This window comes from Podarcis liolepis (assembly GCF_965112155.1).
Source record: "Podarcis liolepis genome assembly, chromosome: 7".
NCBI lineage: Eukaryota > Metazoa > Chordata > Lepidosauria > Squamata > Lacertidae > Podarcis > Podarcis liolepis.
Window position 1 is genome coordinate 80,670,999 of NC_139561.1, and position 144,179 is coordinate 80,815,177.

Sequence of the window (144,179 nt, forward strand, 5' to 3'; positions counted from 1 at the left end):
AACACATGAGAATCTTTGGTTCCGACATGTGGGTACACTCTCCACAAACCAACAAGCTTGGGAAGCATGGGGCACATGGTTTGTTCATGGGGTACGAAAAAGGTGCATACAGGGTATGGATGACTAACTCTAAGTCCATTAAGTTCACAAGGAGTGTTGAGTACAATCCTAAGTGGGGGGAAAATGTGGGAATTTTCCAGAGTTACCCAGAGGAGGATGAAGGTGATGTCAAGCAAGCAGCTAAAGCTGAGGAAGCTGCTGAGGATGAGGATGATGATGATGATGATGATCAGAGTTCGGATTCCAGTTCAGTGGGTGGCGCTGCTGCTGGTGTCAGTGACAGTGATGACACAGCAGAATACAAGAGCGCAAAGGCCTCAGTCAGACCATCTGATGCGTCTGACAATGAACTGGAAGAACCACTGTTCACCATTGGTCATTTTTCTCCTAAGAAAGAGGAGATGAGTCCAGAAGACTTGCGTCTGGTACGTAGGTCTGAAAGGGCGACCAAAGGCAGACCTCCAAAGAGGTATGCTGATGAGTTTGCTAAGACAGCAACTGCTGTTCTTAGTAGCTCAGAGAAGGTGTGGGAACCTTCAAGCTTCAAAGAGGTTCAGGAGTTAACCTCTAAAGATGCTGAGCCTTGGCTTAATGCCATGAAGGCTGAAGTTGATTCCTTGAACAGGAACCAAACTTGGGAACTGGTACCGGTAGTCCCAGGAATGAGACTGGTTGGCAGCAAATGGGTCTTCAAGGCCAAGACAGACCAGAATGGCAAGGTAGTCAGACATAAAGCCAGATTGGTTGCCAGAGGTTTTTCACAGGTACCAGGACAGGATTACCACGAGACCTACTCACCCACAGTTAAATATGAGAGCATTCGGCTGATGCTCAAGATTGCTGCGGAGGAGAAACTGCATGTTTCCCATCATGACATTAATACAGCTTTTTTGTACGGGATTTTGAACGAATAGCTGTTCATGCTTCCACCTGATGGGATGGAAATACAGAAGGGAATGGTCTGTAAACTGCGGAAATCCTTATATGGTCTCAAGCAGAGTGCCAGGTGTTGGAACACAAAACTCACTGAGACATTGCTTTCTCTAGGTTTTCACCAGGGCAAAGCTGATCCATGTGTGTTTGTCAAGGAGGAGGGGCAAAACAAACTGTATTGTTTATGTTTTGTTGATGATCTTCTGATGTTTTGGAAGAATCAGGCTTTCTACCAAAGCACCCTAGCTCAGCTGAAGGAGCACTTTGACATGAAGGATCTTGGTGAGGTATCCAACTATCTTTCTCTGCAGGTGGAGAAGGACCAAGCAGGTAATTTTCTGGTACACCAAACACAGAAAATTGCTGATGTGTTAACCAGGTTGAATTTGGTTGATGCAAACCCAGCAGACACACCGATGGTGACAGGTTACCAGGTAGACAGTACTGCTGAAGCGTTTTCTGACACAACGCTATACAGATGCATTCTAGGCAAGCTGAATTTCATTGCCAGATGTTCAAGACCTGACATAGCTGTAGGCTGTAATCTGCTTAGCAGACATGCCAACAATCCTACGATTCAGGATTGGAAAGCTCTGAAGCACATAGCCCGCTATTTGAAAGGGACTATGCACTACAGGCTGAGGTTCACCAGTCAGAAGACTGGAGGTCTTGAAATCTTTGCAGATGCAAGTTTTGGAAGTGACACCACGGATGGTACAAGCACTTCTGGAGTATGCTACATGTACAACCACTGCCTGTTTGATTGGTTGTGCAAGAAGCAAACAACAGTGAGCCTAAGTTCCTGTGAAGCAGAACTCAATGCTCTGTCATTTTCACTCATGGATTGTGAATGGTTGATGCAACTGTTTAAGGACATCGGGGTTTCTGTGAAATGTCCTATACAAGTGTATCAAGACAATAGATCTTGTTTGGCTTTGCTGAACTCGGAGAGTTGCAAGCAGAGAACCAAGTACTTGCAGATCAAGCTACATCGTGCAAGAGAGTGTATTCAGAAAGGACTGATTCGGGTGTCCTACATGGCAGGAAATGAAATTCCTGCTGATCTGTTGTCTAAGGTGGTTAACAGAGAACAACTTAAGGTTTATGTACAAAGGTTGCAATTGGTACTACAGGTACTACAGGTTACACGGAAAGGGGGAGGATGTTAGGATATTTCCGTTCCACCTTAAAAGGGAGCAGGCTTTGTGAGTAACAGAGTTTGCGCATGTCCTGTTCACAGGATGTTTATGTTTGCTATTCCTTTCGATTTCAGTCGGTTGGAGTCACTGACTCAGAACGGTCATGTTTTCCTTTGTTCTGTTCAACGCTAAATAAAGTCTGTAGAATATGCTCTTCTGCGGTGCAAGCTTTCTGGCTGTGTTTTTCTGCTGAAAGAGGGTGCACCAGCCTAAGAATGCAGCCAATCTATTTCTAAGGCTTTTTGCCCCTAATTGCTGATACTGCGTGACTACGGGAGGCCGATGGATCGTCCGGCAGCCGGCTTGGGGGCTCAGATGGACGTTATCTCCCTGGCAGTATCCCAACAGTCACATTGTGTTGCTTTTCCTTATAAACACAATGAAGAGACCTATTTGCCATAGTTATATTTTGGACGAGTACTGCGTTAGCGGTGCAAAAAGTGGATTGGCCAGAGTATAGCAGACTGACTGAAATGGATATATAAAATGTGTATGAGACAAGAAAGAGTGTGATGCTTTGAGATTTTGAGGAGCAGTATTGTTTTTCATTGCTTGACATTTTCAGTGGGAGGGCAGTGCCCCAATCGTGTGCTGGACTGCATTGTTCTTTATACTAGTTACTGGAGATCCCAGGTGGGAGAGGGCTATTGTGTACATGCCTTGCTTTTTGGGGGGCTCCACGTAGGCATATGATTAGACAATCTGGGAGCAGAATGCTGAACTAGATGGACCTTTGGTGTGATCCAGCAGGGATTCCCTTATGTTCCTGACTCCTGAATCCCATAGTGGCTCTCCAGAACAGTAATAATCTGTTCTGGCTGCCTAGCGCTGTGTGGCAAATCTCCAGTAAAAGCAGCTACAAAAACCCACAGTGGGTTGCATTTTAGAGCTTTTTCAATGTTTTCCTCTTGATACTATGGGTAGGATGATTGCTCTTCTATTTGTTTTGATTTTTGTGATATCCTTATGATATTGTAAGCCACTCAAAGATTACTTCAAAATATGTCTTGGCATATATTTTTCGCCCTATAGGACACACTTTTCCCCCTCCAAAAATGAAGGGGAAATGTGTGTGCATCCTATGGGGCGAATGCAGGTTTTCGCTGAAGCCTGGAGAGCGAGAGGGGTCAGTGCGCACCGAGCCCTCTCGCTCTCCAGGCTTCAGGAAGCTCTGCACAACCCTCGGGAGACTGGGCGAAGTCACGCCCACCTCCCGATGGCTGCGCAGAGCTGCCTGCATTCCCGGGCTCAGCACAGCTCTGTGCAGCCATCCGGAGCCGAGTGCGAAGTCACGCCTGGCTCCCGATGGCTGCGCAGAGCTGCCTGCATTCCGAAGCCTAGGGAGACCAGTGAGACTTACTGCTGGCCTCCCTAGGCTTGCGGATAGCAGGCTGTTCTTGGGGCTGGGGTTGGGGGAAGCTCGGGCTTCCCCTGCGCCAGCCCTGTGCCTGGGGGGGGGGAACACTGGACAAATTCATGAAGGAGAAGGCTAATCCGCCATTAAACACATCCAAGTTGTGGACCATCATTACTTCTTGTAAGACCAAATTCCAAAGATTAAACACATGCTGTTTGGAGTAGTTCTTGCTTTCTTCTGTCCTTAATTTTCCACCATTCAATTCCACAGGTTCTAGTATTATGGAAGACAGGTACTAGTCCCTAGTCCTGTATAAGAGACAATAAGCCTCTTAGGAACAGTTTCTGGGGTTCACAGGTGGGAGAGCTACTCTGCTCATTCATTATTTTCTGGGCTTCTCACAGGCATCTGCTTCCTGAGAACACTTATGCAGGACTAAATGAGCCTTTTATGTGATCCAGCAGGGATCCTCTTTTGTCCCTGACTTTTGAATCCCTCAGTGCATCTCCAGAGGTCTGTCAAAGAGAACTTTACCCTGGTAGCCTACTGTTGTATGGCATATTTCCTGGAAAGGGAGCACAATAGCCCGACATCAGCTGCCCTTGACTACTTTGTCCAGCACCACCCTCTTAATAAGTATCTGAAGCCACTTCTCTCAGCTATAGTCCTGCTTTGCATCCCTTTTCACATTAACACCCATTGTCAATGTCCTCATATGAAGGGAAACTCCCCTCAAGAGTAGAAATTTTATATTGGATGGATGGAAAGCAAGGAGATGGAGAAAAAGGAGAAGGGGAGAGTTCAAGGGGGAAGACAGTTTAAGCTCGGACTCAGAGGGAGGGCCACCGGAAATAGCACATCCCATGATGCATAGGTGCACAAGAATTAATGAGAGGCGTGAACAGAAAAGGAAGCAAAAATGGGGCTTTAAATGTGGGAATAGGAAGGGGCGGAACTCAGACTCAGCAACAGCTGATTTGGAAGCAGACACTGAGTGACTGAGCTCCAGAGTGAGCAATAAACCTGAGCTAATTACTGCCAGAGTTGTCTCGCTTCTATGGGAGAGACCCAACCATTACACCCATTATTACATAGTTTTTCCATATTACCATTCCTCTCTGTACATTATTGAAGTAGGATTTAGCATGTGAAAATGAATTTATTTTTATTAGCTAATATATTCCATATCTTTCTAATTGGCTTGTTTCAAGAGTTGTAGGGACTTCAAATATTTTGATCCTAATACTATCCACCCAAATAAAAGTGTTATATACTGTGTGTGTATTCTAAGGTTGCCCAACTGAGGAGATTATGACCATCAGCAGGTCTCCGATATTTGAAACTTGTCAATAAACAAGAACGAATGTATAATTCTAGTCTTGGAATTCCAGATTTACGTTATTGAAAGCCACTCAGATTTCTTTGAAATATGGACTGGAATATACATTCACTAAATCAATAAGATAACTCATAATTACCCATTGTTTTTCATTCTAAAAACAGTGCCCTTCATCACCACTGCTATCAAATATTCTTAATTTGATAAATGCAGACACACAACACAGTTTTGATTTGCTTCACCAATTTATTTTGATTATGAACAAAGGAATTTTTTACACATGTCCCATGTTTTCATGAGCCAAAGCCCCACATTTCTTTTTTAGTTTTCTATTCCCTGCATCCCATTCACCAAATAGAAGCCTCAGGAGTCCTGTGAATACCAGTTGCTCTGGACTCCCATGTTCAGACAAGCAACCACCACTTCCACTGTTGCAGAAAATAGTGGAATCCAAAAGGAAGAAGACATTGCTCTCTCCTAACTACCCTTAAAAGCTGAGTTGGTTTGGTGAAACTAGAGTTTCACCGCATCGTGCTCGTGTTATCTTGCCTGAAAAGTACTGGTTAAGAATTGATGTTTTGGCCAATTCACAAAAAGCTGGTGATGCACAGCCTCTGACGACCTTATCAGGAACTTCACTGTTGTCTAGTAAAGAAAAAGAGACAAGGTCAGATGAGCATCTTGGTAGCAATTGGGGTGTGTGTGTGTGTGTATGTGTGTGTGTGCAAAAGAAAAAATAGGAGCATCTTAATTTTTAACAACTATGTTGAGCAAGTATAGAAAGCATCTGAAAATCACCACATGAAATGAATATGAGAGAGGTGTTTAAAAGTTAGAAAGAAAAAAGTCTATTTTTTCTTCTTCTGGGGCAAGGGCTCATCTTCATTGATACTGCTTTCCAGATCAAGTCTCCATGGCTAATTTTACTTCTTTTAAAGACTGGTGAAAACACTCTTTTAATAAATTTTAACCTGTAATTTAACAAACAGACTATTTCTCTCACCTTCTCAAACCCCCACCCCGTAAATATACTCATCTATATACATACAAAGCAAATGTGATTTGAGGTGAGTTATGTTTTTAGGAAAAAGGAACTTTCCCCCAAATGCACAATAATCTATTTTCTGAAAGGAAGCCACAAACAGAATGAAATAGTAACACACACACACACCTGTTTCCCCTCTCCCACTCATTGCAAGGCAGTTCTACTTACTATGAACAAGAACAAACTCAATGCACTGAGTCTCCTCATTGTAACACCTGATGGCATTTGAACCCTTAGAAACTTCTGATTCAGCTACACAAAGGTTTGGGCACTCGAGCCCATTCAAGCGCCTCGGTGGCCCTGCCAGAAGTAAATACTAAAGTCAAGACATGATTCCAGCCCATTTATCTTTATTCTAATTCCTAGGCTTCAGTTCTTTAATCCTGTGAGAGGGTTGCAATATCTCTACTTCATTCTGTTTCTGCAATTAATGATGTAGATATTTGCACCTGAGATGAGCAGACAAACAGTACTATTTTTTAGGGGGTGAATTGAGGAGTTTATTGTTGTGAATGTGACTTATTGGCCACTGTTAATTTTGGTGCTTGGTTTATTATATATATAGTGTTCAATCACTAACTACATATACTTATGTAGTGCTTATGACTATGAAATAGACTTAGGTATATAATATTGTTTAAGTATAATATGTTGTATACTTTGTTACTATGTTGGAAACCCTCCTCAGATTAAGGTTACTATGTAAAGTTTCTAAACAACAGACAAATAAAGAAATAAAGCCTTGGTGTGTATTTGTTTATTTATTTATTATTATTTTATATCTCTTAATACTAAAAAGAGTCTCCTAGTGGTATAGAAAACTCAGAAACTACAATAAAATAAAAATTAATTTTATACCTAAATGCATTACAATGCAATAAAATTTAAAATCTCAAAAAACCAAAAACATCAACATATACTGAAGTGTCTTTAAAGTGAAGGAACCCTTCTGTCTTCAGTGCTAGAAGAAGAAGAAGAAGAAGAAGAAGAAGAAGAAGAAGAAGAAGAAGAAGAAGAAGAAGAAGAAATTTATTTTATTATTTAATTATTTATACCCTGCCCATCTGGCTCTGTTCCCCCAGCCACTCTGGGCAGTTTACAGCATTCATAAAGTATTTCCTAACTTACAAAATGCTACAGGTCACACTAAGATTCTGCCTCTATAGCCACAAACTATAAAGTTCTGCCTCTATAGCCACAAACTATAAAGTTATTACCTCTGCAGTTTGAAAATAAGGGACCAGCAGCCTTGAAAATAAGGGACCAGCAGCCAAAATAAGGGACCTGCAGCCTCACCTGTTCCAGGCACTCCAGTCTTCCTGTCCTCCTGCAGTCTGGTCAAACTCATGCTGGTAGCTTCGAGAACACTGTCCAACCAACTTTGTAACCAGAGGTTCAACTGAATAGAATCTGAATCACATGCACCACAAGGCCTATGCAGCCTCAACTTAAGATGGCTTACTGGCCTGGCTTTGCACTGCAAAGTTTGCAGCAGCACGTGCAACAAAATGGCATCCAGCATTCAAAAACCTCCTCAGCTTGCATTAACTAGCCATACACAAGGCATGCAAGCTCCACCCCCCAGTCGTTCTTAGACTTCTTACTGGGTGAGCAACACAGCCAAGCAACACAGTTGGAGCCTCCCTCCTCCCTGGCCGGCAGGGAGGGAGGGAGAGGAGTTGCTTCCTTTGAAATTTAAGGGACATAATTTAAGGGACATTTAAGGGACATCTATCAATAAGGGACAGCAGTGGGACATGGCGCTGGAATAAGGGACTGTCCCTTCAAATAAGGGACACTTGACAGCTATGGTTGAGCCATCAAAACTCAGTTTCAATCTATAATTTTATTTTTTTTTTCTCACGGGCAGGTAGGATTTCCGCCTGCATACCAGTTGGAGCAGGTAGACAGATGCTCTGGACACAGAATTGACCTGCACCTCCATCGACAGCTGTGAGTCCAAAATGACTCCCAGGCTGCCATCCTGGTCTTTCAGAGGCACAGTTACCACATTCAAGACCAGGGAGATCTCCACATCCACCCGCCCCCTGTCCCCTGTTGGGTGTAGTGAAAGGTTAACCTTCTGTGTCTCGAGGCTGAGAGGAGGCGCTTACAAGGGAAGTAAGCCAGGACGTGACAAAAGCAGCTTGGAATGCTGTGAGCTGAGTGAAAAGTGAAAGCTGTTTTGTTGCGTCGCTGCAAACTGAGAGAGAAGGACGCAGAGAAAATGCAGCTACAATCTGATGGTTATTCAACCCCTGAGTACTTCTGTACAGTCACAGATAGGTAGCCGTGTTGGTCTGCCATAGTCAAAATAAAAAAAAATTCCTTCCAGTAGCACCTTAAAGACCAACTAAGTTAGTTCTTGGTATGAGCTTTTGTGTGCATGCACACTTCTTCAGATATCTCATTATACATGACTAAGCCATTTTTCACCTTCTCACCCCTTGCCTTTTCCTGTAAGACCTATTGCAGTCGTTAAGAGTCGTCAACAGGCTCATCTCAGCTATCTGCCATTCACCCATTCCCACCACCCTTCTGAGTAATACCCCTCCCCACCTACTCACTATATAGAAGGATCTGGCAACTTCTGTTCCAGTGTATCTGAAGAAGTGTGCATGCACACGAAAGCTCATACCAAGAACTAAATTAGTTGGTCTTTAAGGTGCTACTGGAAGGAATTTTTTTTATTTTGACTTCTGTACAGTACTTCTGTCTTGTCAGGATTCAACCTCAATCTGTTAGCTGCCATCCATCCTGCAACCACCTCCAGACACTCATACAGGACCTTCACCACCTTCACTGGTTCTGATTTAAAAGAGAGGTAGAGCTGGGTATCATCCACATACTGATGAACACCCAGCCCAAACCCCCTGATGATCTCTCCCAGCGGCTTCATGTAGATGTTACAAAGCATGGGGGAGATTCTGTCCTTAATTACTGGCAAGGGAACATTGCACTGGCACCCAATCAAGTGATACAACTTTTTTACCTCATGTCATCTAATTTTCTTTTGTCATCTTTTGTACACTTGTTGAGTGATCAAAACTAAGTTTAAATCTAAAATTTTAATTTTTTATCTCATCCCGTTTTTGAGTTATGAGGGTTTGAAATTTCAAAAAGAGAGAGAAATTTGACCTTGCCAGAGTACACAAAGGCCTTAAAAGCTCAGCCCAGCATTGAGATACAGTGGTACTTCAGGTTAAGAACTTAATTCATTCCGGAGGTCCGTTGTTAACCTGAAACTGTTCTTAACCTGAAGCACCACTTTAGCTAATGGGACCTCCCGCTGCCGCCTCCACGCCAGAGCCCAATTTCTTTTCTTATCCTGAAGCAAAGTTCTTAACCTGAAGCACTATTTCTAGCTTAGTGGAGTGTGTAACATGAAGCGTATGTAGCCTGAAGCATATTGTAATGGTTGGGAGTTACTTGTGCGTAATCCGGCCCCGTTTGGGCGTTAGGTTGCCTGGTTAACCCTTCAGACTGCACAGCCCATCTCCGCGTGGCTGCCCTTAGTCACTCGTAGAATCTGTCTGTGGGCGTTTCTTAAACCGCTGCCAACATAAGAGCTGTTTGACGCCCAATCGTCTCCGCCTCTCACTGCGCGGGAGTCTCCTGCGCAGGGTGGGCGTGGGTAGCGGGATGCCTGGGCTCTCCTCACTGACTTCCAGAGAAGAGTCCTGGAGCCCCTCCACCTCCTCGTCCCGATGCTGTCCTGGATCTTTGGTGTTACACTTATTCCCTTCCCCTTCTCCCAAGCTGAGTCTCCCCCTAGTGCTGGGACCTTCGCCTGCAGAATCAGAGACCCTCTCCTTCTCCCGTGTCTCTGATGTCAGTTCCCTGACATCCACCTCCCTCCCAGGGCCCCCTTCACCCCCCCTCCGACCCGTGGGCTCTATCATTGCCTCTTCTCTGGTCGGCGAGCCAAGGAAACCCCGGAATGAGCTGTCCTCCTCATCTGTGGGCGCGAAAACTTCTTCCCACCTGCTAAGGTTCCCACCCATGGGATGACCCTGCCAATCCGATTCTTCTTTGGATTCTGAAAACCCTTCGAAACTCTCTTCCTCCTCTGTGGTACCGAATTGTTCCTCCCAGTATCTCTCTAAGGGTTTGGGCTTATCCGGGAACCGGCGGTGGAACACTTCCACCATATGCTCATCACCCACTGCCTCCGCTGGCACCCACGTGTTTTCCGACCAGGGCTCTCCTTCCCACGCCACCAAGTACTCCACTTGCCGACCTCGCCACCTTGAATCAACTATCTCTGCGGCCGAACTTTGGTGTTCCCTTTCTTCTACCGGTGGTTGTGGCATGCCTTCTACCTCCCGCCCCTCGAATTCCTGCCCCTCTCTGTGTGGTGAGAGTAAGGACCTGTGGAACACGGGATGTATTTTCATGTTGTTGGGCAACCTGAGCTTGAATGCTACGGGGTTTATCTGTTGTATAACTTCAAATGGCCCCAGCCGTCTAGGCTGCAACTTCTTGCACCCTCCCTTAAAGGGTAACCCTTGAGTGGATAGCCACACTCAATCCCCCACCCTTATGGGTTCCCCTTCCCTGCGGTGTTTATCAGCTTGCTTCTTGTAATTGGCCTTAGCCCTCTCTAGGTTCATCTTGAGCTGTTGATGTAGAGCTTCCATTTCTTCCACAAACTGTCCAGCCACGGGCACACTCCAGCTCTGTTCCTCATTACCCGGGAATGCCCTGGGATGACACCCATAGTTGGCCAAAAATGGACTCATTCCCGTGGACACATGTTCAGCATTATTGTACGCAAATTCCGCTAACGCTAGTTTCTCTACCCAATCATTCTGCCTCTCGCTTACGTAGCAGCGCAAGTATTGCTGGAGTATGCTGTTTGCCCTTTCCGCTTGCCCATTGGTTTCTGGGTGTCTCGCTGTCGAGAAGCTGACCTCGACTTGCAGTAGACTCATGAGCTTCCTCCAGAACCGGGAAGTAAATTGTTTTCCGCGGTCTAAGAGAACCCTCAAGGGGGCACCATGCAGCCTAAAAATGTGTTCTACAAACAACCGTGCCGTTTCTTCCGCCGTCACCACATGTGAGCAGGCGATGAAATGGCACATTTTGGTTAGCAAGTCGACTACTACCATCACTGCTGTTTTTCCCCTTGATTTGGGCAAATCCGTCATGAAATCGATAGACACCACCTCCCAGGGTCTGTTTGGTGTGGGTAAGGGTTCCAGAAAACCCGCTGGTACCGTGCGTTCCCCTTTGGCCCTTTGGCAGCGGTCACACCCTCTTACATATTGGCATACATCTTCCCTCACCCGTGGCCACCAAAATTGTCGGGTCACCAGCATCATAGTTTTGTGTTGCCCAAAGGGTCCCGCTGTGGGGGTGTCATGTAGTTGTTTGAGTACCCTTCTTCTTAGAGCCTCCCCTGGTACGTACATCACCCCCCTGTAGTACAACACCCCTTCCTTCTCTTCGAACGCCTCTGGTGCTCCCCTCCCATTTTGGAGTTCCCTGATTTTTCCCTGAATTCATCGTCCCTAGTGAGCTCTGCCAGTTCTCTCGTGCCCACTAGAGTTCCCACACACACCCATTGGTCCTCAGTTATGACGTGCCGTGTCTCCGGCGGCCCCTCTCCTTCGAAGTACTCTGGTTTTCGCGAAAGAGCGTCTGCTCTCACGTTTTGCTCTCCTGGCACATACTGGATTTCGAAGGAAAACTTGGAAAATTCCTGCGCCCAGCGAATCTGTCTCTGGTTGAGCACTCGTGCTGTCCTCCAGTATTCCAAGTTCTTGTGATCTGTACAAACCTGGATCTTGCGCTACGCCCCTATCAGCAGATGGTGCCACCGACGAAAGGCAGCGTAGATTGCTAGCAGTTCTCGGTCGTACACAGTATAGTTTTGTTCCGACTTGCTCAGCTTCCTCGAGAAAAAGGCACACAGTTTCCATTCTAGCTTGTTCAGTCCTGGCTGCAAAAGAACCGCCCCTATGGCTCTGTCTGATGTGTCAGTCTCCAACCACAGTGGTTTCTCCAAATCCACATGTAGTAATTGTTCTTCCGACACGAACACCTTCTTCAATCTTTCAAAGGATTGCTGGGCTTCCTCCGTCCACACAAACTTCCTTTTACTACTGAGACAGTCCGTGATTGGAGCTGTCAAGTGTGCAAAGTTCTTGATGAACTTCCTGTAGAAATTGCTGAAACCTAGGAACCTCTGCACATCCTTCTGTGTCTTGGGGGGTTTCCACTTCAATACTGCTTGCACCTTGCTTGCGTCCATCGCTAAGCCTTTGTCAGACAACTTGTACCCCAGGAACTCCACCTCTCGGGCATGAAACTGACATTTCTCTAGCTTGATGCACAACTGGTGTTTCTGCGATCGTTGTAGCACTTCCCTGACATCTCTCACATGTTGCTCCTCATTTTCTGAATATATCAAGACGTCGTCCAGGAATGCTACACAGTTCTTGTAAAGCAGAGACCCCAACACGTGGTGCATGAACGCTTGAAAACAGGCGGAGCCTGAATGTAATCCGAAAGGCATAACGAGATATTCAAAGGCCCCCAGGGGTGTGAACATGGTGGTATTCCATTCATCCCCCTCCCTCATCCTGATTAAGTTGAAAGCCCCCCTTAGGTCGAGCTTGGTGAAAATCTTTCCCTTCCTCACTCTCGTCAGAATGTCGTCAATTCTGGGCATAGGGAAAGTCACAGGTTCTGACACCAAATTCACTGCCCTGAAGTCCACTACAAGCCTAGACTTATCAGTGTCCTTTTTGTCCACAAAAAATACTGGACTACCCCCCACTGCCTTTGATTCTCTTATAAACCCTCTCTTTAGGTTCTTGTCGATAAAGTCTCGTAACTCCTTCATCTCCCTGTCTGACATGGCATACAGCTTACCCACCGGCAGCTGCGCCCCTGGGAGAAAATTGATTTGGCAGTCAAACGGCCTGTGGGGTGGCAGTCTATCTGCCTCTTTTTCACTAAAAACCTCCTTCATATCAGCATATTGTGGTGGCACCTTCCCTTTACCCTCCACTGCCGTGCTTGCCACTCTGGCTACGCTCATCCTCAGCGTTTCCCCTCCTAGGCAGTGCTGCAGGCAGTAGTCAGACCCAAAGCTGACTGTCCTTTGATGCCACGCCACCACCGGATCATGTTGCGCTAGCCAGCTCATCCCTAATATTATTGGGGGACCCGCTAATGAGGCAACGTGGAAGGCAATTGTCTCTGAGTGCCTAGACACTCTCATTCTCATCGGTGGGGTCTGGTGGGTAACTTCCCCCCCAAACATTCCCTCCCATCAATGGTGGTGACTTGCAGAGGTACATCCAAAGGTAGCAAGTGAAGCTGATGCTCTAAGGCAAAGTCCTTGCTAAAAAAGTTGCATGAGCTTCCCGAGTCCAGCATACCCTGAACCTTCACTAGGTGCCCATTCGGGAGTTCAAGCACCACCTCAATGGCAATTGCTGCTCTTGGAGAATCTGGTTTGGGCACATTCATTGGTTGTTGGCTCGGCTGCTGTGCCCGCTGATTGGCAGCCAAGCGTTTCCGTTTCCCTGCTCCGGGGTCTGTGGCTCCTCCTCCTCACCCCCCACGGCCCCCACCATTCCTTGCCAGGCCTTTCTTTGTGGGCAGACTCTGGCAAAATGTCCTGGCCGTTGGCAAAGGAAACATTTCTTGGTCATCTTTACATCCTTTCCCTCCTTTTTGCGACTCTCGCTGGAGTTTGAAACCTCCTGGGCGCGCGCACCGCCTATTTCCATTGGCTCCGCCGGCGGGGAAGGCTGCCTAGGTATTCTAGGAATGCGGTAGTCATGACAACGCTGCTCTCTCCCTTCCCGCCTCTCTTGAGCCCACGCTTCCTGTCTTGCGCCAATCGCAACGACTGCTTTGGTCAGCTGGTCCATAGACTGTGGGCGGGGTGCGCGTGAAAGCTCATCTTTGACCGTTGGTGACAACACCTCCTCAAATAGCATTTGTATGGGTTCCGAGTCCAGCTGCCACCCCAGACGGTGAACTATCATTGCAAAACGTGACCAATAGTCTCTAACTGACCCGTCTCCCTGCTTACAGCTCAGCAGTTCCCGTTTGGTCACACTCTGTTGCACATCACTGCTGAACATTGCGTCCATCGCTTGATAGAATTTCTGTAGATCCTCCATGGCGTCATTTCGCATTGCCATAAGCGGCCGGATCCACTCTCTAGCCCCATCCTGCAAGTGCCCCACAATATAAGCAACTCGCGCTGCGTCATTTTCAAAATCGTTTTGCTGCAGCTTCAAGGCATATTCTATTTCTGTTCTAAACGCCCCATACTCTTGAGGCTTTCCCCCAAACTTATGCACCAGTCCCGGTACCTTCCTTGCTATGGGGGTGGGTTTCCCCTGAGCATCCAGAGACCGTCGTTCGTCCAGCCTCGCCGTCAGGATGGCTATGTGCTCTTCCAAGTCGCGGTTTCTCTCCTCCAGAGATTGGCCTCCAGCCGCCCCTTTTGTGGCTCCGACTTCTCCGGTCTTACTCATGATGCCCCTCTGCTTGTTGCGCACGAGCAACTTTCTGTGACAGACAGATTGTTGTAATGGTTGGGAGTTACTCATGCGTAATCCGGCCCCATTTGGGCGTTAGGTTGCCTGGTTAACCCTTCGGACTGCACAGCCCATCTCCGCGTGGCTGCCCTTAGTCACTCGTAGAATCTGTCTGTGGGCGTTTCTTAAACCGCTGCCAACATAAGAGCTGTTTGACGCCCAATCGTCTCCGCCTCTCACTGCGCGGGAGTCTCCTGCACAGGGTGGGCGTGGGTAGCGGGGTGCCTGGGCTCTCCTCACTGACTTCCAGAGAAGAGTCCTGGAGCCCCTCCACCTCCTCGTCCCGTTGCTCTCCTGGATCTTTGGTGTTACACTTATTCCCTTCCCCTTCTCCCAAGCTGAGTCTCCCCCTAGTGCTGGGACCTTCGCCTGCAGAATCAGAGACCCTCTCCTTCTCCCGTGTCTCTGATGTCAGTTCCCTGACACATATGTAACCTTTAGCGTATGTAACCTGAGGTACCACTGTACGTCAAAACTAAAAACACAAATCCCTGCAGAACCTGAGCTTCATGATATGTCACATGATGGACTTACTCTAAATCTAAAAATCTAAGTTACCAAATTTTCAATTTTTAAAAAAGGATTAAAAAATATAATATGATTTTAAAATTCCAAAATATATATTGATTATTTAATATTTCAAAGAGCCACCTGCAAATTTCACATTTTTCAAAATATATTTTGTACATAAATGTCTGCCTTATTGGATTCTATTTGGAATAAATGGGTCTTCTTGGAGTAAAATATAACAGAATAAACAAGATCTCAACTATAATATTAGTTGCTTCAGGCATTTCTTTAGAAGGTTATTCAATTAAAAGGTGTCTGAGAAGCTAGTTAGGCTTTTCTTTTTAAAATGTGCTTTAAAAATAGATAGATATACTTACTTTCAAGCACTTTCATGTTGCACATATATTTTTGACAGCAATAGTGCATATGAAATACGTATTTTCTTTCTACTGAAGAGAAGGTGGCATTTACTGAGAGGCAATCTTTAGCACAACCCTTGTTCTTGTAGGTCTCTACAGATCCATCTGTTACAAAGAATTGAAGGAATAGCAAGATATGCAAAAATTCAAATTGATGAACGTACAGATATAAATACATTGGGCAAATGGGTGATTTAAGAGAAAATACCTGGCAACAACTGAATTCAGCAAACTAATCCATAAAGTAGTTTCTTTGAAGTATAATTTCTTCTGCAATACCATGTGAATATTCTAGGATAGTTCCTTAACAACTTGCACATAAATGGGACTAGATGGAATTCATTTTCTGCTCATACAAAAGAGCCTAGAATAGTTTGATCCACTACCCATCTCTACCTGATATACAGCTAGCCGATCCAGGGGCCTGACTCATGAAGCTTCCTTATATTATGTACTATATTTCTGAGAGATGGGAGAAGATGGTTTTTCATCTGTTTCCTCTAATTTTCTGATCTCTTGAACTCACTTCTCAATACAAGAAATATTTTTGCATGCAACCTTCTATGGGGAGATGCACTTATATCTGTCTGGGTATGTTCCCCCCCCTTTTCCTTTAAAAAAAATGATTTCTGTGGCTTCATTTGTCAACAGAGTATTTCAGCATTTGATGCTATGTGCTGTTACTATATGTTGCAGCCCTATTTGGCATCTGCTAATAGTGCAACTAGATAAATAGGTTCCGCTCTGGTGGGAAGGTAAACGGCATTTCCATGCGCTGCTCTGGTTCACCAGAAGTGGCTTAGTCATGGTGGCCACATGACCCGGAAGCTGTACGCAGCTCCCTTGGCCAATAAACTGAGATGAGCGCTGCAACCCCAGAGTCGTCCGTGACTGGACCTAATACTCAGGGGTCCCTTTACCTTAATTGGAGACTGGTTCTAAAAAGAGAGTGTGGGGTGGTGGCGTTGGGGACAATATTTATAAGATATGGCCTGAATCAGGTAAATTCATTCTGATTGGTCTGAGAATCTCCATTCACCCCTTCCTCCTTTTCAGGAGTGTTGCTTGCACCCAGTGTGATAGTGGATAGGCTGCACCCCTGGTCATTGCCTACTCTGGCCCAGGCAATGTCCCAAATCTTGCAGACATGCCTGTGCAAGAAAAAAACTTAAATGTACATGAGAGTGTAAAGCAGGCATGAGCTCAAAAGGGCTCGATCACTAACGGGCTTTGAGGGAGAAGACGCGAAGGCTACGCATCTCCCCAACGCTCAAGAGGGATTCTTGGGGTCAGCATAGAAGCGTTGTTGTCAAAGAGGAGTTTCCCGGTCTCTTTGTTTCTTTGTAAGGAGAGGGGAAGGGAGGATGGTCTCGATCCAAGAGAGTAGCAGCCCATGATACCGGTTCCAAGAAGCAGGAAATCTCCATACCCGCATAGTTTAACAGAGCAGAAAAGGGAAATCTTACAAATGAAATTTAAAATTGAACAAATAAATCTGGCATGAAGAAAGGGGTAAAAAGAAAGTTCCCTCTTACTTGGTAAAACATACTCTGCCTTGAGTAGTATATGCACCCAGTGATAATAAAGCTAATTTCTATAGACACCTGGAAGAAACAGTGTTAAACTATATGGAGGAGAAAATAATTCTCCTAGGAGATCTGAATGGAGTTGTTTCGAACATGATAGAACTCAGAGAAGTGTGGATAATAAAACAGGACGATTATCTCAAACTTTTTCCAGTTAATAGAAATTTAGTAGATGCTTGGAGGTTTAAACATCCAACGGCAAAGGAATTCTCATATTATTCTGAGCTGAACCAGTATGCCAGCAGTCAAGACGGAATTTGGATCTCAAAAGAATTAACATTAAGAGTGAGAAAATTTGAAATTGATCCAAAGTCCCTATCAGATCACAATTCAGTGTCCTTATTCCTGAAGGGGAAAGAAAGAGGGCAGAAATGATAGAGGATGAATGAATCATTACTTATTGATGAAGGAATAATTCAGATAGCTAAGAAAGCTTCCGAAGAATTCTTCAGATTTGATGTGGGAAAGACTATGGACAAAAACAATTAAATTCACTGCATGTATGACATTTAAAGACCAGAGAAACAGAGCAAGAATCCTTGATGCGAGGTCTGGTAGAGAGGAACCGAGACCTGGAGGCACATGTTGCTACCCTGACAGCACGGCTGGAGGAGAGACGGGCACAGGATGCACAGGTCAGAGCCACCCCAATAGGGAGGAAGGTTCAGGGGCTGGTACACAAATTTGGTGGAAAGCCCCAGGACTACAATGCATTCCGAACGGAAATCCAGTACGCTTTGGAACTGCAGAAGGATGACTTTGCCAATGACGGGGAGAGGGTGGCATACATTGTGGGACACCTGCAGGATGGGGCGCGTGAATGGTTCAGGCCCCTAATGGCAATGCAGAATGATGCATTGAAAGATCTCAAGAAATTCTATCAGGCGATGGACGTGATGTACTCCAGTGAGGTTGAGCAAAGCATGACGCGCCGGGAGCTGATGGGGTGCAAGCAAGGGAGCCTGTCCGTCAGAAACTACTGGTCGCAGTTCGCAATGTTAGTCCACAAACTTGGGTGGGATCTCAGCTCTGAACCTATGCAAATGTTGTTCGAGGGGGGTTTATCCCCTGAAGTGAAGGATGAATTGTCCCGAGCGCCCCGCCCACGGTCGATGGATGAACTCACAAAGGCTGTGCTTGCGATCGGGGTATGCCAGGAAGCGCGGGCTCAGGAGAAGCGGGAGATAAGGTCGGAACGTTTCCATGACAACCGCATTCCTGAAATGCCGAGGGAGCCTTCCCAGGCGGCAGAGCCAATGGAAATTGATGCAGCGCATGCACGTGAAGTTTCAAACGCTGATGAAAGGAGGAAAAGGTAGGCAAAGAAGTGTTTCCTCTGTCAGCGACCGGGACATTTTGCAAAGGTCTTCCCTCAACGAAAAGCCTGGCAAGGCATGATGGGGGCTGCAGGCCATGACGAAAAGGGGGAGGAGGGGCAGGCACGGGGAAACGCCAACACCTGGCTGCCAACCAGCGGGGCCAGCAGCCAGGTCAGCAACCAATAGAAGTGCCCCAGCCTGGGGACTTCTGGGGTGGCGCCATCGGCAATGGTGGACTCCATCTGAACCGGAGGGACCAGCTCCACGCGAAACGGGTCTTTCCACTGCGGTGAAGTGGGGATCCTTTTAGAAATCACAGGCGGATGAAGCCTGTGACCGTGGGACTCGGCGGGTACGCTTAGTGCCCCCCAACCCGCAAAGGAACCCACTAACGGGCTCCGAAGTGAAGAGGGGGAAGTGGCGCGGTGCTGTGAGTCAATTGCTTTTTCCGTGGAGCGAAGCCACATAGCTGTTGCCGGAGAGCGCTGCCTTTTTCCTGGGACAATTTGGCATCTAAAATAATCACCCGTGAGTACTTAAACATTGAACAATTGGACTTCAAATAAGAACTGGCGATTAGAAAGGAAGTAGACTTAAAAATTCACCTTAGTTTGGTACTGAAACGGGAAGGTCTAAACAGGAAGTCCGCCTTCCGTTTCCCTGTAGTCAGAAGAAAGCAAAGACAATGTAAACTAGAGCTTAGAAAATCACTTTCAAAGGATTGGTTTTCACCATTTAAAATCATTGAACCCCATCCTGGAGCGGGGTGTCAGAATTGACGTTTGAGCTCATTGACCAGAGACAAATGTTTTTGACAGACAGTTAAAAGAAGAGCAACATTGTGATTCCACTGTTTCCTTTCGCATTTTAAAGCAACTTTGTTGCTATTCTCCTTAAAAGAAAGAACAACCAGAAGTTTTCCCCCTAGAGGGGGACTGTGAAACTGTAACTAATTCTAGGGACCTTGCAGCTGCCAGATTACAACCGTGGGAAAGGACTTGTGACCTTGCAGGACAATGTTTTCAGAAGCACTGTTGGGTGCTTTCTGTAAAATAAATGCCCTATTGGATCAGTTAAGTCAGAAGACGGATTTGATGACTAATGCGGCCAGAAAATTTGAACAGGTAGCGGGAAACTATATGGAGCCCACCCAGGAACTCAAACAGGAGTGTGCCATGACAGAACAGTTGAGAGAAGAGGATGTTGCCGTATCTTGGGCGCCAGAAGGGGAGGAACTTTTGGCCCTGCAGAAAAATGAGCCTTTGGATTTGACAAATGAACTTGGAAAAAACCAGATTTGGAAAGATAAAGTTTGGATTGATTTGGAAATGAGGGGTTGGACTGACCCCCCTATGCAAAGATGTTTGGACTTTCCGAGTCTGGCAATGGGCCGTCAGATGTTTGGAGCTGTGGGGGCTCCTAATTTTGGAGGGAAACATGTCTTAAAATACCACATGGAGTCTAGTCTGGACTATGGGAAAGGGGCTGATTTGTTGAAAAGGGTCAAAAACACTACCAAGCTGGAGTTCCCACAAGTGAAAGGAAAATATGAAGAAGAGCTGCGGAAGGGACATGCAAGAGACTTGAAGGCCTCGGATATAAGATCACCAGGTTAATGTGCCAGACTAATGGGATAAAAAGGACTGACAAACCCGGGACCAGGAGGAAGGGACGCTGGAAGAAGATTGGATTGTTCTTATTTCTTTTTTTTATCATTAGGAATGTTTTATAAAATTGATGAATGTTAGAAAAATGTTGAAATGAAATTATTTGGCTCTTTTAAAACTCTTAAAGAATTAGGTAAAAAGGTAATGGTTACGAGAAGTTGGTAAAAATAAGATTTAAGTTTTAAACTTTAAGGTTTTTTAAAAGATAAGATGAAAATAGAGTAAGGTAATGTAATGACATAATACTATGAATTATGGAAAGGATTTGCTGTGACAACTATTAATCAAGATACAAGAAAAGGGAGGAGGAGGAGGTCATACAAAGAAGGTAATGAAAGTGGAGAATTTGAATGAAAGATTGAATTGTTTTTAACTATTTTTATTTTGTATTTTTCATTTTTCTTTTTTTCTTTTTCTTTTTTTGTAATACTTTGAAAACTTTAATAAATATCTTAAAAAGAAGTGCCCCAGCCTGACCCCCCCAAGGCAGCGGCAGCCATAGAGGTGGTGCCAGAACTCCCAAACGGGCACCCCGTCAAGGTGGAGGGACTGCTAGATTCTGGCAGCTCGTGTAATTTCTTCAGCAGAGACTTCGCTCTGGAGCACTAACTCCACCTGTTGCCACTAGAATTTCCCTTGCAAGGTGACCACCATCGATGGCAGGGAGCTCCTGGGAGGGGAAGTGACACACCAGACACCGCCAATGCGAATGAGGGTTGCTAGGCACACGGAAACCATTGCCTTTCACGTGGCCACACTGGCAGGACCCCCAATAATACTGGGAATGAGCTGGCTGGCACTACATGACCCGGTGGTGTCATGGCATCAGTGGTCGGTCACTTTTGGGTCAGCTTACTGCTCAGAACACTGTCTGGGAGGGAAGGAACCAAGGATGACTGTAGCCAGGGTGGTGGGGTTGGCCCTGGAGCAAAAAGGGCAGGTGCCACCACAATATGCTGATTTGAAGGAGGTCTTCAGTGAAAGGGAGGCAGACAAACTACCCCCCCCACAGGCCCTTTGACTGCCAAATCAACCTGCTTCCAGGGGCTCAGTTACCAGTGGGTAAGCTGTATGCCATGTCCGACCGGGAGCTGCAGGAGCTGTGGCAGTTTATTGACAAGAACCTAACGAGAGGTTTCATAAGGGAATCTAAGGCGGTGGGAGGCAGTCCAGTGTTCTTTGTGGACAAGAAAGAGACTAATAAGCCTAGATTAATCGTGGATTACCGGGCCCTAAACCTGGTGTCAGAACCCGTGACTTTCCCAATGTCCAGGATTGATGATATTTTGACACGGGTGAGGCAGGGAAAGATTTTTACCAAGCTGGACCTCAGGGGAGCATACAATGTGTCAGGGAACTGACATCGGAGACCAGCAGAGAGAGAAGTCGCCCCGATAGTGCAGGAGAGGGAACCAGCAAAGAGAGAGAGAGAGGTTCCAAGGGGGAAGGAAATCAAAGTGACACCAAGAAGAAAGGGGAGGAGGAGAGCGCTTTGGAGGGAAGGCTCAGGGACTCTTCCAGTGAGACCAGCAGGGAGAGTGCCGGACCACCTCTGGGCACGCCTACTCTGCGCAGAAGGCTTCCGCGCAGAGAGGCTAGGAGGAGACTGGCTGTCAAAGAATTCTTATGTTGGAAAAAGTTTAGGAAACACCCACTAACGGATTAGGCCAGCGACTGAAGCAGACGCACAGGAGAGCACTTCAGTCAGGGAAAGGTTTAACCAAACAAGCAGTTCAGAGAAGTTCGTGACTTACACACAAGCAACTACAATTCCCATTACAACAATCCGTTAGTCCCTCACGTTGCTTGTGCGGAAAAGGCAAAAGGGGGCACCGTCATGAGTCTAACAGGAGGAGTAGGCGCTGAGGAAGGAGCCAGGGGAGGACAATCTCTGGAGGAGAGAAACAGAGAATTGGAACAACAGCTGGTTGTCCTGCCGGCGTGACTGGACGAAAGGAGGACACAGGATGCCCAGGGGAAGCCCACTCCCATTGTGAGGAAGGTACCGGAACTAGTGCAGAACTTTGGGGGGAACCCCAGAGATTATAACGCATTCAAGACAGCCGTGCAGTATGCACTGGACCTGCAGTATGATGATTTTGTGGACGATGGGGCTCGGGTTGCTTTTGTGATTGGACACCTTCAGGACGGGGCCAGGGAATGGGTTAGGCCCTTGATGGCGTCCGAAAATGCCGCGCTAAAGGATCTGTTTTTTAGCGCCATGGACCATATGTTCTCGAGTCAAGTGGAGCTGAGTGTGACGCGCAAGGAGCTGATGGGTTGCAAACAAGGGAACCAATCAGTGAGAGAATACTGGTCACGCTTTGCCATGTTGATCCATAAACTCGGGTGGGAACTGGGTTCGGAACCAGTGCAAATGTTGTTTGAGGAAGGGTTATCCCCTTGGGTGAAAGACGAACTTTCCCGCTCACCCTGCCCAAAGTCGATGAACCAGCTGACCAAGTTGGCGCTTGCGGTGGGAGTACGACAAGAGACGCGGGCGATGGAAAGGCGGGAAGGGAGAGCGGAACGTTGGCATGACAACCGGATTCCTGAGATGCCAGAGCCGACTCAGCCGCCAGCAGAACCAATGGAAATCGGAGGCGCGCGCGCGGGGTTTCAAACGCTGGCGAGGCGCGCAAGAAGGAGGGGAAAACCACCAAGAAATGCTTTATCTGCCAACAGCCGGGACATTTCGCCAGGGTCTGCCCTCAGAGGAGGGCGTGGCAAGGAATGGTGGGGGCAGTTGGTGGTGAGCAGGAGGCGGATAGACTACCCCCCCACAGACCCTTTGACTGTCAGATAAACCTATTCCCTGGGGCCCAGTTACCAGTGGGTAAGCTGTACGCCATGTCAGACAGGGAGATGCAGGAGTTGCAAAAGTTTATTGACAAAAGCACCTGAAGAGGTGGTTCATATGAGAATCAAGGGCGGTGGGGGGCAGTCCGGTGTTTTTTGTGGACAAAAGGGACTCCAAAGAGCCCAGATTGGTCGTAGATTATAGGTCCCTCAATCTCGTGTCGGAACCAGTGACCTTCCCCATGCCGAGAATCGATGACATTCTGGCCAGAGTGAGGAAAGGGAAAGTTTTTACTAAGTTGGACCTGCGTGGGGCGTACAATCTGATAAGGATGAGGGAGGGGGATGAATGGAAAACCACTATGTTCACCCCTCTGGGGGCCTTTGAGTACCTCGTGATGCCCTTCGGATTACAATCGGATTCAAGCACATTTCAAGCCTTCATGCACCACGTGCTGGGGTCCCTGCTGTACAAGAATTGCGTTGCCTTTCTGGACGACGTGCTCATCTACTCAGAGAACGAGGAGCAGCATGTAAAAAACGTCAGGGAAGTGCTAAAAAGGTTGCAGGAAAACCAGCTGTGGGTCAAATTGGAGAAGTGCCAATTCCATGCCCGCGAGGTGGAGTTCCTAGGGTACAGATTGTCGGACAAGGGGTTAGCCATGGACCCGGGCAAGGTGCAGGCTGTGTTAGAATGGAAGACTCCCAAGAACCAGAAGGACGTGCAGAGGTTCTTGGGGTTTGGGAATTTCTATAGGAAATTCATCAAGAACTTCGCCCACTTAACAGCGCCCATAACCGATTGTCTAAGCAGCAAGAAGAAGTTTGAATGGACGGCGGAGGCTCAGCAGTCCTTTGAGAAGCTAAAGAGGGCGTTCGCTTCAGAAGAGCAACTCTTACACGTAGATCTGCGGAAGCCAATCAAGCTGGAGACAGACGCATCAGAAAGAGTGGTGGGAGCGGTTTTACTCCAGCCAGCCGGAAATCGTGGAGATTGGAAGCCGTGTGCCTTTTTCTCTAGGAAACTGAACAAATCCGAACAGAATTACACGGTGTATGATCGAGAACTGCTGGCCATTCATGAAGCTTTTTGTTGATGGAGACATTTTCTAATAGGTGCACAGCACAAGATCCAGGTGTTCACGGACCATAAGAACCTAGAGTATTGGAGAACGGCACGCGTCTTGAATCAAAGACAAGTGCGATGGGCACAGGAGTTTTCAAAGTTTTTTTTTTTAAGATTAGGTACGTACCGGGGAAGGAAAACGTCCGCGCAGACGCCCTTTCCCGCAAACCAGAGTACTTGGAAGGGGAGGGAGTGCCGGAAGTACATCATGTCATACCAGAGAACCAATGGGTGTGTGGGGGAGTGATGGTAGGAAGACAAGAACTGGTTGGGTGGACGAGGGATGACCAGTATGCCCAAACCAAGATCAGAGAGATCCGAAATGCAGAAGAAGGTCAGGGGGGCTTTGAAGTAAAGGAGGGGGTTTTGTACTATAAAGGAGCATTGTACATACCCGAAGGGGACTTGAGAGGAAGGATACTCAAACAGCTTCATGACAACCCCACGGCGGGACATTTTGGTCAACACAAAACCATGTTACTAGTCACTAGAAAGTTCTGGTGGCCAAGGGTAAGGGAGGATGTACGAGAATATGTAAGAGGGTGCGAGCACTGCCAGCGGGCCAAGGGGGAAAGGGCAGCACCAACGGGGTTACTGGAACCTTTGCCCACACCAGAAAAACCATGGGAGGTAGTCTCAATTGATTTTATGACTGATTTACCTAAGTCCAAGGGGAAAACGGCTGTCATGGTGGTAGTGGACTTGATGACCAAAATGTGTCATTTCATTGCATGCTCACATGCAGTGACAGCCGAGGAAACAGCTAGGCTGTTTATTAATCATGTCTTCAGGTTGCATGGCGCCCCCTTGAGGATTTTGTCTGACAGAGGCAGGCAATTCACTTCCAGGTTAAGGAGGAAACTGATGAGCTTGTTAGAAGTGGAGGTGAGTTTCTCGACGGCCAGACATCCGGAGACCAATGGGCAAGCAGAGAGAGCCAACAGCATACTTCAACAGTATCTACGCTGCTACGTTAATGAAAGGGAGAACGATTGGGTGGATAAACTAGCACTGGCTGAATTTGCTTACAATAACGTGGAACATGTGTCCATGGGAATGAGCCCTTTCATGGCCAATTACGGGTGTCACCCCAGGTCTTTCCCAGGGGAGGGGGAGGGGAACTGGAGTGTGCCAGCGGCCGAACAGTTTGTGGAAGAGATGGAGGCGTTACACCAACAACTCAGAGTCAACCTGGAGAGGGCGAAGGAGGTGTACAAGAGGCAGGCTGACAAGCACCGCAGAGCAGGCGCAACCATTAGGGTGGGGGACCAAGTGTGGTTGTCTACCCAAGGGCTACCGTTCAAAGGGGGGTGTAAGAAACTACGGCCTAAACGATTGGGACCGTTTGAGGTGGTACAACAGGTGAACCCGGTTGCTTTCAAACTTAGACTGCCTAGCAATATGAAATTGCACCCGGTTTTCCACAGGTCCTTACTCTCACCGTACAGGGAAGGGAGGGAGTTTATGGGACAAGAAAGAGAAACACCCGTGCATCCACAGGTGGAGGAGAGGGAACTCAGCGGTCAGGCAGTGGAGATCATTGATTCAAGGTGGAGAGGAAAGCGGGTGGAATATCTGGTGGCTTGGGAGGGGGAACCAGAATCCGAGAACACCTGGGTTCCAGCAGAAGAGATCAGGGATGAGTATTTGCAGGAGGAGTTCCATCGCAGGTTCCCAAGAAAACCCAAACCTTTAGGAAGGTTCTGGGAGGAGCAATTTGGTCAAACAGAGGAGGAAGAAGAATTTATGGGATTTCCCCCCTCCCAAGAGGAGGAAGAAGAGTGGGAAGAGTGGGATGCGGAAAGAGACAGCAGCAGGTGGAGAAAGGTGTTTGAATCCTCTGAGAAGGAGGACAACTCCTTCCGAGGTTTTCTGGCTTCACCGTCCCAGGAATGGACGGGGGAGGAAGGGGATTCTGAGAGGGAGGTGGATGTCAGGGAACTGACATCGGAGACCAGCAGAGAGAGAAGTCGCCCCGATAGTGCAGGAGAGGGAACCAGGAAAGAGAGAGAGAGAGGTTCCGAGGGGGAAGGAAATCAAAGTGACACCAAGAAGAAAGGGGAGGAGGAGAGCGCTTTGGAGGGAAGGCTCAGGGACTCTTCCAGTGAGATCAGCAGGGAGAGTGCCGGACCACCTCTGGGCACGCCTACTCTGTGCGGAAGGCTTCCGCGCAGAGAGGCTAGGAGGAGACTGGCTGTCAAAGAATCCTTATGTTGGAAAAAGTTTAGGAAACACCCACTAACGGATTATGCCAGCGACTGAAGCAGACGCACAGGAGAGCACTTCAGTCAGGGAAAGGTTTAACCAAACAAGCAGTTCAGAGATGTTCGTGACTTACACACAAGCAACTACAATTCCCATTACACAATGTGATCAGGATAAGGGAGGGGGATGAATAGAAAACGACCATGTTCACCCCCCTGGGGGCTTTTGAGCACTTAGTGATGCCATTTGGATTACAATCGGGCTCAGCCTGCATTCAAGCCTTCATGCACCATGTGTTGGGGCCCCTGCTGTACAAGAATTGCGTAGCCTTTTTGGATGACGTCTTAATCTATTTGGACGATGAAAGGCAACACGTCAGAGACGTCAGGGAGGTGCTACAGAGATTGAAGAAGCATCAGTTGTGGGTCAAGCTGGAAAAATGCCAATTCCACGCCAGAGAGGTCGAGTTCCTGGGATACAGGCTGTCAGACAAGGGACTGGCCATGGATCCGGGCAAGGTAAAGGCAGTGCTGGAATGGAAAGCCCCCAAAAACAAAAAGGATGTGCAAAGGTTGCTAGGGTTCAGCAACTTCTATAGGAAGTTCATAAGGAACTTCGCTCACTTGACAGCGCCCATAACGGATTGTCTTAGTAGCAAAAAGAAGTTTGCGTGGACAGAGGGAGCGCAGCAATCCTTTGAAAGACTGAAGAGGGTGTTTGCCTCGGAAGAACAGCTCCTGCACGTGGATCTGGAGAAGCCCATAAGGCTGGAGATGGACGCGTCCGACCGCGCCATTGGAGCGGTCCTTTCGCAGCCCGTGGACAAGCAGAACTGGATGCCGTGTGACTTTTTCTCAAGGAAGCTGAGCAAGTCAGAACAAACTACACAGTGTATGACCACGAGCTGCTTGCCATTTATGCGGCATTTCGACAATGGAGAAATCTATTGATAGGGACGCGGCACAAGATCCAGGTCAGAATGGACCACAAGAACCTGGAATACTGGCGGACTGCGCGAGTGCTCAACCAGAGACAGGTGGTCCCAGGAGTTCACCAAGTTTTTCTTCAAGATCCGATATGTGCCGGGAGAGGAAAACGTAAGGGCAGATGCTCTCTCCTGGAAACTGGAGTACATGGAAGGAGAGGGGCCCCCAGAGACCAGGCACGTGTTCCCCGAGGATAGGTGGGTGGGTGTGGGAGCGTTGGTTGGGAAACGGGAACTGGCAGGGCTCACCAGGCACGATGAGTTTGCTCAGGAAAAAAGCAGGGAACTCAGGGACAGAAGGGAAGTCAATGGAGGGTTCGAGGAAAAGGAAGGGCTATTGTACTATAAGGGGGCGCTGTATGTACCGGGGGAGACTTTGAGGGGGAAGGTACTTAAACAACTCCACGACAACCCAACAGCTGGGCACTTTGGACAGCACAAGACCATGTTACTTGTCACCAGGCAGTTCTGGTGGCCAAAGGTGAGGGAAGACGTAAGAGAGAGGAGGTTGTGTCGGGAAAGGGTGCCGGGGGTGGGAGGGCTCCTGAGTAGGAGGTGGATGTCAGGGAACTGCCATCAGTGCTGGAGGGAGAGAGAGAGCTCCAGAGGGATCCCAGAGAGCATCACGGGATTGGGAGAGGCAGCCCATCTTCTGGGGAAGGGAATCAGCTCAGCTCCAGTGGAGAAGGGGGAGCAGATGGGGGAATCTGAGAGGGAGTCACATGACTCCTTGCCTGGGACCAGTGGGGGGAGGAAGGGTCCTCCGCTGCCTACGCCTTCCTTGCGCAGAAGGCTTCCGCACAGGGAAAGTAGGAGGCGACTGGGCGTGAGAGAACTTCTATGCTGGAAGAAGTTTAAGAAATGCCCACTGACGGATTTTGCCAGCGATTGAGACAGCCACAGGTGAGTGGCTGTCCGGACAGAAAAGGTTCACTTAGCCAACCCAGCCAGGTGTGGGCACCGGCTTACGCATGAGCAACCCCTTGAACCACCACAGGTGATTTAGAAATGCTAAGATAAAAGTGATAACATATGGAAGTCAGGGAGGGGGACAGGAGGAAGTCAAAGATCAGTTAGAGCAAAGATATATGTGATGAAGAAATTATATTTGTTTGTTATAAAGGGGGGGAAAGAAAATACTAATAATAAATATTATATTAAAAATATTTAAAAATAGAAGAATTCTTCAAATTTAATATAAACAAAGGAACTAATATGAAGGCTGTCTGGAAGACAGGGAAAGCACCCATGCGAGGATTTTTCATCCAGCAGAATGCAATTCAGAAGAAATTGAAAGAAAAAGAAACAATGGAAATATTAGAGGAGATGAAAATAATAATAATAATGGAAAAAGAAATAGCTAAGAACCCAAAGAACAAGATGTTAAGTCAGACTATTAAAATGCTTCAAACTCAATTATCAGTTATCTTGAATCAGGAAACAGAATGGAAGATAAAAAATGTTAAAACAAATAATCAGACTAGTGTTGGGAATGTAAAGAAGTGGCAGGCAAACATATGTTTGTTGGACCTAAAAGAAGATGAGGGTATTTTGGAAGGGAATTTATAAATAATTTAAAAAGATGTATAAAAGCTCATTCCTTAAAAAGCCCGAAGCATTCCTCTTAGGGATCATGGGGGATGAAATTCAAAGAAACTTTAAGAAAGTATTTACGTATGCCACCAAACCAGCAAGAGTCTTGAATGCCCAGAATTGGAAAATGGAGACCTTATCAACAAAGAGTTACTGGCTGATCAAATTGATGGAGTATTCAGAACTGGACAAGCGGACAGGTCAGATGAAAAGATCAAACAATACAAAAAATTAAAAATGATTTAAATATATTCAAACAGTATTTGAAAGACCATTATGGAGAATAATTTTTTTTTTACCACTTTAGAGTAATTCATGTAACAAAAGAAGAAGAAAAAAGTAAAACATAATGGAATTAGGTTATTGAATAAATGGCTGTGTTAGGAGGGGCAGTCAACTAAGTAAAACTGAGGACTGAGGTAAGAAGGGGAGGGAAATCAAACGGAAATGGATTACAAATGAATCGAATCAATCAATAAATATGTATTTTTGTTCTTTTTTCTTTCATTATGTTTTAAAAATATATGTTTAATTAATGGAAAACCAAGTTGTTACAATGTGATTTGATGAATGTATGTCTAAAGCAACCAATAAAAATGAATTACAAAAGAGAGAGAGAGAGAGTAAAGTGAAGTGGCCAATGGACCCAAGTCACAGCAGTCTCCTTTGCTTTCAGTGGAAAATACTGCAGGACTCAAGGGAAGAAGGCAACAAATTAAGGAGGAGGAGAAGACTGGGTAGTCTGTGTGGGCAGAATACAGTAGGAGGACAAGGAAAATGATTGTCTGTTGCTGGGTTAGCCCTGCAAATGGAAGAGGCAAGTGTGGAGGGGAACTGTTCATCCCATCTGAGTTAACAAGGACCAAGTAAGATGAACTAAGTGATGAAGCAAAATGTGCATGCCCAAGGGGACTTTTTACAGGACAGATTATACACTACTAAGCAGCTGGCTGCAAGACGTGGCTTGTGAACATCCTTAATGGCATGCTGGACTTGTTCGAGATGTTGTAGGTTTGGTAGTCACCTTCTATGCAACCTTCTATTTCACCACTTTGTGCAGCAGAAGAATCATTGGGCTGGATTCTTAGTGGGAATGGGAGGTGAAGCCCCACCCTGTCAGATGGGATCCCTCTCAGGGATCTTGGAAGAATGCATTCCTTGTCCATACATCCAGCTCAGGGGTTCAGGGGACAGAGCACCCCTTGCCGGTGTCTACTTAAGGTTCACAGGATGCTCTTCATGCTGTTGATGGATGCTTATATTGGTCATCCCCAATAGTCTATCAGTCAGTAGGCAGACTGGTTATATGCCCAGTGTCTGTGTCAAAGCTGTTTATCCCTGTAATCAGTAAAGTTGTGGACTAATCTGAACCCAACACATGTCTCCTTGTGTGCATTCACTTGCTGCGTACCACATTGCTACATCAATGTGCCTGCACCAACAAAGGGTAGACTCTGATTTGGTTGCTTTCTAAGCAGTTGGGAATTATCATTCACTGTAGGATTGCCATTTAGGAGTTAAGGGGGAGCTATGAGACAAATGCCAGAAAAAGATGAGGCCTGAATATTTATGCATAGTTTGTTCACAGTAAGCAGCTGGTAAAAGTCAGGAGAAGGTTACCAGTGGCTCTGTGGATCTATGAGGCTTCCCTGAGTCAAAGTATGAGAGAGTGAGAGAGGTTCCACACTCTGTTAGTTAATGATATGGAAATGGGCCATCTCAGTGGATCCTTGCAGACTCTGGAAATTCCTTGCTGAGAGAGAGATAGAGAGATAGAGAGATAGAGAGATAGAGAGAGAGAGAGAGAGAGAGAGAGAGAGAGAGAGAGAGTTTTCAACATAGAGAGGGATGGATGGGTTTCAACATGAGGTTTTCTTCTTTATTTTATTTTTTGCTTTTATTGTACCTCACTCAAGAATCTAGACTAGATCCCACCTTGTTGTCATTTTACAAGTGGGTCTCAACAGGTTTTTGGAGAATGACTGCTTTTACTGAAAGGGTAGGGGTTGTGTTGTTTTTATTGTAATTATTGGTACATTTTAAACAGATTTTTAATATAGTTTTAATTCTAATATTTACTTGTTGAAAAAGTTGAGTTCCTCAAGGTTGGTGAGATCAGCATTCTGTTGTCACACTAGATACCCCAGAGACCAAAGGATGCACTCACACACTTAGAGTTAATATGACAGAAAGGCTTCATACTCACTTGAAAAGGTTTCAGTACGCTGACTAAAGCAACTTCCTCCTTCGATAATACAAGATTTTCCATTGTATTTTGAACATTGCAGTCTTTTCACTGCAGAGAGGAGAGGAGAGGAAACATAAGTTGTCCAGTCTTTGAGAAACAGAATATTCCAAGACAAACACGAGCAATGTTAATGGTCTCAGGATCCGCATGTAGTGGTGGGTTAGAGGCTGCATGCACACCAACACACATCTCTTCCACCCCCACCCCCCATTCCTCATACAGGAACATCTCCAGACACAGAAATGGAAAGACACAAAGCCTTCTTCCCATTTGCTAGTATCTTTCCCCTCACTCCAGGCCTAATTAGTAGCTGCCCAGCTGCATAAAGCCTCATCATAGGTCTTCAACCCCCCCCCCCCGAACTCTGAGTATGCTCCATAAATCCATAATTTGATATATTAATTCTGGCATAAATTTAAATACCCCAGTAACCAATTGGCACCTTCCTGTGCTTTGGTTTGCCTGCATCAATCTCACCTACAATGCCCTTTCCTTTCTTGGGAATTTCCCTATTTAAGTGAGTGAACACAATATTCCCCTTTCCAAATCCTTTCTTTGGTAGTTGGGAGATGATGGAAACCCAGTGGGGGCTGATGGCTTTGAAAATGGGATGGCATCCACTTAACGACATCCAAGGGATCAGGGTGGGGGAACACTGATGATATAGACCCTCCTTCTCCCTTCATTTCCCCTCAGAGCTGGTGGGTGCTACTGGATGAAAGGGGGGGGGCATCAGAGTTATCCCTGCAGATCAGGGTGATTGGTCACATCCACAGATCCTGGGCCCCTTTCCTGGTTACAAGCATCCAACAAAGTGGCAGATCCCCCTGTATAAAGGGGGAATGCAGTGGAAGCCACAGCCACCACTGGAGGGGAGAAAGGCCACTGAGCTAGACTCCAACCCTGACAAATCCATGGCAATTAGGGATGCCACCCTGGCCAACTCCACTACTGAGAATAAAATGCCTCACCTGTTGCAGTATCAGCTGCCATGACCACGTCCTGAGTGCCTTCCACCTCTGGCACTTCCTGCAAAGCAAAACCGGTACTTACTTCCAAGGCATCCAAACCTGTTGAAATTAAATTAACAGCACCTTGGTTAGGATTTTGTGTTTCTTGCTTCTGCCAGCTGACAAGCACTTGAAGTTGCAGCTACAGTAGGGCTGCCTTCTGCCTTCTCAGGGCCTCGAGGAACATCAATATAGTCCTCTAGTCTGACTCTTCCTCCACAGAACAGGAGGCGAATGGGATGCCTATGCAGCTCTTTCTGTGCTTTTCCTTTGCCCTTAGGGCCCACCTTAGCCTTGCCTTTACCTGGAGCCATGCTAAATGCACCCCACGCCCCATAATGATCCCGAGGCTCAAAAAGGCTCTGCAAATGTAAAAATTTCCCCTTGCCCCATTCCATAAGGAGATATAAGCACACTTTATAAATGGACCACTAAAAAAGACTCAATATCAGCTTTGTGGTTGAATGGGGAATTTAGAATCTGATCTCTCTCAGCTCCTGGGCTCAGTACGCTAACCACCACACCATACTACCTACCAGGAAAATATCAAAACTGTTGCCTATCCACAGAAAAATGGCTGGGGAGTTCATGAAGAAAACCCCTCCACCCCTCCCTATACCACTCCTCCAGCCCAGGGCCCACAACAGCAGGGGCCATATTCCATCCCCAGTCACTGCTAACTGGCTACTTCCACCTAGGGAGATTTCCCCAAAAAAAGCAAATCCCCTACCAGGGATGGCCCTTGCACTGGTTCCCTGTTCTTGCAACCAGTGCTTTCAACTTGTGGTTAAAGGGAGGCACCAAGCTCTGCCTGACATTGGGGGTGCTCATTGTATGCACTTGAGAACACAAGTACAACATATTCAAGGAAGTTGCAAGGAGGCACAATGGGGCCCCTCAAGTTTGGGGAATTTTCAGCCCTATCATCACATAGTTGGGGAGGTAGAGATGTTCCCAGCCCCATAGGGTTGGCATTTATGGTTAGAGGTCTCTCAGTGCCTCAAAGTACCATTGATCTGTTGCCTCCAGCAAGAGCCAGTAGTCTGCAGCAAGCAGCCTAGTGCAGGGCTAAAGTTACTCCTCTCCTCTCCACTGGCCTCCTCATGAGTAAATGGAACAGTAAGGAGGACCAGTCCCCTTGCCTCTCTAGACATTTGGCTCTGCTGCTTTTATCTTCTCCTGCCAGCCTCCCTGATTAGCTAGGCCTCCTCTCCTTCCTGCAGAGCTCTGTATGGCTGCAAGGGCGTAGGTAGCATCAACTGTGTTGGACTGGTCATGTTGTTTGGATGCCTGATTATTATCTTCCACAACAACTACTTCGCCTCTCCTGCTTCAAAAGGTGTCATATGGACACTACTAGCCCCTTGACTGAATGTTCTTGGAGAAAGTATTCAAGATCTCAGGCTCCTACTCACCTGGGCAAAGGATGACCAAGAGGAGACAAGTACTCAGGAAAATCGTCATAGTGCTGAAGAGATCAAAGTGCTCAGAACAAACAAGTAGGTGAAGGATGGAGGATGAGCCTAGTTTGGAGGGTTTTATAGGCCAAGAAGGGAGCCTGAGGGTTCCAGGTGGAAAGAACTAGTCCAGTAAGGGGGTGGGAAATGATGAAATTAGAGATTGCATGCTTTCCCAGACATGGTGCAATTTTATACTGGAACACAAAGCACAATGTGGAAATTGGATTAACTCTTTTTTGGAAACGGTATGAAATTCTGCCACCTGCAGTTTGCACTCCATCCCATTCTCAGGCTTAAGAAACAGGTATTTTACTTAATTGAATCCTTTTTGAGAACCCCATTTAATTTTCACCAAATAACCTCCTACCTCAATTTCATCACAATGCTTCTGGGGAAATGATGTCCATGATCAGGTACAGTGATCACCAATTGGTAAATCACATCTATATTTTGTTCACAGGAATCTGGTGATGCTGGAACATGACTGTATTTCTAGAACCAGCCAACAGGGTATGTTCAGTTTTGTACTATTTCACCATCTTTCAAAATATATCCTCTAGAAATATTTGGAAGTGTGGTTCCTTGAAGCTGAATCAAATATTCTGTCCATAGTCCTCACAAAAATGCCACCCCCAGAATCCTCTAGGAAGGAATAATGGGTACTATACGAGAATGAATTCCATTACAGTGGATGCTCGGATCGTGAACGTGATCCATGCGGGAGGCCCGTTCCCAATCCGCAGCATTCGTACCTGCAGCATCGGGATTCGGCTTTTCTGAGCATGCACAAAGAGTGATTTAGTGCTTCTGTGCATGCGTGAACACCAAAACGCGTAATTAACCTGTTCCGGTACTTCCGGGTTCAGCTTGGTGTGCAACCCAAAAACGTGCAACACAAAGCGTCTGTAACCCGAGGTATGACTGTATATAGTTGTCTGCACCAACATTGTCGTATCAAACTGTGATTTACAAATAATATAACACAGGTTGTTTTAGCTAAAGCTGAGCCTGCTGAGCTAGAAATGGATATTGATCAGGGAGAGGTAGTATGCTGACTTCCAGAGGTGGCTGGACTACAACGCTCATCACCTCAAAAGCCAGACATTCCAACTAGGGTTGATGGGAATTGTCTGGAGCACACTATGTTGGCTACCCCTGTCTCCATAATCCATAATCCATAATTCACAATCACCCCCTTCACCCTCCTTTTCACCTTTCCTCTTTTTTCTTACTCCCTTGCACATAAACCACTCCCTTTTCCTGGTTTCCTGGTTTCTGCTATTTTGCAGTCTTCCTCTGCACACATCTCATGATGATCTTTAATGTATATTTAAATTTATTTGGATCTTAAGAGAAGTCTGCATGTTGGTTGCTCAGTTAGAGAAAGTTAACGAGTTTACTGAAGTTGTGTGTATGAAAGAGAGTGAGTGTGCTCCCTTGTTATTGAAATATTGGTTATAAATTACTACACTGAATTTGGAATTTCATGTTGAAGACAACACATTGTTCCAGGAAGTAAATGCATTGTGCAAAGGTCCTATAGAGGTTTTGAGGGCTCCACGTCCTTTCTCTCTCTCCTATGAAGCAGCCGAGGAATGGAAGAAAGACATTTGGGTACAGCAAGAAGAGTGAGACAATTAAAGAGAAAGAAAGGCTTGTTTTAAACAACAGCAGAGGTATAGAAGAGATGGGGAGACACTGATAGTTTTAATAATAATAATACTAAGTTACAGCAAGGACAATATTCCCTCACCTGGGACCCTGGCTGATCATCACGGGATTATCCATCCCATCACTGAGTCGTTAGTGGCCTGCCCAGAGGGGAGAAGTGGGCACATTGTCTATGGACCTTGCTCTGGTTAGTTAGGTCTCTGTATTTCAGGGCCGGGGACATGGGTGGCACTGTGGCCTAAACCACTGAGTCTAGGGCTTGCTGCTCAGAAAGTTGACAGTTCACAACTGGGTGAGCTCCCATTGCTCGGTCCCTGCCCCTGCCAACCTAGCAGTTCAAAAGCATGTCAAAGTGCAAGTAGATAAATAGGTACCACTCCAGCAGGAAGGTAAATGGCGTTTCCGCTCTGCTCTGGTTTGCCAGAAGTGGCTTAGTCATGCTGGCCACATGACCCGGAAGCTGTATGCTGGTTCAGTCAGCCACTAAAGCAAGATGAGCGCAGCAACCCCAGACTCGTCCGCGACAGGACCTAACAGTCAGGGGTCCCTTTACCTTTACCTATTTCAGGGCAAGGGAGGAATTTTCTCCTGCAAGCAAATTAGCCGGTTTGCATGTTTTTGCCCACCTTGTAGCAACTGTTATAAGTTTGGTGGATTAGGCATTGGACTGCATCCTTAGTCACAAGGGTACCCCATTAGAGGGGTCCAGGAAGGGTGACACTGGCAGCTTGTGTAGGGTTTTGGCATCCAATCCATTTTGCAGTTGACTCTACACTAAGGGGGTTGACCCCACCAGGTAGTTTAATCCTCTCAGGTAGCAAGCAGGCTGCCTGTTGCAGGATACATGCCCAATGCCTTAGTCAAACCTACTCTTTCCTGTCATCAATAAAGTTGTGGTCTAATTCAACCCAATAACAGTCTCCTATGTCATTCTTGTGGCTCTCCTGTCACCTGCCATGTCCATGATATGCCTGTGCCAGCAAATTCCAGAGATGAATACAAGATAAATGCCCCTTCCAGTCCATCTCACCCTTATTCTTGTAAAACAGGAATTGTGAGTAGATGAGTTATTTTCTGGAGTTCCATGAAATTTCACCACATGCCCTCCTACTTTATCCCCACCTCAGTTTCATCACAATGTCATTGAGACCAAGATGTTCTCAGTCAGGCACAAAGTAATCAACAATTAATGCATCACATGCTCATTCTTCCCAGCCTGGTAACCTAATGACATTCCTGGATCCAGCAAAGTTTACGTGTTCAATTTTGTAGTTTCCCTGATTTAACTGTGCATAGATTCCTTTATTGGTAATGGAGCCCTACACTGTTTAATCATGCATGCAGCAGGCATCACATGGGACTTAACTTTTCCCCAGTTCTTTCGTATTCTAGCTGCCCTTCGCATCTGGGGAAGCCATTTCAGGAATTCCAGGGTTTGCTTCTGGTCGGACAATGAAGCAGTGTAAGGATTATAGCCAGGCAGTCAGCAAAGTATGACCAAGCCATCAGGGTGTTACACCTGTTCGTGCCAGAATGCCTTCAGCACAACTTTTTCTTCATGACACGTTTCATACCAGGTCTTAACAACGACATTGCAAGTGCTTTATCTCATTTTCAGATGGAGCATTTCCGCAAACTGGTACCCGAGGCAGCACAGATACCTGACCCCTTCTCAGACTACCTGTGGCAGATTGGATGCGAGAAGTAATGCAGGGAATATTTTTGGCATTAGCACCCTCCACTAGGCACTCATATGCCAGAGCTTGGTCATCCTTGGAGCGTTTCTGCAGCCACTATGGCTCGGCCTCAGACGTGCCTCTGACTCTGACATGCTAAAATTCTGGTTCCATCTAAAATGTAGAGGCATGGCCATCAAAACGTTACTGCTCTACAAGGCAGCTATTTCATTCTTCCATAAATGTTTCCGGTGGCCTGACCCTTCTGAAAACTTCCATGTCAAGAAGCTGCTCGTGGGGTGGCATTGTATCATCCCTTCCCACCAAGATGGCAGGAAGCCTATAACATCAGATAGCCTGAGGTTAATTTGGGACAAGTTGGCAGAGCTGGGCTGGTCGAACTTCGAAATGCACCTCTACCATGCAGCATTCTCCCTGGCCTTCTTTGGGGCTCTACGCATTGTGAATGTATTGTCAGTAGCCCCTCCTCACCACACTCAGGTTTAACAGACACTGATGTATATTTCTTAGGGCTCCTTCTAAAAATTAAGATTCGTTCATCCAAACCGACCAGTTGTGGAGGGGTAACACCACAACACTGGCCCCCTCTGAGCAGGATGGCCCCTGCCTGTGGCAAGACACGCACAGGTTCCTCTGCGTGTGTCCTAACCACTGGGGTGTCTTCCTCATCCATGCAGACAAATGCCCTTGGATGTGCTGCCAGTTCTCGGCCATTGAGGCCTGTGGCGGCAATCCAAGGGAATTCTCAGGTCATTCCTTCCACATTGGTGCAGCCACAACAGGAGCAGCCCAGGCTTGGGACTCTGCTAGTATCAAGGCTCTGGACTGATGGTGTTTTGCGCCCTACAAGGGCTACATTCGTCCCCACACATTTTCATTTACTGTTTCCCTTTGATTTTTATTGTAGGTGTGCCCAGCACAAAAATCTGGGTTGTGGGACATAGCATTGTACCCTGGGCCATGATCCATGTCGCCTTGCACATTTGGGGACCTAACCTTGACATCTACCCTAATGCCCGCATACATTGGATAGGACAATGAGGCATGCATTGGGGTGCACTGATGCCCATGCTACACAGAGCCATCACTGCCCACAACCCGCCAGAGACATTGATACTGCACCTGGGAGGAAATGACCTGGTAGAGCAAAAAGGCATCAGCCTGGTTCTATCTGAGAAGGCGGAACACGAAAATGTACATGCCCTATGCTCAGCTACGACCAATAAACTTTCTCGCATCAATTATACAGTGCAAAAAATTAATAGGGCCATGCGTAACACAATGCACCAAATCAGCGGTGTCTACATTCGCCACCCCAAAATTACAATGGACAATTCCTAACTGTTACGTGTGGATGGAATACATTTGACCCCCCCCCCTTTGGTTGCACAATGTGCATCGGGGCCTCAAGGACTGGTGACTGGCAGGGCACAGCCCTTCTGTTTAGGAGGGGGGCTTCAGCTGTAGGTATCTTGGTGGCAAGTCTGCAGTTTGGGGTCATGGGTGGCGGTTTTAGCCCTAGGTCAGTATTCTAAAATCTATCTTTGTGATTGGGGGTAGCATCTTCATGCACCCCCACATGGCGGCGTTAGCAGGGTCAATTAAAGGGTGGATTGTGGGAGTCACTGGCCCTGGAGTGGTGTCATAAGGTCAAACTCACAGCTTTGGTGAAGTGGGAGGGCATGCTGTGTAAGTTCACATTTATAGTCCCCTCCCACAATGCCTGACTGCCCTGCGCATCCTCAGCCCCTGTCAATTATGAGAGGGATATCTTCCAAGGCCTAAGCCAAGGTCCCTATACCTGAAATTCAATAAAGTTGTGGCCTAATTTTAAACCCACCCACTGTTGTCATGTTTCCTTCCTGGGGGGTAAGCTGCAGGGACAGGGTTTAGTGCGTGGGTTCGCAAAAGCTTCCTGAAAACATATCCTTCTTTTCATAGGAGAAATGTTACAGGGCAGCGGCGTAGCGTGGGTTATCAGCACCCGGGGCAAGGCAAGTAATTTGCGCCCCCAAACCCGGGGCAAGGCAAGTAATTTGCGCCCCCTAACCCCTAACCATGGTCATTAATACTGACAGCTCTACTCTGGGGCAAACGTCGTGGTGACTACTGCCCTCCGTGGTGTTGTTTTTGCAATTAAAGGACCCCTGCCTCAAATAAAGCATCTTGGGGATTGGGGACTGGGATTTGCCAAGGGAGCTGGAAATTGCAGTTCAGTGGCGGGTCAGGGGGAGAGGGTCCCTTCCGCGTCTGGGTGCCGCGGGCCCCTTTGCGCCAAGACGCGCATCTTTGGGCGTCGCGGCGCAGCCTTCTCAGTCTCCCTCCCCGGCCCGGCTAGTCCCGACGCGGCTTCTTTCTGGCACGGGGAGGGGGCGGCTCTGGGGCCAGTGCATCGGCCGGCCTCCGGCGCGGGTGAGGGGGGGCCCCGTCGGGGCGGGTGGGCGGTCTTGGCGCGCAGGCACTAGAGCGCCGCCAATGGTGCGTTTGGCGGGCTGCGCGCGTCCAGACAGCGACCCGAGCCTGGGCGGCGTGGCGCTTGGTGCCGGAGCCTCCGCCCGCAGCGCCCCGTCGGGAGACCCGGCCGGAAGGAGCCTCGAGCCGGCTGTCGGACGCAGTTGAAGCAGCCAGGGCGGCATGGCAGACGGCGTGCACCCCCTGCACCCCCCACGGTACGCCACTGCTCTCTGCCCCACCGCCAGGCTTCGGAGCAGCCTTCCGAAGGCTGGCGGCGGGAGGAGGTCTCTCCGCCTGGACAGTGGGGTTCCTGCTTCCTCAAGGAGGGCCGGCCAAACGCGCCCCCCCCAAATGTTGCGCCCGGTGCAGCTGGCACCCCTGGCACCCCCCACGCTACGCCACTGTTACAGGGCATGGCTTGCAGGATCAGGCCATCTCAAAATCTGCTCTGAACATATGTCATCCTAATATCTACTCCAGATTATGCATTCCGTTTAGGAGGTATCCAGGTTCAAAAGACATAGAATCATGCTCCAAAAGATCCTTTGAATTGTAGTCCAGTGAAACCAAATCAAATTTGTTGTTAGAAGACATCACAGCACTGCAGTTCCTAGAGTCTGCCAGGAAGAAAGTTTGCACTAAGGTTCTGATAGCAAATGATGATATGTGAATGTGTTTAAATATGTAATTCTATTAACAGATCATATTATTTTAAATAGCAATAGTAATTTATTTAAAAGCCCAAAGCCTAAACAACCTACAAGCAACTGCAGGCTGCAAGACTGCCAGGTCCATCACATGACACTGAACTAAATCAAATACGTGCCCAAAGTAAGGCGCTCCAGGTCACTGCCCTCTGTACCACCCCCACACTAACCAACGTGAGCCAGTTGAACAAGAATCATAGAGACTTTCAGTTGGAAGGGACCCAAATGTCATTTATTTGAGGACTCCACATCCTTTCTCTCTCCTTTGAAGCAGCCAAGGAATGGAAGGGAGACATTTGGGTGCAGCAAGAAGAGTGGGACAATTAATGTGAAAGAAAGGCCTTTTTTAAACAACAGCAAAGGTAAAGGAGAGATGGGGAGACACTGAGGGTTTTAATAATACAGTGGTACCTCTGGTTACATACGCTTCAGGTTACATATGCTTCAGGTTACAGACTCCACTAACCCAGAAATATTACCTTGGGTTAAGAACTTCGCTTCAGGATGAGAACAGAAATTGTGCAATGGTGGCACAGCGGCAGCAGGAGGCCCCATTAGCTAAAGTGGTGCTTCAGGTTAAGAACAATTTTAGGTTAAGAACAGACCTCCAGTACAAATTAAGTTCTTAGCCCGAGATACCACTGTAATAATGGGTGGTAGCATGGGCAATATCCCCTCACCTGGGGCGCTGGGTGGGCAGCCATTGTCTTATGGAGTGGCTGGGATGGGTTCAGGGAGGCTGTCAACTTCCAAGTGCATCCGGGAGAGGGCATGGCTGGCACTGTCCACCTCCAGCTGCATTGGACCCTCAGGTAAGGGAAGTTGGTGCCAGCTCAGCCAATCAGAGTCTGGGGTTTTGGGCTGGGAGTAGCCCACCCCCAGCCTTTTTAAGGGGGTGGCCAGGTGTTAGCTGCCCTCTTGGCTGATTGTCACAGGATTTTCCACCCACTCACCCAGTCGTTAGGGCCCCACCCAGAGGAAGGAAGTGGGCACTTTGCTTATGGACCTTGCTCTGGTTAATTTGGTCTCTGTATTTCAGGGAGAGGGAGGAATTTTCTCCTGCAAGCAATCTGGCCAACTTGTAGGTTTTTGCCAACCTTGTAGCAACCATCATTACTTTGGTGGATTAAGCATTGGACTGCATCCTTAGTCACAAGGGCACCCCATTAAAGGGGTCCAGGAGGGTTGACTCTGCCCATAAGTCCACCAATGGACCAATGGGCCATACATTTCTCCCACTGGCAGCCAGTGTGGGGTTGTGGCATCCAATCCATTTTGCAGTTGACACTCCAGCACAGGTTTGACCCTGCTAGGGGGTTTGATCCTATCAGGTAGCAGGCAGGCTGCCTGATGCAGGATACATGCCCAATGCCATAGTCAAACCTACTCTTTCCTGTAATCAATAAAGTTGTGACCTAGTTAAACCCAGTGCCAGTCTCCAATGTCATTCTTATGACCCTTCCGTCACCTGCCATGTCCATTATATGCCTGTTCTGGCAAATACCAGAGATGGGTACAACACAAATGCCCCTTCCTGTTCATCTCACCCTCACTGTCAGAAAACAGGAATCATGAGTAAATCAGTCCCTTTCTGGAATTCCATGAAATTTCACACATGTCCTTTTACTTTATCCCCACCTCAGTTTTACCACAATGTCCATGGGCCCAAGATGTTCTCAATCAGGCACAAAGCCATTAACAATTACCTGTAGTACATCACATGCGCATATATTTGTCTTCCCAGCAATCTTGTGATCCTGGAACCTAATGACATTCCTGGATCCAGCCAAGTTTACGTGTTCAGTTTTGTAGTTTTCCTGGTTTAACTATGTATGGTTTGAGATACCACCTTCTTTTAATTGTATCTGTGGAAAAGTTGTTTGTGTGTTGTGTTGTGTTGTGTTGTGTTGTTTTGTTTTGTTTTACTTTTTTACTGAATGAATGAATGAATGAATGAATGAATGAATTTATTAATACGGTCACAGACCAGCGTCAACACACACAATATCACAGATCATAAAAAGAAAAAAAAATATCAGAAATACAAAGGACAATATGAATATAACAAGGATTTAAATATAAAAATTAAAATTAATTATTAGCGTGCTCCCTGTAGTTAACATTTAGGGGGGTTTGGTCATTATGGGATACCACTTGCTTCCTGCGATTGATTGCAGACACACAGAATTTGGCTACATTTAATGTAGTCTTAGGATTCTTGTCCTCTAGCAGTAGTTTTAAACTATGGTGCTCCGATTCTTTCCTGGACTTTTGCAAAACAGGTGTAATAAAAGCCAAACGTATATCCTCATAAAGACGGCAACGTAATAGTACATGTGGAGCAGTTTCAACTTCCAACAAGCCACAAGGGCAAACCCGTGCTGTATATGGTTTACCCTCAAATCTGCCCTGAAGTAAGGCAGAAGGGAGAACGTTGAATCTGGCGAGGAAAAAAGACTGTCTGTATTTGGGTACCTGAAGACTTGATACAGTTAGCTGGAGAGAAACCTCTCCCATGGTCCCTTATTGCTGGATGCTTGATCATTTCGCTCATGTCGCATTGTAATTCTACGTCCCAGATACGCTGGCGAATTGTAGTCCTAGCTTTCTCGAAGCCTGTCGCTATCAGGGTCTGCTGTGGGATCCCCAAGCCTTTAAGCTTTTCCAGCAGTGTAGCTTTCCATTTGGATTGGTAGGTATCTAATAAGGTTAAAGGTGCCAGCTCAACTGGGAAGAAAATAAGCTTTAGCCAATAATGAATCTTCAATATCCATATCCGAGTACTGATAGGAATTTGCCCAACCTCCAAACGGACCGCTATGTTGGATATGCAAGAGGGGATCCCCAGCAGGCAGCAGAAAAACTTAGTTGGGAATGCGTCTAAGAGAGTAAGATTTTTAAAGCTGCAGATCTGGGATCCATATAACAATTGTGGTAGTATTTTGGCAGCAAAGACCTGGGATGCTGCCGGTATGTGTTGGCCCCCTTTCCCATAGAAGAATCTTATTAACGCTTTGGTATATCTTTCTGCATTTGCAATAGTATTATTAATCTGAAAGCGCCAGGAGCCCCTTTCCTGGAAGGTTACACCCAGGTATTTAAAGGTTGCTACCTGTTCTACTGAGCGATTGTCTATTCTCCATTTGTGCCTCCTCCTTTTTTTGGAGAACACCATGACTTTGGATTTGTTGTAGTTAATTGTTAGTTGTTCGATGCTGCAGTATTTGGTAAAAGATCTCAGAAGTTTTCTTAATCCAACACAACAGAAAGAAATTAAAACTGTGTCATCCGCATGTAAAAGGACCGGGAGGGGTGTACCAGCCAATTTGGGGGGATGGGCATTTTCTTTCTCCACTTTTTTACTTATTTTTATCCTGTATTTTATTATGTGAACCACCCTGTCATCGTATGATGAAGGGTGGCTTAGAAATATAAAAATAATAATAAAATCATTCCAAATGAAGGAATCAGCTATTAAATCAATAGGAATTCATTTTTATTTCCAAAGCACAGGTCAAAATTAACTGAAATATAAATGCATTGAGGTATATAGAGCCCATAGACACTATATAATTTTGTCATATTATTTGAACCATAGTCTAAATATGTAATTCTATTAACAGATTATATTATTTTAAATAGTGAAATTCCAATTAAACCTTTTATTGCACTAGCCATCATTCAGAAGGAGAACAAAAAGAAAAACAACAAAAACCACGTTCCAGCTTGTCAACATCCTTCTTAAATAGTGGCACCCAGAATTGGACACAGTATTCCAGGTATGGTCTGACCAAGGCACTATTACTTCCCATGATCTGGACACTATGCTTCTGTTGATGCAGCCTGGAATAGTGTTAGCTTTTTCCCCTACTGAACACAATGATGACACATTTAAGATTGTAGCCAACCAAGACCCCCAGATCATTTTCACATGTACTGTTAGTAAACCAGATGTCCCTCATCCTGTATTTGTCCATCTGGTTCTTTCTGCCTAAGTGGAGAACCTCACATTTGTCCCTATTGGAATTCATTTTGTTAGCTTGAGCCCACTTCTCCAATCTGTTAAGGTCATTTTGAATTCTGATTATGACTTCTGTGGCATTAGCTACCCCTCTCTGTTTGGTGTCATCAGCAAATTCAATGAATATCTGCTCAGATGGACAGGGTATCAATAATATAATGGAGGAGGAGGAGGAAGAGAATGACATCCCTATTTTTATCAGAGAAATGTTGGAGGGGGTTCACTACAGGCAGTCACATCGTGTTGCTTTTCCTTATAAACACAATGAAGAAACCTATTTGCCATAGTTATATTTTGGATGAGGACTGCGTTAGCGGTGCAAAAAGTGGATTGGCCAGAGTATAGGAGACTGACTGAAATGGCTATATAAAATGTGTATGAGACAAGAAAGAGTGTGCTGCTTTGAGATTTTGAGGAGCAGTATTGTTTTTCATTGCTTGACATTTTCAGTGGGAGGGCAGTTCCCCAATCGTGTGCCGGACTGCATTGTTCTTTATACTAGTTACTGGAGATCCCAGGTGGGAGAGGGCTATTGTGTACATGCCTTGTTTTTTGGGCTCCACGTAGGCATATGATTAGACAATCTGGGAGCAGAATGCTGAACTAGAATGCTGGTGTCATCCAGCAGGGGTCCCCTTATGTTCCTGACTCCTGAATCCCATAGTGGCTCTCCAGAACTTAGTCAAACAGTAATAATCTGTTCTGGCTGCCTAGCGCTGTGTGGCAAATCTCCAGTAAAAGCAGCTACAAAAACCCACAGTGGGCTGCATTTTAGAGCTTTTTCAATGTTTTCCTCTTGATACTATGGATAGGATGATTGCTCTTCTATTTGTTTTGATTTTTGTGATATCCTTATGATATTGTAAGCCACTCAAAGATTACTTCAAAATATGTCTTGGCATATATTTTTCGCCCTATAGGACACACTTTTTCCCCACCAAAAATGAAGGGGAAATGTGTGTGCATCCTATGGGGCGAATGCAGTTTTTCGCTGAAGCCTGGAGAGCGAGAGGAGTCACTGCTCTCCAGGCTTCAGGAAGCTCTGCGCAACCCTTGGGAGACCGGGCGAAGCCGCGCCCACCTCCCGATGGCTGCACATAGCTGCCTGCAGTCCCGGGCTCAGCGCAGCTCTGTGCAGCCATCCGGAGCCGAGCGCGAAGTCACGCCTGGCTCCCAATGGCTGCGCAGAGCTGCCTGCATTCCGAAGCCTGGGGAGACCGGTGCGACTTACCGCTTGCCTCCCTAGGCTTGCGGATAGCAGGCTGTTCTTGGGGCTGGGGTTGGGGGAAGCTCGGGCTTCTCCCGCGCCAGCCCCGTGCCTGGGGGGGGGGGGAACATTGGACAAATTCATGAAGGAGAAGGCTAATCCGCCATTAAACACATCCAAGTTGTGGACCATCATTACTTCTTGTAAGACCAAATTCCAAAGATTAAACACATGCTGTTTGGAGTAGTTCTTGCTTTCTTCTGTCCTTAATTTTCCACCATTCCATTCCACAGGTTCTAGTATTATGGAAGACAGGTACTAGTCCCTAGTCCTGTATAAGAGACAATAAGCCTCTTAGGAACAGTTTCTGGGGTTCACAGGTGGGAGAGCTACTCTGCTCATTCATTATTTTCTGGGCTTCTCACAGGCATCTGCTTCCTGAGAACACTTATGCAGGACTAAATGAGCCTTTTATGTTATCCAGCAGGGATCCTCTTTTGTCCCTGACTTTTGAATCCCTCAGTGCATCTCCAGAGGTCTGTCAAAGAGAACTTTACCCTGGTAGCCTACTGCTGTATGGCATATTTCCTGGAAAGGGAGCACAATAGCCCGACATCAGCTGCCCTTGACTACTTTGTCCAGCACCACCCTCTTAATAAGTATCTGAAGCCACTTCTCTCAGCTATAGTCCTGCTTTGCATCCCTTTTCACATTAACACCCATTGTCAATGTCCTCATATGAAGGGAAACTCCCCTCAAGAGTAGAAATTTTATATTGGATGGATGGAAAGCAAGGAGATGGAGAAAAAGGAGAAGGGGAGAGTTCAAGGGGGAAGACAGTTTAAGCTCGGACTCAGAGGGAGGGCCACCGGAAATAGCACATCCCATGATGCATAGGTGCACAAGAATTAATGAGAGGCGTGAACAGAAAAGGAAGCAAAAATGGGGCTTTAAATGTGGGAATAGGAAGGGGCGGAACTCAGACTCAGCAACAGCTGATTTGGAAGCAGACACTGAGTGACTGAGCTCCAGAGTGAGCAATAAACCTGAGCTAATTACTGCCAGAGTTGTCTCGCTTCTATGGGAGAGACCCAACCATTACACCCATTATTACATAGTTTTTCCATATTACCATTCCTCTCTGTACATTATTGAAGTAGGATTTAGCATGTGAAAATGAATTTATTTTTATTAGCTAATATATTCCATATCTTTCTAATTGGCTTGTTTCAAGAGTTGTAGGGACTTCAAATATTTTGATCCTAATACTATCCACCCAAATAAAAGTGTTATATACTGTGTGTGTATTCTAAGGTTGCCCAACTGAGGAGATTATGACCATCAGCAGGTCTCCGATATTTGAAACTTGTCAATAAACAAGAACGAATGTATAATTCTAGTCTTGGAATTCCAGATTTACGTTATTGAAAGCCACTCAGATTTCTTTGAAATATGGACTGGAATATACATTCACTAAATCAATAAGATAACTCATAATTACCCATTGTTTTTCATTCTAAAAACAGTGCCCTTCATCACCACTGCTATCAAATATTCTTAATTTGATAAATGCAGACACACAACACAGTTTTGATTTGCTTCACCAATTTATTTTGATTATGAACAAAGGAATTTTTTACACATGTCCCATGTTTTCATGAGCCAAAGCCCCACATTTCTTTTTTAGTTTTCTATTCCCTGCATCCCATTCACCAAATAGAAGCCTCAGGAGTCCTGTGAATACCAGTTGCTCTGGACTCCCATGTTCAGACAAGCAACCACCACTTCCACTGTTGCAGAAAATAGTGGAATCCAAAAGGAAGAAGACATTGCTCTCTCCTAACTACCCTTAAAAGCTGAGTTGGTTTGGTGAAACTAGAGTTTCACCGCATCGTGCTCGTGTTATCTTGCCTGAAAAGTACTGGTTAAGAATTGATGTTTTGGCCAATTCACAAAAAGCTGGTGATGCACAGCCTCTGACGACCTTATCAGGAACTTCACTGTTGTCTAGTAAAGAAAAAGAGACAAGGTCAGATGAGCATCTTGGTAGCAATTGGTGTGTGTGTGTGTGTGTATGTGTGTGTGTGCAAAAGAAAAAATAGGAGCATCTTAATTTTTAACAACTATGTTGAGCAAGTATAGAAAGCATCTGAAAATCACCACATGAAATGAATATGAGAGAGGTGTTTAAAAGTTAGAAAGAAAAAAGTCTATTTTTTCTTCTTCTGGGGCAAGGGCTCATCTTCATTGATACTGCTTTCCAGATCAAGTCTCCATGGCTAATTTTACTTCTTTTAAAGACTGGTGAAAACACTCTTTTAATAATTTTTTACCTGTAATTTAACAAACAGACTATTTCTCTCACCTTCTCAAACCCCCACCCCGTAAATATACATACTCATCTATATACATACAAAGCAAATGTGATTTGAGGTGAGTTATGTTTTTAGGAAAAAGAAACTTTCCCCCAAAGGCACAATAATCTATTTTCTGGAAGGAAGCCACAAACAGAATGAAATAGTAACACACACACACACACACACACACACACACACACACCTGTTTCCCCCCTCCCACGCATTGCAAGGCAGTTCTACTTACTATGAACAAGAACAAACTCAATGCACTGAGTCTCCTCATCGTAACACCTGATGGCATTTGAACCCTTAGAAACTTTTGATTCAGCTACACCAAGGTTTGGGCACTCCAGCCCATTCAAGAGCCTCGGTGGCTCTGCAAGAAGGAAATACTAAAGTCAAGACATGATTCCAGCCCATTTATCTTTATTCTAATTCCTAGGCTTCAGTTCTTTAATCCTGTGAGAGGGTTGCAATTAATGATGTAGATATTTACACCTGAGATGAGCAGACAAGCAGTACTATTTTTTAGGGGGTGAATTGAGGAGTTTATTGTTGTGAATGTGACTTATTGGCCACTGTTATTTTTGGTGCTTGGTTTATTATATATAGTGTTCAATCACTAACTACATATACTTATGTAGTGCTTATGACTATGAAATAGACTTAGGTATATAATATTGTTTAAGTATAATATGTTGTATACTTTGTTACTATGTTGGAAACCCTCCTCAGATTAAGGTTACTATGTAAAGTTTCTAAACAACAGACAAATAAAGAAATAAAGCCTTGGTGTGTATTTGTTTATTTATTAATTATTATTTTATATCTCTTAATACTAAAAAGAGTCTCCTAGTGGTATAGAAAACTCAGAAACTACAATAAAATAAAAATTAATTTTATACCTAAATGCATTACAATGCAATAAAATGTAAAATCTCAAAAAACCAAAAACATCAACATATACTGAAGTGTCTTTAAAGTGAAGGAACCCTTCTGTCTTCAGTGCTCCAATAATAATAATAATAATAATAATAAGAAGAAGAAGAAGAAGAAGAATTTATTTATTTTATTATTTCATTATTTATGCCCTGCCCATCTGGCTCTGTTCCCCCAGCCACTCTGGGCAGTTTACAGCATTCATAAAGTATCTCCTAACTTACAAAATGCTACACATCACACTAAGATTCTGCCTCTAATAGCCACAAACTATAAAGTTATTACCTCTGCAGTTCTAACCCATCAAGACGAGTCCCAGGGTGAGCTGGGCTTTCAGGAAGCAAGGGGGGAAATGTTTTGTACACTTGTTGAGTCCATAGCTGTCAACTTACAGATTTGAAAATAAGGGACCAGCAGCCTTGAAAATAAGGGTCCAGCATCCAAAAAAGGGGACCTGCAGCCTCACCTGTTCCAAGCACTCCAGTCTTCCTGTCCTCCTGCAGTCTGGTCAAACTCATGCTGGTAGCTTCGAGAACACTGTCCAACCAACTTTGTAACCAGAGGTTCAACTGAATAGAATCTGAATCACATGCACCACAAGGCCTATGCAGCCTCAACTTAAGATGGCTCCCCAGCCTGGCTTTGCACTGCAAAGTTTGCAGCAGCACGTGCAACAAAATGGCGTCCAGCATTCAAAAAAACCCTCAGCTTGCATTAACTAGCCACACACAAGGCATGCAAGCTCCACCCTCCAGTCGTTCTTAGACTTCTTATTGGGTGAGCAACACAGCCAAGCAACACAGTTGGAGCCTCCCTCCTCCCTGGCTGGCAGGGAGGGAGGGAGAGGAGCTGCTTCCTTTGAAATTTAAGGGACATCATTTAAGGGACATTTAAGGGACATCTATCAATAAGGGACAGCAGTTGGACATGGCGCTGGAATAAGGGACTGTCCCTTCAAATAAGGGACACTTGACAGCTATGGTTGAGTCATCAAAACTCAGTTTCAATCTAAAATTTTATTTTTTTCTCACGGGCAGGTAGGATTTCAGCCTGCATACCAGTTGGAGCTGGTAGACAGTTGCTCTGGACACAGAATTCACCTGCACCTTCATGGACAGCTGTGAGTCCAAAATATCTCCCAGGCTGCCCTCCTGGTCTTTCAGAGGCACAGTTACCACATTCAAGACCAGGGAGATCTCCACACCCGCCCCCTGTCCCCCAAGTACAGTACTTCTGTCTTGTCAGGATTCAACCTCAATCTGTTAGCCGCCATCCATCCTCCAACCGCCTCCAGACACTCATACAGGACCTTCACCACCTTCACTGGTTCTGATTTAAAAGAGAGGTAGAGCTGGGTATCATCCACATACTGATGAACACCCAGCCCAAACCCCCTGATGATCTCTCCCAGCAGCTTCATGTAGATGTTACAAAGCATGGGGGAGAGGATGGACCCCTGAGGCATCTCACAAGTGAGAGCCCAGGGATCTGGTCTGAACACTCATCCCCCCACCACCTTCTGAACATGGCCCAGGAGGAAGGAGCAGAATCACTGTATAACAGTGCCCCCAGGTCCCAGCCCATCTAGACGGTCCAAAACAGAGGTAGGCAACCTAAGGTCCCCAGGCTGGATGCGGCCCAATCACCTTCTCAATCCAGCCCACGGACGGTCCGGGACTCAGCGTGTTTTTACATGAGTAGAATGTGTCCTTTTATTTAAAATGCATCTCTGGGTTATTTGTGGGGCCTGCCTGGTGTTTTTACATTAGAAGAATGTGTGCTTTTATTTAAAATGCATCTCTGGATTATTTGTGGGGCATGGGAATTTGTTCTCCCCCCCCTAAAAAAAAATATAGTCCAGCCCACCACATGGTCTGAGGGATGGTGGACCAGTACACAGCTGAAAAAGGTTGCTGACCCCTGGTCCATGAGGATCTTATGGTCGATGGTATCAAAGGCCGTTGAGAAATCGAGCAGAACTAGGAAACAGCTTTCACCTTTGTCCCTAGTCCCCTGGAGATCAACGGCCAGCATGACCAAGGCAGTTTCAGTCCCACCTTTTTATTCAGTATCACTCATCCCATTTTACTCCACAAATGCACACAGATACATCATACATCCAGTCACCCCAGTCATCTCAATCACCATAAAAAAGGATTAAAAAATATAATATGATTTAAAAATTCCAAAATATATATTGATTATTTAATATTTCAAAGAGCCACCTGCAAATTTCACATTTTTCAAAATATATTTTGTACATAAATGTCTGCCTTATTGGATTCTATTTGGAATAAATGGGTCTTCTTGGAGTAAAATATAACAGAATAAACAAGATCTCAACTATAATATTAGTTGCTTCAGGCATTTCTTTAGAAAGTTATTCAATTAAAAGGTGTCTGAAAAGCTAGTTAGGCTTTTCTTTTAAAAATGTGCTTTAAAAATAGATAGATATACTTACTTTCAAGCACTATTATGTTGCATATATAATGTTGACAGCAATAGTGCATATGAAGTACGTATTTTCTTTCTACTGAAGAGAAGGTGGCATTTACTGAGAGGCAATCTTTAGCACAACCCTTGTTCTTGTAGGTCTCTACAGAGCCATCTGTTAGAAAGAATTGAAGGAATAGCAAGACATGCAAAAATTCAAATTGATGAACGTACAAATATAAATAAATTGGGCAAATGGGTGATTTAAGAGAAAATACCTGGCAACAACTGAATTCAGCAAACTAATCCATAAAGTAGTTTCTTTGAAGTATAATTTCTTCTGCATCTCTACCTGATATACAGCTAGCTGATCCAGGGGCCTGACTCATGAAGCTTCCTTATATTATGTTCTATATTTCTGAGAGACGGGAGAAGATGGTTTTTCATCTGTTTCCTCTAATTTTCTGATCTCTTGAACTCCTCAATACAAGAAATCTTTTTTGCACGCAACCTTCTATGGGGAGATGCACTTATATCTGTCTGGGTATGTTCCCCCCCCCCTTTTTCCTTTAAAAAAAATGATTTCTGTGGCTTCATTTGTCAACAGAGTATTTCAGCATTTGATGCTATGTGCTGTTACTATATGTTGCAGCCCTATTTGGCATCTGCTAATAGTGCAACTAGATAAATAGGTTCCGCTCTGGCGGGAAGGTAAACGGCATTTCCATGCGCTGCTCTGGTTCACCAGAAGCGGCTTAGTCATGCTGGCCACATGACCCGGAAGCTGTACGCAGCTCCCTTGGCCAATAAAGCGAGATGAGCGCCGCAACCCCAGAGTTGTCCGTGACTGGACCTAATGGTCAGGGGTCCCTTTACCTTAATTGGAGACTGGTTCTAAAAAGAGAGTGTGGGGTGGTGGCGTTGGGGACAATATTTATAAGATATGGCCTGGATCAGGTAAATTCATTCTGATTGGTCTGAAAATCTCCATTCACCCCTTCCTCCTTTTCAGGAGTGTTGCTTGCACCCAGTGTGATAGTGGATAGGCTGCACCCCTGGTCATTGCCTACTCTGGCCCAGGCAACATCCCAAATCTTGCAGACATGCCTGTGCAAGAAAAAAACTTAAAAGTACATGAGAGTGTAAAGCAGGCATGAGCTCAAAAGGGCTCGATCGCTAACGGGCTTTGAGGGAGAAGACACGAAGGCTACGCATCTCCCCAACGCTCAAGAGGGAGTCTTGGGGTCAGCATAGAAGTGTCGTTGTCAAAGAGGAGTTTCCCGGTCTCTTTGATTCTTTGTAAGGAGAGGGGAAGGGAGGATGGTCTTGATCCAAGAGAGTAGCAGCCCATGATGCCGGTTCCAAGAAGCAGGAAATCTCCATATCCCCATAGTTTAACAGAGCAGAAAAGGGAAATCTTACAAATGAAATTTAAAATTGAACAAATAAATCTGGCATAAAGAAAGGGGTAAAAAGAAAGTCCCCTCTTACTTGGTAAAACATACTCTGCCTTGAGTAGTATATGCACCCAGTGATAATAAAGCTGATTTCTATAGACACCTGGAAGAAACAGTGTTAGACTATATGGAGGAGAAAATAATTCTCCTAGGAGATCTGAATGGAGTTGTTTCAAACATGATAGAACTCAGAGAAGTGTGGATAATAAAACAGGACGATTATCTCAAACTTTTTCCAGTTAATAGAAATTTAGTAGACGCTTGGAGGTTTAAACATCCAACGGCAAAGGAATTCTCATATTATTCTGAGCCGAACCAGTATGCGAGCAGTCAAGACGGAATTTGGATCTCAAAAGAATTAACATTAAGAGTGAGAAAATTTGAAATTGATCCAAAGTCCCTATCAGATCACAATTCAGTGTCCTTATTCCTGAAGGGGAAAGAAAGAGGGCAGAAAAGATAGAGGATTAATGAAGCATTACTTATTGATGAAGGAATAATTCAGATAGCTAAGAAAGCTTCCGAAGAATTCTTCAGATTTGATGTGGGAAAGACTATGGACAAAAACAATTAAATTCACTGCATGTATGACATTTAAAGACCGGAGAAACAGAGCAAGAAGCCTTGATGCGAGGTCTGGTAGAGAGGAACCGAGACCTGGAGACACATGTTGCTACCCTGATGGCGCGGCTGGAGGAGAGACGGGCACAGGATGCACAGGTCAGAGCCACCCCAATAGGGAGGAAGGTTCAGGGGCTGGTACACAAATTTGGTGGAAAGCCCCAGGACTACAATGCATTCCGAACGGAAATCCAGTACGCTTTGGAACTGCAGAAGGATGACTTTGCCAATGACGGGGAGAGGGTGGAATACATTGTGGGACATCTGCAGGATGGGGCGCGTGAATGGATCAGGCCCCTAATGGCAACGCAGAATGATGCATTGAAAGATCTCAAGAAATTCTATCAGGCGATGGACGCGATGTACTCCAGCGAGGTTGAGCAAAGCGTGACGCGCCGGGAGCTGATGGGGTGCAAGCAGGGGAGCCTGTCCGTCAGAAACTACTGGTCGCGGTTTGCAATGTTAGTCCACAAACTTGGGTGGGATCTCAGCTCTGAACCTATGCAAATGTTGTTCGAGGGGGGTTTATCCCCTGAAGTGAAGGATGAATTCTCCCGAGCACCCCGCCCGCGGTCGATGGATGAACTCACAAAGGCTGTGCTTGCGATCGGGGTACGCCAGGAAGCACGGGCTCAGGAGAAGTGGGAGATGAGGGTGGAACGTTTCCATGACAACCGCATTCCTGAAATGCCAAGGGAGCCTTCCCAGGCGGCAGAGCCAATGGAAATTGATGCAGCGCACGCATGCGAAGTTTCAAACGCTGGTGAAAGGAGGAAAAGGGAGGCAAAGAAGTGTTTCCTCTGTCAGCGACCGGGACATTTTGCAAACGTCTGCCCTCAACGAAAGGCCTAGCAAGGCATGATGGGGGCTGCAGGCCACAACGAGAAGGGGGAGGAGTGGCAGGCACAGGGAAACTCCAACGCCTGGCTGCCAACCAGCGGGGCCAGCAGCCAGGTCAGCAACCAATAGAAGTGCCCCAGCCTGACCCCCCCCCAAGGCAGCGGTAGCCATAGAGGTGGTGCCAGAACTCCCAAACGGGCACCCCGTCAAGGTGGAGGGACGGCTAGATTCTGGCAGCTCATGTAATTTCTTCAGCAGAGACTTCGCTCTGGAGACCAACTCCACCTGTTGCCACTAGATTTTCCCTTGCAGGTGACCACCATCGATGGCAGGGAACTCCTGGGAGGGGAAGTGACACACCAGACACCGCCAATGCTAATGAGGGTTGCTAGGCACACGGAAACCATTGCCTTTCACGTGGCCACGCTGGCAGGACCCCCAATAATACTGGGAATGAGCTGGCTGGCACTACATGACCCGGTGGTGTCATGGCATCAGCGGTCGGTCACTTTTGGGTCAGTTTACTGCTCAGAACACTGTCTGGGAGGGAAGGAACCAAGGTTGACTGTAGCCAGGGTGGTGGGGTTGGCCCTGGAGCAAAAAGGGCAGGTGCCACCACAATATGCTGATTTGAAGGAGGTCTTCAGTGAAAGGGAGGCAGACAAATTACCCCCCCCCCACAGGCCCTTTGACTGCCAAATCAACCTGCTTCCAGGGGCTCAGTTACCAGTGGGTAAGCTGTATGCCATGTCCGACCGGGAGCTGCAGGAGCTGCGGCAGTTTATTGACAAGAACCTGAAGAGAGGTTTCATAAGGGAATCTGAGGCGGTGGGGGGCAGTCCAGTGTTCTTTGTGGACAAGAAAGAGACTAATCAGCCTAGATTAATCGTGGATTACCGGGCCCTAAACCTGGTGTCGGAACCCGTGACTTTCCCAATGCCCAGGATTGATGATATTTTGACACGGGTGAGGCAGGGAAAGATTTTTACCAAGCTGGACCTCAGGGGAGCATACAATCTGATCAGGATAAGGGAGGGGGACGAATGGAAAATGACCATGTTCACCCCCCTGGGGGCTTTTGAGTACTTAGTGATGCCATTTGGATTACAATCGGGCTCAGCCTGCATTCAAGCCTTCATGCATCATGTGTTGGGGCCCCTGCTGTACAAGAATTGCATAGCCTTTTTGGATGATGTCTTAATCTATTCGGACAATGAAAGGCAACACGTCAGAGACGTCAGGGAGATACTACAGAGATTGAAGAAGCATCAGTTGTGGGTCAAACTGGAAAAATGCCAATTCCATGCCAGAGAGGTCGAGTTCCTGGGATACAGGCTGTCAGACAAGGGACTGGCCATGGATCCAGGCAAGGTAAAGGCAGTGCTGGAATGGAAAGCCCCCCAAAACAGAAAGGATGTGCAAAGGTTCCTAGGCTTCAGCAACTTCTATAGGAAGTTCATAAGGAACTTCGCTCACTTGACAGCGCCCATAACGGATTGTCTTAGTAGCAAAAAGAAGTTTGCGTGGACAGAGGGAGCGCAGCAATCCTTTGAAAGACTGAAGAGGGGGTTTGCCTCGGAAGAACAGCTCCTGCACGTGGATCCGGAGAAGCCCATAAGGCTGGAGATGGACGCGTCCGACCGTGCCATTGGAGAGGTCCTTTTGCAGCCCGGGGACAAGCAGAACTGGATGCCGTGTGCCTTTTTCTCAAGGAAACTGAGCAAGTCAGAACAAAACTACACCATGTATGACCGCGAGCTGCTTGCCATCTATGCGGCATTTCGGCAATGGAGACATCTATTGATAGGGGCACGGCACAAGATCCAGGTCAGAATGGACCACAAGAACTTGGAATACTGGTGGACCGCACGAGTGCTCAACCAGAGACAGATGGTCCCAGGAGTTCGCCAAGTTTTTCTTCAAGATCCGATATGTGCCGGGAGAGGAAAATGTAAGAGCAGATGCTCTCTCCCGGAAACCGGAATACATGGAAGGAGAGGGGCCCCCAGAGACCAGGCACGTGTTCCCTGAGTATAGGTGGGTGTGTGGGCGAGCGTTGGTTGGGAAACGGGAACTGGCAGGGCTCACCAGGCACGATGAGTTTGCTCAGGCGAAAATCAGGGAACTCAGGGACAGAAGGGAAGTCAATGGAGGGTTCGAGGAAAAGGAAGGGCTATTGTACTATAAGGGGGCGCTGTATGTACCGGGGGAGACTTTGAGGGGGAAGATACTTAAACAACTCCACGACAACCCAACAGCTGGGCACTTTGGGGAGCACAAGACCATGTTACTTGTCACCAGGCAGTTCTGGTGGCCAAAGGTGAGGGAAGACGTAAGAGAATATGTATATGGGTGCGACCGATGCCAGAGGGCAAAGGGGGAAAGGGCTGCCCCCGTGGGGTTACTGGAACCCTTACCCACACAGGAAAGGCCCTGGGAGGTGGTGTCCATTGATTTTATGACAGATCTGCCCAAGTCGAGGGGAAAGACAGCAGTCATGGTCGTAGTCGATCTACGGACAAAAATGTGCCATTTCGTAGCGTGCTCACATGCAGCAACGGCAGAGGAGACAGCCAGACTGTTTGTGGATCACATTTTCCGACAGCATGGGGCTCCCTTGAGGATAATCTCGGGTCGCGGGAAACAATTTAGTTCCTGGTTCTGGTGGAAACTCATGAGCTTGCTACAGGTCGAGGTGAGCTTCTCAACGGCGAGGCACCCGGAAACCAACGGACAAGCCGAAAGAGTGAACGGCGTACTCTAGCAATACCTACGCTGCTATGTCAGCGAGAGAGAGAATGATTGGGTAGAGAAATTAGCTTTGGCTGAATTTGCGTACAATAACACTGAACATGTGTCCACGGGAATGAGCCCTTTCATGGCCAATAACGGGTGTCACGCCAGGTCATTCCCGGGGTGTGAGGAGGAAGGATGGAGCGTACCTGCGGCTGAGCAATTTGTGGAGGAAATGGTGGCCTTACACCAGCAACTCAGGCTGAACTTAGAGCAGGCCAAGGAAGTTTACAAGAGGCAGGCGGACAGGCACCGTCGGGAGGGGGAAGCTATACGGGTGGGAGACAGGGTGTGGTTGTCATCCCAAGGGTTGCCCCTAAAGGGAGGGTGCAAGAAGTTGCAGCCTAGGCGGCTGGGGCCTTTTGAGATAACGCAGCAGGTGAACCCAGTGGCATTTAAACTCAAGTTGCCTGACAGCATGAAGATACATCTGGTGTTCCACAGGTCCCTACGTTCACCATACAGGGAGGGGCGGGAATTCCCAGGATGGGAGCAAGGGGTCACCACCCACCCGCGGGTCGAAGAGAGGGAACACTGTAACGAAGCCACAGAAATACTCAATTCAAGGTGGCGAGGTCGCCAGGTAGAGTACTTGGTAGCCTGGGAGGGGAAACCCCGGTCGGAAAACACGTGGGTCCCAGCTGAATCAATCACTGACGAGTATCTGGTGGAAGAATTCCACAGTTTGTTCCCGGATAAGCCCAAACCATTAGCTAGATTTTGGGAGGAAGAATTTGGACCCACAGACGACGAAGGGGACTTTGTGGGTTTTCCTGCCTCAGAAGAGGAGGGAGAGGAGGTGTCTGAGGGAGAAGAATCAGACAGGGAAGTTCAAACAGTGGGAAGAGATCCCAGGGGATGGGAGGCTGGTTTTGAATCCTCAGAAGAGGATGATAGCTCTTTCAGGGGGTTCCCCGCATCGTCGGCCGAGGAGAGAGACTGTCTGGAAGACAGGGAAAGCATCCATGAGAGGATTTTTCATCCAGCAGAATGCAATTCAGAAGAAATTGAAAGAAAAAGAAAGAATGGAAATATTAGAGGAGATGAAAAAAATAATAATAATGGAAAAGAAATAGCTAAGAACCCAAAGAACAAGATGTTAAGTCAGACTATTAAAATGCTTCAAACTCAATTATCAGTTATCTTGAATCAGGAAACAGAATGGAAGATAAAAAATGTTAAAACAAATAATCAGACTAGTGTTGGAAATGTAAAGAAGTGGCAGGCAAACATATGTTTGTTGGACCTAAAAAAAGATGAGGGTGTTTTGGAAGGGAATTTATAAATAATTTAAAAATATGTTTATAATAATAATAATTTATAATAATAATTTATTATTTGTACCCCGCCCATCTGGGTGGGTTTCCCCAGCCACTCTGGGCGGCTTCCATAGAAACAAAAAATACAGTAAAATATCACAGAATAAAAACTTTCCTGAACAGGGCTGCCTTAAGATGTCTTCTAAATGTCAGGTAGTTATTTATCGATTTGACATCTGATGGGAGGGCGTTCCACAGGGCAGGCGCCACTACCGAGAAGGCCCTCTGCCTGGTTCCCTGTAGCTTTGCTTCTCGCAGTGAGGGAACCGCCAGAAGGCCCTCGGCGCTGGACCTCAGCGTCCGGGCAGAACGATGGGGGTGGAGACGCTCCTTCAGGTATACTGGGCCGAGGCCGTTTAGGGCTTTAAAGGTCAACACCAGCACTTTGAATTGAAACGTACTGGGAGCCAATGTAGGTCTTTCAAGACCGGTGTTATGTGGTCTCGGCGGCCGCCCCCAGTCACCAGTCTAGCTGCTGCATTCTGGATTAGTTGTAGTTTCCGAGTCACCTTCAAAGGTAGCCCCACGTAGAGCGCATTGCAGTAGTCCAAGCGGGAGATAACTAGAGCATGCACCACTCTGGCGAGATAGTCTGCGGGCAGGTAGGGTCTCAGCCTGCGTACCAGGTGGAGTTGGTAGACAGCTGCCCTGGATACAGAATTGACCTGTGCCTCCATGGACAGCTGTGAGTCCAAAATGACTCCCAGGCTGCGCACCTGGTCCTTCAGGGGCACAGTTACCCTATTCAGGACCAGGGAATCCTCCACACCAGAACGTCTCCTGTCCCTCAAAAACAGTACTTCTGTCTTGTCAGGATTCAACTTCAATCCATTAGCCGCCATCCATCCTCCAACCGCCTCCAGGCACTCACACAGGACCTTCACCGCCTTCACTGGTTCTGATTTGAAAGAGAGGTAGAGCTGGGTATCATCTGCATATTGATGGACACTCAGTCCAAACCCCCTGATGATCTCTCCCAGCGGCTTCATATAGATGTTAAATAGCATGGGGGAGAGGACGGAACCCTGAGGCACCCCACAAGTGAGGGCCCAGGGGTCTGAACACTCATCCCCCACCACCACTTTCTGAACACGGCCCAGGAGGAAGGAGCGAAACCACTGTATGACAGTGCCCCCAGCTCCCAGCCCCTCTAGACGGTCCAGAAGGATGTTATGGTCGATTGTATCAAAGGCCACTGAGAGATCCAGCAGAACCAGGAAACAACTCTCACCTTTGTCCCTAGCTCACCGGAGATCATCAACCAGCGCGACCAAGGCAGTTTCAGTCCCATGGTGAGGCCTGAATCCCGATTGGAAGGGATCCGAATGGTCCGCATCCTCCAGGCGTGCCTGGAGTTGTTCAGCAAGCACGCGCTCAATCACCTTGCCCAAGAATGGAAGATTTGAGACTGGGCGATAGTTGGCCATACTGGCTGGGTCTAAAGATGGTTTTTTTAAGAAGCGGTTTAATGACCGCCTATTTCAGCAGATCTGGGAATGTTCCCTCACAGAGGGAAGCATTCACCACCCTTGCTTTTATTAGCCAGGATGGGCAAGGATCAAGGAGACAGGTGGTTGGTTTCACGCGTCCAAGCAGCCTGTCCACATCCTCAGGGTTAACGGATTGAAATTGATTCCATACAACTTGACCAGACAGAGCTCTAGCACTCTCCCGCCACGGCCCTGCTCCCATGGTGGTGTCTAGCTCCTTCCGAATATGAGTGATTTTATCTGCAAAAAACTTAGCAAAATCATTGCAAGGCCCCGGTGGTAAAGGTGGTTCCGTTAAATTGCGAACCACCTGAAAGAGTCTCCTGCTACTATTTTCTGCAGATGCAATAGAGGCGGTGAAGAAAGTCTTCTTCACCGTCGCTATCGCCACTTGGTAGGATCGACGTTGAGCTCTAACCTGTGTCCGGTCAGATTCGGAGTGAGTTTTCTGCCACCGACGCTCTAGCCGTCTCAGTGATTGTTTCATCGCCCTCAGCTCCGAAGAAAACCACGGGGGTGCCCGGGCTCCATGCAATCGGAGAGGGCGCTTCGGAGCCAGACAGTCAATAGCCCTGGTTAACTCCGCATTCCAGCGGGCCACTAGGGAATCAGCTGTTTGAAAGTTCATTCCCTAAAAAGCCCGAAGCATTCCTCTTAGGGATCATGGGGGATGAAATTCAAAGAAACTTTAAGAAAGTATTTACATATGCCACCAAAGTGGCAAGAGTCTTGAATGCCCAGAATTGGAAAATGGAGACCTTATCAACAAAGAGTTACTGGCTGATCAAATTGATGGAGTATACAGAACTGGACAAGCAGACAGGTCAGATGAAAAGATCAAACAATACAAAAAATTAAAAATGATTTAAATATATTCAAACAGTATTTGAAAGACCATTATGGAGAATAATTTTTTTTTACCACTTTAGAGTAATTCATGTAAGAAAAGAAGAAGAAAAAAGTAAAACATAATGGAATTAGGTTATTGAATAAATGGCTGTGTTAGGAGGGGCAGTCAACTAAGTAAAACTGAGGACTGAGGTAAGAAGGGGAGGGAAGTCAAACGGAAATGGATTACAAATGAATCAAATCAATCAATCAATCAATCAATATGTATTTTTGTTCTTTTTTCTTTCATTATGTTTAAAAAATATATGTTTAATTAGAGGAAAATCAAGTTGTTACAATGTGATTTGATGAATGTATGTCTAAAGCAACCAATAAAAATGAATTACAAAAGAGAGAGAGAGAGAGAGAGTAAAATGAAGTGACTAATGGACCCAAATTACAGCAGTCTCCTTTGCTTTCAGTGAAAAATATTGCAGGACTCAAGGGAAGAAGGCAACAAATTAAGGAGGAGGAGGAGACTGGGTAGTCTGTGTGGGCATAACACAGTAGGAGAACAAGGAAAATGCTTGTCTGTTGCTGGGTTAGCCCTGCGAATGGAAGAGGCAAGTGTGGAGGGGAACTGTTCATCCCATCTGAGTTAACAAGGACCAAGTAAGATGAACTAAGTGATGAAGCAAAATGTGCAAGCCCAAGGGGACTTTTTACAGGACAGATTATACACTACTAAGCAGCTGGCTGCAAGACGTGGCTTGTGAACATCCTTAATGGCATGCTGGACTTGTTCGAGATGTTGTAGGTTTGGTAGTCACCTTCTATGCAACCTTCTATTTCACCACTTTGTGCAGCAGAAGAATCATTGGGCTGGATTCTTAGTGGGAATAGGAGGTGAAGCCCCACCCTGTCAGATGGGATCCCTCTCAGGGATCTTGGAAGAATGCATTCCTTGTCCATACATCCAGCTCAGGGGTTCAGGGCACAGAGCACCCCTTGCCGGTGTCTACTTGAGGTTCACAGGATGCTCTTTATGCTGTTGATGGATGCTTATATTGGTCATCCCCAATAGTCTATCAGTCAGTAGGCGGACTGGTTATATGCCCAGTGTCTGTGTCAAAGTTGTTTATCCCTGTAATCAGTAAAGTTGTGGGCTAATCTGAACCTAACACATGTCTCCTTGTGTGCATTCACTTGCTGTGCACCTCATTGCTACATCAATGTGCCTGCACCAACGAAGAGTAGACTCTGATTTGGTTGCTTTCTAAGCAGTTGGGAATTATCATTCAGTGAGGGATTGTCATTTAGGAGTTAAGGGGGAGCTATGAGACAAATGTCAGAGAAAGATGAGGCCTGAATATTTGTGCACAGTTTGTTCACAGTAAGCAGCTGGTAAAAGTCAGGAGAAGGTTACCAATGGCTCTGTGGATCTATAAGGCTTCCCTGAGTCAAAGTATGAGAGAGTGAGAGAGGTTCCACACTCTATTAGTTAATGATATGGAAATGGGCCATCTCAGTGGATCCTTGCAGTCTATGGAATTCCCTTGCTGAGAGAGAGAGAGAGAGAGAGTTTTCAGCATAGAGAGGGATGGATGGGTTTCAAGACGTGGTTTTCTTCTTTATTTTAATTTTTAGACTAAATCCCGCCTTGTTGTAATTTTACAAGTGGGTCTCAACAGGTTTTTGGAGAATGACTGCTTTTACTGAACGAGTTAGGGTTGTGTTGTTTTTACTCTAATTATTGGTACATTTTAAACAGATTTTTAATATAGTTTTAATTCTAATGTTTACTTGTTGAAAAAGTTGAGTTCCTCAAGGTTGGTGAGATCAGCATTCTGTTGTCACACTAGATAACCCAGAGACCAAAGGATGCAAACACACAGTTAGAGTTAATATGACAGAAAGGCTTCATACTCACTTAAATAGGTTTCAGTACGCTGAGAAAAGCAACTTCCTCCTTTGATAACACAAGGCTTTCCATTGTTTTTTACACATTGCACTGTTTTCACTGCAGAGAGGAGAGGAGAGGAAACATAAGTTGTCCAGTCTTTGAGAAACAGAATATTCCAAGCCAAACACAAGCAATGTTAATGGTCTCAGGATCCACATGTAGTGGTGGGTTAGAGGCTGCATGCACACCAACACACATCTCTTCCACCCCCACCCCCCATTCCTCATACAGGAACATCTCCAGACACAGAAATGGAAAGACACAAAGCCTTCTTCCCATTTGCTAGTATCTTTCCCCTCACTCCAGGCCTAATTAGTAGCTGCCCAGCTGCATAAAGCTTCATCATAAGTCTTCAACCCCCCCCCCCCCATGAGCTCTGAGTATGCTCCATAAATCCATAATTTGATATATTAATTCTGGCATAAATTTAAATACCCCAGTAACCAATTGGCACCTTCCTGTGCTTTGGTTTGCCTGCATCAATCTCACCTAAATCCTTTCTTTGGTAGTTGGGAGATGATGGAAACCCAGTGGGGGCTGATGGCTCTGAAAATGGGATGGCGTCCACTTAACCACATCCAAGGGATCAGGGTGGGGCAGCACTGATGATATAGACCCGCCTTCTCCCTTCATTTCCCCTCATAGCTGGTGGGTGCTACTGGATGAAGGGGGGTGGGCATCAGAGTTATCCCTGCAGATCAGGGTGATTGGTCACATCCACAGATCCTGGGCCCCTTTCCTGATTACAAGCATCCAACAAAGTGGCAGATCCCCCTGTATAAAGGGGGAATGCAGTGGAAGCCACAGCCACCACTGGAGGGGAGAAAGGCCACTGAGCTAGACTCCAACCCTGACAAATCCATGGCAATTAGGGATGCCACCCTGGCCAACTCCACTACTGAGAATAAAATGCCTCACCTGTTGCAGTATCAGCTGCCATGACCACGTCCTGAGTGCCTTCCACCTCTGGCACTTCCTGCGAAGCAAAACCGGTACTTACTTCCAAGGCATCCAAACCTGTTGAAATTAAATTAACATCACCTTGGTTAGGATTTTGTGTTTCTTGCTTCTGCCAGCTGACAAGCACATGAAGTTACAGCTACAGTAGGGCTGCCTTCTGCCTTCTCAGGGCCTCAAGGAACATCAATATAGTCCCCTAGTCTGACTCTTCCTCCACAGAACAGGAGGGGAATGGGATACCTATGCATGCTCTTTCTGTGCTTTTCCTTTGCCCTTAGGGCCCACCTTTGCCTTGCCTTTACCTGGAGCCATGCTAAATGCACCCCACTCCCCATAGTAATCCTGAGGCTCAAAAAGGCTCTGCAAATGTAAAAATTGCCCCTTGCCCCATTCCACAAGGAGATATAAGCACACTTTATAAATGGACCCTCAGGACCCAACCACTAAACAAGACTCAATATCAGCTTTGTGGTTGAATGGGGAATTTAAAATCTGATCTCTCTCAGCTCCTGGGCTCAGTACGGTAAACACTACACCACAGTACCTACCAGGAAAATATCAAAACTGTTGCCTATCCACAGTAAAATGGTTGGGGAGTTATGAAGAAAACCCCTTCACCTCTCTCTATACCACTCCTCCAGCCCAGGGCCCACAACAGCAGGGGCCATATTCCATCCCCGGTCACTGCTAACTGGCTACTTCCACCTAGGGAGATTTCCCCCCAAAAGCAAATCCCCTACCAGGGATGGCCCTTGCACTGGTTCCCCACTCTTGCAACCAGTGCTTTCAACTTGTGGTTAAAGGGAGGCACCAAGTTCTGCCTGACATTGGGGGTGCTCATTGTATGCACTTGAGAACACAAGTACAACATATTCAAGGAAGTTGCAAGGAGGCACAATGGGGCACCTCAAGTTTGGGGAATTTTCAGCCCCATCATCACATACTGGGGGAGGCAGAGATGTTCCCAGCCCCATAGAGTTGGCATCTATGGTTAGACGTCTCTCAGTGCCTCAAAGTACCATTGATCTGTTGCCTCCAGCAGGAGCCAGTTATCTGCAGCAAGCAGCCTACTGCAGGGCTAAAGTTACTCCTCTCCTCTCCACTGGCCTCCTCATGAGTAAATGGAACAGTAAGGAGGACCAGTCCCCTTGCCTCTCTAGACAGTTGTCTCTGCTGCTTTTATCTTCTCCTGCCAGCCTCCCTGATTAGCTAGACCTCCTCTCCTTCCTGCAGAGCTCTGTGTGGCTGCAAGGGCGTAGGTAGCATCAACTGTGTTGGACTGGTCATGTTGTTTGGATGCCTGATTATTATCTTCCACAACAACTACTTTGCCTCTCCTGCTTCAAAAGGTGGCATATGGACACTACTAGCCCCTTGACTGAATGTTCTTGGAGAAAGTATTCAAGATCTCAGGCTGCTACTCACCTGGGCAAAGGATGACCAAGAGGAGACAAGTACTCAGGAAAGTCGTCATAGTGCTGAAGAGATCAAAGTGCTCAGAACAAACAAGCCGGTGAAGGATGGAGGATGAGCCTAGTTTGGAGGGTTTTATAGGCCAAGAAGGGAGCCTGAGGGTTCCAGGTGGAAAGAACTAGTCCAGTAAGGGGGTGGGAAATGATGAAATTAGAGATTGCATGCTTTCCCAGACATGGTGCAATTTTATACTGGAACACAAAGCACAATGTGGAAATTGGATTAACTCTTTTTTAGAAACGGTATGAAATTCTGCCACCTGCAGTTTGCACGCCATCCCATTCTCAGGCTTAAGAAACAGGTATTTTACTTAATTGAATCCTTTTTGAGAACCCCATTTAATTTCACCAAATAACCCCCTAGTATATCCTACCTCAATTTCATCACAATGCTTCTGGGGAAATGATGTCCATGATCAGGTACAGTGATCACCAATTGGTAAATCACATCTATATTTTATTCTCAGGAATCTGGTGATGCTGGAACATTACTGTATTTCTAGAACCAGCCAACAGGGTATGTTCAGTTTTGTAGTATTTCACCATTTTTCAAAATATATCCTCTAGAAATATGTGGAAGTGTGGTTCCTTGAAGCTGAATCAAATATTCTGTCCATAGTCCTCACAAAAATGCCACCCCCAGAATCCTCTAGGAAGGAATAATGGGTACTATACGAGAATGAATTCCATTACAGTGGATGCTCGGGTCGCGAACGTGATCCATGCGGGAGGCCCGTTCCCAATCCGCAGCATTTGCAACCTGCAGCATCGGGATTCGGCTTTTCTGAGCATGCGCAAAGAGTGATTTAGTGCTTCTGTGCATGCGTGAGCACCAAAACCCGGAATTAACCTGTTCCGGTACTTCTGGGTTTGGCGTGGTGCACAACCCAAAAACGTGCAACACAAAGTGTCTGTAACCCGAGGTATGACTGTATATAGTCGTCTGCACCAACATTGTCATATCAAACTGTGATTTACAAGTAATACAACACAGGTTGTTTTAGCTAAAGCTGAGCCTGCTGAGCTAGAAATGGATATTGATCAGGGAAAGTTAGTATGCTGACTTCCAGAGGTGGCTGGACTACAACGCTCATTACCTCAAAAGCCATACATTCCAACTAGGGTTGATGGGAATTGTCTGGAGCACACTATGTTGGCTACCCCTGTCTCCATAATCCATCTCATTCAAGAAAGCTTGAAATTAACCAAATCCATGAAGGATGAAGGGCCGCACAGCCATTTCTTTCAAAGCAGCTTTCAAAGAGTTGCTGGGGCAACCCAGTCTGATGAGTTGGGTACAAATAATAAAATTATTCTTATTATAGAACCACACCTTCCCTTCTTCAATGAGGCATCAAAAACATCCTGGCCACTCTCTACCTAGGGAGAGATACAGTTAACCAAGATGCACAAAGGTCAAGTAGAGAGGCCAGCTGATAAAGCAATGTTTACAAGCTCCAGCTACAACTAAAACTCATACAACTTTAACTTCTGAAAAATAAATCATATACATAGCAATTAAAAAAATATTTTGCTCATAAAATATGGACCCATATGATTAACAGGGAAAGTCCCCATGATGTAACTCCCATTTGTTGCTAACCCATGACAGGCAATGTCCACTCTGGTGCACTGCATTCACCTCTCCCATTATGATGTTTCACAAGTTTTTAAAATTCCTATTGATCCAGGGAGTTAAGTTTGCAATAATTTGAAGGCTATTAGCCTTCAAATTATTGACTGGGAGGGTGTGTTTCAGCTTTTTAAAGTTATTGATGTTTTCAAAAGTTTTAAATACATTTCACTATATTTGAAACTCTATTCTTTTCTGTTGTTTGCTTCCTGACGTTTCTTTGACAGGATGTGTGGGACCAAATAAAAAATGTTGAAAAGCCCCCAAACCCAATACAGTGGTACCTCTGGTTACATACTTAATTTGTTCCGGAGGTCCGTTCTTAACCTGAAACTGTTCTTAACCTGAAGCACCACTTTAGCTAATGGGGCCGATGGAGCACGATTTCTGTTCTCATCCTGAAGCAAAGTTCTTAACCCGAGGTACTATTTCTGGGTTAGTGGAGTCTGTAACCTGAAGCGTATGTAACCTGAAGCGTATGTAACCCGAGGTACCACTGTATTGATCCTTGAAAGACCCCACTTCTGACTTGTCTTCATTGAGGATACTGCAGGTTTATACTGCTTCCTATTCTTTACTGACCTTTCCTTGTCTTCCCGGACAGCCAAGCTTACTCAGAAATCTTTCATGTTGAACTTAGGGTTCCCACATCTCAAAAAGTAAAAGCCAGTACACTCAAAACTTGTTTTTTTTTTAAGGAAACCACCAAAAATATTGAGCTTTTTGAAACAAGAACCCAAAAGTTGTTGAGCTATATGTTTGCCGGCCCTACATTATAATGTTTTTTATTGTCCAATTTCGACTTGTGTGGGAGGAATGGTGGTATAGTAATTGGAGAAGAGAAGAGAAGAGAAGAGAAGAGAAGAGAAGAGAAGAGAAGAGAAGAGAAGAGACAGGATAAATTGGGATATTCAAAAAAAAAAAAAAAAACCATTTGAATATCCAGCCAGGGGTCCTCTGGCAAGAATGATGAGATAGAAATTTCATAAATAAAATCGATGATGAATAAGATATTCATTGTGGTGGCCCATATAGATAATAAAGGGGCTGTGCAGCTCTCAAAGTTTCACCTTTTTTGCTTTAGTGAAACTTCAGGTAAAGCGTTATGTGGGGGCTGCATTTGGCTCCCAGGCCAGGAGTTCTCAACCCCAGGAGCATATTAAAAAAGTGATAGTGATAGTGTCTCAACCTGTTTGCCCATTTGGCTACCCTCACTCAGCCACATGAGCAGTCAAATTAGATAAAATTATGAAGCCAGATGTCTTCAGCAGGTACATTATGGAACACTGAACTCTGCAGCAGGTACACTGGGTGAACACCACATGGAAGCAATGAGGAGTTTGGCTGCTGTAAGAAGATTTCCTATAAACTGCAACAGGATAGAACTTACATCAGCCTGTTGAATCAGGCCATCTGCCCAAGAAAAGTATTTTTACAGTGGCCTGAAAATAGGACATGAGAGCAACGCCACTCTCCTACTACTGTTTCCCAGCAGCAGACATTCAGATCCACATTTCCCCCAACAGCAGAGGTAGAACATAACCATCAAGGTACTCAATTTCATTGCCTGTCCACAGGTTCTCATATTATGAGAGACAGATGAGTACTAGTCACAATAGCTACATTTCCTCCCGTATAATAGCCAATGAGACTCTCCATTAAGGTTCTGGAGATCACAGGTGGGAGAGGCTTCTCACAAGCATCTGTTTCCTAAGAATACTATGTTGGACTATATGAGTTTTTGGGTGATCCACCAGGAATCTTCTTATATCTCTGACTCCTGAATCCCTCAGTGCATCTTCAGTGGTCTATCAAAGAGTAGCAATTTGCCCTAGTTGCCTAGTGTTTTTTGTCAGATTTCCAGAAAAGGGGGCATAATAGCCTAAAGTCATTCGAAGTTGATTATTTTATTCAGCCCTGACCACTTTGATAAGCAGATAGAGTGGATAAATTGTTACACTTCTGAACTTTTAACAATTTTAGTAGGGTTTCACTCAGCTCCCTCTGTACCCCAACCCCCTAAACCTCTCCCTTCCCTTCCAGTGCAACCATTAGTCATGAATTTAACCTTCCAAACTCCATATCTCAAGCCACTTTTCTCTTCAATCCTGCAATCCTGCAGGATTTTCACTTTAAACCCCACGTCCATGTTCACATGAAACGTCCCCCTCCTTTCCTGCAACCCCACAATGAAAGCAAACCAGCCTGTGATAACCTCCTATATCTTCCTCCTGCAACACATTGCAACTATTAAAGCACCTTCTCATTTTCCACCCAATTATGGTGACACCACCCCTTCCTATTCTGCAGACATTTTCATACCCTCCTTTCCAAATTACCATGTCCCCATGCCTGATACTCCCTTTTTGCAAACCACTTGGCTCATTTATCTTCAGCTTCACCTCCTCTTCCTCCCTTCCTCTTTACTTATCTCACCGCTCCCTTGCACACATATTCCCCTATTTCCATTTTTTCTCCTGTCTCTTTTTCTGCAGTCTCCTTTTCACAGACACACCAACATTCACAATCACCCCCTTCACCCTCCTTTTCACCTTTCCTCTTTTTTCTTACTCCCTTGCACATAAACCACTCCCTTTTCCTGGTTTCCTGCTTTCTGCTATTTTGCAGTCTTCCTCTGCACACATCTCATGATGATCTTTAATGTATATTTAAATTTATTTGGATCTTGAGAGGAAGCCTGCATGTTGCTTGCTCAGTTAGAGAAAGTTAACCAGTTTACTGAAGTTGTGTGTATGAAAGAGAGTGAGTGTGCTCCCTTGTTATTGAAATATTGATTATAAATTACTACACTGAATTTGGAATTTCATGTTGAAGACAACACATTGTTCCAGGAAGTAAATACATTGTGCAAAGGTCCTATAGAGGTTTTGAGGGCTCCACGTCCTTTCTCTCTCTCCTATGCAGCGGCCGAGGAATGGAAGAAAGACCTTTGGGTACAGCAAGAAGAGTGAGACAATTAAAGAGAAAGAAAGGCTTGTTTTAAACAACAGCAGAGGTATAGAAGAGATGGGGAGACACTGATAGTTTTAATAATAATACTAAGTTACAGCAAGGACAATATTCCCTCACCTGGGACCCTGGCTGATCATCACGGGATTATCCATCCCATCACTGAGTCGTTAGTGGCCTGCCCAGAGGGGAGAAGTGGGCACATTGTCTATGGACCTTGCTCTGGTTAGTTAGGTCTCTGTATTTCAGGGCCGGGGACATGGGTGGCGCTGTGGCCTAAACCACTGAGCCTAGGGCTTGCTGCTCAGAAAGTTGACAGTTCACAACTGGGTGAGCTCCCATTGCTCGGTCCCTGCTCCTGCCAACCTAGCAGTTCAAAAGCATGTCAAAGTGCAAGTAGATAAATAGGTACCGCTCCAGCAGGAAGGTAAATGGCGTTTCCGCTCTGCTCTGGTTTGCCAGAAGCGGCTTAGTCATGCTGGCCACATGACCCGGAAGCTGTATGCTGGTTCAGTCAGCCACTAAAGCAAGATGAGCGCAGCAACCCCAGACTCGTCCGCGACTGCACCTAACAGTCAGGGGTCCCTTTACCTTTACTTATTTCAGGGCAAGGGAGGAATTTTCTCCTGCAAGCAAATTAGCCGGTTTGCATGTTTTTGCCCACCTTGTAGCAACTGTTATAAGTTTGGTGGATTAGGCATTGGACTGCATCCTTAGTCACAAGGGTACCCCATTAGAGGGGTCCAGGAAGGGTGACACTGGCAGCTTGTGTAGGGTTTTGGCATCCAATCCATTTTGCAGTTGACTCCGCACTAGGGGGTTGACCCCACCAGGTAGTTTAATCCTCTCAGGTAGCAAGCAAGCTGCCTGTTGCAGGATACATGCCCAATGCCTTAGTCAAACCTACTCTTTCCTGTAATCAATAAAGTTGTGGTCTAATTCAACCCAATAACAGTCTCCTATGTCATTCTTGTGGCTCTCCTGTCACCTGCCATGTCCATGATATGCCTGTGCCAGCAAATTCCAGAGATGAATACAAGATAAATGCCCCTTCCAGTCCATCTCACCCTTACTCTTGTAAAACAGGAATTGTGAGTAGATGAGTTATTTTCTGGAGTTCCATGAAATTTCACCACATGCCCTCCTACTTTATCCCCACCTCAGTTTCATCACAATGTCGTTGGGACCAAGATGTTCTCAGTCAGCCACAAAGTAATCAACAATTAATGCATCACATGCTCATTCTTCCCAGCCTGGTAACCTAATGACATTCCTGGATCCAGCCAAGTTTACGTGTTCAATTTTGTAGTTTCCCTGATTTAACTGTGCATAGATTCCTTTATTCGTAATGGAGCCCTACACTGATTAATCATGCATGCAGCAGGCATCACATGGGACTTAACTTTTCCCCAGTTCTTTCGTATTCTAGCTGCCCTTCGCATCTGGGGAAACCATTTCAGGAATTCCAGGTTTTGCTTCTAGTCAGACAATGAAGCAGTGGTAAGGATTATAGCCAGGCAGTGAGCAAAGTATGACCAAGCCATCAGGGTGTTACACCTGTTCGTGCTAGAATGCCTTCAGCACAACTTTTTCTTCATGACACGTTTCATACCAGGTCTTAACAACGACATTGCAAGTGCTTTATCTCATTTCCAGATGGAGGATTTCCGCGAACTGGTACCCGAGGCAGCACAGATACCTGACCCCTTCCCAGACGACCGGTGGCAGATTGGATGCGAGAAGTAATGCAGGGAATATTTTTGGCATTAGCACCCTCCACTAGGCACTCATATGCCAGAGCTTGGTCATCCTTGGAGCGTTTCTCCAGCCGCTATGGCTCGGCCTCAGACGTGCCTCTGACTCTGACATGCTAAAATTCTGGTTCCACCTAAAATGCCTCTGCATGGCCATCAAAACGTTACTGCTCTACAAGGCAGCTATTTCATTCTTCCATAAATGTTTCCGGTGGCCTGACCCTTCTGAAAACTTCCATGTCAAGAAGCTGCTCGTGGGGTGGCAGGAAGCCTATAACACCAGATACCCTGAGGTTAATTTGGGACAAGTTGCCAGAGCTGGGCTGGTCGAACTTCGAAATGCACCTCTTCCATGCAGCATTCTCCCTGGCCTTCTTTGGGGCTCTACGCATTGTGAATGTATTGTCAGTAGCCCCTCCTCACCACACTCAGGTTTAACAGACACTGATGTATATTTCTTAGGGCTCCTTCTAAAAATTAAGATTCGTTCATCCAAACCGACCAGTTGTGGAGGGGTAACACCACAACACTGGCCCCCTCTGAGCAGGATGGCCCCTGCCTATGTCAAGACACGCACAGGTTCCTCTGCGTGTGTCCTAACCACTGGGGTGCCTTCCTCATCCATGCAGACAAACGCCCTTGGATGTGCTGCCAGTTCTCGGCCATTGAGGCCTGTGGTGGCAATCCAAGGGAATTCTCAGGTCATTCCTTCCACATTGGTGCAGCCACAACAGCAGCAGCCCAGGGTTGGGACTCTGCTAGTATCAAGGCTCTGGACTGATGGTGTTTTGCGCCCTACAAGGGCTACATTCGTCCCCACACATTTTCATTTACTGTTTCCCTTTGACTTTTATTGTAGGTGTGTCCAGCACAAAAATCTGGGTTGTGGGACATAGCATTGTACCCTGGGCCATGATCCATGTCCCCTCGCACATTTGGGGACCTAACCTTGACATCTACCCTAATGCCCGCATACATTGGATAGGACCATGAGGCATGCATTGGGGTGCACTGATGTCCATGCTACACAGAGCCATCACTGCCCACAACCCACCAGAGACATTGATACTGCACCTGGGAGGAAATGACCTGGTAGAGCAAAAAGGCATCAGCCTGGTTCTATCTGAGAAGGCGGACCACGAAAATGTACATGCCCTATGCTCAGCTACGACCATCCCCTGGTCCAATCTCCTTCCCTGTCAGTGCTGGAGAGGGGCCAATAAACTTTCTCGCATCAATTATACAGTGCAAAAAATTAATAGGGCCATGCATAACATAATGCACCAAATCAGCGGTGTCTACATTTGCCACCCCAAAATTACAATGGACAATTCCTAACTGTAACGTGTGGATGGAATACATTTGACACCCCCCCCTTTGGTTGCGCGATGTGCATCAGGGCCTCAAGGACTGGTGACTGGCAGGGCACAGCCCTTCTGTTTAGGAGGGGGGCTTCAGCTGTAGGTATCTTGGTGGCAAGTCTGTAGTTTGGGGTCTTGGGTGGCGGTTTTAGCCCTAGGTCGGTATTCTAAAATCTATCTTTGTGATTGGGGGTAGCATCTTCATGCAGCCCCACATGGCGGCATTAGCAGGGTCAATTAAAGGGTGGATTGTGGGAGTCACTGGCCCTGGAGTGGTCTCATAAGGTCAAACTCACAGCTTTGGTGAAGTGGGAGGGCATGCTGTGTAAGTTCACATTTATAGTCCCCTCCCACAATGCCTGACTGCCCTGCGCATCCTCAGCCCCTGTCAATTATGAGAGGGATATCTTCCAAGGCCTAAGCCAAGGTCCCTATACCTGAAATTCAATAAAGTCGTGGCCTAATTTTAAACCCATCCACTGTTGTCATGTCTCCTTCCTGGGGGTAAGCTCCAGGGACAGGGTTTAGTGCATGGGTTCACAAAAGCTTCCTGAAAAAATATCCTTCTTTTCATAGGAGAAATGTTACAGGGCATGGCTTGCAGGATCAGGCCATCTCAAAATCTTCTCTGAACATATGTCATCCTAATATCTACTCCAGATTATGCATTCCATTTAGGAGGTATCCATGTTCAAAAGACATAGAATCATGCTCCAAAAGTTCCTTTGAATTGTAGTCCAGTGAAACCAAATCAAATTTGTTGTTAGAAGACATCACAGCACTGCAGTTCCAAGAGTCTGCCAGGAAGAAAGTTTGCACTAAGGTCCTGATAGCAAATGATGATATGTGAATGTGTTTAAATATGTAATTCTATTAACAGATCATATTATTTTAAATAGCAATAGTAATTTATTTAAAATACCAAAGCCTAAACAACCTACAAGCAACTGCAGGCTGCAAGACTGCCAGGTCCATCACATGACACTGAACTAAATCAATTACGTGCCCAAAGTAAGGCGCTCCAGGTCACTGCCCTCTGTACCACCCCCACACCAACCACCGTGACCCAGTTGAACAAGAATCATAGAGACGTTTAGTTGGAAGGGACCCAAATGTCATTTATTTGAGGGCTCCACATCCTTTCTCTCTCCTTTGAAGCAGCCAAGGAATGGAAGAGAGACATTTGGGTGCAGCAAGAAGAGTGGGACAATTAATGTGAAAGAAAGGCCTTTTTTAAACAACAGCAAAGGTAAAGGAGACATGGGGAGACACTGAGGGTTTTAATAATACAGTGATACCTCGGGTTACATATGCTTCAGGTTACATATGCTTCAGATTACAGACTCCACTAACCCAGAAATATTACTTCGGGTTAAGAACTTTGATTCAGGATGAGAACAGAAATCGTGCAGTGGTGGCACAGCGGCAGCAGGAGGCCCCATTAGCTAAAGTGGTGCTTCAGGTTAAGAACAGTTTCAGGTTAAGAACAGACCTCCAGAACAAATTAAGTTCTTAACCCGAGGTACCACTGTAATAATGGGTGGTAGCAAGGACAATATCCCCTCACCTGGGGCGCTGGGTGGGCCGCCATTGCCTTATGGAGTGGCTGGGATGGGTTCAGGGAGGCTGCCAACTTCCAGGTGCATCCAGGAGAGGGCATGGCTGGCACTGCCCACCTCCAGCTGCATTGGACCCTCAGGTAAGGGAGGTTGGTGCCTGATCAGCCAATAATAATAATAATAATAATAATAATAATAATAATAATAATTTATTATTTATACCCCGCCCATCTGGCTGGGTTTCCCCAGCCACTCTGGGCGGCTTCCAAAAGAATATTAAAATACTATGATACATCAAACATTAAAAGCTTCCCTAAACAGGGCTGCCTTCTGATGTCTTCTAAAAGCCTGGTAGTTGTTGTTCTCTTTGACATCTGGTGGGAGGGCGTTCCACAGGGAGGGCGCCACTACCGAGAAGGCCCTCTGCCTGGTTCCCTGTAACTTGGCCTCTCGCAGTGAGGGAACCACCAGAAGGCCCTCGGTGCTGGACCTCAGTGTCCGGGTAGAACGATGGAGGTGGAGACGCTCCTTCAGGTATACTGGACCGAGGCTGTTTAGGGCTTTAAAGGTCAGCACCAACAATTTGAATTGTGTTCGGAAACGTACTGGGAGCCAATGTAGGTCTTTCAAGACCGGTGTTATATGGTCTCGACGGCTGTTCCCAGTCACCAGTCTGGCTGCTGCATTCTGGATTAGTTGTAGTTTCCGGGTCACCTTCAAAGGTAGCCCCATGTAGAGCGCATTGCAGTGGTCCAAGCGGGAGATAACCAGAGCATGCACCACTCTGGCGAGGCAGTCCACGGGCAGATAGGGTCTCAGCCTACGTACCAGATGGAGCTGGTACACAGCTGCCCTGGACACAGATTTAACCTGTGCCTCCATGGACAGCTGTGAGTCCAAAATGACTCCCAGGTTGCGCACCTGGTCCTTCAGGGGCACGGTTACCCCATTCAGGACCAGGGAATCCTCCACACCTGCCCGCCTCCTGTCCCCCAGAAACAGTACTTCTGTCTTGTCAGGATTCAATCTCAATCTGTTTGCCGCCATCCATCCTCCAACCGCCTCCAGACACTCACACAGGACCGTCACCGCCTTCACTGGTTCTGATTTGAAAGAAAGGTAGAGCTGGGTATCATCCACATACTGATGAACACCCAGCCCAAACCCCCTGATGATCTCTCCCAGCGGCTGCATGTAGATGTTAAAAAGCATGGGGGAGAGGACAGAACCCTGAGGCACCCCACAAGTGAGAGCCCCGGGGTCTGAACACTCATCCCCCACCACCACTTTCTGAACACGGCCCAGGAGGAAGGAGCGGAACCACTGTATGACAGTACCCCCAGCTCCCAGCCCCTCAAGACGGTCCAGAAGGATGTTATGGTCGATGGTATCAAATGCTGCTGAGAGATCCAGCAGAACTAGGAAACAGCTCTCACCTTTGTCCCTAGCCCGCCGGAGATCATCAACCAGTGCAACCAAGGCAGTTTCAGTCCCGTGATGAGGCCTGAATCCCGATTGGAAGGGATCCAAATGGTCCGCTTCTTCCGGGCGTGCCTGGAGTTGTTCAGCAACCACTCGCTCAATCACCTTGCCCAAGAATGGAAGATTTGAGACTGGGCGATAGTTGGCCATCGTGGCCGCATCTAAAGATGGTTTTTTAAGAAGCGGTTTAATAACCGCCTCTTTCAGCGGGTCTGGGAAGGCTCCCTCATGGAGGGAAGCATTCACCACCCCAAGCCCATCGCCCAGCCCTTCCCGGCTAGCTTTTATAAGCCAGGATGGGCAAGGATCCAGGAGACAGGTGGTTGGTTTCACTCGTCCAAGCAGCCTGTCCACATCCTCGGAGGTAACAGATTGGAATTGATCCCACGCAATTTGACTAGACAGGACTCTAGCATTCTCCCGCCCCGGCCCTGCTCCTACGGTGGCGTCTACCTCTTACCGAATCTGAGCGACTTTATCTGCAAAAAACTTTGCAAAATCATTGCAGGAGATCATGTGGCCCGTACTGGGCCCCGATGTAGCAGGTGGTTCCTGCTGCTGTTTTCTGCAGATGCAATAGAGGCGGCAAAGAAAGCTTTCTTCGCCGTCGCTACTGCCACTTGGTAGGCTCGACACTGAGCTCTAACCAGTGTCCGGTCAGCTTCAGAATGGGTCCTCCGCCACCGGCGCTCTAGCCGTCTCAATGATTGTTTTATTGCCCTCAGATCCATGGAAAACCACGGGGCTGTCCGGGCTCCATGCAATCGGAGAGGGCGCTTCGGAGCCAAACAGTCAATAGCCCTGGTTAACTCCACATTCCAGCGGGCCACCAGGGAATCAGCTGAAAGGCCATCAACATGGGATAAAGCATCCCCTACCGCTCTCTGGAAACCATTTGGATCCATTAAGTGGCGGGGGCGGACCATCCAAATTGGTCCCACCTCCCTGCAGAGGGGAAGGGTCACGGAGAAGTCAAGTTGCACCAGGAAGTGGTCTGACCATGGCACTTCTTTTGTTTCGCTTTTACTTAGTGTCAGAACACCAACATCCATGGAGGTAAACACCAGGTCCAAGGCATGTCCGCGGCTATGGGTTGGGCCAAACTTATTCAGGGGGGCAATGCTTTCCACGAAGTCCCGAGCGGCCCCTTGTAAGGTCGTGTTGGCATGGATATTAAAATCCCCTAGGACAACCAAACTAGGTGTCTCCAGGAGAACATCCGCCACGACCTGAAGCAGCTCGGGCAGGGAATCCTTGGTGCAGCGGGGAGGTCGGTACACCAAAAGGAATCCTGTACTGCCCCTATTGCCCAACTTCCAGAACATGCACTCAGAGAACTGGGTCTTCCCAATAGGACGCCTGGTGCAAACTAATGACTTCCTAAAAATCACTGCAACCCCCCCTCCCCGCCCACAAGGCCTGGGTTGCTGTGCGTAAGAGAAACCTGGTGGACAAGCAGCGGCAAGAACAGGCCCATCTGCTTCATCCAACCAAGTCTCTGTTACACAAGCCAGGTCAAATCCTCCATCCATGATCAAGTCATGGATGGCAGTGGTCTTATGAATCATTGACCTGGCATTGCACAGCAGCACCTTCAGGCTATGTGGGTATCCCTTGCTGATTCTAGTATCCGTCCGGACAGGACCAGACCCGGAGGCAGGGATAGTCCTCAGACAACGACTAAACCTGGCTCCTCTGTAATGACATGGTCAGAGTCTGGGGTTTGGGGCTGGGAGTAGCCCAACCCCAGCCTTTTTAAGGGGGCAGCCAGGTGTCAGCTGCCCTCTTGGCTGATTGTCACAGGATTTTCTACCCACTCACCCGGTCTTTAGGGCCCCACCCAGAGGAAGGAAGTGGGCACTTTGCTTATGGACCTTGCTCTGGTTAATTTGGTCTCCGTATTTCAGGGAGAGAAAGGAATTTTCTCCTGAAAGCAATCTGGCCAACTTGTTGTTTTTTGCCAACCTTGTAGCAACCATCATTACTTTGGTGGATTAAGCCTTGTACTGCATCCTTAGTCACAAGGGCACCCCATTAAAGGGGTCCAGGAGGGTTGACTCTGCCCAGAAGTCCACCAATGGACCAATGGGCCAATACATTTCTCCCACTGGCAGCCAGTGTGGGGTTGTGGCATCCAATCCATTTCGAAGTTGACACTGCAGCACAGGTTTGACCCAGCTAGGTAGTTTGATCCTCTCAGGTAGCAGGCAGGCTGCCTTATGCAGGATACATGCTCAATGCCATATTCAAACCTACTCTTTCCTGTAATCAATAAAGTTGTGACCTAGTTAAACCCAGTGCCTGTCTCCAATGTCATTCTTATGACCCTTCCGTCATCTGCCATGCCCATTATATGCCTGTTCTGGCAAATACCAGAGATGGGTACAACACAAATGTCCCTTCCTGTTCATCTCACCCTCACTGTCAGAAAACAGGATTCATGAGTAAATCAGTCCCTTTCTGGAATTCCATGAAATTTCACACATCCTTTTACTTTATCCCCACCTCAGTTTTACCACAATGTCCGTGGACCCAAGATGTTCTCAATCAGGCACAAAGCCATTAAAAATTACCTGTAGTACATCACATGCACATATATTTGTCTTCCCAGCAATCTTGTGATGCTGGAACCTAATGACATTCCTGGATCCAGCCAAGTTTATGTGTTCAGTTTTGTAGTTTTCCTGGTTTAACTATGTATGGTTTGAGATACCACCTTCTTTTAATTGTATCTGTGGAAAAGTTGTTTGTGTGCATGTTTGTTTTGTTTTACTTTTTTACTTATTTTTATCCTATATTTTATTATGAGAACCACCCTGTGATTGTATGTTGAAGGGAGGCTTATAAATCTAATAAATAATAATAAAATCATTCCAAATGAAGGAATCAGCTATTAATTCAATAGAAATTCATTTTTATTTCCAAAGCACAGGTCAAAATTAACTGAAATATGAATGCATTCAGGTATATAAAGCCCAAAGTCTCTATATAATTTTGACATATTATTTGAACCATAGTCTAAATATGTAATTCTATTAACAGATTATATTATTTTAAATAGAGAAATTCCAATTAAACTTTTTATTGCACTAGCCATCATTCAGAAGGAGAACAAAAAGAAAAACAACAAAAACCACGTTCCAGCTTGTCAACATCCTTCTTAAATTGTGGCACCCAGAATTGGACACAGTATTCCAGGTGTGGTCTGACCAAGGCAGTATAGAGTGGTACTATTACTTCCCTTGATCTGGACACAATACTTCTGTTGATGCAGCCTGGAATAGTGTTAGCTTTTTTCCCTACTGCACACAACGTTGACACATTTAAGATTGTGGCCAACCAAGACCACCAGATCCTTTTCACCTGTACTGTTAGTAAACCAGATGTCCCTCATCCTGTATTTGTGCATCTGGTTCTTTCTGCCTAAGTGGAGAACCTCACATTTGTCCCTATTGGAATTCATTTTGTTAGCTTGAGCCCACTTCTCCAATCTGTTAAGGTCATTTTGAATTCTGATTCTGTCTTCTGTGGCATTAGCTACCCCTCTCTGCTTGGTGTCATCAGCAAATTCAATGAGTATCCGCTCAGATGGACAGGGTATCAATAATACAATGGAGAAGGAGGAGGAAGAGAATGACATCCCTATTTTTATCAGAGAAATGTTGGAGGGGGTTCACTACAAGCAGTCACATCGTGTTGCTTTTCCTTATAAACACACGGAAGAAACCTATTTGCCATAGTTATATTTTGGACGAGCACTGTGTTAGCGGTGCAAAAAGTGGATTGGCCAGAGTATAGAAGACTGGCTGAAATGGATATATAAAATGTGTATGAGACAGGAAAGAGTGTGCTGCTTTGAGATTTTGAGGAGCAGTATTGTTTTTCATTGCTTGACATTTTCAGTGGGAGGGCAGTTCCCCAATTGTGCGTCTGACTGCATTGTTCTTTATACTAGTTACTGGAGATCCCAGGTGGGAGAGGGCTATTGTATACATGCCTTGTTTTTTGGGTTCCACGTAGGCATATGATTAGACAATCTGGGAGCAGAATGCTGAACTAGATGGACCTTTGGTGTGATTCAGCAGGAATCCCCTTATGTTCCTGACTTCTGAATCCCATAGTGGCTCTCCAGAACTCGGTCAAACAGTAATAATCTGTTCTGGCTGCCTAGTGCTGTGTGGCAAATCTCCAGTAAAAGCAGCTACAAAAACCCACAGTGGGCTGCATTTTAGAGCTTTTTCAATGTTTTCCTCTTGATAATCTGGGTAGGATGATTGCTCTTTTATTTGTTTTAATTTTTGTGATGTCCTTATGATATTGTAACCCACTCAAAGATTACTTCAAAATATGGATTGGCATATACATTTCCTAAATCAATAAAATACTTAATAATTTCTTTCCATCATCACCACTAAATATTTGTAGTTAGCTAAATACAGCCACAGAACACAGTTTTTTTCTGGGTTTTTTCATTTAGTACATTTTTTAAAAAACCAATTTCACCCCTGAGACAATTCCATTGTAACTATCCAACCTCCAAAAAATTCAACACCTCTTGCCATGGTATGACCCCTTTCTGTTTTAACAGTAAAAAATCTACAAATAGCTTCCATATCTCCTCAAAATCATTTCTCCTGCGTATTCCCCATCTTACCTTAATAGCACACATTCATTTCTCATTCATAACTATATCCCACACCTCTTTATACCATTCTTCCATTTTGTACTTGCCCTGCCCCTTCCACTTCCTAGCTATAATAACTTGAGCAGCTGTCAATAAATTTGTGAGTAAGTCCTTCATAGCCCGTGTACCATCCACCCCATCGAAAATGGATAACAATGCTACCTCTGGACTTTCGGTCAGCTTTAACCCAGTAATTTCTGTTATCTCTTTAAACACCCTTTTCAAAAAAGAAAAGAAAAAGAGATGTACATATCTACACCCCCACCAAATGTGAACATAAGTCCCTGTTTCCTAGCACCCCCTCCAACATACTAACTTATAATAATTTTATTTTATAAACAATATTTTCCACTCTGGGTGGCTTCCAAAAATATTAAAATAATGTAATACACCAAACATTAAAAGCTTCCCTAAAAAGGGTTGCCTTCAGATGTCTTCTAAAAGTCTGGTAGTTGTTGTTCTCTTTGACATCTGGTGGGAGGGCGTTCCACAGGGAGCGCGCCACTACCGAGAAGGCCCCCTGCCTGGTTCCCTGTAACTTGGCTTCTCGCAATGAGGGAACCGCCAGAAGGCCCTCGGTGCTAGACCTCAGTGTCTGGGTAGAACGATGGGCGTGGAGACGCTCCTTCAGATATACTGGACCAAGGCCGTTTAGGGATTTAAAGGTCAACACCAACACTTTGAATTGTGCTTGGAAACGTACTGGGAGCCAATGTAGGTCTTTCAAGACCAGTGTTATATGATCTCGGTGGCCGCTCCCAGTCACCAGTCTGGCTGCCGCGTTTTACTTCCTGTTAGTGCGTCTCTTATTTGTTTGCTTCTCATTTTCTGCACCCATTCTTTTATTTTAAGTTTTTTCTTCTCTTTTTCTTCTTTTCCAATTTCCTTTTTTAAAAATTTACTGGGAAGTCTTCTATCATCACCACTGGAGTTAGTGGGGAATTTACTGGTATAAATTTTCCTTTATATTTCGCCCATATCTCAATGTTTCTTAATAAGGGATTTTCAATATTCTGCCACCATTGCCTATTGAAAAAAAATATTTTCACTAACTTCTCCCTCATTTCCTGTGTACCACTCTCTAAGCCCCCTTCATGGATCACTGCCTTGCCGTGGCGAAGGGGCTTGAATAACTCGGAGAAGCTATGAGCTATGCCGTGCTATGCCGTGCAGGGCCACCCAAGATGGACAGGTCATAGTGGAGAGTTTTGACCAAACGTGATTCTTCTGGAGCAGTAACTGGCAAGCCACTCTAGTATCCCTGCCAAGAAAACTCCATGGACAAAGACAAAAGGCATATAAAAGTTATGACGCTGGAAGATGAGCCCCTCAGGTCGGAAGGCGTCCAACATGCTACTGAGGAAGAGCGGAGGACAAGTACAAGTAGATTCAGAGCTGATGAAGCGGCTGGGCCAAAGCCAAAAGGATGCTCAGTTGCGGATATGCCTGGAAGCGAAAGGAAAGTCCAATGCTGAAAAGAAAAATATTGCATAGGAACCTGGAATGTAAGAACCATGAACCTTGGTAAGTTGGATGTGGTAAAAAATGAGATGGCAAGAATAAATATTGACATCCTTGGCATGAGTGAACTAAAATGGACGGGAATGTGCGAATTCAGTTCGGATGACCATCATATCTACTACTGTGTGCAAGAATCCCGTAAAAGAAATGGAGTGGCCCTCATAGTCAACAAAAGAGTGGCAAAAGCTGTATTGGGATGCAGTCTCAAAAATGATAGAATGATCTCGATACGAATCCAAGGCAGACCTTTTAACATCACAGTAATCCAAGTTTATGCACCAACTATTGGTGCTGAAGAAACTGAAATCGACCAATTCTATGAAGACTTACAAGACCTTATAGAAGTGACACCAAAGAAGGATATTCTTCTCATTAGAGGGGATTGGAATGCTAAAGTAGGGAATCAAGAGATAAAAGGAACAACTGGCAAGTTTGGCCTTGGAGATCAAAACGAAGCAGGGCAAAGGCTAATAGAGTTCTGCCAAGAGAACAAGCTGGTCATCACAAACATTCTTTTCTAACAACACAAGAGACGACTCTACACATGGATATCACCAGATGGGCAGCATCAAAATCAGATTGATTATATTCTCTGCAGCCAAAGATGGAGAAGCTCTATACAGTCAGCAAAAACAAGACCTGAAGCGGACTGTGGCTCAGATCATCAGCTTCTTATAGCAAAATTCAAGCTTAAACTGAAGAAAGTAGGAAAAACCACTGGGCTGGTAAGATACAATCTAAGTCAAATCCCTTATGAATATACAGTGGAAGTGAGGAACAGGTTTAAGGATTTAGATTTGGTGGACAGAGTGCCTGAAGAACTATGGATGGAGGCTTGCAACATTATACAGGAGGCAGCAACGAAAACCATCCCAATGAAAAGGAAATGCAAGAAAGCAAAGTGGCTGTCGAACGAGGCCTTACAAATAGCGGAGGAGAGAAGGCAAGCAAAATGCGAGGGAGATAGTGAAAGACACAGGAAATTGAATGCAGATTTCCAAAAAATAGCAATGCAAAGAAATAGAGGAAAACAACAGAATGGGAAGAGATCTGTTCAAGAGAATTGGAGATATGAAAGGGACATTTCGTACAAAGATTACCATAATAAAGGACAAAAGTGGTAGGGACCTAACAGAAGCAGAAGACATCAAGAAGAAGTGGCAAGAATACACAGAGGAATTATACCAGAAAGATATGGATGTCTCATACACCCCAGGTAGTGTGGTTGCTGACCTTGAGCCAAACATCCTGGAGAGTGAAGTCAAATGGGCCTTAGAAAGCACTGCAAATAACAAGGCCAGTGGAAGTGATGGTATTCCAGCTGAACTGTTTAAAATTTTAAAAGATGATGCTGTTAAGGTGCTACACTCAATATGCCAGCAAGTTTGGAAAACTCAGCAGTGGCCAGAGGATTGGAGAAGATCAGTCTACATCCCAATCCCAAAGAAGGGCAGTGCCAAAGAATGCCCCAACTACCGCACAATTGCACTCATTTCACACTCTAGCAAGGTTATGCTTAAAATTCTACAAGGCAGGCTTCAGCAGTATGTGGACCGAGAACTCCCAGAAGTGCAAGCTGGATTTTGAAGGGGCAGAGGAACCAGAGACCAAATTGCAAACATGCGCTGGATTATGGAGAAAGCTAGAGAGTTCCAGAAAGACATCTACTTCTGCTTCATTGACTATGCAAGAGCCTTTGACTGTGTCGACCACAGCAAACTATGGCAAGTTCTTAAAGAAATGGGAGTGCCTGATCACCTCATCTATCTCCTGAGAAATCTCTATGTGGGACAAGAAGCTATAGTTAGAAATGGATATGGAAAAACTGACTGGTTCAAAATTGGGAAAGGAGTACGGCAAGGCTGTATATTGTCTCCCTGCTTATTTAACTTATATGCAGAATTCATCATGCAAAATGCTGGGCTGGATGAATCCGAAGTCGGAATTAAGATTGCCGGAAGAAATATCAGCAACCTCAGATATGCAGATGACACAACCTTGATGGCAGAAAGTGAGGAGAAATTAAAGAACCTTTTATTGAGGGTGAAAGAGGAGAGCGCAAAATATGTTCTAAGCTCAACATCAAAAAAACGAAGATCATGGCCACTGGGCCCATCACCTCCTGGCAAATAGAAGGGGAAGAAATGAAGGCAGTGAGAGATTTTACTTTCTTGGGCTCCATGATCACTGCAGATGGTGACAGCAGCCACGAAATTAAAAGACGCCTGCTCCTTGGGAGAAAGGCGATGGCAAACCTAGACAGCATCTTAAAAAGCAGAGACATCACCTGACCTTGGATAAAAATGTGTTTAGAAGAAGTTTTGGTGCTTGCTTTTTGCAAGACAAGTGCTTTGTTGGAGCAGCTGCATGAGAAGATGGATTTGATGACTGTTGCAGTCAAAAACTTTGGACAAACAGTGAATATTCATATAGAAACCATTCAGGAACCAACCCAGGAATCTGTTTTGACAGGGCAAGTGCAAGTGCAGAAGATAATGGAGGAGGTTGCTGTTGAACCTCAAGTAACACAAATGGAGAGACCCGAGGCCTTGCAGGAGCATAAGCTGCTGTTTTTGAAGACTGAATCTGGAGAAAGTCAGATATGGAGAGAGAGAGCATCGTTTGGTTGGGAGATGGGAAGTTGGATGGATCCCCCTAGGCAGGGACGTTTTGGTTTTTGGGATTTGGTTTTGGGCCAGGGGGGGTCTGGAGTTGTGGGGGCTCTCAACTTTGGAGGGACTTTGAAACATGCTTTTAAATACTTTCTGGACTACAGCGCTGACTATGGAGAATGGGCTGATTTGTTGAGGGGAGACGGAGATATTCTTGGGTTGGAGTCCCTCCAAGACCTACTCCTTAATGAGAAAGGAAAGAAATTAAGAAAAAGATCAACAAAAGACAAGGTAAAGTGCAGGTATAAACAAGAAGAAGATCTGCAGAAGGGACATGGAAAAGACTTAAGAGCCTCGGACACAAGATCACCAGGTTGATGGACTAAATGGAATTGACAGTAAGGACTGACATAACCCGAGACCAGGAAGAAGAGACGTTGGATGAACATTGGAAGGAAGTTCTTAAAAATTTATTTTGAGAGTTAGTGTAAAATTAATGAGTATTAGGAAAAATGTTGGAATGAAACTATTTGGCTTTAGTAGAAATGATATAAGGAGTTATGTATAAATAAGTATTAAGTTTTAAGTTTTAAGGTATTTTATGGTAAGATAATGTTAAAATAAATTAAGGTAAATTGAATGACAGAATATAGTGAAAGATGGAAAGGATTTGCCAAGTTAATTAATAGGTTAGACTGTTAAGATAAATTATTCAACAAAAATTGAGAAAGATGGAAAGAATTTGCTAAAACAATTAATTAAACTAGAATACAGAAAGGGAGGTGTGAGGAGGTTGATGAAACAAGTAAATGAAAGATAAAGATATGGAATATTGGATGTGTGTTTTAATGTTATTGTTCTTTTTTGCTGTATTGTTGTATTGGTTTTTATGTGTTTTTTAATGTATTGTAATGTATTTTGTTAATTTTGTTGTTGTTTTCTTTTCTTCTTTTTTCTGCAATTTTTAAACTTCTAATAAATATCATTTTTTTTTAAAAAAAAAGCAGAGACATTACCTTGCCAACAAAGGTCCGTATAGTTAAAGCCATGATTTTCCCAGTAGTGATGTATGGAAGTGAGAGCTGGACCATAAAGAAGGCTGATCGTCGAAGAATTGATGCTTTTGAATTATGGTGCTGGAGGAGACTCTTGAGAGTCCCATGGACTGCAAGAAGATCAAACGCATCCATTCTTAAGGAAATTAGCCCTGAGTGCTCACTGGAAGGACAGATCGTGAAGCTGAGGCTCCAATACTTTGGCCACCTCATGAGAAGAGAAGACTCCCTGGAAAAGACCCTGATGGTGGGAAAGATTGAGGGCACAAGGAGAAGGGGACGACAGAGGACAAGATGGTCGGACAGTGTTCTAGAAGCTACAAACATGAGTCTGACCAAATTGCGGGAGACAGTGGAAGACAGAAGTGCCTGGCGTGCTCTGGTTCATGGGGTCACGAAGAGTCGGACACGACTAAACGACTAAACAACAAAAACAACAACTCTCTAAGCATTCTAATGTTCCTTCTTCTCTTATTCCATCTATGATATATCTTAACAGATTTGCTATATAACATAACCTGATGTTGGGGAGACCCAGTCCATCTATTTTCTGGGGTTTGTACTATCTTCTTTTATTAATTTTAGGTTTCATATCCCCATTACCAAATTTATTAGTCATGCTTTGCCAACCCTTTATTTCTGTCTCTGATACATTTATTGATACATTCTAAATAAAAAAATTATTCTAGACAAAATTTTCATTTTAATTATTGCTATTCTTCCAAACCATGAGAGCTTTATTTTCCTATACTGAACCAGCTTTTCCTTAACTTCCCTCTTTTATTTGTTAACTTCACTTGTTCTAAATTTATTGTTATATTTATTTCCAAGTACTTTATCATATTTCTTAATTTTGTACAGTGGTGCCTCGCAAGACAAAATTAATTCATTTCACGAATTTTTTCGTCTAGTGAATTTTTCGTCTTGCGAATCACGGTCTCCAATAGGAATGCATTGAAAATCAATTAATGCGTTCCTATGGTCAAAAAAAGTCCAAACAAAGCCAAATTTGGTACAACAAGAGTTTATTAAGTGCTCTTTAAAGTCACACATACTGTAAAGAGCATTTCAAAATTCAAACCCAGAATTTTTTTAAGTAAACAGCAGAGTGGCCCAATGGTCACAGAAAATCATAAAAATGCAGAAAAAAAAACCACAAGCTTCCAGATTCTTGCAAACCCCTCCCCAACTGTTCCCCCAGCCACCCAGCACACAGAAATTTAAATCCAGATTTTTTTAAAAAAAAAAACACAGCAGAGTGGCCCAATGGTCACAGAAAATCATAAAAATGCAGAAAAAAGCACACAAGCTTCCAGATTCTTGCAAACCCCTTCCCAACACCAAGTCCTTGAATTCCAAACACCCCAACCCAAAATCCAAAACCCCCCCAAAAAGTTTTAAAAGCTTAACTTACCAAATGGCTGCAAAAGAAGTTTTGGAAAAGCTTCAAAAATCACCAAAGTCTTTAAAAACCTCAAAAAAGGCAACTATGTACACTGCGTTCTATGAGTTGCTCCTCGAAGTCAAGTCACAACTTTATTAACGGTGTTAAGAAAAAGGAAACAAACTTGCAAGACGTTTTCTTGCGAAGCAAGCCCATATGGAAATTCGTCTTGCGAAGCAGCTCAAAAACGGAAAACCCTTTTGTCTAGCGAGTTTTCTGTCTTGCGAGGCATTCGTCTTGCGAGGTACCACTGTATCTATTTTTTCCCTTCAAAAATGAACTTCACAGAATCAGAACTGACACCACCCTGTTGAATCAGTCCATCTTCCCAAGGAAACTATGTTCATAGTGGCCAACCAGATGCCTGTGCATAGCCTGAAAGCAGGACCTGGGAGCAACACCACTCTCCCCACTACTGGATCCCAGCAATAGATATTCAGAGTCAAACTGCCCTCAAGAGCAGAGGTTGAACATTGGACAAATTCATGAAGGAGAAGGTTAATCCGCCATTAAACACATCCAAGTTGTGGACCATCATTACTTCTTGTAAGAACAAATTCCAAAGATTAGACACATGCTGTTTGGAGTAGTTCTTGCTTTCTTCTGTCCTTAATTTTCCACCATTCCATTCCACAGGTTCTAGTATTATGGAAGACAGGTACTAGTCCCTAGTCCTGTATAAGAGACAATAAGCCTCTTAGGAACAGTTTCTGGGGTTCACAGGTGGGAGAGCTACTCTGCTCATTAGGTAATTATTTTCTGGGCTTCTCACAGGTATCTGCTTCCTGAGAACACTATGCAGGACTAAATGAACCTTTTATGTGATCCAGCAGGGACCCTCTTTTGTCCCTGACTTTTGAATCCCTCAGTGCATCTCCAGAGGTCTGTCAAAGAGAAATTTACCCTGGTAGCCTACTGTTGTATGGCATATTTCCTGGAAAGGGAGCACAATAGCCCAACATCAGCTGCACTTGACTACTTTGTCCAGCACAGCCCTCTTAATAAGTATCTGAAGCCACTTCTCTCTTCTATAGTCCTGCTTTGCATCCCTTTTCACATTAACACCCATTGTCAATGTCCTCATATGAAGGGAAACTCCCCTCAAGAGTAGAAATTGTATATTGGATGGATGGAAAGCTCTTTAATCTAAGCAGGCTGAAAGCAAAGAGTAAGGTTACTGTAACTTCTGTCATAGAGCTGAAGACAATGTAGTGTGTGCACAGTTCAGAGGATGACCTCCAAACCATCCTAAATATCTTCGCAGAAGCTTACGAAATGGTTGGCCTATCGCTCAGCTTCCCAAAAACCTAAGTGCTGCACCAACAAGCACAAAACAACCTCTCTGTAGTAACACAAATGCAACTCGGTGGTGTAATGTTGGAAGTTATCCTTCCACAAGGGCCGACATTGATTCTGGAATCTGGTATCGCCTGAGCTCTACAAGTGCAGCTTTCTCCCGATTGAAGTGCAGAGTGTTTGAGGGCCGGGACATTTGCAGGGAAACCAAAATGCTTGTTTACAAAGCTACTGTACTACCAACCTTACTGTATGCTTGTGAAACCTGGACCATTTATAAACGCCAAATGAAGTGAAGGACATGAGGCAGGAGTTAATAATGCAGGTGAGCTATGCACAGGTGACCTGCAAGCAAGCTGCTGGCCAGCTCTGTGAAGGCTCCTTTTATTGACACATGCAAACCTAGGCAGATACATTTTAACCTTTACACATCTTCCAGTCCTGAGATTATGGGGTGGTACAAAGTTATTTTGGCACCTGTTTCCACGACATCATTTTCCCCTTGCACAGTGTATGATGAAGGAGACAAAGGTCTCAGACAGGACACCGCAGGCTACTGAGACCACAGAAGGTTAGATAGAGGGCACAATGTTCAGATAGCTGTGGCTTTGTCTGTGAAGGGAAGTGTGCTTCATACCCCAAGTTCATGTGTGGAGGCAGACTGAGGCTGCCTGCGGGTGGGGAGTGTGCTCCGGACCCAGCAATCATCCCTACAGCCAAAGATCACCAGTGGCAAAGCAATGATTCTTCAACATCAACTTGCCACAACAATTTAATTGATTATGAACAAAGGAAAATTTAACCCATATCCCATATTATGATGAGCCATCTCTCTCTCTGAAACTGTTGCTGGCATTTCTCTCTCTGAAACTGTTTTTGAGCTATGTACCCAGCCAGGGATCTGTCTGAGGATTTGCAACCACTATGCTTACTAAAATGCCTCAGTAAAGCGCATCTGCTGATGAAATGAGCTCTTCAGGTGATTCATTGCCTGACAACCCTGCTGAGTTACTCTGCTGAACTCTTTGTGTGCCCTGAAGTCTGAGAGTACAGGCATGCATACAAGGAAAGTCCTGGGGGGCGTCAGGATGGTAAAACATACAATAATATACAAATGTGTATATTTATTCTTATTATCCTAATGAACTTCTAATTGTCAGTAACCTAATATATTCTGTGTAAACTCAATCCAAATATCATTGAATTCATCCAAAGAAAATCTGTGCCTATACAGTAAGCTTTCCGTTCTTATGTTACCAATGTTGTCATGTTGTCCAGCGATTGAGTAAAGGGAATTAAATCTCTATTCTTCCAATTCATCAGTATCAGTCTCTTGGCCACCATTAGGGTGCAGAGAATCCATTTTTGCTTTCTTGTTTTCAATTTCCATACAATGGGTATATAGTTCAAGAGCATAGCCGCGTCTGAAAATCTTAATTTTTTGAGTAGTGTCTTTGGGAGAAAGTGCTTGTGTCCATCACTTTCTTCCAAAACGTAGTAAGTGTAGGACACAGCAAAAGCATGTGTTTCAAAGAAGAATTGTCAGTAATACATCTCTAACCAAGAGAAACTGTACATTAGATAATCTTTTCTTATACAAATGCAAGGGAGACCAATAGATTCTAAGAAGGATTTTCTGTTGTATAATTCTTAGATTAAGATCCATTGATATGATACTGAAGCCAAGAAATTTTCCCACTATTTAGGTAATAGTGAACATTCCAATTCTTTATTCCAATCATTTCTTAAACTCTGCATATCAAACTGAGTTTCAAATTAATTATCCAATTGCTCCAAATTTCAAGTGTCTCAGATGCTGTGAAGGTAGTCAGACCAAACGAAGTTACTAAAATATGTTGTAGCTGCAAGTATTGGCATTGGACCACCTCTGATAGATGGTATTTGATGTATGTATTGTACGTATAGAAGTCTTCCTCATCTATCAGTTGGTCCAAGGTCAAGACACCCATTGTCAGCTGCATCCCATTGCTGACAGAGGGGGAGAGCGTGGAGAGACAGTAGGAGGTAATTATGTAGGAATGCAGAAGGAGGGAGGAGCAGCCTAGTTGCAGTAGAAGCCTAAGCTCCGAGAACAAGAAGAAGAGGGGAGTTCAAGGGGGAAGACAGTTTAAGCTCGGACTCAGAGGGAGGGCCACTGGAAATAGCCCATCCCATGATGCGTAGGTGCACAAGAATTAATGAGAGGTGTGAACAGGAAAGGAAGCGAAAGTGGGGCTTTAAATGTGGGAATAGGAAGGAGCGGAACTCAGACTCAGCAACAGCTGATTTGGAAGCAGACACTGAGTGACTGAGCTCCAGAGTGATTTGTGTGTTTTGAGCAATAAACTAAACCTGAGTTAATTACTGCCAGAGTTGTCTCGCTTCTATGGGAGAGACCCAACCATTACACCCATTATCACATAGTTTTTCCATATTACCATTCCTATCCGCACATTATTGAAGTAGGATTTAGCATGTGAAAATGAATTTATTTTTATTAGCTAATATATTCCATATCTTTCTAATTGGCTTGTTTCAAGAGTTGTAGGGACTTCAAATGTTTTGATCCTAATACTATCCACCCAAATAAAAGTGTTATATACTGTGTGTGTGTTCTAAGGTTGCCCAACTGAGGAGATTATGACCATCGGCAGGTCTCCGATATTTGATAAATAAGAACGAATGTATAATTCCAGTCTTGGAATTCCAGATTTACGTTATTGAAAGCCACTCAGATTTCTTTGAAATATGGACTGGAATATACATTTCCTAAATCAATAAGATAACTCATAATTACCCATTGTTTTTCATTCTAAAAACAGTGCCCTTCATCACCACTGCCACCAAATATTCTTAATTTGATAAATGCAGACACACAACACAGTTTTGATTTGCTTCACCAATTTATTTTGATTATGAACAAAGGAATTTTTTACACATATCCCATGTTTTGATGAGCCAAAGACCCACATTTCTACTTTAGTTTTCTATTCCCTGCATCCCATTCACCAAATTGAAGCCTCAGGAGTCCTTTGAATACCAGTTGCTCTGGACTCCCATGTTCAGACAAGCAACCACCACTTCCTCTGTTGCAGAAAATAGTGGAATCCAAAAGGAAGAAGACATTGCTCTCTCCTAACTACCCTTAAAAGCTGCGTTGGTTTGGTGAAACTAGAGTTTCACCGCATCGTGCTCGTGTTATCTTGCCTGAAAAGTACTTGTTAAGCACTGATGTCTTAGCGAATTTACAAAAATCTGGTGATGCACAGCCTCTGACGACCTTATCAGGAACTTCACTGTTGTCTAGTAAAGAAAAAGAGACAAGGTCAGATGAGCATCTTGGAAGCAACCTGTGTTTGTGTGTGTGTGTGTGTGAGAGAGAGAGAGAGAGAGAGAGAGAGAAAATAGGAGCATCTTAATTTTTAACAAGTATGTTGAGCAAGTATAGAAATCATCTGAAAATCACCACATGAAATGACTATGAGAGAGGCGTTTAAAAGTTAGAACAAAAAAAGTCTATTTTTTCTTCTTCTGGGGCAAGGGCTCATCTTCATAAATACTGCTTTCCAGATCAAGTCTCCATGGCTAATTTTACTTCTTTTAAAGACTGGTGAAAACACTCTTTTAATAAATTTTTACCTGTAATTTAACAAACAGACTATTTCTCTCACCTTCTCAAACCCCCACCCCGTAAATATACATACTCATCTATATACATACAAAGCAAATGTGATTTGGGGTGAGTTATGTTTTTAGGAAAAAGAAACTTTCCCCCAAAGGCACAATAATCTATTTTCTGGAAGGAAGCCACAAACAGAATGAAATAGTAACACACACACACACACACACACACACACACACACACACACACACACACACCTGTTTCCCCCCTCCCACGCATTGCAAGGCAGTTCTACTTACTATGAACAAGAACAAACTCAATGCACTGAGTCTCCTCATCGTAACACCTGATGGCATTTGAACCCTTAGAAACTTTTGATTCAGCTACACCAAGGTTTGGGCACACCAGCCCATTCAAGAGCCTCGGTGGCTCTGCAAGAAGGAAATACTAAAGTCAAGACATGATTCCAGCCCATTTATCTTTATTCTAATTCCTAGGCTTCAGTTCTTTAATCCTGTGAGAGGGTTGCAATTAATGATGTAGATATTTACACCTGAGATGAGCAGACAAGCAGTACTATTTTTTAGGGGGTGAATTGAGGAGTTTATTGTTGTGAATGTGACTTATTGGCCACTGTTATTTTTGGTGCTTGGTTTATTATATATAGTGTTCAATCACTAACTACATATACTTATGTAGTGCTTATGACTATGAAATAGACTTAGGTATATAATATTGTTTAAGTATAATATGTTGTATACTTTGTTACTATGTTGGAAACCCTCCTCAGATTAAGGTTACTATGTAAAGTTTCTAAACAACAGACAAATAAAGAAATAAAGCCTTGGTGTGTATTTGTTTATTTATTAATTATTATTTTATATCTCTTAATACTAAAAAAAAGTCTCCTAGTGGTATAGAAAACTCAGAAACTACAATAAAATAAAAATTAAATTTATACCTAAATGCATTACAATGCAATAAAATGTAAAATCTCAATAAACCAAAAACATCAACATATACTGAAGTGTCTTTAAAGTGAAGGAACCCTTCTGTCTTCAGTGCTCCAATAATAATAATAATAATAATAATAAGAAGAAGAAGAAGAAGAAGAAGAAGAAGAAGAAGAAGAAGAATTTATTTATTTTATTATTTCATTATTTATGCCCCGCCCATCTGGCTCTGTTTCCCCAGCTACTCTGGGCAGTTTACAGCATTCATAAAGTATCTCCTAACTTACAAAATGCTACACATCACACTAAGATTCTGCCTCTAATAGCCACAAACTATAAAGTTATTACCTCTGCAGTTCTAACCCATCAAGACGAGTCCCAGGGTGAGCTGGGCTTTCAGGAAGCAAGGGGGGAAATGTTTTGTACACTTGTTGAGTCCATAGCTGTCAACTTACAGATTTGAAAATAAGGGACCAGCAGCCTTGAAAATAAGGGTCCAGCATCCAAAAAAGGGGACCTGCAGCCTCACCTGTTCCAAGCACTCCAGTCTTCCTGTCCTCCTGCAGTCTGGTCAAACTCATGCTGGTAGCTTCGAGAACACTGTCCAACCAACTTTGTAACCAGAGGTTCAACTGAATAGAATCTGAATCACATGCACCACAAGGCCTATGCAGCCTCTACTTAAGATGGCTCCCCAGCCTGGCTTTGCACTGCAAAGTTTGCAGCAGCACGTGCAACAAAATGGCGTCCAGCATTCAAAAAACCCCTCAGCTTGCAAGGCATGCAAGCTCCACCCTCCAGTCGTTCTTAGACTTCTTATTGGGTGAGCAACACAGCCAAGCAACACAGTTGGAGCCTCCCTCCTCCCTGGCTGGCAGGGAGGGAGGGAGAGGAGCTGCTTCCTCTGAAATTTAAGGGACATCATTTAAGGGACGTTTAAGGGACATCTATCAATAGGGGACAGCAGTGGGACATGGCGCTGGGATAAGGGACTGTCCCTTCAAATAAGGGACACTTGACAGCTATGGTTGAGTCATCAAAACTCAGTTTCAATCTAAAATTTTATTTTTTTCTCACGGGCAGGTAGGGCAGTTGGAGCTGGTAGACAGTTGCTCTGGACACAGAATTCACCTGCACCTCCATGGACAGCTGTGAGTCCAAAATAACTCCCAGGCTGCCCTCCTGGTCTTTCAGAGGCACAGTTACCACATTAAAGACCAGGGAGATCTCCACACCCGCCCCCTGTCCCCCAAGTACAGTACTTCTGTCTTGTCAGGATTCAACCTCAATCTGTTAGCCGCCATCCATCCTCCAACCGCCTCCAGACACTCATACAGGACCTTCACCACCTTCACTGGTTCTGATTTAAAAGAGAGGTAGAGCTGGGTATCATCCACATACTGATGAACACCCAGCCCAAACCCCCTGATGATCTCTCCCAGCGGCTTCATGTAGATGTTACAAAGCATGGGGGAAAGGATGGACCCCTGAGGCATCTCACAAGTGAGAGCCCAGGGGTCTGGTCTGAACACTCATCCCCCCACCACCTTCTGAACATGGCCCAGGAGGAAGGAGCAGAATCACTGCATAACAGTGCCCCCAGGTCCCAGCCCATCTAGACGGTCCAAAACAGAGGTAGGCAACCTAAGGTCCCCAGGCTGGATGCGGCCCAATCACCTTCTCAATCCAGCCCACGGATGGTCCGGGACTCAGCGTGTTTTTACATGAGTAGAATGTGTCCTTTTATTTAAAATGCATCTCTGGGTTATTTGTGGGGCCTGCCTGGTGTTTTTACATTAGAAGAATGTGTGCTTTTATTTAAAATGCATCTCTGGATTATTTGTGGGGCATGGGAATTCGTTCTCCCCCCCCAAAAAAAAAATATAGTCCAGCCCACCACATGGTCTGAGGGATGGTGGACCAGTACACAGCTGAAAAAGGTTGCTGACCCCTGGTCCATGAGGATGTTATGGTCGATGGTATCAAAGGCAGTTGAGAAATCGAGCAGAACTAGGAAACAGCTTTCACCTTTGTCCCTAGCCCACTGGAGATCAACGGCCAGCATGACCAAGGCAGTTTCAGTCCCACCTTTTTATTCAGTATCACTCATCCCATTTTACTCCACAAATGCACACAGATACATCATCCATCCAGTCACCCCAGTCATCTCAATCACCATAAAAAATAAAAAAGGATTAAAAAATATAATATGATTTAAAAATTCCAAAATATATATTGATTATTTAATATTTCAAAGAGCCACCTGCAAATTTCACATTTTTCAAAATATATTTTGTACATAAATGTCTGCCTTATTGGATTCTATTTGGAATAAATGGGTCTTCTTGGAGTAAAATATAACAGAATAAACAAGATCTCAACTATAATATTAGTTGCTTCAGGCATTTCTTTAGAAAGTTATTCAATTAAAAGGTGTCTGAAAAGCTAGTTAGGCTTTTCTTTTAAAAATGTGCTTTAAAAATAGATAGATATACTTACTTTCAAGCACTAACATGTTGCATAGAAAATATTGACAGCAATAGTGGATATGAAATACGTATTTTCTTTCTACTGAAGAGAAGGTGGCATTTCCTGAGATACAATCTTTAGCACAACCCTTATTCATGTAGGTCTCTACAGAGCCATCTGTTAGAAAGAATTGAAGGAATAGCAAGATATGCAAAAATTCAAACTGATGAACGTACAAATATAAATAAATTGGGCAAATGGGTGATTTAAGAGAAAATACCTGGCAACAACTGAATTCAGCAAACTAATCCATAAAGTAGTTTCTTTGAAGTATAATTTCTTCTGCAATACCATGTGAATATTCTAGGATAGTTCCTTAACAACATGCACATAAATGGGGCTAGATGGACTTGCTTTTCTGCCCATACAAAAGAGCCTAGAATAGTTTGATCCACTACCCATCTCTACCTGATATACAGCTAGCTGATCCAGGGGCCTGACTCATGAAGCTTCCTTATATTATGTTCTATATTTCTGAGAGACGGGAGAAGATGGTTTTTCATCTGTTTCCTCTAATTTTCTGATCTCTTGAACTCACTTCTCAATACAAGAAATCTTTTTGCACACAACCTTCTATGGGGAGATGCACTTATATCTGTCTGGGTATGTTTCCCCCCCTTTTCCTTTAAAAAAAATGATTTCTGTGGCTTCATTTGTCAACAGAGTATTTCAGCATTTGATGCTATGTGCTGTTACTATATGTTGCAGCCCTATTTGGCATCTGCTAATAGTGCAACTAGATAAATAGGTTCCGCTCTGGCGGGAAGGTAAACGGCATTTCCATGCGCTGCTCTGGTTCACCAGAAGCGGCTTAGTCATGCTGGCCACATATCCCCATAGTTTAACAGAGCAGAAAAGGAAAATCTTACAAATGAAATTTAAAATTGAACAAATAAATCTGGCATAAAGAAAGGGGTAAAAAGAAAGTCCCCTCTTACTTGGTAAAACATACTCTGCCTTGAGTAGTATATGCACCCAGTGATAATAAAGCTGATTTCTATAGACACCTGGAAGAAACAGTGTTAGACTATATGGAGGAAAAAATAATTCTCGTAGGAGATCTGAATGGAGCTGTTTCGAACATGATAGAACTCATAGAAGTGTGGATAATAAAACAGGACGATTATCTCAAACTTTTTCCAGTTAATAGAAATTTAGTAGACGCTTGGAGGTTTAAACATCCAACGGCAAAGGAATTCTCATATTATTCTGAGCCGAACCAGTATGCCAGCAGTCAAGACGGAATTTGGATCTCAAAAGAATTAACATTAAGAGTGAGAAAATTTGAAATTGATCCAAAGTCCCTATCAGATCACAATTCAGTGTCCTTATTCCTGAAGGGGAAAGAAAGAGGGCAGAAAAGATAGAGGATGAATGAAGCATTACTTATTGATGAAGGAATAATTCAGATAGCTAAGAAAGCTTCCGAAGAATTCTTCAGATTTGATGTGGGAAAGACTATGGACAAAAACAATTAAATTCACTGCATGTATGCCATTAAAAGAAAATTTAATGAAGATGATGTATAGGTGGTATTTGACGCCGATTAAACTTGCTAAAATTCAGAAGATAAGGTATGTTGGAAATATAAGGAGAAGGAAGGGAATTTCTTTCATATGTGGTGGACGTGTCCTAAGATTAAAGCCTACTGGGATATGATATATAATGAACTGAAAAAGATTTTCAAAAAGACCTTTAGTAAAAAGGTATATGAAGGAACATTGTAAACATTTGAAAACACTTGCAGGGTTCATTTAAAATATTGATAGGTTATGATTTGATACCTGTTTATAAAAATTAGAAGTAAGTCTTTTAAGTATAGAGATAAGATAAATAGGGTGATGTCAGGGAACTGCCATCAGTGCCGGAGGGAGAGAGAGAGCTCCAGAGGGATCCCAGAGAGCGTCACGGGATTGGGAGAGGCAGCCCATCTTCTGGGGAAGGGAATCAGCTCAGATCCAGTGGAGAAGGGGGGCAGATGGGGGAATCCAAATGGTCCGCATCCTCCAGGCGTGCCTGGAGTTGTTCAGCAAGCACATGCTCAATCACCTTGCCCAAGAATGGAAGATTTGAGACTGGGCGATAGTTGGCCATACTGGCTGGGTCTAAAGATGGTTTTTTAAGAAGCGGTTTAATGACTGCCTCTTTCAGCGGATCTGGGAATGTTCCCTCACAGAGGGAAGCATTCACCACCCCGCAGAGCCCATCGCCCAGCCCTTCCCGGCTTGCTTTTATTAGCCAGGATGGGCAAGGATCAAGGAGACAGGTGGTTGGTTTCACGCGTCCAAGCAGCCTGTCCACATCCTCGGGGGTAACGGATTGAAACTGATTCCATACAATTTGCCAGACAGAGCTCTAGCACTCTCCCGCCACGGCCCTGCTCCCACGGTGGTGTCTAGCTCCTTCCGAATATGAGTGATTTTATCTGCAAAAAACTTAGCAAAATCATTGCAAGGCCCCGGTGGTAAAGGTGGTTTCGTTAAATTGCGAACCACCTGAAAGAGTCTCCTGCTACTATTTTCTGCAGATGCAATAGAGGCGGTGAAGAAAGTCTTCTTCGCCGTCGCTATCGCCACTTGGTAGGCTCGACGTTGAGCTCTAACCTGTGTCCGGTCAGATTCAGAGTGAGTTTTCTGCCACCGACGCTCTAGCCATCTCAGCGATTGTTTCATCGCCCTCAGCTCCAAAGAAAACCACGGGGCTGCCCGGGCTCCATGCAATCGGAAGAGGGCGCTTCGGAGCCAGACAGTCAATAGCCCTGGTTAACTCCGCATTCCAGCGGGCCACCAGGGAATCAGCTGTTTGAAAGCTCATTCCCTAAAAAGCCCGAAGCATTCCTCTTAGGGATCATGGGGGATGAAATTCCAAGAAACTTTAAGAAAGTATTTACGTATGCCACCAAAGCGGCAAGAGTCTTGAATGCCCAGAATTGGAAAATGGAGACCTTATCAAGAAAGAGTTACTGGCTGATCAAATTGATGGAGTATACAGAACTGGACAAGCAGACAGGTCAGATGAAAAGATCAAACAATACAAAAAATTAAAAAATGATTTAAATATATTCAAACAGTATTTGAAAGACCATTATGGAGAATAATTTTTTTTTACCACTTTAGAGTAATTCATGTAAGAAAAGAAGAAGAAAAAAGTAAAACATAATGGAATTAAGTTATTGAATAAATGGCTGTGTTAGGAGGGGCAGTCAACTAAGTAAAACTGAGGACTGAGGTAAGAAGGGGAGGGAAGTCAAACGGAAATGGATTACAAATGAATCAAATCAATCAATAAATATGTATATTTGTTCTTTTTTCTTTCATTATGTTTTAAAAATATATGTTTAATTAGAGGAAAATTAAGTTGTTACAATGTGATTTGATGAATGTATGTCTAAAGCAACCAATAAAAATGAATTACAAAAGAGAGAGAGAGAGAGTGTAAAGTGAAGTGACCAATGGACCCAAGTCACAGCAGTCTCCTTTGCTTTCAGTGGAAAATATTGCAGGACTCAAGGGAAGAAGGCAACAAATTAAGGAGGAGGAGGAGACTGGGTAGTCTGTGTGGGCATAACACAGTAGGAGAACAAGGAAAATGCTTGTCTGTTGCTGGGTTAGCCCTGCGAATGGAAGAGGCAAGTGTGGAGGGGAACTGTTCATCCCATCTGAGTTAACAAGGACCAAGTAAGATGAACTAAGTGATGAAGCAAAATGTGCAAGCCCAAGAGGACTTTTTACAGGACAGATTATACACTACTAAGCAGCTGGCTGCAAGACGTGGCTTGTGAATATCCTTAATGGCATGCTGGACTTGTTCCAGGTGTTGTAGGTTTGGTAGTCACCTTCTATGCAACCTTCTATTTCACCACTTTGTGTAGCAGAAGAATCATTGGGCTGGATTCTTAGTGGGAATAGGAGGTGAAGCCCCACCCTGTCAGATGGGATCCCTCTCAGGGATCTTGGAAGAATGTATTCCTTGTCCATACATCCAGCTCAGGGGTTCAGGGCACAGAGCACCCCTTGCCAGTGTCTACTTGAGTTTCACAGGATGCTCTTCATGCTGTTGATGGACTGGTTACATGCCCAGTGTCTGTGTCAAAGCTGTTTAACCCTGTAATCAATAAAGTTGTGGGCTAATCTGAACCCAACACATGTCTCCTTGTGTGCATTCACTTGCTGTGCACCTCATTGCTACATCAATGTGCCTGCACCAACGAAGAGTAGACTCTGATTTGGTTGCTTTCTAAGCAGTTGGGAATTATCATTCAGTGAGGGATTGTCATTTAGGAGTTAAGGGGGAGCTATGAGACAAATGTCAGAGAAAGATGAGGCCTGAATATTTGTGCACAGTTTGTTCACAGTAAGCAGCTGGTAAAAGTCAGGAGAAGGTTACCAATGGCTCTGTGGATCTATAAGGCTTCCCTGAGTCAAAGTATGAGAGAGTGATAGAGGTTCCACACTCTATTAGTTAATGATATGGAAATGGGCCATCTCAGTGGATCCTTGCAGTCTATGGAATTCCCTTGCTGAGAGAGAGAGAGAGAGAGAGAGAGAGAGAGAGAGAGTTTTCAGCATAGAGAGGGATGGATGGGTTTCAAGACGTGGTTTTCTTCTTTATTTTAATTTTTGCTTTTATTGTACCTTACTCAAGAATCTAGACTAAATCCCGCCTTGTTGTAATTTTACAAGTGGGTCTCAACAGGTTTTTGGAGAATGACTGCTTTTACTGAACGAGTTAGTGTTGTGTTGTTTCTATTGTAATTATTGGTACATTTTAAACAGATTTTTAATATAGTTTTAATTCTAATATTTACTTGTTGAAAAAGTTGAGTTCCTCAAGGTTGGTGAGATCAGCATTCTGTTGTCACACTAGATAACCCAGAGACCAAAGGATGCAAACACACAGTTAGAGTTAATATGACAGAAAGGCTTCATACTCACTTAAATAGGTTTCAGTACGCTGAGAAAAGCAACTTCCTCCTGTGATAATACAAGGATTTCCATTGTTTTTTATACATTGCACTGTTTTCACTGCAGAGAGGAGAGGAGAGGAAACATAAGTTGTCCAGTCTTTGAGAAACAGAATATTCCAAGCCAAACACAAGCAATGTTAATGGTCTCAGGATCCGCATGTAGTGGTGGGTTAGAGGCTGCATGCACACCAACACACATCTCTTCCACCCCCCCCCCATTCCTCATACAGGAACATCTCCAGACATAGAAATGGAAAGACACAAAACCTTCTTCCCATTTGCTAGTATCTTTCCCCTCACTCCAGGCCTAATTAGTAGCTGCCCAGCTGCATAAAGCTTCATCATAGGTCTTCAATCCCCCCCCCCCATGAACTCTGAGTATGCTCCATAAATCCATAATTTGATATATTAATTCTGGCATAAATTTAAATACCCCAGTAACCAATTGGCACCTTCCTGTGCTTTGGTTTGCCTGCATCAATCTCACCTACAATGTCCTTTCCTTTCTTGGGAATTTCCCTATTTAAGTGAGATTTAAGTGAGTGAACACAACACAATTTCCCCCTTCCCAAATCCTTTCTTTGGTAGTTGGGAGATGATGGAAACCCAGTGGGGGCGGTTGGCTCTGAAAATGGGATGGCGTCCACTTAACCACATCCAAGGGATCAGGGTGGGGCAGCACTGATGATATAGACCAGCCTTCTCCCTTCATTTCCCCTCTGGGCTGGTGGGTGCTACTGGATGAAAGGGTTATCCATGCAGATCAGGGTGATTGGTCACATCCACAGATCCTGGGCCCCTTTCCTGATTACAAGCATCCAACAAAGTGGCAGATCCCCCTGTATAAAGGGGGAATGCAGTGGAAGCCACAGCCACCACTGGAGGGGAGAAAGGCCACTGAGCTAGACTCCAACCCTGACAAATCCATGGCAATTAATTTTACAATGAATGATTTTAGAGTGTTGTTTATGTTATACTGTTTTATACTGTTTTATTGTTGTTAGCCGCCCTGAGCCCGGCTTCGGCTGGGGAGGGCGGGATATAAATAAAATTTATTATTATTATTATTATTATTATGCCACCCTGGCCAACTCCACGGCTGAGAATATAATGCCTCACCTTTTGCCATGACCACCTCCTGCGTGCCTTCCACCTCTGGCACTTCCTGAGAAGCAAAACCGGTACTTACTTCCAAGGCACCCAAACCTGTTGAAATTGAATTAACAGCACCTTGGTTAGGATTTTGTGTTTCTTGCTTCTGCCAGCTGACAAGCACATGAAGTTACAGCTACAGTAGGGCTGCCTTCTGCCTTCTCAGGGCCTCAAGGAACATCAATATAGTCCCCTAGTCTGACTCTTCCTCCACAGAACAGGAGGGGAATGGGATGCCTATGCATGCTCTTTCTGTGCTTTTCCTTTGCCCTTAGGGCCCACCTTAGCCTTGCCTTTACCTGGAGCCATGCTAAATGCACCCCACTCCCCATAATAATCCTGAGGCTCAAAAAGGCTCTGCAAATGTAAAAATTGCCCCTTGCCCCATTCCATAAGGAGATATAAGCACACTTTATAAATGGACCCTCAGGACCCAACCACTAAACAAGACTCAATATCAGCTTTGTGGTTGAATGGGGATTTTAGAATCTGATCTCTCTCAGCTCCTGGGCTCAGTACGCTAACCACCACACCACACTACCTACCAGGAAAATATCAAAACTGTTGCCTATCCACAGGAAAATGGTTGGGGAGTTATGAAGAAAACCCCTTCACCCCTCTCTATACCACTCCTCCAGCCCAGGGCCCACAACAGCAGGGGCCATATTCCATCCCCGGTCACTGCTAACTGGCTACTTCCACCTAGGGAGATTTCCCCCCAAAAGCAAATCCCCTACCAGGGATGGCCCTTGCACTGGTTCCCTGCTCTTGCAACCAGTGCTTTCAACTTGTGGTTAAAGGGAGGCACCAAGTTCTGCCTGACATTGGGGGTGCTCATTGTATGCACTTGAGAACACAAGTACAACATATTTAAGGAAGTTGCAAGGAGGCACATTGGGGCACCTCAAGTTTGGGGAATTTTCAGCCCCATCATCACATACTGGGGGAGGCAGAGATGTTCCCAGCCCCATAGGGTTGGCATCTATGGTTAGACGTCTCTCAGTGCCTCAAAGTACCATTGATCTGTTGCCTCCAGCAGGAGCCAGTTATCTGCAGCAAGCAGCCTACTGCAGGGCTAAAGTTACTCCTCTCCTCTCCACTGGCCTCCTCATGAGTAAATGGAACAGTAAGGAGGACCAGTCCCCTTGCCTCTCTAGACAGTTGTCTCTGCTGCTTTTATCTTCTCCTGCCAGCCTCCCTGATTAGCTAGACCTCCTCTCCTTCCTGCAGAACTCTGTATGGCTGCAAGGGCGTAGGTAGCATCAACTGTGTTGGACTGGTCATGTTGTTTGGATGCCTGATTATTATCTTCCACAACAACTACTTTGCCTCTCCTGCTTCAGAAGGTGTCATGTGGACACTACTAGCCCCTTGACTGAATGTTCTTGGAGAAAGTATTCAAGATCTCAGGCTCCTACTCACCTGGGCAAAGGATGACCAAGAGGAGACAAGTACTCAAGAAAGTCGTCATAGTGCTGAAGAGATCAAAGTGCTCAGAACAAACAAGCCGGTTAAGGATGGAGGATGAGCCTAGTTTGGAGGGTTTTATAGGCCAAGAAGGGAGCCTGAGGGCTCCAGGTGGAAAGAACTAGTCCAGTAAGGGGGTGGGAAATGATGAAATTAGAGATTGCATGCTTTCCCAGACATGGTGCAATTTTATACTGGAACACAAAGCACAATGTGGAAATTGGATTAACTCTTTTTTAGAAACGGTATGAAGTTCTGCCACCTGCAGTTTGCACTCCCTCCCATTCTCAGGGTTACGAAACAGGTATTTTACTTAATTGAATCCTTTTTGAGAACCCCATTTAATTTCACCAAATAACCCCCTAGTATATCCTACCTCAATTTCATCACAATGCTTCTGGGGAAATGATGTCCATGATCAGATACAATGATCAGCAATTGGTAAATCACATCTATATTTTATTCTCAGGAATCTGGTGATGCTGGAACATTACTGTATTTCTAGAACCAGCCAACAGGGTATGTTCAATTTTGTAGTATTTCACCATTTTTCAAAATATATCCTCTAGAAATATTTGGAAGTGTGGTTCCTTGAACCTGAATCAAATATTCTGTCCATAGTCCTCACAAAAATGCCACCCCCAGAATCCTCTAGGAAGGAATAATGGGTACTATACGAGAATGAATTCCATTACAGTGGATGCTCGGGTCGCGAACGTGATCCATGCGGGAGGCCCGTTCCCAATCCGCAGCATTCGCAACCTGCAGCATCGGGATTCGGCTTTTCTGAGCATGCGCAAAGAGTGATTTAGTGCTTCTGTGCATGCGTGAGCACCAAAACCCGGAATTAACCTGTTCCGGTACTTCTGGGTTCGGCGTGGTGCACAACCCAAAAACGTGCAACACAAAGTGTCTGTAATCCGAGGTATGACTGTATATAGTTGTCTGCTCCAACATTGTCATATCAAACTGTGATTTACAAGTAATACAACACAGGTTGTTTTAGCTAAAGCTGAGCCTGCTGAGCTAGAAATGGATATTGATCAGGGAGAGGTAGTATGCTGACTTCCAGAGGTGGCTGGACTACAACGCTCATCACCTCAAAAGCCAGACATTCCAACTAGGGTTGATGGGAATTGTCTGGAGCACACTATGTTGGCTACCCCTGTCTCCATAATCCATCTCATTCAAAAAAGCTTGAAATTAATCAAATCCATGAAGGATGAAGGGCCGCACAGCCATATCTTTCAAAGCAGCTTTCAAAGAGTTGCTGGGGCAACCCAGTCTGATGAGTTGGGTACAAATAATAAAATTATTCTTATTATAGAACCACACCTTCCCTTCTTCAATGAGGCATCAAAAACATCCTGGCCACTCTCTACCTAGGGAGAGATACAGTTAACCAAGATGCACAAAGGTCAAGTAGAGAGGCCAGCTGATAAAGCAATGTTTACAAGCTCCAGCTACAACTAAAACTCATACAACTTTAACTTCTGAAAAATAAATCATATACATAGCAATTAAAAAAATATTTTGCTCATAAAATATGGACCCATATGATTAACAGGGAAAGTCCCCATGATGTAACTCCCATTTGTTGCTAACCCATGACAGGCAATGTCCACTCTGGTGCACTGCATTCACCTCTCCCATTATGATGTTTCACAAGTTTTTAAAATTCCTATTGATCCAGGGAGTTAAGTTTGCAATAATTTGAAGGCTATTAGCCTTCAAATTATTGACTGGGAGGGTGTGTTTCAGCTTTTTAAAGTTATTGATGTTTTCAAAAGTTTTAAATACATTTCACTATATTTGAAACTCTATTCTTTTCTGTTGTTTGCTTCCTGACGTTTCTTTGACAGGATGTGTGGGACCAAATAAAAAATGTTGAAAAGCCCCCAAACCCAATACAGTGGTACCTCTGGTTACATACTTAATTTGTTCCGGAGGTCCGTTCTTAACCTGAAACTGTTCTTAACCTGAAGCACCACTTTAGCTAATGGGGCCGATGGAGCACGATTTCTGTTCTCATCCTGAAGCAAAGTTCTTAACCCGAGGTACTATTTCTGGGTTAGTGGAGTCTGTAACCTGAAGCGTATGTAACCTGAAGCGTATGTAACCCGAGGTACCACTGTATTGATCCTTGAGAGACCCCACTTCTGACCTGTCTTCATTGAGGATACTGCAGGTTTATACTGCTTCCTATTCTTTACTGACCTTTCCTTGTCTTCCAGGACAGCCAAGCTTACTCAGAAATCTTTCATGTTGAACTTAGGGTTCCCACATCTCAAAAAGTAAAAGCCAGTACACTCAAAACTTGTTTTTCTAAGGAAACCACCAAAAATATTCAGCTTTCTGAAACGAGATCCCAAAAGTTGTTGAGTTATATGTTTGCCGGCCCTACATTATAATGTTTTTTATCGTCCAATTTCGACTTGTGTGGGAGGAATGGTGGTATAGTAATTGGAGAAGAGAAGAGAAGAGAAGAGAAGAGAAGAGAAGAGAAGAGAAGAGAAGAGAAGAGAAGAGAAGAGAAGAGAAGAGAAGAGACAGGATAAATTGGGATATTCAAAAGAAAAACCATTTGAATATCCAGCCAGGGCTCCTCTGGCAAGAATGATGAGATAGAAATTTCATAAATAAAATCGATGATGAATAAGATATTCATTGTGGTGGCCCATATAGATAATAAAGGGGCTGTGCAGCTCTCAAAGTTTCACCTTTTTTGCTTTAGTGAAACTTCAGGTAAAGTGTTATGTGGGGGCTGCATTTGGCTCCCAGGCCAGGAGTTCTCAACCCCAGGAGCATATTAAAAAAGTGATAGTGATAGTGTCTCAACCTGTTTGCCCATTTGGCTACCCTCACTCAGCCACATGAGCAGTCAAATTAGATAAAATTATGAAGCCAGATGTCTTCAGCAGGTACATTATGGAACACTGAACTCTGCAGCAGGTACACTGGGTGAACACCACTTGGAAGCAATGGCTGCTGTAAGAAGATTTCCTATAAACTGCAACAGGATAGAACTTACATCAGCCTGTTGAATCAGGCCATCTGCCCAAGAAAAGTATTTTTACAGTGGCCTGAAAATAGGACATGAGAGCAACGCCACTCTCCTACTACTGTTTCCCAGCAACAGACATTCAGATCCACATTTCCCCCAACAGCAGAGGTAGAATATAACCATCAAGTTACTCAATTTCATTGCATGTCCACAGGTTCTCATATTATGAGAGACAGATGAGTACTAGTCACAATAGCTACATTTCCTCCCGTATAATAGCCAATAAGACTCTCCGTTAAGGTTCTGGAGATCACAGGTGGGAGAGGCTTCTCACAAGCATCTGTTTCCTAAGAATACTATGCTGGACTATATGAGTTTTTGGGTGATCCACCAGGAATCTTCTTATATCTCTGACTCCTGAATCCCTCAGTGCATCTTCAGTGGTCTATCAAAGAGTAGCAATTTGCCCTAGTTGCCTAGTGTTTTTTGTCAGATTTCCAGAAAGGGGGGCATAATAGCCTAAAGTCATTCGAAGTTGATTATTTTATTCAGCCCTGACCACTTTGATAAGCAGATAGAGTGGATAAATTGTTACACTTCTGAACTTTTAACAATTTTAGTAGGGCTTTCCTCAGCTCCCTCTGTTCCCCAACCCCCTAAACCTCTCCATTCCCTTCCAATGCAACCATTAGTCATGAATTTAAGCTTCCAAACTTCATATCTCAAGCCACTTTTCTCTTCAATCCTGCAATCCTGCTCTCCATCCATTTTCACTTTAAAGCCCACGTCCATGTCCACATGAAACGTCCCCCTCCTTTCCTGCAACCCCACAATGAAAGCAAACCAGCCTTTGATTACCTCCTATATCTTCCTCCTGCAACACACTGCAACTATTAAAGCACCTTCTCATTTTCCACCCAATTATGATGACACCACCCCTTCCTATTCTGCAGACATTTTCATACCCTCCTTTCCAAATTACCATGTCCCCATGCCTGATGCTCCCTTTTTGCAAACCACTTGGCTCACTTATCTTCAGCTTCACCTCCTCTTCCTCCCTTCCCCTTTACTTATCCCACCACTCCCTTGCACACATATTTCCCTATTTCCATTCTTTCTCCTCTCTCTTTTTCTGCAGTCTCCTTTTTACAGAAACACCAACATTCACAATCACCCCCTTCATCCCCCTTTTCACCTTTCCTCTTTTTTCTTACTCCCTTACACATAAACCACTCCTTTTTCCTGGTTTCCTGCTTTCTGCTATTTTGCAGTCTTCTTTCAGCGCACATCTCATGATGATATTTAATATATATTTAAATTTATTTGGATCTTAAGAGGGAGCCTGCATGTTGGTTGCTCAGTTAGAGAAAGTTAACCAGTTTACTGAAGTTGTGTGTATGAAAGAGAGTGAGTGTGCTCCCTGGTTATTGAAATATTGATTATAAATTACTACACTGAATTTGGAATTTCATGCAGAAGACAACACATTGTTCAAGGAAGTAAATACATTGTGCAAAGGTCCTATAGAGTTTTTGCGGGCTCCACATCCTTTCTCCTATGAAGCAGCCGAGGAATGGAAGAAAGACATTTGGGTACAGCAAGAAGTGTGAGACAGTTAAAGAGAAAGAAAACACTGATAGTTTTAATAATAATACTAAGTTACAGCAAGGACAATATTCCCTCACCTGGGACCCTGGCTGATCATCACGGGATTATCTATCCCATCACCGAGTCTTTAGTGTCCTGACCAGAGGGGAGAAGTGGGCACGTTGCCTATGGACCTTGCTCTGGTTAATTAAGTCTCTGTATTTCAGGGCCAGGGATGTGGGTGGTGCTTTGGCCTAAACCACTGAGCCTAGGGCTTGCTGATCAGAAGGTCAGCAGTTCGAATCCCCACAATGGGGTGAACTCCCATTGCTCGGTCCCTGCTCCTGCCAACCTAGCAGTTCAAAAGCATGTCAAAATGCAATTTTTTTGCCCTTTAAAACACACCAGACCACAAGACGCACATAGTTTTTGGAAGAGGAAAACAAGAAAAAAAATATTCTGAATCTCAGAAGGCAGAACACCAAGAGGGATTACTGCGCAGTGAAAGCAGCAATCCCTCTTGCTTTTCTGGCTTCTGGGATAGCTGCACAGCCTGCATTCGCTCCATAAGGCGCAAACACATTTCCCCTTACTTTTTAGGAGGGAAAAAGTGTGTCTTATAGAGTAAAAAATACAGTAGGTACTGCTCCAGTAGGAAGGTAAATGGCATTTCTGCTCTGCTCTGGTTTGCCAGAAGTGGCTTAGTCATGCTGGCCACATGACCCGGAAGCTGCATGCCGGCTCCCTCGGCCACTAAAGCAAGATGAGCGCAGCAACCCCAGAATCGTCCACGACTGGACCTAACAGTCAGGGGTCCCTTTACCTTTACCTATTTCAGGGCAAGGGAGGAATTTTCTCCTGCAAGAAAATTAGCTGGTTTGTATGTTTTTGCCCACCTTGTAGCAACTGTCACAATTTTGGTGGATTAGGCATTGCACTGCATCCTTAGTCACAAGGGTACCCCCATTAGAGGGGTCCAGGAAGGGTGACACTGGCAGCTTTTTTAGGGTTGGGGCATCCAATCCATTTTGCAGTTGACTCCCCAGCAGGGGTTTGACCCCACCAGGTACTTTAATCCTCTCAGGTAGCAAGCAGGCTGCCTGTTGCAGGATACATGACCAATGCGTTAGTCAAACCTACTCTTTCCTGTAATCAATAAAGTTGTAGCCTAATTCAACCCAATACCAGTCTCCTATGTCATTCTTGTGGCCCTCCTGTCACCTGCCATGTCCATGATATGCCTGTGCCAGCAAATTCCAGAGATGAATACAAGATAAATGCCCCTTCCAGTCCATCTCACCCTTACTCTCATAAAATAGGAATTGTGAGTAGATGAGTACTTTTCTAGAGTTCCATTAAAATTCACCACATGCCCTCCTACTTTATCCCCACCTCAGTTTCATCACAATGTCCTTGGGACCAAGATGTTCTCAGTCAGGCACAAAGTAATCAACAATTAATGCATCACATGCTCATTCTCCCCAGCCATCTGGTGATACTGGGACCTAATGACATTCCTGGATCCAGCCAAGTTTACGTGTTCAATTTTTGTAGTTTCCCTGATTTAACTGTGCATAGTTTGAGATTCAACTTATTTTAAATGTGTCTGTGGGAAGGGGGGGGTGTTGTTCTGAAGTTTTGTTCTATTTCTTCCTTGTTTTTATCCTATATTTTATTCTGTGAACCACCCTGCGATCAGATGATGAAGGGTGGTGTATAAATCTAATAAATAAAAGTACAAATAATTGTACCAAAGGTACGAAATGGTGACACTGACATATGAAGCCCTTCTTACAATTTTGAAGGAAAAGGTCACCAATCCACTTTAAATTCTTTCATTGCAATACTTTAGTCGCCAACCACTTCTCAGAAAATGCAGCATTGATTCCTTTATTGGTAATGGAGCCCTACACTGTATTCTCAGACATGCAGCAGGCATCACATGGGACTTAACTTTTCCCCAATTCTTTCCTACTCTAGTTGCCCTTCGCATCTGGGGAAACCATTTCAGGAATTCCAGGGTTTGCTTCTGGTCGGACAATGAAGCAGTGGTAAGGATTATAGCCAGGCAGTCAGCAAAGTCTGACCAGGCCATCAGGGTGTTGCACCTGTTCGTGCTAGAATGCCTTCCGCACAACTTTTCCTTCATGACACGTTTCATACCAGGTCTTAACAACGACATTGCAAGTGCTTTATCTCATTTCCAGATGGAGGATTTCCGTGAACTGGTACCCGAGGCAGCACAGATACCTGACCCCTTCCCAGACAACCTGTGGCATATTGGATGCAAGAAGTAATGCAGGGAATATTTTTGGCATTAGCACCCTCCACTAGGCGCTCATATGCCAGAGCTTGATCATCCTTGGAGCGTTTCTGCGGCCGCTATGGCTCGGCCTCAGAGGTGTCTCTGACTCTGACATGCTAAAATTCTGGTTCCATCTAAAATGTAGAGGCTTGGCCATCAAAACGTTACTGCTCTACAAGGCAGCTATTTCATTCTTCCGTAAAGGTTTCCGGTATCATGGTTCTGGGCTAATGGTGTTCTGCGCCCTAAAAGGGCTACATTCGTCCCCACACATTTTCATTTTCTGTTTCCCTTTGACTTTTATTGCAGGTGTGCCCAGCACAAAAATCTGGGTTGTGGGGCATTGTACCCGGGGCCATGATCCATGTCGCCTCGCACATTTGGGGAACTAACCTTGACATCCATCCTAATGCCCGCATACATTGGATAGGACAATGAGGCATGCATTGGGGTGCACTGATGCCCATGCTACACAGAGCCGTCACTGCTCACAACCCGCCAGAGACATTGATACTGCACCTGGGAGGAAATGACCTGGTAGAGCAAAAAGGCATCAGCCTGGTTCTATCTGAGAAGGCGGACCACGAAAATGTGCATGCCCTATGCTCAGCAACGACCATCCTCTGGTCCAATCTCCTTCCCCGTCAGTGCTGGAGAGGGGCCAATAAACCTTCTCACATCAATTATACAGTGCAAAAAATTCTTACGGCCATGCGTAACACAATGCACCAAATCAGCGGTGTCTCCATTCGCCACCCCAAAATTACAATGGACAATTCCGAACTGTTACGTGTGGATGGAATACATTTGACCCCCCCCCCCTTTGGTTGCGTGATGTGCATTGGGGCCTCAAGGACTGGTGACTGGCAGGGCACAGCCCTTCTGTTTAGGAGGGGGGCTTCAGCTGTAGGTATCTTGGTTGCAAGTCCGCAGTTTGGGGTCTTGGGTGGCAGTTTTAGGCCTAGGTCAGTATTCTAAAGTCTATCTTTGTGATTGGGGGTAGCATCTTCATGCACCCCCACATGGCGGCGTTAGCAGAGTCAATTAAAGGGTGGATTCTGGGAGTCACTGGCCCTGGAGTGGTGTCATAAGGTCAAACTCACAGCTTTGGTGAAGTGGGAGGGCATGCTGTGTAAGTTCACATTTATAGTCCCCTCCCACAATGCCTGACTGCCCTGCGCATCCTCAGCCCCTGTCAATTATGAGAGGGATATCTTCCAAGGCCTAAGCCAAGGTCCCTATACCTGAAATTCAATAAAGTTGTGGCCTAATCTTAAACCCATCCACTGTTGTCATGTTTCCTTCCTGGGGGGTAAGCTCCAGGGAGAGGGTTTAATGTGTGGGTTCGCAAAAGTTTCCTGAAAAAATATCATTCTTTTCATAGGAGAAATGTTACAGGGCATGGCTTGCAGGATCAGGCCATCTCAAAATCTTCTCTGAACATATGTCATCCTAATATCTACTCCAGATTATGCATTCCATTTAGGAGGTATCCATATTCAAAAGACATAGAATCATCCTCCAAAAGTTCCTTTGAATTGTAGTCCAGTGAAACCAAATCAAATTTGCTGTTAGAAGGCATCACAGCACTGCAGTTCCAAGAGTCTGCCAGGAAGAAAGTTTGCAGTAAGGTTCTGATAGCAAATGATCATATGTGAATGTGTTTAAACATGTAATTCTATTAACAGATCATATTATTTTAAATAGCAATAGTAATTTATTTAAAAGACCAAAGCCTAAACAACGTACAAGCAACTGCAGGCTGCAAGACTGCCAGGTCCATCACATGACACTGAACTAAATCAAATACGTGCCCAAAGTAAGGCGCTCCAGGTCACTGCCCTCTGTACCACCCCCACACTAACCACCGTGACCCAGTTGAACAAGAATCATAGAGACTTTCAGTTGGAAGGGACCCAAATGTCATTTATTTGAGGGCTCCACATCCTTTCTCTCTCCTTTGAAGCAACCAAGGAATGGAAGGGAGCCTTTTGGTTGAGCAAGAAGAGTGGGGCAATTAATGTGAAAGAAAGGCCTTTTTTAAACAACAGCAAAGGTAAAGGAGAGATGGGGAGACACTGAGGGTTTTAAGAATACAGTGGTACCTTGTGTTACATATGCTTCAGGTTACATATTCTTCAGGTTACAGACTCCGCTAACCCAGAAATATTACCTTGGGTTAAGAACTTTGCTTCAGGATGAGAACAGAAATTGTGCAGCGGTGGCACAGCGGCAGCAGGAGGCCCCATTAGCTAAAGTGGTGCTTCAGGTTAACAACAATTTAAGGTTAAGAACAGACCTCCAGAACAAATTAAGTTCTTAACCCGAGGTACCACTGTAATAATGGGTGGTAGCATGGACAATATTCCCTCACCTGGGGCACTGGGTGGGCAGCCATTGTCTTATGGAGTGGCTGGGATGGGTTCAGGGAGGCTGTCAACTTCCAGGTGCTTCTGGGAGAGGGCATGGCTGGCACTGTCCACCTCCAGCTGCACTGGACCCTCAGGTAAGGGAAGTTGGTGCCAGCTCACCCAAATAAGAGTCTGGAGTTTTGGGCTGGGAGTAGCCCACCCCCAGCCTTTTTAAGGGGGTGGCCAGGTGTCAGCTGCCCTCTTGGAAGATTGGCACAGGATTTTCCACCCACTCACCCAGTCGTTAGGGCCCCACCCAGAGGAAGGAAGTGGGCACTTAGCTTATGGACCTTGCTCTGGTTAATTTGGTCTCCGCATTTCAGGGAGAGGGGGGAATTTTCTCCTGCAAGCAATCTGGCCAACTTGTAGGTTTTTGCCAACCTTGTAGCAACTATCATTACTTTGGTGGATTAAGCATTGGACTGCATCCTTAGTCACAAGGGCACCCCATTAAAGGGGTCCAGGAGGGTTGACTCTGCCCAGAAGTCCACCAATGGACCAATAAATTTCTCCCACTGGCAGCCAGTGTGGGGTCGTGGCATCCAATCCATTCTGAAGTTGACACTGCAGCACGGGTTTGACCCAGCTAGGTAGTTTGATCCTATCAGGTAGCAGGCAGGCTGCCTTATGCTGGATACATGCCCAATGACATATTCAAACCTACTCTTTCCTGTAATCAATAAAGTTGTGACCAAGTTAAACCCAGTGCCTGTCTCCAATGTCATTCTTATGACCCTTCCGTCACCTGCCATGACCATTATATGCCTGTTCTGGCAAATACCAGAGATGGATATAACACAAATGCCCCTTCCTGTTCATTTCACCCTCACTGTCAGAAAACAGGAATCATGGGTAAATCAGTCCCTTTCTGGAATTCCATGAAATTTCACACGTCCTTTTACTTTATCCCCACCTCAGTTTTACCACAATGTCCGTGGACCCAAGATGTTCTCAATCAGGCACAAAGCCATTAACAATTACCTGTAGTACATCACATGCACATATATTTGTCTTCCCAGCAATCTTGTGATCCTGGAACCTAATGACATTCCTGGATCCAGCCAAGTTTACGTGTTCAGTTTTGTAGTTTTCTTGGTTTAACTATGTATGGTTTGAGATACCACCTTCTTTTAATTGTATCTGTGGAAAAGTTGTTTGTGTGTTGGTTTGTTTTGTTTTACTTTTTTACTTATTTTTATCCTATATTTTATTCTGTGAACCACCCTGTGATCATATGATGAAGGGTGGCTTATAAATCTAAAAAATAATAATAAAATCATTCCAAATGAAGGAATCAGCTATTAAATCAATAGGAATTCATTTTTATTTCCAAAGCACATGTCAGAATTAACTGAAATATGAATGCATTCAGGTATATAGAGCCCAAAGACTCTATATAATTTTGCCATATTATTTGAACCATAATCTATATATGTAATTTTATTAACAGATTATATTATTTTAAATAGTGAAATTCCAATTTTTTTATTTTATTCCAAAATTTTTATTGCACTAGCCATAGGCCATTTCATCATTCAGAAGGAGAACATAAAGAAAAACAACAAAAATCACGTTCCAGTTTGTCAACATCCTTCTTAAATTATGGCACCCAGAATTGGACACAGTATTCCAGGTATGGTCTGAGCAAGACAGTATAGAGTGGCACTATTACTTCCCATGATCTGGACACTATACTTCTGTTGATGCAGCCTGGAATAGTGTTAGCTTTTTTCCCTACTGCACACAATGTTGACACATTTAAGATTGTGGCCAACCAAGACCCCCAGATCCTTTTCACCTGTACTGTTAGTAAACCAGATGTCCCTCATCCTGTATTTGTGCATCTGGTTCTTTCTGCCTAAGTGGAGAACCTCACATTTGTCCCTATTGGAATTCATTTTGTTAGCTTGAGCCCACTTCTCCAATCTGTTAAGGTCATTTTGAATTCTGATTCTGTCTTCTGTGGCATTAGCTACCCCTCTCTGTTTGGTGTCATCAGCAAATGAGTATACTCAATGAGTATCCGCTCAGATGGACAGGGTATCAATAATATAATGGAGGAGGAGGAGGAAGAGAATGACATCCCTATTTTTATCAGAGAAATGTTGGAGGGGGTTCACTACAGGCAGTCACATCGTGTTGCTTTTCCTTATAAACACAATGAAGAAACCTATTTGCCATAGTTATATTTTGGACGAGGACTGCGTTAGCGGTGCAAAAAGTGGATTGGCCAGAGTATAGGAGACTGACTGAAATGGATATATAAAATGTGTATGAGACAGGAAAGAGTGTGCTGCTTTGAGATTTTGAGGAGCAGTATTGTTTTTCATTGCTTGACATTTTCAGTGGGAGGGCAGTGCCCCAATCGTGTGCCGGACTGCATTGTTCTTTATACTAGTTACTGGAGATCCCAAGTGGGAGAGGGCTTTTGTGTACATGCCTTGTTTTTTGGGCTCCACGTAGGCATATGATTAGACAATCTGTGAGCAGAATGCTGAACTAGATAGACCTTTGGTGTGATCCAGCAGGGATTCCCTTATGTTCCTGACTCCTGAATCCCATAGTGGCTCTGGCTGCCTAGTGCTGTGTGGCAAATCTCCAGTAAAAGCAGCTACAAAAACCCACAGTGGGCTGCATTTTAGAGCTTTTTCAATGTTTTCCTCTTGATAATCTGGGTAGGATGATTGCTCTTTTATTTGTTTTAATTTTTGTGATGTCCTTATGATACTGTAAGCCACTCAAAGATTACTTCAAAATATGGATTGGCATATACATTTCCTAAATCAATAAAATACTTAATAATTGCTTTCCATCACCACCACTAAATACTTGTAGTTAGCTAAATACAGCCACAGAACACAATTTTTTCTGGGTTTTTTCATTTTGTACATTTTTTAAAAAAAACAATTTCACCCCCAAGACAATTTCATTGTAACTATCCGGCCTCCCAAAATTTCAACACCTCTTGCCATGGTTTGACCCCTTTCTGTTTTAACAGTAAAAATTCTACAAATAGCTTCCATATCTCCTCAAAATCATTTCTCCTGTGTATTCCCCATCTTACCTTAATAGCACACATTCATTTCTCATTAATAACTATATCCCCAACCTCTTTATACCATTCTTCCATTTTGTATTTGCCTTGCCCCTTACACTTCCTAGCTATAATAACTCGTGTCAATAAATTTGTGAGCAAGTCCTTCATAGCCCGGGAACCATCCACCCGATCGTAAATGGATAACAATGCTACCTCTGGACTTTCGGTCAGCTTTAACCAAGTAATTTCTGTTGTCTCTTTAAAAACCCTTTCCAAAAAATAAGTAAAAATATGTACATATTTACACCCCCACCAAATGTGAACATAAGTACCCATTTCCTAGCACCCCCTCCAACATAACACCAAATATTCCTTGTTTATTTGATTTAATCTTACTGGTGTTAAAACCATCTCCATACTAACTTATAATAATTTTATTTTATCCTTATAAACAATATTTTCCAATATTTCCCATACCCCCCCAACTTTGACTAGTTATCTGCCCTGTTGTCTCCTTTTCCCACACCTCTTTTAATTGATCTTCTTGATCCTCCATTTGTACTAAAATTTTATACATTTCACAGGTTTCCCCTTTTATAACTATATTTTCTTCTTTATCTCTCCTTTTTATAATCATTTGTACTAATTCAATATAGGGATTTTCAATATTCTGCCACCATTGCCTATTGAAAAAAATATTTTCACTAACTTCTCACTCATTTCCTGTGTACCACTCTCTAAGCATTCTAATCTCTCTAAGCATTCCATCTATGATATGTCTTAACAGATTTGCTATATAACATACCCTGATGTTGGGGAGACCCAGTCCACCTATTTTCTGGGGTTTGTACTATCTTCTTTTATTAATTTTAGGTTTCATATCCCCATTACCAAATTTATTAATCATGCTTTGCCAACCCTTTATTTCTGTCTCTGATACATTAATTGGTACATTCTAAATAACAAAATTATTCTAGACAAAATTTTCATTTTAATTATTGCTATTCTTCCAAACCATAAGAGCTTTATTTTCCTATATTGAACCAGCTTTTCCTTAATTTCCCTTTTTTATTTGTTAATTTTCACTTGTTCTAAATTTATTGTTATTGTAAGTACTTTATTGTATTTTAAGTAAGTACTTTATTGTATTGTAAGTACTTTATTGTATTTCTTAATTTTATATCTATTTTTTCCCTTCAAAAATGAACTTCACAGAATCAGAACTGACACCACCCTGTTGAATCAGTCCATCTTCCCAAGGAAACTATGTTCATAGTGACCAGCCAGATGCCTGTGCATAGCCTGAAAGCAGGACCTGGGAGCAACACCACTCTCCCCCCTACTGGATCCCAGCAATAGATATTCAGAGTCAAACTGCCCTCAAGAGCAGAGGTTGAACATTGGACAAATTCATGAAGGAGAAGGCTAATCCGCCATTAATCACATCCAAGTTGTGGACCATCATTACTTCTTGTAAGACCAAATTCCAAAGATTAAACACATGCTGTGTGGAGTAGTTCTTGCTTTCTTCTGTCCTTAATTTTCCACCATTCCATTCCACAGGTTCTAGTATTATGGAAGACAGGTACTAGTCCCTAGTCCTCTATAAAAGACAATAAGCCTCTTAGGAACACTTTCTGGGGTTCACAGGTGGGAGATCTACTCTGCTCATTCATTATTTTCTGGGCTTCTCACAGGCATCTGCTTCCTGAGAACACTATGCAGGACGAAATGAGCCTTTTATGTGATCCAGCAGGGATCCTCTTTTGTCCCTGACTTTTGAATCCCTCAGTGCATCTCCAGAGGTCTGTCAAAGAGAAGTTTACCCTGGTAGCCTACTGTTTTATGGCATATTTCCTGGAAAGGGAGCACAATAGCCCAACATCAGCTGCATTTGACTACTTTGTCCAGCACCACCCTCTTAATAAGTATCTGAAGCCACTTCTCTCTGCTATAGTCCTGCTTTGCATCCCTTTTCACATTAACACCCATTGTCAATGTCCTCATATGAAGGGAAACTCCCCTCAAGAGTAGAAATTGTATATTGGATGGATGGAAAGCTCTTTAATCCAAGCAGCCTGAAAGCAAAGAGTAAGGTTACTGTAACTTCTGTCATAGAGCTTCAGTATGCTGAAGACAATGTAGTGTGCGCACACTTCAGAGGATGACCTCCAAACCATCCTAAATATCTTTGCAGAAGCTTACGAAATGGTTGGCCTATTGCCCAGCTTCCCAAAAACCAAAGTGCTGCACCAACAAGCACAAAACAACCCATTTGTAGTACCACAAATCCAACTCACTGGTGTAATGTTGGAGGTTATCCTTCCACAAGGGCCGACATTGATTCTGGAATTCATTATCGCCTGAGCTCTACAAGTGCAGCTTTCTCCCAATTGAAGTGCAGAGTGTTTGAGGGCCGGTACATTTGCAGGGAAACCAAAATGCTTGTTTACAAAGCTATTGTACTACCAACCTTACTGTATGCTTGTGAAACCTGGACCATTTATAAATGCCAAATGAAGTGAAGGACATGAGGCAGGAGTTAATAATGCAGGTGAGCTACGCACAGGTGACCTGCAAGCAAGCTGCTGGCCAGCTCTGTGAAGGCTCCTTTTATTGACACATGCAAACCCAGGCAAATACATTTTGACCTTTACACATCTTCCAGTCCCGAGATCATGGGGTGGTACAAAGTTATTTTGGCACCTGTTTCCACCACATCATTTTCCCATTGCACAGTGCATGATGATGGAGACAAAGGTCTCAGAGGCAAAGGTCACAGACAGGACACCACAGATTACTGAGACCGCAGAAGGTTAGACAGAGGGCACAATGTTCAGACAGCTGTGGCTTTGTCTGTGAGGGGGAGTGTGCTCCGTACCCCAAGGTCATGTGTGCAGGCAGACTGAGGCTGCCTGTGGGTGGGGAGTGTGCTCTGGACCCAGCAATCATCCTTACAACCAAAGTTCACCAGTGGCGGGGGGCCACTAGGGGGCGCATCGGAAGATGGCTGACAATAACATCTCTCCCACCCACACGAGGTAATTTGGAGGCTATGATGGGAGTAATTAGCCTCCCTACCCCCCCGGATGGTGGTGGGGGACTGCCTTGCCTGCTGTGCCCTATACCACCCCCAAATTTGTGGGGATGGGGGCACAAGGAACAAAGCCCACCTGTGGGATCTCGGCGCTCCTGGACGCTGTCTCTGATCCACGCCACTAGCTGCAAGAATTTCAAAAGAAACGATTTGGATGAAGGAATGCACATATTTCAAGAAAGGAGGGGGAGTAAAGACTGCAACAGAAGAGATCTCTGATAAAACAAGACAAGATTAAAGCATGAGAAGATACGTCAAGACACGGTATGACAAATGACTGATGGGGGAGGGGGGAAAAACCTTTCCTTTCTTTCCTTATGTGATTAAACAAGAATCCCCTCCCCTCAAGAGTCAGAAATGTCATTTTAAGGACTTACCAAGAGCTCTGGCCACAAGTTTCAATATAAGGAATAATTCCTACTCGAGAGTTGAAAAGAAAAACGTGTATATTCTGCTAAGAATAACAGTTTGAAGCACTCTAACCCATGAAGAAGAGAGAATTTTAAATCTTGGACTGGGATTTGTTCCCACACCTAAATATAATGCGTTCCAGACAAGGGTGGACATCTTCAAACTTGTACGTCTTGTTAAATTAAGGTGCCATTTTGACAATCTTCAGACTACACCATCGCTATTCCGTGTTCATTCATCATTCAACCCGCACGTAGATAATGCCCGCCTGAATGCATTCTATCAGGTTCTACTAGAAGACATTAATAAAACAGAGAAGAGAAGACCACCTCCACATAAAAGGAATTTTACCGCAAAGGATAGAGAAATCATTGCTAGCCTTCAATCGGATGAGAATATTGTGATAAAACCAGCAGATAAGGGCGGAGCCATAGTTATTATGAATACTCAGGATTATACCGCAGAGGTAAATAGACAATTGCAAAATAGCAATTTTTATAAACCACTGCCCAAGGACCCTACCGACGATGTATCCAGAATAATCAGGACCACCTTATCGGAAGGCATATCTTTTGGAAACCTCGACAAAAAAACAACTGAATTTTTATTCAACAAATATCCACGTACCCCAGTATTTTACATACTTCCAAAAATTCACAAATCACTCAATGCTCCACCAGGTAGACCGATTGTCTCAGGTAATGACTCTCTCTTGGAACCCCTTTGTCAGTATATGGAATATTATTTGCATCCATTCGCCATCGACACTCCGTCTTATATTTTGGATACGAAAACATTTATTGGACACGTCGAGAACACTACTATACCAAAGGAGGCCTCCCTTGTCACCCTGGATGTCAAGTCTCTGTATACAAATGTCCCGTTACCTGAAGTCAGGACGATTATAGAAACACTTTTGGACTCCAGACCCACGAGAGAACCTCCAACACATTTTTTGCTCGACATTCTGGATATCATTTTGGATTATATCTTTTTTCGTTACTTAAACCAGTTCTATCTGCAAACCAAAGGCGTAGCGATGGGCTCTTCCTGTGCCCCTTCTATTGTGAATATTTACATGATACACTTTGAAAAAATTTTCATCCTTCATGACAACAATCCTTTCAGATCTAAAATAATCATTATAGATGATTTGTTCTTCGTTCTTCGTTATACAGGATCAAGACACAGCAATACAATTCCTCCAATGGATCAATGACCAAGATCCAAATATACGACTGTCTGGTATCATTCATGATACATCAGTTAATTTTCTGGATGTCACAGTCTTTAAAGATCACTCTCAACAACTTAAGATCCACCCATACCATAAACCGACCAATCGAAATTCATTATTACACGCTTCATCCTTTCACGCTCCACATTTATTGAATAACTTACCGTATGGACAGTATTTAAGACTAAAAAGAAATGCATCGTTCCAACATGACTATAAAATAGTGGCCTATCAACTCACAGAGTCTTTATTACAACGAGGATACACATCACGGACTCTTGCTGCAGCTCAAGACAGAGCGGAAGTGAAAAACAGGAAAGACCTTTTCGCTATAAAAACCTCGGATAAACCCAGAGAAGATCGTATTTGCACATCACTGCAATTTACACCATATACTTCTAGCATTAAGAAACTCATATATAAACATTGGCATTTGTTATCCAACATCCCAGGATGTCAAAAACCACCTATAATTGGCCTAAAAAGAACAAAATCACTGAGGAATTATTTGGTGAAATCGGACCAACTTACATACCCGGAAGCATCAACTAAAGGCCACTACAAATGTGGTAGTTGCAATGTATGCAAATACACACTACAAGTAAAGGAGTTCACCAACATACAGACCGGCTTCAAGTTTCAGATTGAACATTTTAGTAACTGTAACATGAAGAATAGCGTGTATGCATGGATGTGCCCATGCCACAAGATATATATAGGCAAAAGCACCAGACCAATTAAACTACGCATAAATGAACATCGATCACGGATCCGTAACAGAGTGCTAGAAGCCCCAATGGTGGAACATTATATACAGCAAAAACATACGGAGGATGATTTTGTCTTCTTCATTATCTGGAAACCAAAAGTAGATTTATATACCAGGAGAAATATTGACAGACTATTGTTACAACAGGAAGCACGATATATTCATTTGTTTGAAACGATGTCCCCCAAGGGCTTGAATGAACATCAAGACTACAATTCTTTTCTTTAAAAAACCACTATAGATGACATTGGACTTTAAATCCCTTCTCTGTTTACACCTTTAAGAAGGGAGAGCCTATCCTCCTCCCTCCCCCACAGACACACATATAAGACAATGATCTCACTCCCTAATAGAAAACGCACAAAGAAATGCAAGAAAACTTGGATTCAATTATCTAAGGTGAGAAAACACTCAGCTGATGTCCGTTTTTCACAAACAATTTGACTGGAAATAATAACTCTTGTAAATTCTTATTTCTAGACGCATATCAAAAAAGAAACATAAAAGAATTAAATGATATAGACTTCCAACAGATTTATAGTCCTCAAAAAACCGAGGTATGGAACCAAATATCATGATATGTGTTAATACACTTTAGAATGTATATACTTTATTATATTTATGATTTATGGTATTGAAGAACTTTGATCTATTTTGACATATTATTTGATATTACCAGCTGAAGAAGGCGTTACTCCGAAACAGGGCCCTGTCCTGGTCACCACTACTGAATCGTACATCTGATTCACACTCTGGATACTCCTTTTTGGCCCTATTTGATTCTTTATTCTTTATTCTGATTTTATATAATATGGACTCTTTTTGACTGCCATTGAGACTTGTATAAAACAATTGTTGTGTACTGGTATTTTATGTACCTTTATACCATATCACTGCATATTTGAAACTACATTATTTCTGCACTTAAACGTTGTATCTAAATTTACTATTACCTTAAAATTATCGTATTTACACGTTGTGTTTAAATTTATTATTAGCTTCAAACTGTTATTCTTAGCAGAATATACACGTTTTTCTTTTCAACTCTCGAGTAGGAATTATTCCTTATATTGAAACTTGTGGCCAGAGCTCTTGGTATATCCTTTTCAGTTTTAAGGACTTAAGCTGTGGATTTAAGGCTGTGTGGAGATAAACTTTCAAACCAAAGCATGTTTTAAGAAGAGCGTGGAATGTATAAGAGCTTTGAAATGACGCAGTTAAAAATGCCGTCGCCATATTGGGAAGTTCTGTCGGAGGACTGAGTCTGGGAGGAGAAATAGAGAAATAGAGCTGTTTTTATATTGTGGGAGAAACTCCTCAGAGGGACTCAAGAGCTACAGTTCTGTAATTAATGATGGAAAGAGCAATGTTATCTATGAAGGCGATGATATATGGGAACCATCTCGAATTGAGGACTGGAAGGACGGAAAAATCCACACAGGATTATTATTGGTGTTTATCGGCTTAAGGAGACAATCAGAAGAGATCATAAAGGAAAAAGAGAAAATATATGAATAAGATGTGATGTGGAAACAGCAAGATAAGACTGAATAGAATTATGAACTCTGTTTGGACTGATTTGGGTTGATTTGGACATTAACACAGTAGCAAGAAGATGATCAGAATCCCCCCTTCGGATCTTGAAATATGGGTCCCCCCAACATAAATTTAAAATTCGGCTTTGTAATTCGGAATTTATATGATGTGATTTAATTTGATGTGATTGATTGGCTGGTTAATAAAAATTTATTTAAAAAAAAAACAAAGATCACCAGTGGCGAAGCAATGATTCTTCAACATCACCTTGCCACAACAATTTAATTGATTATGAACAAAGGAAAATTTAACCCATATCCCACATTATGATGAGCCATCTCTCTCTCTGAAACTGTTGCTGGCATTTCTCTCTCCGAAACTGTTTTTGAGCTATGTACCCAGCCAGGGATCTGGCTGAGGATTTGCAACCACTATGCTTACTAAAATGCCTCAGTAAAGCGCATCTGCTGATGAAATGAGCTCTTCAGGTGATTCATTGGCTGCCAACCCTGCTGAGCGACTCTGCTGAACTCTTTATGTGCCCTGAAGTCTGAGAGTGCAGGCATGCATACCAGGAAAGTCCTGGGGGCATCAGGATGGTAAAACATACAATAATATACAAATGTGTATATTTATTCTTATTATCCTAATGCACTTATAATTATCAATAGCCTAATATATTCTGTGTAAACTCATTCCAACTATCATTGAATTCATCCAAAGAAAATCTGCGCCTATACAGTAAGCTTTCCGTTCATATGTTACCAATGTTGTCATGTTGTCCAGCGAGTGAGTAAAGGGAATTAAATCTCTATTCTTCCAGTTCATCAGTATCAGTCTCTTGGCCACCATTACGGTGCAGAGAATCCATGTTTGCTTTCTTGTTTTCAGTTTACATACAATGGGTATATAGTTCAAGAGCATAGTCGCTTCTGAAAATCTTAATTTTTTGAGTAGTGTCTTTGGGAGAAAATGTTTGTGTCCAGCACTTTCTCCCAAAACTTAGTAAGTGTGGGACACAGTAAAAGCATGTGTTTCAAAGAAGCATTGTCAATCATACATCTCCAACCCAGAGATACATTAGATAATCTTTTCTTATACAAATGCAAGGGAGACCAATAGATTCTAAGAAGGATTTTCTGTTGTATAATCCTTAGATTAAGATCCATTGGTATGATAATGAAGCCGAGACATTTTCCCACTATCTAGGTAATAGTGAACATTCCAATTATTTATACCAATCATTTCTTAAAGTCTGCATATCAAACTTATTTGGTGATTTTAAAAATCAATAAAAAGTAACCGCTGAGTATCAAATTAACTATCCAATTGCTTCAAATTTTGGGTTTCTCAGATGCTGTGAAGGTAGTCAGACCAAACGAAGTTTCTAAAATATGTTGTACATGCAAGTACTACCATTGGACCACCTCTATACATACATATTGTATGTATAGAAGTCTTCCTCTTCTATCAGTTGGTCCAAGGTCAATACACCTGTTATCATAGTTTTTCCATAATACCCCCCCCCAATTATTAAAGTAGGATTTAGTATGTGAAAATGAATTTATTTTTATTAGCTAATAAATTCCATATCTTTCTAATTGACATAATTATTTCAAGAGTTGTAGGAACTTCAAATATTTTGATCCTAATACTATTCACCCAATCAAAAGTGTTATACAGTGGTCCCTCGGGTTACATACGCTACAGGTTACATATGCTTCAGGTTACAAACGCCACTAACCCAGAAATAGTGCCTCGGGTTAAGAACTTTGCTTCAGGATGAGAACAGAAATTGTGCTCCGGTGGCGCGGTGGCAGCAGGAGGCCCGATTAGCTAAAGTGGTGCTTCACAACAGTTTCAGCTTAAGAACGGACCTCTGGAATGAATTAAGTACTTAACCCTAGGTACCACTGAATATGTATATTCTAAGATTGCCCAACTGAGAAGATTACAGCCATCAGCAGGTCTCCATTATTTGATACTTGTCAATAAATAAGCATGAATGTATAATTCCAGTCTTGGAATTCCAGATCCATCTTCCTTAATTTGTAATTGCATGCCTTATTTTCTGGGCTTCTTGTAGGAATATGGTTAAGTACTCTGGCACCAGGATAGTGAATTAGATATGTCCTTGGCGTGATCCAGTAGGGATCGTCTTCTGTTCCTGACTCCTGAATCCCGTGATTGTAAGCCAATCAGATTTCTTTGAAATATGGACTGGAATATATATTTCCTAAATCAATAAGATAACTCATAATTACCTATTGTTTTTCATTCTGAAAACAGTGCCACCACTGCCACCAAATATTCTAAATTTGATAAATTCAAACACACAACACAGTTTTTATTTGTTTCACCAATTTTTTTTTATTATGAACAAAAGATTTTTTTACACATATCCCATGTTTTCATGAGCCAAAGCCCCACATTTCTACTTTAGTTTTCTATTCCCTGCATCCCATTCACCAAATAGAAGCCTCAGGAGTCCTGTGAATACCAGTTGCTCTGGACTCCCATGTTCAGACAAGCAACCATCACTTCCACTGTTGCAGAAAATAGTGGAATCCAAAAGGAAGAAGACATTGCTCTCTCCTAACTACACTTAAAAGCTGAGTTGCTTTGGTGAAACCACAGTTTCACCGCATCGTGCTAGTGTTATCATGCCTGAAAAGTACTTGTTAAGTGCTGATGTCTTGGCCAATTCACAAAAAGTTGGTGTTGCACAGCCTTTTACAACCTTATCAGGAACTTCACTGTTGTCTAGTAAAGAAAAAGAGACAAGGTCAGATGAGCATCTTGGTAGCAACCAGTATCTGTGTGTGTGTGTGTGTGTGTGTGTGTGTGCGTGCAAAAGAAAAAAAATAGGAGCACCTTAATTTTTAATAACTCTGTTGAGCAAGTATAGAAAGAATCTGAAATCACCACATGAAATGAATATGAGAGAGGTGTTTAAAAGTTAGAATGAAAAATGTCTATTTTTTTCATCTTCTGGGGCAAGGGTTCAACTTCATTGATACTGCTTTCCAGATCAGGTCTCCATGGCTAATTTTACTTCTTTTAAAGACTGGTGAAAACACTCTTTTAATAAACTTTTACATGTAATTTAACAAACAGACTATTTCTCTCACCTTCTCAAACCTCCACCCCGGATATGTACATACTCATCTATATATATACAAAGCAAATGGGATTTGAGGTGAGTTATGTTTTCAGGAAAAAAGAAACTTTTCCTCAAATGCACAAATAACCTATTTTCTGGAAGGAAGCCACAAACAGAATGAAATAGTAAAACACACACACACCATCCCCCCCACACACTCATTGCAAGGCAGTTCTACTTACCATGAACAAGAACAAACTCAATGCACTGAGTCTCTTCATTGTAACACTCAATGAGATTTGAACCCTCAGAGACTTCTGATTCAGCTACACCAAGGTTTGGGCACACCAGCCCATTCAAGCGCCTCAGTGGCACTGCCAGAAGTAAATAATAAAGTCAAGACATGATTCCAGCCCATTTATCTTTATTCTAATTCCTAGGCTTCAGTTCTCTAAACTTGTGAGAGGGTTGCAACATCTCTACTTCATTCTGTTTCTGCAATTAATGATGTTGATGTTGCAGATAGTTAGATCTGAGATGAGCAGACAAGCAGTGGTATTTTTAAGGAAGTGAGTTGGGGAGTTTATTGTTGTGAATGTGACTTATTGGCCACTGTTATTTTTGGTGCTTGGTTTATTATGTATAGTGTTCAATCACTAATTACATATACTTACGTAGTGCTTATTACTATGAAATAGGTATATAATCTTGTTTAAGTATAATATGTTGTATACTTTGTTATTATGATGGAAACACTCCTCTGATTAAGGTTACTATGTAAAGTTTTTAAACAATAAATGAATAAATAAATAAATAAAGCCTTGGTGTGTATTTGTTTATTTATTAATGATTATTATATATCACTTAATACTAAAAAGAGGCTCCTGTTGTTGTTTAGTCGTGTCCGACTCTTTGTGACCCCATGGACCATTGCAAGCCAGGCTTGGAAACTACAATAAAATTTAATTTTATACCTAAATGCATTACAATGCAATAAAATATAAAATCTCAAAAACAAAAACATCAGCATATATTGAAGTGTCTTTATAGTGAAGGAACCCTTCTGTCTTCAGTGCTCCAATAATATTCTTAATAAATAATAATAATAATAATAATAATAATAATAATAATAATTTTATTTTTATTTCATTATCTATACCCTGCTCATCTGGCTCAGTTCCCCCAGCCACTCTGGGCAGTTTACAGCATTTATAAAGCATCTCCTATCTTACAAAATGCTAAGATTCTGCCTCTAATATCCACAAACTATAATGTTATTACCTCCACAGTTCTGCCCCATCAAGATCAGTCCCAGGGTGAGCTGGGCTTTCAGAAAGCAAGGGGGCATGCTTTGTACACTTGTTGAGTGATGAAAACTAAGTTTCAATCTAAAATTTTATTTTTTTCTCATGGGCAAGTAGGGTTTCAGCCTGCATACCAGTTGGAGCTGGTAGACAGTTGCTCTGGACACAGAATTGACCTGCATCTCCATGGACAGCTGTGAGTCCAAAATGTCTCCCAGGCTGCGCACCTTGTTCTTCAGAGGCACAGTTACCCCATTCAGGACCAGGGAATTCTCCACACCCACCCGCCCCCTGTCCCCCAAGAACAGTACTTCTGTCTTGTAAGGATTCATCTTCAATCTGTTAGCCGCCATCCATCCTCCAACCGCCTCCAGACACCCATACAGGACCTTCACCACCTGCACTGGTTCCAATTTAAAAGAGAGGTAGAGCTGGGTATCATCCACATATTGATGAACACCCAACCCGAACCCCCTGATGATCTCTCCCAGTGGCTTCATGTAGATGTTACAAAGCATGGGGGAGGGGATGGAACCCTGAGGCACCTCACAAGTGAGAAACCAAGGAGAGAAAAGAAACAGTTCACTAACTGAGACATGAAATATAGCAATGGGAGTAACTTAGGGCTACCATATGCCCATATTTTCCTATATGTATGCCAAGTAGGGTGGTTTTTGTTTTAAAAAATGCTTTTAAAATCCCCTCCAAAACCCAAAAACTTATTTTTGTTCCCAAATAATTTTGTTCTCAAATAGAGCTGAACAACTTTGCCCCAGCAGTGTGACTTTTGTTGTTCTCCAGTTAGATGGCACCCAGCAGCAATAGATAGTTTCACTAACTACCTCTGCAGTTCTGCCCCACCAAGATGAGTCCCAGAGTGAGCAAGAGGGGGCATGTGTTCTTATCTCTCTACCTGTTTCCCCAATTTTTCTGGGGTGTTCTCTTCCACACACCCAGTGGTCATTTGAAACTCTTGGGGAGAAAGTGCTTCTCCATGACATACAGATGGTGATGCTGATTCCAATAATTTTTCATACAAACTAGGTTAGGGCATGTACTGAACACCTCCAAGGAGTTATTGAGGCCCCACTGGGAGCTCAATATTTACTTATTTATTTATTAGGAATTAAATTTGTATACTGCCCTTCATCCAAAAATCACAGGGCAGTTCACTACATATTTTTTTGACATACCGTATATCAAAATGCTGTCCCTCATTACTGGCAAGGGAAAATTGCACTGGCACCCAATCAAGTGATACAAGTTTTTTACCTCATGTCATCTAATTTTCTTAATCCTTTGTACACTTGTTGAGTGATCAAAACTAAGTTTAAATCTAAAATTTTAATTTTTTATCTCATCCCGTTTTTGAGTTATGAGGGTTTGAAATTTCAAAAAGAGAGAGAGAAATTTGACCTGTACACAAAGGCCTTAAAAGCTCAGCCCAGCATTGAGATACGTCAAAACTAAAAGCACCAATCCCTTCAGATCCTGAGCTTCATGATATGTCACATGATGGAATTACTCTAATTCCAAAATCTAAGTTACCAAATTTTCCATTTTAAAAAAAGGATTAAAAAAAATAATATGATTTAAAAATTCCAAAAATATATTGATTATTTCATATTTCAAAGAGCCACCTGCAAATTTCACATTTTTCAAAATATATTTTGTACATAAATGTCTGCCTTATTGGATTCTATTTTGGATAAATGGGTCTTCTTGGAGTACAATGTAACAGAATAAACAGGATCTCAACTATAATATTAGTAGCTTCTGGCATTTCTTTAGAAAGTTATTCAATTAAAAGGTGTCTGAAAAGCTAGTTAGGCTTTTCTTTTTAAAATGTGTTAAATGAGGTAAAAAAGTTGGATCACTTGATATTGAATGACCCAGGAATGAATCTTGGATTGGAATAGTATTGCTTGTCTTAGAGTAACAAGAAAAGAAATTTGAAAGCTCAATGCTATTTATCTTTGACAATAGATAGGTAGAGAGATGATAGATGATAGATAGATAGATAGATGATAGATAGATAGATAGATAGATAGATAGATAGATAGATAGATAGATAGACTTACTGCCAAGTGCTTTCATGTTGCACAAAATTTTTTTACAGCAATGGTGGATACGCTGGAAGTATTTTCTTTCTACTGAAGAGAAGGAGACATTTGCTGAGATGCAATCTTTAGAACAACCCTTATTCGTGTTGGTCTCTACAGAGCCATCTGTTAGAGAGAATTGAAGGAATAGCAAGTTATGCAAAAATTCAAATTGATGAACGTACAAATATAAACACATTGGGAAAATGGGTGATTTAAGAGAAAATACCTGGCAACAACTGAATTCAGCAAACTAATCCATAAAGTAGTTTCTTTGAAGTATAATTTCTTCTGCAATACCATGTGAATATTCTAGGATAGTTGCACATAAATGGGGCTAGATGGACTTGCTTTTCTGTCCATACAAAAGAGCCTAGAATAGTTTGATGCACCACCCATCTCTACCTGATATGGAACTAGCTGATCCAGGGGCCAGACTCATGAAGCTTCCTTATATTATGTACTATATTTCTGAGAGACGGGAGAAGATGGTTTTTCACCTGTTTCCTCTAATTTTCTGATCTCTTGAACTCACTTCTCTCTGGCTATCTCAATACAAGAAATCTTTTTGCACGCAACCTTATATGGGGAAAAGCAGTTATATCTGTCTGAATATGTTTTCCCCCTTTTTCCTTTTTAAAAAATGATTTCTGTGGCTTCGTTTGTCATTAGAGTATTTCAGCATTTGATGCTATGTGCTGTTACTATATGTTGCAGGCCTATTTGGCATCAGCTAATAGTGCAACTAGATAAATAGGTTCCGCTCTGGCGGGAAGGTAAACGGTGTTTCTGTGCGCTGCTCTGGTTCGCCAGAAGCGGCTTAGTCATGCTGACCACATGACCCAGAAGCTGTAAGCCAGCTCCCTTGGCCAATAAAGCGAGATGAGCACCGCAACCCCAGAGTTGTCCGCGACTGGACCTAATGGTCAGGGGTCCCTTTACCTTAATTGGAGACTGGTTCTAAAAATAGAGAGTGGGGTGGTGGCGTTGGGGACAATATTTATAAGATGTGGCCTGGATCAGGTAAATTCATTTTGATTGGTCTGAGAATCTCCATTCACCCCTTCCTCTTTTTCAGGAGTGTTGTTTGCATCCCAGTGTGACAGTGGATAGGCTGCACCCCTGGTCATTGCCTACTCTGGCCCAGGCAGCGTCCCAAATCTTGCAGACATGCCTGTGCAAGAAAAAACTCAAAAGTACATGACAGTGTAAAGCCACTACCCACTAGTGGCCATTTCAGGATTCTAGGTGGGCAGTAGGGGGTTCTACAGCACAAACTGAATCCTCCTTCCATTGAGCACTGGTGGGTGGTAAGGAAATTTTACCATCAAGAAAGATGGGTGGTAGTGGGCGGTAGGTATGACTACCCTGGGGTAAAGTGAAGTGACTTCCGGTTTCCCACAGAATGGAACATGGCATGAGCTCAGAAGGGCTCGATCGCTAACGGGCTTTGAGGGGGAAGACGCGAAGGCTACGCATCCCCCCAACCCCAAAGAGGGAGTCTTGGGGTCAGCATAGAAGCGTTGTTGTCAAAGAGGAGTTTCCCGGTCTCTTCGTCTCTTTGTAAGGAGAGAGGAAAGGGGGGTGGTCCTGATGCAAGAGAGTAGCAGCCCATGATGCCTGACAAGAATCATAGAATCATAGAGTTGGAAGAGACCACAAGGGCCATTGAGTCCAACCCCCTGCCAAGCAGGAAACACCATCAGAGCACTCCTGACGGTTCCAAGAAGCAGGAAATCTCCATATCCCCATAGTTTAACAGAGCAGAAAAGGAAAATCTTACAAATGAAATTTAAAATTGAATAAATAAATCTGCCATGAAGAAAGGGGTAAAAAGAAAGTCCCCTCTTATTTGGTAAAACATACTCTGCCTTGAGTATTATATGCACCCAATGATAATAAAGCTGATTTCTATAAACACCTGGAAGAAACAGTGTTAGACTACATTGAGGAGAAAATAATTCTTCCAGGAGATCTGAATGGAGTTGTTTCGAACATGATAGAACTCAGAGAAGTGTAGATAATAAAACAGGATGCTTATCTCAAACTTTTTTCCAGTTAATAGAAATTTAGTAGACGCTTGGAGGTTTAAACATCCAAGGGCAAAGGAATTCCCATATTATTCTGAGCCGAACCAGTCTGCCAGCAGGCAAGATGGAATTTGGATCTAAAAAGAATTAACATTTGAAAGAAAATTTGAAATTGATCCAAAGTCCCTATCAGATCACAATTCAGTGTCCTTATTCCTGAAGGGGAAAGAAAGAGGGCAGAAAAGATAGAGGATGAATGAAGCATTACTTATTGATGAAGGAATAATTCGGAAAGCTAAGAAAGCTTCCGAAGAATTCTTCAGATTTGATGTGGGAAAGACTATGGACAAAAACAATTAAATTCACTGCATGTATGGCATTAAAAGAAAATTTAATGAAGATGATGTATTGCTGGTATTTGACGCTGACTAAACTTGCTAAAATTTAGAAGATAAGGTATGTTGGAAATATAAGGAGAAGGAAGAGAATTTCTTTCATATGTGGTGGACGTGTCCTAAGATTATGTGGTGGACGTGTTCTAAGCCTACTGGGATATGATATATAATGCAGTGTTTCCCAACCTTTTTTGGGCAAAGGCACACTTGTTTGATGAAAAAAATCTCGAGGCACACCACCATTACAGCCCCGTGACGTCAGCGCGCAGCGTCACGCCGGGAGGGACGCACAAAAGTCTAAGTTTCAATTTTTTCCCCTCCCCCTTGCCGGGGAACCTCCAAGCTTTGTGGGTGGGGGTGGGGAGGAGGCAGCAAAGCAAGGCAGGAAGGAGAGCGCGGCTTGGCTGGGTGAGCTTTGGCAGGGGCAGGGAATGAGAGCCGCGAGGCGGGCGCTGCGGACGGAGGCGCTGCCCGCCGAGCTCGCAGGCAGCCAGGCAGGCAGACGGCGAGAGCCCCGCGCTGGGCGGCCTCTCCTCGCCGCCGCCGCCCCGCCTCTCACCGCCCGACTCGCCCGCCTCCCTCCAGGCAACATCTCGCGGCACACCAGGCAACATCTCGCGGCACACTAGTGTGCCACGGAACAGTGGTTGAAAAACACTGATATAATGAACTGAAAAAGATTTTCAAAAATACCTTTAGTAAAAAGGTATATGAAGGAACATTGTAAACATTTGAAAACACTTGCAAGGTTGATTTAAAATTTTGATAGGTTATGATTTGATACCTGTTTATAAAAATTAGATGTAAGTTTTTTAATTATGGAGATAAGATAAATAGGATTTAGAAATGCTAAGATAAAAGTGATACCACATGGAAGTCAGGGAGGGGGACAGGAGGAAGTCAAAGCTCAGTTAGAGCAAAGATATATCTGATAAAGAAATTTTATCTGGTTGTTATAAAGGGGGGAAAGAAAATAATACTACTAATAATAAATATTATATTTTAAATATTAAAAAATAGCAGAATTCTTCAAATTTAATATAAACAAAAGAACTAATATTAAGACTGTTATAGGATATTGAATAAATGGCTGTTGTAGGAGGGGCAGTCAACTAAGTAAAACTGAGGACTGATGTAAGAAGGGGAGGGAAGTGAAACAGAAATGGATTACAAATGAATCGAATCAATCAATAAATATGTATTTTTGTTCTTTTTTCTTTCATTATGCTTTAAAAATATATGTTTAATTACAGGAAAACCAAGTTGTTACAATGTGATTTGATGAATGTATGTCTAAAGCAACCAATAAAAATGAATTACAAAAGAGAGAGAGAGAGAGAGTAAAGTGAAGTGACCAATGGACCCAAGTCACAGCAGTCTGCTTTGCTTTCAGTGGAAAACATTGCAGGACACAAGGGAAGAAGACAACAAATGAAGGAGGAGGAGGAGACTGGGTAGTCTGTGTGGGCATAACACAGTAGGAGGACAAGGAAAATGCTTGTCTGTTGCTTGGTTAACCCTGCGAATGAAAGAGGCAAGTGTGGAGGGGAACTGTCCATACCATCTCAGTAAACAAGGACCAAGTAAGATCAACAAACTGATGAAGCAAAATTGCAAGCCCAAGGGGACTTTTTACAGGACAGATTATACACTACTAAGTAGCTGGCTGCAAGATGTGGCTAATGGGTATCCTTACTGGCATGCTGGACTTGTTCCAGGTGTTATAGGTTTGGTAGTCACCTTCTATGCAACCTTCTATTTCACCACTTTGTGCAGCAGAAGAATCATTGGGCTGGATTCTTAATGGGAATGGGAGGTGAAGCCCCATCCTGTCAGATGGGATCCCTCTCAGGGATCTTGGAAGAATGCATTCCTTGTCCATACATCCAGCTCAGGGATTCAGGGCACAGAGCACCCCTTGCCAGTGTCTACTTGAGGTTCACAGGATGCTCTTCATGCTGTTGATGGATGCTAATATTGGTCATCCCCAATAGTCTACCATTCAGTAGGCGGAATGGTTACATGCCCAGTGTCTGTGTCAAAGCTGTTTATCCCTGTAATCAATAAAGTTGTGGACTAATCTGAACCCAACACATGTCTCCTTGTGTGCATTCACTTGCTGCACACTTTATTGCAACATCAATGTGCCTGCACCAAAAAAAGATTAGACTCTGATTTGGTTGCTTTCTAAGCAGTTGGGAATTATCATTCACCGAGTTAAGGGGGAGTTATGAGACAAATGCCAGAAAAAGATGAGGCCTGAATATTTGTGCACAGTTTGTTCACAGTAAGCAGCTGGTAAAAGTCAGGAGAAGGTTACCAGTGGCTCTGTGGATCTATAAGGCTTCCCTGGGTCAAAATATGAGAGAGTGAGAGAGGTTCCACACTCTATTGGTTAATGATATGGAAATGGGCCATCTCAGTGGCTCCTTCCAGACTCTGGAATTCCCTTGCTGAGAGAGAGAGAGAGAGAGAGAGAGAGAGAGAGAGAGAGAGTCCAGACTAGACTCTCAAGAATCTAGACTAAATTCCGCCTTGTCATTTTACAAGTGGGTCTCAACATGTTTTTGGAGAATGACTGCTTTTACTGAAAGGATTGGGGTTGTGTTGTTTTTATTGTAATTATTGGTACATTTTAAACAGATTTTTAATATAGTTTTAATTCTAATATTTAATTGTTGAAAAAGTTGAGTTCCTCAAGGTTGGTGAGATCAGCATTCTGTTGTCACACTAGATACACCAGAGACCAAAGGATGCACCCACAAACATAGATTTAATATGACAGATAGGCTTCATACTCACTTAAATAGGTTTCAGTACGCTCATAGAAACAACTTCCTACTTCGATAATACAGCTTTTCACTGCGCTTATTACACATTGCAGTTTCACTGCAGAGAGGAGAGGAGAGGAAACATTAGTTGTCCAGTCTTTGAGAAACAGAATATTCCAAGCCAAACACGAGCAATGTTAATGGTCTCAGGATCCACATGTAGTGGTGGGTTAGAGGCTGCATGCACACCAACACACATCTCAAGACACAGAAAAGGAAAGACACAAAGCCTTCTTCCCATTTGCTAGTATGCATGCTAAATCAGGGACATACTCTTCCCCCCATACCCACTACATGTTGTTGGCCAGTGAATCGCAGAACGGGACTTCAGCAGTCTCATTACATACTTTCACATTCAGCACACTGGTAATGGTGCTTCCCCTTAACCAAACAAATCAATTTGGGGTCAATGAAGAGAGCATGGGGAGAATTGTACACGAGAGTGTCTTCCCTATCAACCACCCACCTCATGGAAATAATGTCCATCAAACCCTGCCAAGGACCTTAGCCATCTGAGGGAAGCACGATTGCCACAGCAGAGCTGAATCAACAAATATGGAAAGTTGGCAACCTGCAGATATATGAGGCTCACGAACCACAGTTAGGTGACCTCTGCTGAAAGCAATGGGAAGATGGCTGAGTCTTCATGAGATCAGCATGGGAATCCCTACAATTGTTGAATCTAAAACCAAACTCCCATTCACTTCCAATTTTCCATTTAATATTCCCAATCATGGGCTCAGGAAGCAAAATTATGAACAAACCTGGGGTGTGTCTTTGTGAAGAGGCATTGCACACAGTGCACAGATGCAGTGGGTGTTTGCCACAAGTACTGAAGGAACTCTATACCCAACCCAACAGGTGGGGTTGAACTCATTGCCCCTCTGATGTGGCTTGGGTTTGCCTAGGCATTAAGTGAGCTCAGTGTGTAAAGCATGAGACTCTTTATCTCAGGGTTGTTGATTTGAGCCCCATGTTGGTCAAAGGATTCTTGCATTGCAAAGGGTTGAACTAGATGGCCCTCCCAGTCCCTTCCAACTCTACAGCTCTAGGATTCTATAGGACGTATGTGAGATATAAAATGGAGCCATAAATCAGCCACCTTTTCCCCTCACTCCAGGCCTACTTAGTAGCTGCCCACCTGCATAAAGCTTCATCAGAGGTCTTCAATCCCCCCCCCATGAACTCTGAGTATGCTCTATAAATCCATAATTTGATATATTAATTCTGGCATAAATTTAAATACCCCAGTAACCAATTGGCACCTTCCTGTGCTTTGGTTTGCCTGCATCAATCTAACCTACAATGTCCTTTCCTTTCTTGGGAATTTCCCTATTTAAGTGAGTGAACACAACACAATATTCCCCTTTCCAAATCCTTTCCTTAGTAGTTGGGAGAAGATGGAAACCTGGTGGGGGCTGATGGCTCTGAAAATTGGGTGGTGTCCACTTAACCACATCCAAGGGATCAGGGTGGGGCAGCACTGATGATATAGACCCGCCTTCTCCCCTTCCTTTGGCCTCTGAGCTGGTGGGTGCTACTGGATGAAGGGGGGGCATCAGAGTTATCCCTGCAGATCAGGGTGATTGGTCACATCCACAGATCCTGGGCCCCTTTCCTGATTACAAGCATCCAACAAGATGGCAGATCCCCCTGTATAAAGGGGGAGTCCAGTGGAAGCCACAGCCACCACTGGAGGGGAGAAAGGCCACTGAGCTGGACTCCAACCCTGACAAATCCATGGCAATTGGGGATGCCACCCTGGCCAACTCCACTGCTGAGAATATAATGCTCACCTTTTGCCATGACCACGTCTTGAGTGCCTTCCACCTCTGGCACTTCCTGCGAAGCAAAACCGGTATTTACTTCCAAGGCATCTAATCCTGTTGAAATTAAATTAACAGACCTTGGTTAGGATTTTGTGTTTCTTGCTTCTGCCAGCTGACAAGCACATGGAAGCTGCAGCTGCAGTAGGGCTGCCTTCTGCCTTCTCAGAGCCTCGAGGAACATTTCCTTTGGCCTTAGGGCCCCCCTGGAGCCATGCTAAATGCACCCCACTCCCCATAATAATCCTGAGGCTCAAAAAGGCTCTGCAAATGTAAAAATTGCCCCTTGCCCCATTCCATAAGGAAATATAAGCACACTTTCTAAATGGACCCTCAGGACCCAACCACTACAAGACTCAATATCAGCTTTGTGGTTGAATGGGGAATTCTGAATCTGATCTCTCTCAGCTCCTGGGCTCAGTACGCTAACCACTACACCACACGACCTACCAGGAAAATATCAAAACTGTTGCCTATCCACAGAAAAATGGCTGGGGAGTTATGATGAAAACCCCTTCACCCCTCTCTATACCACTTCTCCAGCCCAGGGCCCACAACAGCAGGGGCCATATTCCATCCCTGGTCACTGCTAACTGGCTACTTCCACCTAGCGAGATTTTCCCAAAAAAGCTAATTCCCTACCAGTGATGGCCCTTGCACTGGTTCCCTGCTCTTGCAACCAGTGCTTTCAACTTGTGGTTAAAGGGAGGCACCAAGTTCTGGCTGACATTGGGGATGCTCATTGTATGCACTTGAGACCACAAGTACAACATATTCAAGGAGGTTGCAAGGAGGCACAATGGGGCCCCTCAAGTTTGGGGAATTTTCAGTCCCATCATCACATACTTGGGGAGGCAGAGATGTTCCCAGCCCCATAGGGTTGGCATCTACGGTTAGAGGTCTCTCAGTGCCTCAAAGTACCATTGATCTGTTGCCTCCAGCAAGAGCCAGTTATCTGCAGCAAGCAGCCTACTGCAGGGCTAAAGTTACTCCTCTCCTCTCCACTGGCCTCCTCATGAGTAAATGGAACAGTAAGGAGGACTATGGCTGTTGGATGGGGTCCAGCAGGCTTCCTCGGCGCCCTATTGCTCTCCCCCGGAATAACTCTCCATCAGCTTCTTGTAGCAGAGTAATCGCAGCGGTAGAAATCTGTTGCAATGTGTGTGTAATAACTTCAGACTGCACGCAAGCTTTCTTGCTTATCTCCAACAGTCTTTAATCGTGTAGAAAAACAACATAGATCAGACCCGGCGAGAGAGCGCACATCTTGCTGCCTCGCCACCAAAAGCGGAAGAAGAAAGAACACAGAGAAACACTCCCCTCTGTGAACATAGGCACGCCTCAGAATGTGAGACGTCACTCAGAACTGTTTAACCCTGTAAGTTCTGATTCTCTTCACACCCCCTCTCGTCTCGCATCCTGAGGGAAACTGTGAACACGCATCTTCAGACCTCTGAGAATTCAACACCCTTCCAATTGCCCCTCGCCCCTTCCTGGTGTCTTTTCCAGGCAACTGTTGAACCTCCTCAAAACTCCCAAGTTTGCACTGTGCGAAACCAACCCACGCACTGGTGACCTGAAACCTCTCAGGTGGAACTCCCTTCGTGGTGCGAGTGGATCGTCTGAGCACAATCCCAGGTGCTCCTTCTGACCCACTGGGGCCAGCAAGTGTGTCCTCTACATCAGAAGACTCCCCCTCTGACTTACTGCATCTTTGGGCCTTCTGCACTTTGCTAACAGGAGATGAAGGCTCACTCTTGGGCTCTCTTTTAACAACCTGTGGAGATGCCCAATCCTGTTCTTGACCCTGGTCATCGACCTGGTCCTCATCAACAGGTTCAGCTTCTACCTCTCCCTCTTCCTCAGAATCAGACAGACATTCTGAGAGAACGTCAGGACTCGCTTGGAGCCTTGACCAACCATCCTGCTCACAGAACTCAGCATGTTTGCTGACTAGAAGCTTGGACTGATCACCTTCTGGATATGCAAACCTCCACCCCTTTGTCGCAGGTTCATATCCACAGAAGATCATTTTCTGGAACCTCGGGCTACCTTGCTTCTGTTGAGCCTTTGGCACAGGCACCCAGGCCTGTGACCCAAACACACGGAAGAAATGCAGCTGCGGGTTGGCGCGATCTGGAAATGGCGGATTCCCTCCGAGCTCCGGAGGGAATCGGCTCAGCGGTGGATGGGTCTTTGCCGTGCCGGCGACACGGGGACCCTTAAAAACCGCAGGCGCGGATGCCTGCGGACTGAAGACTCGGCGGGTGCCTTAAACGCCCCTCCTGATCCCCGAAAGGGGATACGGGGGACGGCACGGCACTGAGAGTCGTCTACTACCGCCGCTGAGAGAAGCCGCGAGCCATAACTGGAGAGCGCTGACTTCCTTCCTTGAAATTTGGACTGAAAAAAAGAACCCGTGAGTAATCTGGAACCGAGCTTTAAAAATTTTACCTTCTGAATTAGAGACGACCGGGGGGTGTGCTAAAAGGAAGTCCCCACCCCCCCCCTTGCAGAAGATCCAGAGCAACGATCTATGAACTAAGCTGGAGTGCCTACCCGGTAAAGGGTGAGTTTCAAAGAGACAGTAACTTCCAAGATTTGGAAAGGTAAATTGGAGCAGGAGAGTGGAGTGTTGGAAGAGCCTTCGTTTTGTGGTAAACAACCCTCCCTCCCGGGCCCGGGAGCGACCTGCTTTGGAGCCTGTATAGAGGAGCAGAATTTGACAGCTGTCAAAGCTGTCAAATGGACGGTTAATAGTGGAAAAATTGCTATTTAAGACCTCTCCGGATTAAAAGGAGCTACAATTGAATCAAAAGTTTGGGAAACAAAGAAACAATAACAGGACAGAGGACTGTTGGAGAAAAGACTATTTAGTAACCAGATTCCCTCTAGGGGGAACTCTGTGGAATTACAATGGCTGTGGGTGGAAAGATACTGAGAGAAATCGAAAGGATGTTTGCACTGGTGGGAACCTTACAGGAGCAGACTACAGTTATGACTGAACAATTGATGACCTTGAATTTGGAAACAAGTAGTTCTGCTGAATGTGATGAGGACCAGAGTGAGAAGGAACCCACAGCTGAATTTGAAATAATAAACAAAGAAGAGGAAAAGACAAAACAAGAAAGAGAACAAGTTATGTGGGAAAATACAAACCAGAAGCCGACATCTGGAGAACACAAGCAAGGAGACTACTGGATTAAATCCATTTTAAGCCTACGAAAGATACAGAAGACGAAAGTGGAGGCCCTGGGAGTTTATAAAATTCAGGAATTTGAAATAAAGAAGTACAAATGGGGCCTCCACATAGACTTTGATTTCGACTATCATCAAGATTTAGGCCTTGTGGAAATTTTTCAGCAGCTGTCTTTAAATATGGGAAGAGACTATGGTCTGACTGGATTGATCGCTAAAGAAATCTTTCGAGATCTGATGACCGACAAAAAGGGCTACCAACAAAACTGGCGGAGAGGGACTGAAAGGGATTTGAGAGCCTCGGATGTGCGGAATCCAGGCTAAAAACTGTTATTTTGGACATGTTTTGGGAAAGGACGCAAAGCGGGGATGGGAGGGAGGGAAGTATTTAAATTGAAACAACACTCAAGACCAGGGGGTTTAGTTAATAAGAAAATTAGTCAAGAAAAAATGAGAATCGAGGGAAGAGAATTGGGGTCCAACTTAGGGAAAATTTATTTTTGTTTTTATAAAAGGATTAATATTAAGATGGAAAGAAATGTTAACTTGCTGACATAAATTTTGGAAGAGGGGTGCAAGGGAGGGGGGGGGGAAGTCAAGGACCAGGGTTAGAAAATAAGATTTTTGGGAATTATATATGTTTGTTGTCTTTTATGTCTGTTTTGGTGTTATGTGTTTTGTCTTTGTCTATATAAAATGTGAAAACCCAATAAAAATATTTTAAAAAAAAAAAAAGAAAGAACACAGAGAAACACTCCCCTCTGTGAACATAGCCACGCCTCAGAATGTGAGACGTCACTCAGAACTGTTTAACCCTGTAAGTTCTGATTTTCTTCACAAGGACCAGTCCCCTTGCCTCTCTAGACAGTTGGCTCTGCTGCTTTTATCTTCTCCTGCCAGCCTCCCTGCTCTGCTCTCCCTCATCCAGTCCTCTGATTAGCTAGACCTCCTCTCCTTCCTGCAGAGCTCTGTATGGCTGCAAGGGCGTAGGTAGCATCAACTGTGTTGGACTGGTCATGTTGTTTGGATGCCTGATTATTATCTTCCACAACAACTACTTTTCCTCTCCTGCTTCAAAAGGTGGCATATGGACACTACTAGCCCCTTGTCTGAATGTTCTTGGAGAAAGAATTCAGGATCTCAGGCTCCTACTCACCTGGGCAAAGGATGACCAAGAGGAGACAAGTACTCAGGAAAGTCGTCATAGTGCTGAAGAGATCAAAGTGCTCAGAACAAACAAGCAGGTGAAGGATGGAGGATGAGCCTAGTTTGGAGGGTTTTATAGGCCAAGAAGGGAGCCTGAGGGTTCCAGGTGGAAAGAACTAGTCCAATAAGGGGGTGGGAAATGATGAAATTAGAGATTGCATGCTTTCCCAGACATGGTGCAATTTTATACTGGAACACAAAGCACAATGTGGAAATTGGATTAACTCTTTTTTGGAAACGGTATGAAATTCTGCCACCTGCATTTTGCACTCCATCCCATTCTCAGGCTTAAGAAAGAGGTATTTTACTTAATTGAATCCTTTTTGAGAACCCCATGTAATTTCACCAAATAACCCCCTAGTATATCCTATCTCAATTTCATCACAATGCTTCTGGGGAAATGATGTCCATGATCAGATAGAGTGATCAGCGATTGGTAACTCACATCTATATTTTATTCACAGGAATCTGGTGATGCTGGAACATGACTGTATTCCTAGAACCAGCCAACGGGGTATGTTCAGTTTTGTACTATTTCACCATCTTTCAAAATATATCCTCTAGAAATATTTGGAAGTGTGGTTCCTTGAAGCTGAATCAAATATTCTGTCCATAGTCCTCACAAAAATGCCACCCCCAGAATCCTCTAGGAAGGAATAATGGGTACTATACGAGAATGAATTCCATTACAGTGGATGCTCGGATCGTGAACGTGATCCATGCGGGAGGCCCGTTCCCAATCCGCAGCATTCGCAACCTGCAGCGTCGGGATTCGGCTTTTCTGAGCATGCACAAAGAGTGATTTAGTGCTTCTGTGCATGCGTGAGCACCAAAACCCAGAAGTAACCTGTTCCGGTACTTCCGGGTTCGGCGTGGTGCGCAACCCGAAAACGTGCAACACAAAGTGTCTGTAACCCGAGGTATGACTGTATATAGTTGTCTGCACCAACACTGTCATATCAAACTGTGATTTACAAATAATATAACACAGGTTGTTTTAGCTAAAGCTGAGCCTGCTGAGCTAGAAATGGATATTGATCAGGGAGAGGTAGTATGCTGACTTCCAGAGGTGGCTGGACTACAACGCTCATCACCTCAAAAGCCAGACATTCCAACTAGGGTTGATGGGAATTGTCTGGAGCACACTATGTTGGCTACCCCTGTCTCCATAATCCATTTCATTCAAGAAAGCTTGAAATTAACCAAATCCATGAAGGATGAACGGCCGCACAGCCATATCTTTCAAAGCAGCTTTCAAAGAGTTGCTGGGGCAACCCAGTCTGATGAGTTGGGTACAAATAATAAAATTATTCTTATTATAGAACTACACCTTCCCTTCTTCAATGAGGTATCAAAAACATCCTGGCCACTCTCTACCTAGGGAGAGATACAGTTAACCAAGATGCACAAAAGTCAAGTAGAGAGGCCAGCTGATAAAGCAATGTTTACAAGCTCCGGCTACAACTAAAACTCATACAACTTTAACTTCTGAAAAATAAATCATATACATAGCAATTAAAAAAATATTTTGCTCAAAAAATGATTAAATATTTTGCCCATATGATTAACAGGGAAAGTCGCCATGATGTAACTCCCATTTGTTGCTGACCCATGACAGGGAATGTCCACTCTGGTGCACTGCATTCATCTCTCCCATTATGATGTTTCACGAGTTTTTAAAATTCCTATTGATCCAGGGAGTTAAGGTTGCAATAATTTGAAGGCTAATAGCCTTCAAATTATTGACTGGGAGGGTGTGTTTCAGCATTTTAAAGTTATTGATGTTTTCAAAAGTTTTAAATACATTTCATTATATTTGAAACTCTATTCTTTTCTGTTGTTTGCTTCCTTACGTTTCTTTGACAGGATGTGTGGGACCAAATAAAAAATGTTGAAAAGCCCCCAAACCCAATACAGTGGTACCTCTGGTTACGTACTTAATTCGTTCCGGAGGTCCGTTCTTAACCTGAAACTGTTCTTAACCTGAAGCACCACTTTAGCTAATAGGGCCGATGGAGCACGATTTCTGTTTTCATCCTGAAGCAAAGTTCTTAACCCGAGGTACTATTTCTGGGTTAGCGGAGTCTGTAACCTGAAGCGTATGCAACCTGAAGCATATGTAACCCAAGGTACCACTGTATTGATCCTTGAGAGACCCCACTTCTGACCCGCCTTCATTGAGGATACTGCAGGTTTATACTCCTTCCTATTCTTTACTGACCTTTCCTTGTCTTCCAGGACAGCTAAGCTTACTCAGAAGTCTTTCATGGTGAACTTAGGGTTCCCACATCTCAAAAAGTAAAAGCCAGTACACTCAAAACTTGTTTTTTTAGGAAACCACCAAAAATATTGAGCTTTTCTAAAGGAGAACCCAAAAGTTGTTGAGCTTTTTTCAGAGCTCAATTCCCTGTAATCTCTGGGAAAATCTATATGTTTGCCGGCCCTACATTATAATGTTTTTTATCGTCCAATTTCGACTTGTGTGGGAGGAATGGTGGTATAGTAATGAGAAGAGAAGAGAAGAGAAGAGAAGAGAAGAGAAGAGAAGAGAAGAGAAGAGAAGAGACAGGATAAATTGGGATATTCCAAAGAAAAACCATTTGAATATCCAGCCAGGGCTCCTTTGGGAAGAATGATGAGATAGAATTTTCATAAATAAAATCGATGATGAATAAGATATTCATTGTGGTGGCCCATATAGATAATAAAGGGGCTGTGCAGCTCTCAAAGTTTCACCTTTTTTGCTTTAGTGAAACTTCAGGTAAAGAGTTATGTGGGTGCTGCATTTGGCTCCCAGACTAGGAGTTCTCAACCCCAGGAGCATATTAAAAAAGGGCTTGATAGTGTCTCAACCTGTTTGCTCTTTTGGCTACCCTCAGTCAGCCACATGAGCAGTCAAATTAGATAAAATTACGAAGCCAGATGTCTTCAGCAGGTACATTATGGAACACTGAACTCTGCAGCAGGTACATTGGGTGAACACCACTTGGAAGCAATGAGGAGTTTGGCTGCTGTAAGAAGATTTCTTATAAACTGCAACAGGATAGAACTTACATCAGCCTGTTGAACCAGGCCATCTGCCCAAGAAAAGTATTTTTACAGTGGCCTGAAAATAGGACATGAGAGCAACGCCACTCTCCCACTACTGTTTCCTAGCAACAGACATTCAGATCCACATTTCCCCCAACAGCAGAGGTAGAACATAACCATCAAGTTTCTCAATTTCATTGCATGTCCACAGGTTCTCATATTATGAGAGACAGGTGAGTACTAGTCACAAGCAACTGTTTCCTAAGAATACTATGCTGGACTATATGAGTTTTGTGTGTGATCCACCAGGGATCTTCTTATATCTCTGACTCCTGAATCCCTCAGTGCATCTTCAGTGGTCTATCAAAGAGTAGCAATTTGCCTTAGTTGCCTAGTGTTTTTTGTCAGATTTCCAGAAAAGGGGGCATAATAGCCTAAAGTCATTCGAAGTTGATTATTTTATTCAGCCCTGACCACTTTGATAAGCAGATAGGGTGGATAAATTGTTACACTTCTGAACTTTTAACAATTTTAGTAGGGTTTCACTCAGCTCCCTCTGTTCCCCAACCCCCTAAACCTCTCCCTTCCCTTCCAATGCAACCATTAGTCATGAATTTAACCTTCCAAACTCCATATCTCAAGCCACTTTTCTCTTCAATCCTGCAATCCTGCTCTCCACCCATTTTCACTTTAAAGCCCACGTCCATGTCCACATGAAACGTCCCCCTCCTTTCCTGCAACCCCACAATGAAAGCAAACCAGCCTGTGATAACCTCCTATATCTTCCTCCTGCAACACATTGCAACTATTAAAGCACCTTCTCATTTTCCACCCAATTATGGTGACACCACCCCTTCCTATTCTGCAGACATTTTCATACCCTCCTTTCCAAATTACCATGTCCCCGTGCCTGATACTCCCTTTTTGCAAACCATTTGGCTCACTTATCTTCAGCTTCACCTCCTCTTCCTCCCTTCCTCTTTACTTATCTCACCGCTCCCTTGCACACATATTCCCCTATTTCCATTCTTTCTCCTCTCTCTT

At 44.3% G+C, this 144,179-nt stretch overlaps 3 protein-coding genes across 3 annotated transcripts; all 3 read right to left on the reverse strand.

The window, feature by feature from the left end:
• Positions 1-5,125: 5,125 nt before the first annotated feature.
• Positions 5,126-101,280, reverse strand: LOC310712529 (phospholipase A2 inhibitor and Ly6/PLAUR domain-containing protein-like). Its single transcript, XM_083515682.1, has 5 exons — positions 101,217-101,280; positions 30,916-31,005; positions 15,388-15,534; positions 6,102-6,233; positions 5,126-5,533 (listed from the first exon to the last, which is right to left on the reverse strand). Exons 1-5 carry the CDS (start codon positions 101,224-101,226, stop codon positions 5,376-5,378), a joined length of 537 nt encoding a protein of 178 aa, XP_083371808.1. The 5' UTR covers positions 101,227-101,280; the 3' UTR covers positions 5,126-5,375.
• Positions 90,815-93,372, reverse strand: LOC310710492 (uncharacterized protein). Its single transcript, XM_083511363.1, has 3 exons — positions 93,132-93,372; positions 91,949-92,080; positions 90,815-91,330 (listed from the first exon to the last, which is right to left on the reverse strand). The coding sequence occupies exons 1-3, from the start codon at positions 93,181-93,183 to the stop codon at positions 91,173-91,175; spliced, it is 342 nt and encodes a 113-aa protein (XP_083367489.1). The 5' UTR covers positions 93,184-93,372; the 3' UTR covers positions 90,815-91,172.
• A 23,238-nt stretch (positions 101,281-124,518) lies between the features above and the next one.
• LOC310712505 (uncharacterized protein) lies at positions 124,519-141,016 on the reverse strand. Its single transcript, XM_083515641.1, has 6 exons — positions 140,056-141,016; positions 135,672-135,758; positions 133,847-133,933; positions 128,599-128,745; positions 125,456-125,587; positions 124,519-124,873 (listed from the first exon to the last, which is right to left on the reverse strand). The coding sequence occupies exons 1-6, from the start codon at positions 140,102-140,104 to the stop codon at positions 124,716-124,718; spliced, it is 660 nt and encodes a 219-aa protein (XP_083371767.1). The 5' UTR covers positions 140,105-141,016; the 3' UTR covers positions 124,519-124,715.
• Positions 141,017-144,179: the final 3,163 nt, after the last annotated feature.

Excerpts from the sequence above, each read along its gene's own strand:
- LOC310712505 (XM_083515641.1), bottom strand. The coding sequence starts at position 140,104 with ATGACGACTTTCCTGAGTACTTGTCTCCTCTTGGTCATCCTTTGCCCA. Across the intron at positions 133,934-135,671 it reads AGACGTGGTCATGGCAAAAG|TGAAACTGCAATGTGTAATA; the intron begins GTGAGCATTATA and ends TCCTCTCTGCAG. Across the intron at positions 125,588-128,598 it reads CAACATGAAAGCACTTGGCA|TGCCACTGAGGCGCTTGAAT; the intron begins GTAAGTCTATCT and ends TACTTCTGGCAG.
- LOC310710492 (XM_083511363.1), bottom strand. The coding sequence starts at position 93,183 with ATGAGTTTGACCAGACTGCAGGAGGACAGGAAGACTGGAGTGCTTGGA. Across the intron at positions 92,081-93,131 it reads GACTGGAGTGCTTGGAACAG|AGCCACCGAGGCTCTTGAAT; the intron begins GTGAGGCTGCAG and ends TCCTTCTTGCAG. Across the intron at positions 91,331-91,948 it reads TGAGTTTGTTCTTGTTCATA|ACAACAGTGAAGTTCCTGAT; the intron begins GTAAGTAGAACT and ends TTTCTTTACTAG.
- LOC310712529 (XM_083515682.1), bottom strand. Across the intron at positions 15,535-30,915 it reads GCGTACTGAAACCTTTTCAA|ATGGATCTGTAGAGACCTAC; the intron begins GTGAGTATGAAG and ends TCTTTGTAACAG. Across the intron at positions 5,534-6,101 it reads TGAGTTTGTTCTTGTTCATA|ACAACAGTGAAGTTCCTGAT; the intron begins GTAAGTAGAACT and ends TTTCTTTACTAG.